Genomic DNA, 144,179 nt, shown 5'->3' on the forward strand with positions numbered 1-144,179 from the left:
TCTCCTGCAGATGATGGAGCACCATCTCCGGCGACTCTACTTTGATCAGCCAGTCGTCTAGATAAGGGAATACAGGTATCCCTGACCTTCTGAGATGCGCAGCCACCACTGCCATCACCTTGGTGAAAACTCGAGGCGCAGTAGTAAGTCCAAACGGGAGGACCACAAACTGGTAGTGCTGCGATCCCACCTTAAAACGGAGATACTTCCTGTGCGACTTCAGGATTGGGATGTGAAAATACGCATCCTGCAAGTCGATTGACACCATCCAGTCTTCTTCCATCAGCGCCAGAAGAACCTGAGCAAGGGTGAGCATTTTGAACTTCTCCTGTTTGAGATAGAGGTTCAAAATCCTGAGATCCAGGATCAGCCGAAGCCTGCCATCCTTCTTGGGAATCAAGAAATACCGGGAGTAGCACCCTTGACCCCTCTCCTGCTCTGGAACCACCTCTATTGCACCCTTTCGAAACAGAGCCAGGACTTCCTCCTGCAGGAGAAGCAGGTGGTACTAAGAACAATAACCTTGGCAAGGAGGGTAATTGGGAGGGAACTCCTGAAAAGGAAGTGCATACCCATTCTCTACGAGATTGAAAACCCAAAGATCTGATGTAACCGATTCCCAATCTCGTAGAAAGTGAGTAAGCCAACCCCCTACTGGCCCTACATGATCCAGAATGGAGGATCTAGGGCTGCTTTGCTGATGCGGGTGGGGGTTGGGTATTATTGGAGGAAGTGGAGGAAGAGGAGACTTGACGTCCACGTCCACGACCCCTCTGACTACCTCTATAGGACCTATATAGAGGGTTCTGCTGCTGCTGCTGTTGTTGTTGTTGGCCCTGCTTGAAGGGACGAAAAGAAGATTTACCAAATCCCTTGAATTTTCTAGTCGTCGACCCTCTCATCTGCAGACCCAAAGATCTTGCAGTGGCACGGCTGTCCTTAAACCTCTCCAAGGCCACATCAGCCTTCTTACCAAAAAGGCCAGTTCCTTCAAATGGTAAGTCCAGCAATGTAGACTGCACATCCGCTGAGAAATCAGAAGACTTTAACCATGCGGCTCTCCTGGTCGCAATGGATGAGCCCATAATTCTAGCAACAGAATCCACAGTGTCCATGCCGCTTTGAATGACCATGCGGGCCGCAGCCTGAGTGTCAGAGACCACTTCATTAAAGTTTTTCTTATCCTCCTCAGGAAGTTTTGATGACAATTGCTTCACTGAGTCCATTAGCGCGTGCACATATCTACCCAAAAGGCAAGTAGCATTTGATGACTTAAGAGCCATGCTCCCAGAAGAGAAAGTCTTCTTTGCAGACTGATCTAATTTCTTAGACTCTTTGTCAGCTGGCACTTGAGGGAAAGAGCCTGCAGCCCTATTAGAGCAAGCCGCCTGAACCACAAGACTTTCCGGAGATGGATGCGTAGAAAGAAATGCAGGGTCATCAGGAGCCACCCTATAGCGCCTTGCAATAACCCTTGAAACTGCAGGAGCAGGCAACGGCCTCTTCCAAATCTCCTTAATTGGATCCGTCAAGGCATCAGTAAATGGCAGTGTAGGCTCCACAATCGAAGAAGGAGAATGCAAGACTTCAGTGAGGATGTTGGGCTTGTACTCCACTGTGGGCAGCTTTAAGCTAAGAAGGTCAGCAGCCTTCCTAATAACCACGTGATAGGGTGCCACGTCCCTTGATGGTGCATCAGAAGTCGAAGGTAGACCCCACTCGGGAGAGAGTTCCAGACCACTAGCATCCCGAAGCTCATCGAAATCATCATCATGATCAGGAAGCTCGCCTTCTTCCACATCAGAACTTTCATCATCCTTTTGTTCGAGAAGACGCTGAGCTCTTCGCCTCGACCACTCCAAACGAATCGAAGTCGACGGATCCGGTAACGACTCCGACGGAGCCGGTTCCGACGTCGATCGAGGAGCCGGAGCAGGAGGACGAGAGTCATGAACAGGTGTGGTACCTCGATCTCGACTGCGAGGTCGATCCGGAGTCGGCGAAGCCGCATGCGGAGTCGAAGACCTCGGTGGAGCCGTACCGAGCCATGGTGAAAGAGGCGCCGGCATGAAAGGCATAAATGGAGCAGGGGCGTACGACTGAGGAATACCCAGATTGTACGATAATGGACCCATGAGACCACCAGGCGCTCCAGTGGGGTACATTGCCCTAGAATATACTCCAAACATCGCATTGCGAAAATGCGAGGGATCCTGTCCAGGACCAGGAATGGAAGGGTACGGACCTACCGGATGTTGCAATGGAGGCCGCCCGACACATCCTCACCCTGACCTTCTGGGTTCACAGGAGTCTCCGCTGAAGCCGGTTCTTGAGGAGTCACCTCTTCTTCCTCTTCATGCTCCGAGGATACCGGCTCCGGGTCCGGCTCCGGCTCCGGAGCCGGAGAACCTTCTCTTGACAAAGCAGGCGAAGGAGAGACAAAGTCTTTACGATGTTTGTGAGACCTTCTCTTCGAGTCAGAGGATTCCTTCTCCGAATGATGCTTCGAACTGTGCTTCCTCCTCTTATGCTTTCTCCTCGAGGAGCTCGAAGCATGACCGGAAGCCGACTTAGATCTAGACCTAGATCTTTCTCTGGACTTTGACTTCGCTTTAGATCTCGACTCCTCTCCAGACCTCGAACCCGCTCTGGATCTCGACGCCGATCCCGACTTCGACCGAGACCTTTGCTTCGACTTCGATCTTCGTGACGTCGATCTCGAATGTCGTCCAGAATCCTGTTTCACTTTCGCCAAAAGTAATTTAGCTTCACGCTCTCGAAGCGCCTTTGGATTCATTTTAAAACAGGAATCGCAGTTCTTGACGTCGTGACTCGAACCAAGACACCACAAACAATCCTTATGTGGGTCAGTGATGGACATCATGCGGGCACAAGACCTACATGGCTTAAAGCCTGTTTTCCTCGACGACATCTCCGGAGAAGAACCAAGTCGTAAGAGAGAAACAGTGACAATTATTAAACAGAAAGATACTAGGTATCGCTGAAGATCCCGAAAACCGTTAGCGTCGGAGACGCGGAAAAAAGGGAACTGACGTCATCACGCCGGCGTGGGCCTGATATGGGGTCGGTGACGTCAGACGGAGTCGCGCGCGATGCCGTGCTCCTGTGACGTCGCCGTGCTACGAAGAAAATTTCCGAACGTTGCTGACGCAAGGGGGATATTCACAAGGTGAGGAATCCACACGGCAGATGTATCTATCAGAATGCAGTTGCTATCAAGAACGAGAACTTGGAAGCCCAATCACAGCAAAATAATACACAAATAACGGCCATAGCGGAGACGACGAATATGGGTCCCCCGGAGCGGATTGCTGAATCTCTGCTCACCAAAATCTTTGGTCCGGAGTCATTCTCTGCCACCTTCATCGTCGAGAGGGCACACAGATCCTTGGGCCCCCGGCCTCCTGCTGACGCCTCCCCCCCTCGTCCTAGAATCACACAACTCCTCAACTATAGGGACCGGGACACTGCGCTCAGACTGGCCAGTGAAAAAGATCCTCTGCAATACCAAAATACCACGGTCTCCATCTACCCCAACTTTACCCTCGCTGTCCAGAAAGCTAAGTGAAAGATCAACAACGCCGAGGCACTTCTCCACAAAAATGGATGCAAGTATGGTATGCTATATCCTACCAGGTTCCGTGTCATTGTGGACAACAAAGTCAGATTCTTTAACACTTCGGTCGAGGTCATAGTCTTTTGCAAAGAGCAGAGTTCCAGCAGACCATCACTAAATTGAACCAACTTTCAAGCGTGGACCTGTTTAACCCAGGTTGCGATTCAGTGACTCCATGATGGCCATGCCTGGTCACCACCCTTTTTCCCCTTTACGGTGTCCCCCTAAGACACTTTTTGTCTGTGTGGCCGCCCCATATTTGAAGTTATATCAGGTTTCATAATGGGCACTGACCCCTATGGCCCGTTGGGTTCTACATTTATATCGTTGTTCAACTTGGGATTCGCCGATACCCTTTGGCTCGGTGGCAAGCCCCGTACATTGCGAGCCATTCGCGATATATTGGACGAATACTCTCTAATGGATACCTAGCACACCCCTTACTCCTGGCAGTGCTCGACAAATGTACTCGCCCGCTCGCAAATGCGAGTCAATTTCTTTCAGGGCGAGACAGTTTTCGGCCTACTTGACCGGCCTGGCGAGTGAGCTTTGTCGCTGTGCTAAAGTGCAGTTCCGGTAGAAGTCTTTAGAGGGCAGCTGGGTGAAATGTTCAGTAACTGCTGTGACAAAATGTTGGAAAAGCAAATGTGTTGATTGGCTGATTGCAACGCGGGTTCGGTTGGCTGAGGCCTAGTTGCAATCAGCTGGTTGCTAATCTCCGCACAGTAAAGTTTACAGACTTCTCGTTGGCTGATTACAGCCGCAGCAGGATAAGTGTATAAACTGCTTTTGCCAACCCCTGTTCCCAATACACTTGACCGGAGGCAGGCCATGAACGAGACTTGTGCCCTAGCGAAGCAGAAGTTCTCCTCCTGCACCTTGGATGTTTTATCATGAGCCTGGGAGCCATGCGAGTGGAGCTTGGCCTGTGATGTAAGCCTGCGCCTGCTGAGGACGGCTCGATCTCTCTGCAGGGAACCCTAAGGTATGAGCGCTTGGATGGGAACATCGCCGTGAGTCAGGGGCTCTTGCTCCAATAGTTGGGGAGGGTGGCTTTGAAGGGGATTGATGCCCAGCGGGGGCTATTGTTACGCTTTTTATTGTTTCAGACTTCAAGTCTTCTGGAAAAGCACAAACTTACCGGCATCGTAAATAAACCAAGGTGACTAGAAATTAGCACTAGACATAATTATAATTAACGTGTGCATTAACATTAGCACTGCTAACTGCCTGTGATCAGAAGGTTGATAGTGCTCAGAGAAGCACAGCTAGATGAGGCACATGAGAAAGGTTTGAGATTTTGAAACTGCGAAGCATTCATGATATCTAATTAAAGGCGGCACAGGCAGCCAGAGGGTACTTTCTGCACGTGCCTCGTCCAATGGTAGCACACGAGATGCCAACAAGCTGCCTGCGGTGCCCACTAAGGTGTCAGATGTCAGCGCAGGAAAGTTTGTGTTTTCTCACAGCTTAGAAGTTGGTTTACCCAGCTCTACAAGGCGGGTGCAGTCAGGGGTGCATCGGCGGGATGCAGAGGGTAAACAGCGCCCCTCGATTCCCTCTGTTCTTTTAATTACAAAAAAATTTAGCTGCATAATACGATCTATGGTAAGGAAGGAGTGAATGGGTGGGTTGGGAAAGATAAAAGTGGTATTAATATAAGGAGGCTGGAGAAAAGTGGATAAGAACCAAAATATATGTCCACTCCAAATTGTACAACCAATCACGTTAAACGCATCTCATTTTCTTTCCCGGGGTGATTTGTAATTAACTGTATATGAAGCATGGCCGTTCACAAGGAGGACCTGGCTGGCGCCGACTTCATTAAGTTGCCAGGCCGTGAAGCACACCAGGAAGTAAAACATATGTAATGGGCAGATTGTACAATCTATGGTGTGTAATCGCACTGAAAGGCTTCACCGTCGCTTGACAGACAGGTCCCCATGTCAGCGACCTCGAAAGGAGAGTGATGGAAAATGACGATATCATGTCATAAGCAAGCACCGCAGTATTGTTTATACGCCCTGGGATGTGCTTACACAGCATGCCTGGTCGGATAGCTGAGACATAAAATACAATGCAAGACTCCGTAAAAACGGTCCAGTCATACAGTTACTTCTGTCCCAAGCCATGTCGCGATCTGCCCTTTCCTAGGCTGTGCTCCAGTACGTTTAAGGTACAGTAGTGTACCGAGTACTGGGAAGAGTGTTTATCCGGGGCTGTACTACTCTAATATGTTTAAGGTACATAGGTGAACCCAAGTATTGCTAAGTTTTTATTTTTTGCAGATTCATATAGCGCTTACTTGACCTGAACGTATTAGAGTGCTTTACATGAGCACCTGTTACGTTACAGGGCACACTCATTTTTGTTATGCACGGGGAGATTAAGTGATTTGCCCAGAATCACAGGATGCTGAGCCACTGGAGCCAAACTAGTATCTTTCAGGTTCAGCAGTGAACCTGAGTTCTGCAAAGAGTATTCATTATTTACCACCCTCCCCCATTATTCAATACAGTTGACATTAGAAACTCTCTTTACCCCCACCCCTTGGGCAGCAGCGCAGGTCCAATACCCTCCCCTGAATGGAAAGTTAGAACTGTCCGTTGCCAGCATATTCCCCAACAAACCCATAACCTGTGCAACATCAGTATCCAGTGCACCATACTCCTCATTTTGTTGTGTTTGTTTTGTAGCTTAGGTTGGTGCATAGTATCCCATACTCCTTTGTTTAATGCCATGCAAGTGGTCGAGCAGACAGAAAGGCCTCCAGCTCTCTTCCTGTGTCTCTGCCTCTTAGGAGGGAAGAGCGAGGCTTCCCGCAGACAGCGAATTGTTCAACACCGTCGTTCCCACTCTACCCCCATCAGTAGCTTGTATACTGCGGGCCACGCTCTAGTGTGTTATGTACAGTAGTGTACCCGAGTACTGCTAAGAGTGTTTATCTGAGGCCGTGCTCTAGTATGTTTAAGGTTCAGTGGTGTACCAGAGTACTGCTGAGAGTGTTTATCCAAGGCCCTGCTCTTAACTTTCAAAACATTGCAGTGAGAATAGTAATGAGGCAAACAAAATCGATCATGTCTTACTGGTCATAGACCAACTGCGCTGCAAATGTTTTGAAGAAAATGTGAATACAACCAATTTGTGGGTCAAGTGCATTGATGTTAGGTTGAGTAGAAAATTCTAGTCACTAGACCTGCAGGTCAAGTGCGATTTTTAAGATTTGTCGAGCCCTGCCTGGTCATACGTTTTATTCAGCCCCCCAATCGATATAGACTCGGCTGGATTACTGGTTCCTCTCCAAACATGCTATCCCCAGGAAGCAAGATATTAAGGTACTCCCACACACACACTGTCAGATCACGCCTCTATTCACTTGACTCTCATGATACGTTATGGGGGTGTTTGGGAACTCAGATGGTCCTTCCCTTCAACCGCTCTTTTCGACACGGTGTTCCACTCAGAGCTGCGAGAGGCGATTAAGGACTACTTTAGGCTGAATGCTGGCACGGTGGACACCTACGCTTTGTTATCCACATGGCTGCTAGGCGTTTTCCCGTCCTGCGCTGAAAAACCAAAATCACAATAATTCATGACGAGCTGGCCTTGTCATCCGCGCACGGCAGGTAAGCGCCATGACGAGCCCAGCTCGTCATTAGCTTCGAAGGGGTTAAAGGCATATATCCAAGGGATTTGCATATCAAAGCATGCTGGTGGTCTTCATACCCTGCACAGGGATTTGGCCCGAGTGGAGTCTGACCTGGCGGTCCTCGATCATCTGAACTCTCCACATCCCAACCCTATCTACCTAAGACTTTCAAGACCTAACGGAGAGTCTGCATACCTCGGTAAAAATGAAAAGGCCCACCGCTATGGCAAGGGAGAATGCCCAGCACTGGGAGAGAGAATGCATCACCAAACTGCCTCTTCCAGACAGCTCTCAGGTTACAGCAAATGAGGATACCCTTTGTGAGCTTATCTCCTATTACAAATCACTATACACTACACTCCTCGGCCCTGAGGATTTACCAGGCTTAGCCTACGTTGAAGAAATAGCCATGGTCTGGCACACTACAGGACAATCCCAATTCCTCGCTGAACCCTTTACTTCGGACTAACTCGACTCCGCCATAGAGTCCTTGGATGGGTCCAGGGCTCCTGGTCTTGACGGCCTCATGGGCACTTTCTATAAACTGTACAAGGGTCTCCTTATACCTGACCTTTTGGAGGTGTACGCCAAGGCTCTGGATAAGGGGGTCCTCCCCCACCATGAGAGAAGCTGTGATCTCTCCTGCTAAAAACCTGGCAAAGACCCAACTCTCTGCTCGTTCAGGCCTCTATCCCTGTTGAATTGAAAAAATAAAACCCTTGCCAAGGCAATGGCTAACACTCCCTGCTTTTAGGCCAAATCATTTCCCCCATCCCAACTGGGTCCATCTCCACAGATCCACATCACTCAAACCTTTGTGCCATTTTCTCAGTCCTGAACAGAATCTCCCCGGAGATACCAGCCACTGTTGCCCTTCTCAATGCAGAGAAAGCTTTTGATTCCTTAGAGTGGCCATTTCCTGCATGCCATTCTACGAAGGCTGGGCGTACCCACACAATTCATTGCCCTGGCCGCTCTCAAATTCTGCACCAACTGCCCGCATTCGAGTTAATGACTCCTTATCCGACCCCTTCTCCATTACACAAGGCCACAGACAGGGGTGCCCCCTCTCACCACTAATATTTATCATTGCAATGGACCCCCTGGTCTGCCATTTACAGGAGAAGCACCTACACCAGGGACTTCACGTCAAGCCAGGCCTGCTACTCCTTTCAATGAACGCGGACCACATCCTACAGGAGATAACCTGTTTTGGCATCCTCTCGGACTTAAACATCAACTGGAGAAAATCAGAGCAATCCCCCCTCACAGATGCTACTGATCCATCTCACTGAGTATCCACTTGTTTGGCGTACTGAAGCCACCAAATACTTAGGTATCATTTTTCACAGAGACAAGGAACAAATTATTCCCTCAAGTACGGCCCGGACGTTAGCAAACTGACAGACCAGATAGAATGCTGGAGTTGCCTCGCCTTATCCATGGTGGTCAGGATCGCAATTATAAAACGGTTTGTCCTCCCCATTTTCCTCTATTGTTTCAAAATATTCCTATACCCCTCCCAGTTTGTTTTTTTTACACATTTTTGCGGGTTGCTGATTTGGGCGGGCCCTAGATGCCGGGTGACCTGGTATACTCTCATATAACGTGGAGGATTTGCAGTCCCCGATTTTTATATATGTATTTTACAGTCGCACAGTTTGCTTACCATTGTTATCACCCGACACCTGCTAACCATATGCTAAGCCAGAGCGCAACCTGTCGGACCCTGACCCTCGGACAGCCTTACTCCCATAAGGCCTCAAATTCGACCCCACAGAAATACAGACTCTTTCAACCACTAGTTAGGCCCTCGGGAGACTCAGCGGGACATTGGGGCAGGCCTCTTATATTCAGCAGCAGGACTGCTATTTCTAAATCCTTGGCTGCCACTCACCTCAGAAAAATTGGTACAGCATACTCTCACCGCACATGTTCTCCATACGTTAGCTGACTTATTTCCGAATGGTCACTTTTTTCCCCTACAACAGACCCCAACTTTTCCCTTGCAAGACAGATGGATCAATTAATTTTGACGATTATTCGGGACTGTCCACTCACGCTTTCCTACTTGTCCACTGGCACCTGAAGACTGTGTCCCTCACACATTTGATTACAGAGCCAAATAGTAAGCACTTGGTCTCTAGACTTTATCGCACTAGCATGGCTGTTGAACACACTCATGAAAGCAAAGTCAGCCAGCTACGGGAGCTGGACCTTGGCCACCCTTTCACTGATGGGGATTGCTGCACACAAATCAAGTTTGTATGCCCCAAGCACTGTCAAACTACTCCATTTCCGGTTTCTACATAGAACATATGCCACCCCAGCTAGCCTGGCCAAGATAGATCCCTCCAGATCCTCGCAATGCACAAGATTCCGATTTCACACATCTGACATGGACAATGCCACCATTCTCGCTACATAATAAATAGCTGCCTTTGAAACCCAGTCACATATGATCACACTTACACTCACGACTACCCCACCTTATGGCACTTTTGGGCAATGTCTCGCCTAAACCTAAACATCTTCGCCGTTTCTCGGCCATTGCTCTATTACTGGCTAAGAGAGAGATCAGCGGGACACATCACCCCACCGTGACCTCGTGGCTCAAAAACATGACCTACTGCGACCGACCCAGCGAAGATTAATGCCACACTGCAAGCCCCCTCCTCCAGACCCAAGGATATTTGGCAACCTGTTAGACTTGTCTGGCTTTTTGGCGAAGTCCCTCCTAATTTTTATTTATTTTGTCCCCTTTTTGCCCCTCATACCCTTATTAATTTTTGTGTCTACTGACTTTTTGTAGGTGTTGGCCAGGGGGATAGGTGTTCTTTCTCCCCCTCATAATCTTTTACCTCAGGCCAGAGGCCTGTTCTGACAGGAAAGTTGGCACCACCTAAAATGGTGGCCACCAACTGCCCCAACTGTCACAAACAGAACTTGGCCATAGCCTAACATAGGGCATTCCAGAACCTTCTGGTCCATTCTGGACCACTGAAGGGCAGCCTATATAAGGCGGAATGCGGGGCAGCCATTTTGTCTACCTGTGGAAGTCAGCTGGAGGACAGGCTGTAGCTAAGGGTGGGAGAGGTTAGACATAGGGTTGACCTCCTAGATAGGGAAGCTGCCTTAGGTTGTCACCTCAAAATCCCCCTTTTGGGTTATTTGTCCTGACCCCGCTGTGTAGGGTTACTGGAGACCCTGGGTGCCTAGCTTGCCCCTTGTCCAAACTATACAGGGGAAGTCTAAGGAGAAAGAGACTGCAGTGCTGCGGTGCGCAGTCCTCTGCCCAGCAGAAAGAGACTCAGGAAGGATAACCTTCTCCCTAGATCCCAACCCCTACTTCAACTTGAGTGCTAAAAGGACTTTGTGAAGTGGGAACTGGGTACAAAATCGAACCAGCGCTGTTCCTACCTTCCTGGGTGATGGGGAAGGCTTGTGTCCTGAGGAGCCCTGGCCGGATCTGCAGTCAACTGATCCCTGGAGTCCCTGGTGGAAGGTATCAAGTTCTCTGGAATAGCCCTCCCCCCCCGGGATCCACTGAGCCTGTGAAGCTTGACAAGGCTTCCCTTTGAGAGCGGGACCCCGGGGGCACCTTCCGCGCTCCAGTCGCGTTATCGAGTGAAGTCCCGGTTAACAGGGGAGAGCCTGGGCGAGACGCTGCACCAAGGCGCCATCGCGCATGCCCAGTCAGCTTTAGTATTCCCTCAAGAGGGGCCTAGGACCGAGCAGGCCCAGGAGTAGTGCGTCCTTCCTGGGAGCGGGCGCAGAGTAGGGAGATTCTGGCGCGAGCGTTACTGCGCATGACGGAGTGATTAGCGGCCCCGCCGATCTCCAGAAGAGAAGCACCGGCTGCCGCCTGAGCGAGTGTCCCGCTCTTTTCTTTCTTCTCTCGCGCCACGCAAAGGAGCTGGCAGGGAGAGGGAGCTCGGGACTCGGCGGCTCATTGGGGGCATTGCGACATCGGCCCTGCCCTCCGCTCGAGTGCCAAAGCAGAGGAGCTGGCCCGAGTAGGAGAGCGAGCGGGGGAGCTTCAAAAGGAGCCTTAAAGTGACAGCGACGCGTGGAGACTGGGACAGCATCGTCTCCACGCTACAGTAAGGAGGTCATCTGAAGGGGGAAGGTGGCGCTAGAGCCTGCAATCAAATGATGATTCATTAGTGGTTGTTGTTTTTCTCCTCTACTGTAATCCATAAAGTGGTGAGGAACTTGAGGAAACCCTCTTTGACTGTGGGCTAGAAAGAGGAAGTTACTGGTACTGCATATTAACCATATCCATTGACTTCTGGAGTCTGATTAAATGCACTGTCAATGTTGATGATTAATTTAATAACTCTGAAAGTGCTATTACTGATTTAGGTGATTCAGGTGCTGTCTGGCCAAATGTTAATGTAATGCTGTGTTTAGAATTGATATAAAGTAAGCGGAGCACAGTAAATGCTTAACTGAGTAAAAGGAAGAATAAGAGCTACCTGCCAGTTTTGGTTAAGTGATCTATCTATTCTATAAATGCTGGTGGTTATTACTGATTTAATAACAGATGTACTGTGATGTGATAAATAGGTGGTAAATTGCTTTGCACTTTAAAAGAAGTACTTGCTAATTCCAAGACAACCTGAAATGTATTAAGTGGTGTATTCTGAACACAAAAGAGCCAAGATATATATATATATTATTTTTATAAAGCAGTACGTATTTTCACACATTTTTGATGTAGTGTTTTCTTTTTGAGTGCTATTGCGTGGAATTACTTTTGGGTGGTCTGCAACCTTTACACTGTGCCTCTGATATGCTAGTCTTGCCCTAGGCCAGGCTACCCAGTTCCAACATATTGGTGCCTAGCGGTGGGATCCTGACTTGGTTGCAGCTACTCACTAGTAATTTGACGTAATACACCAAACCTACACCAGGAGTTTTCTCCTTGCGGCCCTCCCAATTAGTCTTTTTGTTTTTTCCAAATTTATTCCTGGTGGTGGGTGGAGTTGGCTTTAGGTTGCCCTTGCCACTCTGAAATTTCTGGTGTGTATCCAGGTTTGCCTGACTCACAATGGAGTTCGCTGTGGAAAACCTGGAAGTCTATTCCGTGTCACAATTGAAAATGTTCTGCCAACAAATGGGGGTATTTTTCAAACATGGTGCCAGGAAGGGGGAGCTCCAGACCAGTCTTAGGGCTTGGGTGGAGGCACACCAAGGAAAGAAGGAGGAGGATGAAGAGGCCGACCAGGACACGGTGGGGGAGGTAGAAGAGTTATTCCGCCATGAGGGGGAAAACTTACTCACCGGACCAGTGTCCTACTCCAGAAGGGGCAGTAGCATCTCTGGGGGAAGCCTAACGGAAGCCGAGCTCACCGATAGGAGGGAGAAAAGACAGTTAAGGTGGGAGTTGGCTAAGTTGGAGCAGGAGAAAGAGGAGAGGAGGATGGTCCACGAGTTTAGACTGAAGGAACTGGAGCTCCAAAGTCTGCGACGGGGGTCCTCTCCTAGTAGGAATGGTGGCAGCGAACCAAAGGAGTCAGCCAGGGAGACCAAACCCTATATACCAAAGGACCTGATAGCGAGCTTCAGTCAGGGGGACGATGTAGCTAAGTGGATGGCCGCTTATGAGGTTTCTCTGAGGGTTCATGGAGTGCAGGAGAAGCACTGGGGGGGTAGTTTGTACAAGTACATGCCTCCTGCTGGTCGGGACACCTTGCTGGCCCTGGATCCAGAGGAACAGACAAACTACCCCACCATGAAGCTGGCGTTGTTAAGGAAGTTCGGGCTCACCCCAAAAAAGTACCGACAGAAGTTCAGGGGGAGCCACAAGTTGAGCACTCAGAACTGGGTGGACTTCCTTGACTACGCCAGAAAGGCCTTAGAGGGTTGGGTCAAGGGCAGTGAGGTAAAAGATTATGAGGGGCTGTACGATCTATTTTTGAGAGAACACCTCCTCGAGAAATGTTTTCCTGAGCTGCGCCAACACCTGGTGGACAGCAAGCTGACCAATCCCCGGAAGCTTGCAGAGGAGGCGGACATCTGGGCAAGTACCCGGGTGTCCTCCAAGGGGACTGGAGGGGAATCTCAAAAAGCCGGACAGGGCGCCCCCAGAAGAAGGAGGGGGGGGGAGAAAAAGAAAGAGTTCTCTAAAGGTCCCCAAAATAACTTCCAAGGGAAGGGAGCAGGTTTCACCCCTAGGGCAAACCCGCCCCGAAACCCTAATCCTGGCCAAAGCCAGCAGCCCAGGGTTCTCCACTGTTTTGAATGCGGTGGCGTTGGACATTATAAGGGAGATGTCAGATGCCCAAAGAGACCACCCCCTCCCACCAGAGGAAAGTCACCGGGAGTAGCTAGTGTAGCGCTCGGGGAGGAGTTGCCCTTAGATAAGGGGGGTGAGTGGGCGGGTGTCACCTTAGTGTCCCTGGGAGAGCGGGAGATGGTGCCAAAGATCCAGGTGCCCCCAAATACTACAAAGTATGGGCAATGGGTTACCATCAATGGCCAGAGAGGGGAGGCTCTGAGAGATACAGGAGCCAGCATGACTATGGTGAGAAGTCAGCTGGTGTCTCCAGAGCAGGTTGTTCCTAATGTACTCCACCCCGCCGCGATGGCTGACGGCAGAATGGGCCACTATCCAGTGGCTGAGGTTCCCTTTGAGTGGGAGGGGGTTGCAGGTTCACTTCGAGTTGCCGTAAGCCCTGCCGTGCCAGTCGATTGTCTGTTGGGGAATGACATGGAACACAACACTTGGAGAGAGGTGGAATACCGGACGCATTCTGCGATGCTGGGTACACCTGACTGGGCCTGTGTCAGCACACGGTCTGCGACTGCCCGGAGAGGGAGTTCGCCTGGGTTGGAGCCTGGAACAATGGCCCAACCCGCTGCTAAGAAGGGACAGACCCGGAGACAGAGAAAGCCTGCTCCGGCTTCCACACCCCATGAGACAGATCGGCCACCTGCGGTGGTGGACCAGGAGTCCGTGGAGGGGGAAGTAGACTCTCTGGAGGATTTACCCATCCCTGCGGAGTGGCATGTGGAGGGGGGGTCCTACCAGAGAGGAATTCTGTAAGGGGCAGAGGGAGTGCCCCACCCTTGAGGGACTGAGGCGACAGGCTGAAGCCCAAGCAGCAGGTGATGTTACGGGACATTACCATATTTACTGGGAGGATGGACTCCTCTACAGTGAACCCAAGGTACCCTCGCCTGGTTCATCGAGGGCCTTGGTAGTCCCGCAACAGTACCGAGCCTTTCTTTTGGAATTGGCTCATGCCATACCCCTGGCAGGACACTTAGGCCAGGACAAGACCTTTGCACGGCTTGTCCTCCACTTTTACTGGCCTCAGATGAAAGTGGCGTCCAACACATACTGTCGGACATGTGTAACCTGCCAGGCCAGTGGGAAAACAGGGGTGAAGCTAAAGGCTCCCCTGGAACCACTTCCAGTCGTTAGCACACCCTTTGAGAGGGTGGGCATCGACATTGTAGGGCCCTTGGATCCACCAACAACAGTTGGTCACAGGTTTATCCTGGTTCTGGTGGATCATGCCACACAGTACCCAGAGGCAATACCTCTGAGGACAGTCACTGCACCTGTAGTGGCAAGAGCCTTAATGGGAATCTTTACCCGAGTGGGATTTCCCAAGGAAGTTGTGTCCGACAGGGGGACCAACTTCATGTCAGCTTATATGCGGGCAATGTGGAAGGAGTGTGGAGTGACCTACCGGTTCACCACTCCTTATCACCCCCAGTCGAATGGACTGGTGGAGAGGTTTAATAAGACCTTGAAGGGCATGATCAGAAGTCTGCCCGAGAGCCTGCGGAGGAAATGGGATGTCCTCCTACCCCGTTTACTCTTTTCCTACAGGGAAGTGCCCCAGAAGGGAGTGGGCTTCAGCCCCTTTGAGCTTCTGTATGGGCACCCTGTACGCGGTCCTCTCAGCCTGGTGAAGGATGGTTGGGAGAAGTCTCCCAGGAAACCCCCCCAGGATGTGGTGAGCTACATGCTGGCTTTCAGGAGCCAAATGGCAAAGTTGTGGAAGCAAGCTTCTGACAACTTGGAAGCCAGCCAGGCAGTCATGAAGGAGTGGTATGACCACAATGCTCACCAGGTGGTATTGGAGCCTGGCAGAAAGTGTGGGTGATGGAGCCTGGAGAGCTTAGCGCCCTCCAGGATCGCTGGACAGGCCCCTTTGAGGTGTTGGAGAAGAAGGGTAAGGCCACATACCTGGTGGACCTTAAGACCCCTCGACAGCCCCTACGGGTGCTGCATGCCAACAGACTCAAGCCCCACCATGAGAGGCCCGAAGTCATGTTGATGATGGTGACTGACGGGGAAGAGGAAGCGGAAAGCGAACCTCTCCCAGATCTCTTTTCGTCCCAAGAGAAGGATGGGTCAGTGGAGGGAGTGATTCTCTCTCCTACTCTAACTCCTGAGCAACGGGAGGACTGCCGCCAGATCCTGGAGCAGTACTCTTCGTTGTTCTCCCTTGTCCCGGGAAGGACCCACCTGTGTACCCATGATGTGGACACAGGAGACAGCCCACCAGTGAAGTCCAAGACCTACCGGCTGTCTGACAAGGTGAAGGCTAGCATCCATGGAGAAGTTGCCAAGATGCTAGAGCTGGGAGTAATTGAACCTTCCAACAGCCCTTGGTCCAGTCCGGTGGTGCTCGTGCCAAAAGCCGCACCACCAGGCACCACACCCGAACTAAGGTTCTGTGTGGATTACCGAGGACTGAATTCAGTAACCAAGACTGATGCTCATCCGATCCCTAGGGCGGATGAATTGATTGACCGGCTAGGAGCTGCCCAATATCTGAGTACCTTTGACCTCACTTCAGGGTACTGGCAGATCTCCTTGACAGATGGAGCAAGGGAAAGGCCAGCCTTCTCCACGCCTGAGGGACACTACCAGTTCTGTGTGATGCCCTTTGGGCTCAAGAACGCCCCTGCCACATTTCAGCGGCTGGTGAACCAGGTCCTCTCTGGATTGGAGAGTTTCTCTGCTGCCTACTTGGATGACATTGCTGTCTTCAGTAGCAGCTGGGAGGACCATCTGCAGCATTTGCAGGCCGTTCTCCAGGCCCTGAGACAAGCTGGATTGACCATCAAAGCCAGCAAATGCCAGATTGGGCAGGGGTCGGTTGTGTACCTTGGACACTTGGTGGGTAGGGGGACTGTGCAGCCCCTGCAGGCGAAGATTGAGGCAATCATGGCCTGGGAACCCCCCAAGACACAGACTGAGGTCCGAGCTTTCCTGGGCCTCACAGGCTACTACCGTCGCTTTGTGAAGGGGTATGGCACTATTGTAGCGCCCCTCACAGAGCTCACCTCCAAGAAACAACCTCGACGGGTAGTTTGGACAAAGGCTTGTCAGCAAGCCTTTGAAAAGCTGAAACAGGCAATGTGTGCGGCACCGGTCCTGAGGGCCCCAGACTTCTCCAAGGAGTTCATTGTCCAAACAGATGCATCAGAACATGGCATTGGGGCAGTGTTATCGCAACTGAATGAAGAGGGCCTGGATCAACCCGTAGTCTTCTTATCCAGGAGACTGCTTCCCCGGGAACAGAAGTGGAGTGCCATTGAGAGGGAAGCTTTTGCGGTGGTGTGGGCTCTGAAGAAGCTGCGGCCATACCTCTTTGGCTCGCACTTCCTGGTTCAGACTGACCACCGACCCCTTCGTTGGCTGATGCAGATGAAGGGGGAAAATCCCAAGTTGTTGAGGTGGTCCATCTCCCTACAGGGAATGGACTTCCGGGTGGAACTTCGGCCTGGAGTGGACCACGCCAATGCAGACGGTCTCTCCAGGTATTTCCGCCTTAGTGATGAGGACTCCCAAGGGGTTGGGTAGTTCTCCCCACTTTCAGCTGGGGGGGACGCGTGTTAGACCTGTCTGGCTTTTTGGCGAAGTCCCTCCTAATTTTTATTTATTTTGTCCCCTTTTTGCCCCTCATACCCTTATTAATTTTTGTGTCTACTGACTTTTTGTAGGTGTTGGCCAGGGGGATAGGTGTTCTTTCTCCCCCTCATAATCTTTTACCTCAGGCCAGAGGCCTGTTCTGACAGGAAAGTTGGCACCACCTAAAATGGTGGCCACCAACTGCCCCAAACAGAACTTGGCCATAGCCTAACATAGGGCATTCCAGAACCTTCTGGTCCATTGAAGGGCAGCCTATATAAGGCGGAATGCGGGGCAGCCATTTTGTCTACCTGTGGAAGTCAGCTGGAGGACAGGCTGTAGCTAAGGGTGGGAGAGGTTAGACATAGGGTTGACCTCCTAGATAGGGAAGCTGCCTTGGGTTGTCACCTCAAAATCCCCCTTTTGGGTTATTTGTCCTGACCCCGCTGTGTAGGGTTACTGGAGACCCTGGGCGCCTAGCTTGCCCCTTGTCCAAACTATACAGGGGAAGTCTAAGGAGAAGGAGACTGCAGTGCTGCGGTGCGCAGTCCTCTGCCCAGCAGAAAGAGACTCAGGAAGGATAACCTTCTCCCTAGATCCTAACCCCTACTTCAACTTGAGTGCTAAAAGGACTTTGTGAAGTGGGAACTGGGTACAAAATCGAACCAGCGCTGTTCCTACCTTCCTGGGTGCTGGGGAAGGCTTGTGTCCTGAGGAGCCCTGGCCGGATCTGCAGTCAACTGATCCCTGGAGTCCCTGGTGGAAGGTATCAAGTTCTCTGGAATAGCCCCCCCCCGGGATCCACTGAGCCTGTGAAGCTTGACAAGGCTTCCCTTTGAGAGCGGGACCCCGGGGGCACCTTCCGCGCTCCAGTCGCGTTATCGAGTGAAGTCCCGGTTAACAGGGGAGAGCCTGGGCGAGACGCTGCACCAAGGCGCCATCGCGCATGCCCAGTCAGCTTTAGTATTCCCTCAGGAGGGGCCTAGGACCGAGCAGGCCCAGGAGTAGTGCGTCCTTCCTGGGAGCGGGCGCAGAGTAGGGAGATTCTGGCGCGAGCGCTACTGCGCATGACGGAGTGATTAGCGGCCCCGCCGATCTCCAGAAGAGAAGCACCGGCTGCCGCCTGAGCGAGTGTCCCGCTCTTTTCCTTCTTCTCTCACGCCACGCAAAGGAGCTGGCAGGGAGAGGGAGCTCGGGACTCGGCGGCTCATTGGGGGCATTGCGACATCGGCCCTGCCCTCCGCTCGAGTGCCAAAGCAGAGGAGCTGGCCCGAGTAGGAGAGAGAGCGGGGGAGCTTCAAAAGGAGCCTTAAAGTGACAGCGACGCGTGGAGACTGGGACAGCATCGTCTCCACGCTACAGTAAGGAGGTCATCTGAAGGGGGAAGGTGGCGCTAGAGCCTGCAATCAAATGATGATTCATTAGTGGTTGTTGGTTTTCTCCTCTACTGTAATCCATAAAGTGGTGAGGAACTTGAGGAAACCCTCTTTGACTGTGGGCTAGAAAGAGGAAGTTACTGGTACTGCATATTAACCATATCCATTGACTTCTGGAGTCTGATTAAATGCACTGTCAATGTTGATGATTAATTTAATAACTCTGAAAGTGCTATTACTGATTCAGGTGATTCAGGTGCTGTCTGGCCAAATGTTAATGTAATGCTGTGTTTAGAATTTATATAAAGTAAGCGGAGCACAGTAAATGCTTAACTGAGTAAAAAGAAGAATAAGAGCTACCTGCCAGTTTTGGTTAAGTGATCTATCTATTCTATAAATGCTGGTGGTTATTACTGATTTAATAACAGATGTACTGTGATGTGATAAATAGGTGGTAAATTGCTTTGCAGTTTAAAAGAAGTACTTGCTAATTCCAAGACAACCTGAAATGTATTAAGTGGTGTATTCTGAACACAAAAGAGCCAAGATATATATATATTATTTTTATAAAGCAGTACGTATTTTCACACATTTTTGGTGTAGTGTTTTCTTTTTGAGTGCTATTGCGTGGAATTACTTTTGGGTGGTCTGCAACCTTTACACTGTGCCTCTGATATGCTAGTCTTGCCCTAGGCCAGGCTACCCAGTTCCAACACAACCCCTTTGTCTTTATTTGTTAACTCTTGTTACAGAGTCTCCCAATGCCTCCCCTCTTGCACCAATTGACACTATCTCCCTAGTTTTAGTTTCAACCAGTCAGGGGACAAGCTGACTGATGTCCCGCTCCCTCTCTTTCTTTCCGAGTCTTCACCTTGACTGTTACTGCTTACCATATTGACTAATGTCCTTGCTATACTTCTTTGCTCTTGTCTTAGATAATACCCGTTATTTATGGAGTGCTGAGTCCTGAAGGAATTCCGAACAAAAATGTACATATATATTTGACCTACCATGTTCTTCTTTGAACCTTGTTAAAAACAATATATACATTAAAAAAAAAAAAAAATATATATATATATATATATATATATATATATATAACAGAATTTCAAAGGTACTATTAGTGTCTTGCCGGCTGGTTTGTGTTGAAAGTGAAGGGAGGGACATACCCAGAATTTCTAGCATGGAGGCATCAGCTGTACAATCACGGAAAGTCTTAATGCCTAAAAGGAAACCCACTCAACACCACCTGATAACAACAGAACACAAGAGCAACTCCTAAGCAAATGTAAACAATTTTATTGAAAAAAAAAAACAATTTGTGGTTTGTTATACACAATATAAAATGTTTACACTCATGGAAAAGTGAAAGCCCCAGAGGTGAAAACAGGAGGTTCGTGGGGGTAGATACTTCTGCCAAAAGGGAATAAGAATCTTGAGGTTCTAACTGTTCAGTAGATCAACAACACTTGGGGAGGGGCCTTAAGAATGTGGCCAAAATTCACGACAGTGGTTTACATTCAGTAATGTATGTCTGAAAGCCACCTCTAGGCTTGTTGCTCCAGGTTGATTTAGTATCCAGCAGGGGCATGGTTACAAACCATGAGAAAAGGACACGCCTTTCAAATGAGGCATAATGTATCCTCAGTTGCTGTTAGGTCAACATTCATATCTTAACAGTCTGCATCTCTTAGATGGCATGTGTGTGATTAGGTAACTATCACAAGGGACAAAGGGATTTTGCCTTCAAATTAATCGACATGCAGCAAGTGAAAATGTGCGCCCAACATACTTGTCTTCAAAGCGGAGTTATAATCTCACAAGAACAGAGAGTAACAGTGTGAGGGGCAAGTGTGTAAACATTGGTTTCTAGTATTCATATCCTGGCAGTCTTCTATACTACACACAAAACGTACAACTAGTGACAGCAGTCCTAGTTTTAAAACTGTGTTATTGTATGGCCTGGAAGGAGGTTTAACATAAAAAAATTAGCTGACATCCAGAGAAGACCTGGACTATAATCAAAGTGTTTTTTCCCAAAGTCAAATTAATCTGGAAGGCTACATACACAAAGAACTTTTCTTAGGCCCCAAATGTGGGTTAGTGGGAAGAGTCTGTTATCAGCACACCAATAAAATCCAACTCCCCAGAGTTCTGACTAAATAGTATGTATTCAGAGTTCTTGTCACAGTACATGCTGTATTTTTCCCCCTGTTAAATTCTGGCAGGTTTGACCTGCTTGCATTTACTGAAGTAGGAAGTATTTGACACACCTGTAATTACTAGGTGCGATAAATACCAACCAACTCATGATTCCGACCATTATGCAAACATGGGTTTGCGCAGGTTTCTGAAAACTCAGAATCAGGACCTTACGTGCAACTGAACGACTAGCCCTAACGGTCATTCGAAGGTGCCAGTCTTTCTGGAAAGTCAACAATCTGTCACTGACAATACCATATGTGGGGTCCACATTCATCTAATAATCTTAACACTGCAATTTCCATCATGAGCAAAACTATGAGAAAACCCCCAAAAAGCAAGTACGGCCGGCAAAATAGGTTAGCCCTCTACCCTCTCACCACTACACTTCTCCCAACACAACACAATGACGTTTCAGTATTTCTAGAGCTTTTTAAAAAACGATGCTGATTTGACCACCTGAAGCACAGTGACATTTTCAGTCATCATCTGCAATACTTTCACAACTTCTTACAAAAATGTATTTTGTGTTAATGGTCAAAAGCAGTGCTATTCAACATAAAAGTAGAATAAACAGACAAGTAGCAAACTACTACAAAAGTGCAGAATGTTAAATATTTTTAAGAACAAAAGCTTATTCAGAAAGAAGGGTATAAACATACTTAAGTGAAACTTGTTCCACTGAATATGGTCAGTCGTTTAGATGCTAAATTTAGTATAGTGGGGCAATGTGTTGAGGTCATGCAGACGTTGGCAACAAATCAAAGGATTATTTTAAATTCACTATTCATTATTAGTTTTTTGAAAACATTTTCAGCAGCAATTCACTGTAAACCCAGGCAAAATTTTGCACATGACAATGCTACATACGCGAGAGTCTTGTACAAAGATCATTGCTTCTTAAATTACCATGCCTGTGGACAAAACAGTAAGGAAGAGCCACATGAACATGTCATTTTCCTTACATTCACCTTTTTTTGTTCTTGAAAAGCAAGATTTTTTAGTCTGACCGAGATTCTATGAGAACATTTCTGAAAGTGTTTGTTGAAGTTATTCAAACACATTTCCCAATGACAAGTAGCAGCCAGACATTTAAGGGGAACGCTTCCTAACACTTCTAAGTCTTGACACACAGTGGGGTACTTCGCAACTTTAGGAAATTCTGAATGTATAGAATTTAAGTTCCACATCCCATCACCTTCCACTGCCAACGTGTTCTTCAGTGCGAACTCTTTGTCCCCCTCCCCATCCTCTTTTACCATTTAGGTGGCCTCACTGCCCGGCCCTCTACTTAGGAGTCATTCTAAATGCTGAGCAAACAATATTTTAAGGAAGCCAGGATGTTGAGTTCAATAAAATCAGATGGAAGGTTATTTCCAGAGCATGTCAAGATTACCTTGTTACACAGGCTTTTCTTATTTTTAGGGAGATTCTCTTGTTTCAGATGAAATATAATCTGACCACTTTTTATGAGAGACCACCCAGTTAAGCTCAGTCAACAAACTAATCAGCTTCACATTTTAAAAGAATAAAAATAAAAAAAATAAAAACTGGACACAAAGAAATAAGAAACGCACAGTTAAAAACAAATGTCTTATAGAATTTCTTCCACTGTGTATATTGATTTTTCATTCACAAACATGGAGTGTCATCAGGCCAACATTAATGCAAGGAAAGCATTAGAAAAGGTGACTTAAAAGTAAAGAATCGCTGCAAAGACTGCACTAATATTGATGGTGTTTTGCACAGGACTATGCAGGAGGGAAGAGTTTTTTAAATCTCAAAGAAGAACATAGGGTTGAATGTGCCATGCTGAAATCACCCATAGCACGGTCAGTGTTTGATATTACCTTTGGTTTCCTAAGGCTGTGGGGGCTTAAGAATGAAAATCCTGACATCACTACTGATCACAAAGATCCCTGTCGTCGTCTAGAAACGATGCAAACATTGGTGCTTATCACATTTCAAAGACATCAGTGTCTTCAGGTTGTCTGTCACACCAACACTCACAAAGACCAGATACACGGCCTTCATACTCCAATGGCTTTCTAGTCAATCTAGTACATTTAAGATTACATCAGAAACTATTTCCCAAGTGTTGTAAATAAAATGAAGCTATGTCTCAAGCCACAGCTTTGCTACATCATTGTCAAAACACTAAGCTTCACTGAAACAGTCCATAAAAAACTTTGGAAATTCTGTAGTAACTGGCAAGGCAACCAACTTTTTCAGGAAAGCAGGGCTCAAGTCTCCTGTTAATCCACCAACAAAGATATATAGTTTGTCATTTTTACATATTCTCTTTATCTGGAGTTAGTTTGGTAAAAACATCAAAGTCTCTAGCAAGCCAGTCCTTGGCAGGATTATATTGCAGCAATTTGGGCAGCTGAACAAGACCAAGTATATTGGTAGGGGCTTCCTATTACCGACCTTGTTCATTCAATTCTCCAATGATCTCCAAATGCAATTAGTGAACATAAGCATACCACTTCCCTTATGATCTGCAAAGATGCTCTGGCAGGCAGATATGTTAAAAGAACCGGTCTTCTTCCAGTGACATTGAAGACCGATCAGAAACACCTTTACCACAGATGTAAAAGAAAAATTCTGGATCTTAAATACACTACATCCTACATTATCAAATGACCATAAAAGTAAAAGGGCAAATCTCCATAGGGGTACACTCAACCCAGCACTCGCTTTGTTATTTGAAAGCACCCATCTGCATGTTAACAACGTGTTTCTCGGAAAAGGCACTTTTATAATACAATAAAGTACTAAAAAGCCACAGAGAAAATCATCAAATGAATCAGTGCAGATCAAAGAGCGATTGCCCAGGAAGAATACCGAAATAAATACAATGCAAAGCTCCAGTCAAATTTTGACACTGCTTTAGAAAATTCTAATTAGACCGGTTTCATCTACCAAGACTAAAGTGTTAATCATGACACTATGCAATCACCCAAAACGACTTCTTATTTTCAATTATCTGTGCAAACTACCTACACACATAAAAGAAAGGACTTCAGACAGCATTCTTCATATAGTTTGAAAAAGCATGTCTGACCGTGCGCATGTGGCAGCCCTTGAAGAGCTAACAATGAACAGTGTATGGAAATATGTGAATTATGATATTCTATACAAAAAAAAGGGATATTCTGTGAAGAGACCCTTATCGGAGGAAGCTTTAAATAGAGTCATGGCAGAGGCCTCCTCAGTGTAACACAGGAGGCAGGAGAGGAGCTGCAATGCGGTCATTCGAGACAACACCTAATGCACAGAAAACAAGTGCCATGGTCACCTCCCAAGTTCTGCATGTAGCTTATTGCTTCTGGCATTCACCCACCGATGTCTAGAAAATTACATGTGGCAACAGCTGCACAATTTGTATTCATGGCTGTGTGTAAGCCATGAATATTTATAGCTATTGAAGCTGCACTGAGGCGCTTTGTGGTTCTAACAGCTCTGATGATCATGGAAAGGATGCCTTTTCCTTTCCTTTGTCCATCTCTATCAAGTTTTTGGCCTTCTTTCAATGTTTAAAAAATGTGTTCCCTTTATGATTTGAGTTTAGAGAACAATAAGAAACCTTTCGCCTTTCACAATGCCCCACACATTCACTACCAGGTGATCGTGAACAGCTTATACATGCGATGGCATAGCACTAGCACGCTAACAAATTTGTATTGAGAGGTGGCTAACTAGTTATTTTAACATAGATCTCATTAAAAAAAAGTATAAGATAACACCGTATATATTGCTTCTGTGGGTCAGCCCAACGAGTGACATATATTTTTAAAACAAATCCTGCCCTGTATTTTGAGCATTTGTTTCTTTCTGATAAAGCTTAAACTGCTGTAGGACGGCTTTTGTAAAGATTCTAGTCTAACAGAAAACATCAAGCCAACCAAAGGTTGCAGCAGCTTCTGAATATCCACAGAGGGATGATGCAGAGTGCATTGCAGGAAGCATCATGCACCACGTGCCACACAACTAGGAACAATGATACATCCAAAAAAGACCGTGCCTAACACGACAATAAATGCAAAGTTTGAGCCCAGGCAAGTAAGCTGGGAGACACAGAATACCTCTTGTAAACATTGTTAGGTAAGGAGAAGAGGAGATGGAGGAGGGCCTGTAAGCAGAGGGACAAGAAGTTGTTTGTGTAATGGTGAAGCTGCTCCTCACCACGAGTACAATATAATGATATAGAAATCCTGCACTCCATTTGCAAAACCAAACAATACTAGTATGGTTAAAGTGTAAAAATATATGATCTTCAAATCACACACTGCCCCACACTCAAACCCTCCCCCCAAAATTTGCAAAGAGTGATCAAACGATAACGAAAGAATAAGCACAACGCTGTCCTTGCTCCATGATTAGGGCGCAGTATTCACTTCTCGTGGGGGCTTGACTGGACTTCATACTCTTCTTCAGAGACCTCAACAACAGCAAATGTGTTCTTGTGCCCCCGCTGTCCTAATAAATAACTTCTTTTCAGGACCTAGGCTGGGAGGAGCTCCTCCCAGTGCAGGTGTAGGAAGGATCCTAAAACTCATCATGCCTTACTAAGGCTTCACCAAAATCCGTGGCCTGGCTGCCCACAAACAGGTCATATTTGTCAACAATTTCTTCTTTGGTTAGCCGTCCATCCTGTGGAAAAACAGGAGACGTAAAGGTTACTCAAATATCTAAAGCAGGGCAATAACTACAAAAAAATCTACAACCAAATTGCAGGCCATTGCCGAAAATGTTACTTACTCGTTAGTTCATGAGAAGCTCAGGACCCCCACCAACAGGCCACATTATTTCCACGTTAAAAATCAATAAATCAATACCCAGACACACTCAGCCCGGTCAGAGAAGGGATGTGACGGCACAGGCAACTCTCAATCCCTTCTACCACTGTCCGTTTTACATCAGACAGTAAATTATATTGTAATAGCGGAAACTTGAACACAGGCTGAAAGAAATGTGGTGCAACTTACTCTACTTGCACATTTCTAGGGTGGGTGGTTTTATATAAGGAAGGTGAAAGTTTTTTTTTGGGGGGGGGAGGGGTCCGTTTCTCCAAGCTAAGCCCACTTAAATCTCTGATAGTATGCAGGCCGACACAATGGATCATTTCTTTACACTATGACAAAGTCACGTACAGTATTTATCCAAGATCCCATCACAATACAGTTCTCCAGGACCCCTACTGTTCATGTGACTCTTCGAAGTCACAGCTACCACTTCACCATCATGTACATATCACTGCTTTTTAGAATATACCATGTGCACAAAGGACGACTTCGTTTGATAGGCCAACACAGTTAACCCCTCCCCCGCTGATGACGGAACCGCTCAGTCATCAGCTGCAGTGGCGCTGTGCTGATGATGGAGCGGTTCCGTCATGGCCCGCCCGACGCTCCTGCGTGGCGCGAATTCCGCGCCTGCGCTGAGCGTTCCATTGAGCGGGTGGGGCCATGACGGAACCGCTCCGTCATAAGCACAGCGCACCCGACGCTGGTGACGGAGCGGTTCCGTCACCAGCATGCGCCCGCCGCATTTCCGCCCCGCCCCTTAGCACTGCGGCGGAATAGCCGCCGCAGTGAAGGGGTTACATTAGAATGCAAAGCTAGTCAGTGTAAAATTTCATAATAAGCAACTCCCTTGAGTGCATTTGTTTAAAGAATATGCAATGACAAGACTGGCAGAGCTCTCCTACTTTGTTTTGGTCTGACTCGTATACGAGATGGCGAGCTTCAGCCTCTGCATGATCGTAGTCCGATGGGAGGATCCAATCTTTGGTTTCATCCTTGTCCATTTTCCCATCACGGTTCTTGTCTCTAAACTCGACAAACTGCTCCCGCTCGGTTTTCACCCACTCTGGTTCTTCACCATCTCCATCCTGATTATACATATCACCTGCATATATAAAGACACATATCAATATCTATGAAAACACACTGGTGTGCATAAATTACAAATATAACCCCTATCTAAACTTCTTAAATGGATATTTTTAACTGAAAAGACTACTCATGCAAATACTGCCATCCACAATCGCTCCAGCATGAGAAGAGATCCTAGCAACAAATAAAATGAGATGATGTGCCCCATTTCGCAGGCAGGCGGTTTTGTATAGGACAGCGCTTGCTTTACATTGAAGGATCCCTTGGCCTTCAGCTCCTTTCCTGTGCCACAAAGAAATGGCTGACAATGGATAAGAAAATTAACACTAGAGCTTCAAATTTCTCGCTCACCCAAGGCACGGGGTAACAGAAGCATGTTTTCGTTAACAGATTATCAGAAATGAAAATATCATATTAAATTGTGTTCTGGGCCCTTACTGTAGCCTGAGTTCTAATGAAATCAAAGAAAACAGAATGAAGGAGAACTGAGGAAGGTTTATCTCAGTGTGGAAAGGAATGCAGCCACATGCATACACATGGTACGTATACTGCGCTCCTGTGAAACTGGTTTTGGTCACCCGCTTTGAATGGAGAAAATTCTTAAATGGGGTGATTTCATGTGTATACTGAAACTTTGAGTTTAATTTCCCAATGTTGTGTTTGAAAATTCAAAATTTCTACGTGGCTATTTTGTTTGTTTCTACAGGCACAGTCTTCTGATCTGAGACAAATTATCACCTAGGCTGCAAACATACATCATGCATGCCAAGGCCATCAGCAGTCTAGAGGGCACACATGACTTACATTAAATTAATGCACCAAAACTGCTTTAGGATAGACCATAGTTGATGGCTCACTCATGCCCAAAAGTAGATGCACAGAAACCGGTAGAAACAACTGAGGTAAATCGGCAAGAAGGCTCATGCGCAGGCTCAGAACAGACAACAGAATATGGTGGGCTGCATTTTAGAGTAAAAATCTGAGGGAAAAGTTTGCAACATTAACAACTGGAAATGGGCACCCATACAAAAATGAATGTGCTCACCAATGTATTCCTCCAAATCAATGACACCATCCCCGTTTTTGTCAATGTCTTCCATTGTTTCCTAAAATAAAATGAAGGATATGACATTCAGCTAGGGAAAAACACCTAGTAAAAGGGTTACGTCACATGCTGCTCTTAAATAACAGGGAACTGCCGAACACTGCCCCCCCCCCACCCCCCCCCCCACTGGTCTGGCCACGAATCAAGGAAGCACTCCTGTTTTTATATCACACCAGCAGTTTCAGTATCCGTTTATATTTAAAGACAATCTACCAAATCAAATCATGTGTTTGTTATGCGTGACTACTCAGTCGTAAGGGTCTCAAGGCGCTGGGGAGGGAGGGTGGGGGGGGTTCGCAGGTTTCAGTCCATCAAAGAAGTGGTCTGTCGAAGAGCAAGGTTTTGAAGATGGGGAGCAATGTTATAGGTCTGAGGTGGAGCGGAAGGTCGTTCTAGGCTCTGGCCGCGCAGAAGGAGAAGGAGCGGCCTCCCAATCTGGTCTTTCTGGTGCAGGGGACCACAGCGTAGGAGAGCTGGGCTGATCGTAGGGTCCTTTGGGGTGCATGGAATTTGAGTTGGCTATTCAGGTATGTTGGTCCGGTGTCATGGAGGGCCTTGTGAGCGTGGGTTAGCATCTTGAAGGTGACTCAAGATTCGATGGGGAGCCAGTGATGTGTGCGTAGGTGCTGGGAGAAGTGGCAGTGTCTGGCAGGTTGAGGACCATTCTTGCGGCGGTGTTTTGGATGTTCTGTAGCTCGCGGGTGAGGTTTTTGTTTATTCTGGCATAGAGTGCGTTGCCATAGTCGAGCCTGCTGGTGACCTGGGCGTGAGTGACGGTCTTTCTGTGTTCGAGGGGGATCCATTTGAAGGTCTTAGGTAGGAGGCGGGGGGTTGGAAGCAGGAGGACGAGACAGAGTTGACCTGGCGGTCCATTTTGAGCTCGGAGTCCAGGATGATTCACAGTTTGCGTGAGTGGTCCCTGGGAGTGGACGGCCTTCCGAGGGCGGGGGGCTACCAGGTGTCGTTCCAGGCATCTGGGTTCGGGCCCATGATGAGCACTTCCGTTTTGTTGGTGTTTAGTTGTAGGCAGCTGTTTTTCATCCATTTGGGGACAGCTTCCATGCCTTCTCGAAAGTTGTCTGGCGGTGTTGGGTTCGTTGGATAGGGAGAGGATGAGTTGGGTGTTGTCTGCGTATGACACAATGTTGAGTCCGTAGGTTCTGACGAAGGGGCAAGCGGAGCCATGTAGACGTTAAAGAGCATAGGGCTGAGGGAGGACCCCTGGGGGACTCCGCAGGTGGTAGGTGTAGGGTCCAGGAGGAAAAGGGGAGGAGAGTCTGACCCGCTGCGTTCTACCGGAGAGGAAGGAGCGGATCCAGTCGAGGGCCTTGTCTTGGATCTCTGCATCATGGAGCCTGCGTATTAGGGTGCAGAACCTGTGCTTCTTTCCTCATGTGGTCATTTTCGATGGCTGTTTAACAATAGTTCTTGCATCTTTGTTTCCAATTCTTGTCCACTGGTTCTTTTTGTGGTGCTGGTTCCTTGTAGGTTTTGTTTATGGCTTTTGTATGAAGTCTGTATAGGGTCCATCATGTATAATATTTAAGTTAAGTCCATTATCCTCCCACCTACTTGTGTTTTCTGTGAGCGATTTGCATCACTCGGAAGAGTTAGAGGGAGATCCTCTAAAGTTTCCACCTCTTGATTTCCCTCTGCCTCTGAAATAAAGAATGTAGTTGTTGCTGTTCACCTGGAGTGCTCCCGTAGCCTTTGCAGTTTCATTTGCCATTTTAATACCCCCAGGTTTGGTACACTCCTGGCTCAGGAAGCACGTTACCTGTTGGGGCATGTCTATGATACTACACTGTACCTCAGGCTTAAAACCGGAGATGTGTAACCAAGCATATCTGTTCAGGGCCACCCCCGATTGCCTGTTTCCTGTGACTGCAGCACTGAGAGCGGACTTAAGGAAGGAAGAACAATTGTTACTTACCTGTAAACAGGTGGTTCTCCAGTATTGGTGTCTTTCATAGATTCACATGCTTGAATATTCCCCGTCGTCGGAGTGGGAGTCCCACGGTAAATAAAATAGCAATAAATACTAAATATATATAATAATATATAATAAATATATATATACATAATAAGGAAAAACCCAAAAAACGCATAAAAGAAGCATAGGGTACCTAACCAAAAAGTTCCACATAGGAATGCATGGGAATATAAAAGTTCCAATGCAGCCTATCCTTGTCATTATGTTAGTCCAAACTGCAGCCAATCAGGCGCCAGCAGCCCTCTAGAACCTTCTCCTCAGAGCTCAAGCCCTCAGATTTTCGTAGCACAAGAGTGACCACAGAGTCTATGAGGAGAAGAGAGCCTCTGAGGGGAGGATGGGAGGGTCGCATGTGAATCTATGAAAGACACCAATACTGGAGAACCACCTGTTTACAGGTAAGTAACAATTGTTCTTCTCCAGTATTGGGGTGTCTTTCATAGATTCACATGCTTGAATATAGAATAGTTAGCAGTCCGAATCCCCACACAAAGTTTCCAGAATGCAATGTATCAACAAAAGGTAGGAATCAACCGGTGTAATAGCCATGCCATAGAAGTTATACAACTATATGTATACATAGAGAAGACATGAATAAAACTGGAAACTAGTAGGAGGAGGGTAGAAATGAGGCTCACCTTATTGAAAAAGATTACGGAGCACAGCTTGTCCCACTGCGGTATCTCCTTCAGCCATGGCACCCAGATTGTAGTGCTTTGTGAACGTGTGCCTGCTGGACCACGTGGCTGCTCTGCAAATCTGATGCAATGGAACTCAGGCAAAGAGTGCAGTCGAAGAGGCCATAGACCTGGTAGAGTGGGCCCGTACTGCAGTCTGTAAAGGCTTTCCCGCTTTCTGATGGCAGAAAGCAATCGCCGAAGCCACCCAGCGGGCTACTGTAGGTTTGGTGACTGGTCGCCCTTTTTGAAAGCGGCCATATGCCACAAAGAGCTGATCCGATTTTCGGAACTGGGCTGTTCTGCTGATGTAAAACTTTAAACATCTTCTAATGTCCAAAGAGTGCAAGCGTTGTTCCGCAGGAGATTGCGGGTTGGCAAAGAAAGACTTCAGTATAACAGGCTCATTAATATGGAAGTCTGAAGGCACTTTTGGAAGAAAAGTAGGATTAGTGCGTAAAAGCACAGAATCCGGTTTAAACTGCAGAAATGGTGGTTTGATCGTGAATGCATGCATATCACTCACTCGACGTGAAGACGTCAAAGCAAGTAGAAGCGCGACCTTCCAGGTGACATACTTGAGGTCTGCTCTATGGATTGGTTCAAAAGGTGTAGTCATTAATTGTGATAGGACAATATTGAGGCGCCACTCGGGAGGGGGACGCCGAACTGGAGGAAAAGTCCGAAGGAGTCCTTTGAAAAATTGACGTATTAACCTGGATGAACATAGGGAGGCGGAGCCATCATGGCGGAAGCGTGATATTGCCGCCAGAAAAACTCTTAAAGTAGCATGTGACAAACCCGACTGAGCCAGTTGGAAAAAGAAAGGGAGGAGCTAAGCGGGCGTGGCACGCAAAGGATGTACTCCGGCGTCTGCACACCAGTGGCAAAAACGTTTCCATTTCAACTTATAGGTCTTTATAGTTGATGGAGCCCTGGCCTGAGCAAGGATGTTACGACACTCCTGAGGGATGGTTAGATGTGCAAATTCACAGTGTTCAGGTTCCAGGCTGATAAGCTCAGGGAAGAGGGGTCTGGATGGTAGATTTGACCCCTGTTCATGGAGAGAAGATCCATTCGAGGATGAAGAAGAATGGGTTTGCATTGAGACAGGAGGAGCAGCTCCGAGAACCACGCCTGTCGTGGCCACCTGGGAGCAATCAGAAGGATGTGGCAGGGTTCTCTCCGAATCTTCCAAAGTACTCGTGGCACTAGAGGGATCGGAGGAAAGGCGTAGGCGAAGAGATTCGACCAATCCATCAAAAGGGCATTGCCTTGGGATCCTTTGTGGGGATGCCAGCTTGCGTAAGCGGGGCATTTGCGGTTCTCTGGTGCTGCGAAGAGGTCGATTTCCGGGAATCCCCAACGACGAAAGACCATATTGAGTGTTGGCTGGTGGAGTTCCCACTCGTGGTTGGATGATCGGGATCTGCTTAGTGAATCCGCTAGAAGGTTGGACAACCCCGGAAGATGAACTGCGGTGATTGTGATTTGATGATTGATGGACCAGTCCCAAATCGACCTCTGCCAGGCGGGATAACACCGGAGACTTCGTTCCGCCCTGCTTGTTTATGTAATGCATGCAGGTTGTGTTGTCCGTCTGTATGAGAACAGACTCCCCTTGCAGCACTGGTTGAAATGATTTCAGGGCCAAAAAGATAGCCATGAGCTCCAATTTGTTGATGTGCCAGGTCTTTTGATGCAGAGTCCATTTCCCATTGACGGAAAGGTCCTGGAGGTGAGCTCCCCAACCCTCCAGAGATGCGTCCGTCGTTAAAGTTAGATCCGGGGTGTTGAACAGAAAGGACGTGCCTGCCGCAAGCTGATGTGGTTGTGCCCACCATCTGAGCGCTTTCTTCATGGGGACGGTGATGGTAACCTGATCGTTGAAGGAACCGGTGACTTGACGCCACTGTTTGTCCAGTGCCTGTTGAATAGGTCGCGCTCGTAGTCTGCAATGAGGGACAAGAGCGATGCACGACGAAGCCATCCCTAGAAAGGACTTCAACAAACGGACTGAAGTGCACCTCTTTGCCAGAAGTAGTGAAACTAATCGGAGAATCCTTTGCCGACGTTCCCGGGAGACAAACGCCTTTGCTAGTTTGGTGTCCAGCGTTGCTCCTAGGAAATCCTTGCAAGTTGTTGGCTGCAATTGAGATTTCTCCAGGTTGATGGACAGACCCAAGGAACGGAATACTGTCTGACAAATGGAAGTATGGTGTTGGAGTTGTGAGCGGGATTGCGATTTCAGTAGGCAGTCGTCGAGATATGGGAATATCTGGATGCCTTGGAGACGAAGAAAAGCCATGACCGGAGCCAACATTTTTGTAAAGACTCGGGGGGGCTGACCGGAGGCCAAATGGAAGTACCTTGAATTGGAAATGAAGGTGCCCCACCTTGAAGCACAGGAACTTTCGATGACCTGCGAGTATTGGGACATGGAAGTAGGCGTCTCGGAGATCGATGGTCGTCATGAAATCTCCGACAGAGAGTAAGCGCAAGATTTCTGTAAGCGTTAGCATACGGAAGGACTGATCCTTGAGATAGTGATTCAGTGCTCTCAAGTCCAATATGGGTCTCCATTCTCCGTTCTTCTTGACGATAAGGAAAAAAACGGGAATAAAACCCCTTCCCTCTCTGAGACTTTGGTACTACTTCCACCGCACCTTTTTGAATGAGAAGGCGAACTTGATGAAATAGTTCCTTGAGGTGCGGAGGTGGTGGTCCGGAAGGTGGCGTTGGAGGAGGTACCTCGACAAATTCCAATGCATGGCCTTTTTTCACAATGTCGAGTACCCAACGGTCCGTTGTAATGGAGGACCATTGAGAACCAAACAAAGAGATTTGCCCTCCAATTCTCCGTTCGACAGACAAGTCATTGACGTTTGTTGGACGTTCCCCTGAAAGTGGACTTTCCTCGATAATTTCTGGCAGGTTGCTGACGGGAAGACTGTTGACGGTTTCCGGTGAAACGTTGGCCACCTTGGTTATAGGACCGATACTGACTGCTTCCTCCACGAAAAGTGGATGCAGTGCCACGTCCTCGAGCACCCCGAAAGGGCTGCTTCTTAAATTGAAGGTTACCCAAGGCCCGTGCAGTGTCCGTATCCTTTTTTATGGATTGCAGCGCTTCATCAATATGCGCTCCAAATAATGACTCGCCGTCATATGGCATATCCAGGATCCTTGTCTGAACTTCCTGTCGAAACGAAGTTGAGCGTAGCCTGCAATATCCACTGGAGGAGAATCCCCTGGCGGCACCTGAGAAGGGGGTGGTGTCTGAGCACGATAGTCATCCCACTCCGCTAAATGTTCCTCACCATCCCCATCCCCATCCACATCCGAAACTTCTCCATCCTCACGCTCTGGAGGATTCTCGTAATCATCATCATCTGGATAAATTGTTGTGTGAACTCGAACTGATGTACTCCTGTGAACAGTAACAGGCGGCGTCGGGTGTGAAGGAGCCAGTGCCGGCTCTGTAACTGGGTTCAACACTGATGGGACAGCGGCAACATGTGGAGATGGTGGGAATCGTCGATTGTAATCTTCCAACATACTTTGGAGGTTCGATATCATTGATATAGGCAACATCGCAGCTGGTACTTGAGGGTGAGTTGCTTGATGTTGGCCATACTGTTCCTCTTCATCGTTACTGCAGTCTTGGCACTTTATGTTCAAGTCCGAAAGACTTTGAGCTTGGTCATCAGACTCTTGATCTGAATCAGTAGCAAACAAAGGAGATGGAGGATTAACCATGTCTCCTTCTGTGAAAGTCCCGAACTGGATAGATTTGCTGGACTGTAGAGGCAATAAAGGCATTGAAGCAAATGAAGAGGCTGGCGTGGAAACTGTGTCCTGCGTACGCGTCGACGGCATGACATCAGTCGTCTTCTGCGAGGGAACTGGCTTTGATGTCGTCGCCGACGAGGAGACCGTCGACGGAGTAATCTTCATGGACATCGTCGTCGTCGACGGACCCTTCAATTTCAAGGTCTTCGTCGACGGAGCCGTCGTCGACGGAGCGGTCGTCGACGGGGCGGTCGTCAACGGAGCGGTCGTCGACGGGACAGATGAAGCAGGCTCTCTCGTCGACGGGACAGCCGTCGACGGTACACTCGTCGTCGAGGGCGTAGACGAACCCACAGTCTTCGATCCTTTCGTCGACGACGAACGGGTCGTCGACGAGTGAACTCTCTTCGCCGACGAAGATGTAATTGGAATTAAAGAAGAAACAGTCTTAGAACTGAGAACCACTCTCATCGACGACGAAGACGTCGACGCCGAAGCTGACGACGATCCAGAGGCCAGCGTCGTCGTGACTGTCGTCGTCGACTTAGATCCAGAGACAGCCATTCTCGTCGACGGAGCTGAAACTACCGTCGTCGACGGAAAATCAGTTCTTCACAGAAAAACTGGAAATTGAAGCAGAAGGAGCCTGAGAGCTATGTCTCGTGGGCCCAGACGTGGTAGGTAATGGTGAAGACACCGCAGGGGTTAAGGCGAGGGGTAGTTTCCTCTTTTTTAGAAATGGGGAAGGCACCTCCTGCACACTACCACGCTTAGAAGCTGCTTTAGATCGGCCTGAAACAAGACTTTCAGCATCAGAAAGTATATTGTCTTTATCTTTCAGCCTTTGAAGCCAAACCAGTAAGCGGCCCCCTCTGTCCTTAAGAGTTTTCTCTGAGAATTTTCTACAGAGCTTACAGCTTCCCACTTCATGGTCCGGGTATAGGCAGTAAATACACTTACTGTGAGGGTCGTCATGAAATCTTAGCTTTCCACAGGATGAACAAGCTCTGAAGAGAGACTTCTTACTTGAAGACATAGTGGAGAACTGGAAAACACTTGAAGAGAAGAAAACTGAGCAGAGCTCAGGGAGACTCCCTTACACACGACGTGCGGTAGAAAATCTGAGGGCTTGAGCTCTGAGGAGAAGGTTCTAGAGGGCTGCTGGCGCCTGATTGGCTGCAGTTTGGACTAACATAATGACAAGGATAGGCTGCATTGGAACTTTTATATTCCCATGCATTCCTATGTGGAACTTTTTGGTTAGGTACCCTATGCTTCTTTTATGCATTTTTTGGGTTTTTCCTTATTATGTATATATATATATATTTATTATATATTATTATATATATTTAGTATTTATTGCTATTTTATTTACCGTGGGACTCCCACTCCGACGACGGGGAATATTCAAGCATGTGAATCTATGAAAGACACCCCAATACTGGAGAATTTGTAATGATTCCCCTTTTGTGGAAATCGTCCGGGAGATGCCACATAAGGTCTTGCATCCCACCTGAGTGTTGAAGCGCATGCCAGTTTAATAGGGCGTTTGAGCTTGCAATCAATCATTGTGTGACACCTATTCAAACTATCGTTTTCCCGACAGCTTCTTACCTCTTGCTTTCTTTGCCTGGAGGGGGCTCCATGGAAGCAGGGAATACAGACAGATTCTTTGCTGTGGCACAATAACAGAATCTGATTAGACATGCACTTGGATGTATTTTGGAAGCTCTGTATTTTTTCTCTGTGTGTAGGTTGGCTCCTTTAGCAGTCAGGGAATATATCCTTACATTGCTGAAATATGATTGGAAGCATTGAGAGGAACTAGTTCTTTCTGTATACAGAACTGAGAATGTTGAGCAGGAAACATGTGTCTTCCTTTCCTACTTTCATCCCCACTCCTAAAGCATTGACCGCAATTTTAACCACTCCATACAGTGCATCTATCATTCAGAGGGGATGGTCTCGAGGGAATACCTCAATCTCCTCCTAAGGACTTGACGTCTTCCCACATAGTTTCTTCGTGTGGAATTTCCAATCATGTGTGCTTAGGGTCAGAGCTAAAAATAAATTCCTCCTCCACCCCCATGTCTGTATCTTTGCCTGCATCTAATCTTTTCTCCTACTCTGTTTCTAGAAACTATTGTGTTGGTATTTTAACACCTTAGAGCCGTCAAAGCTGCCTCAGAGGCTTTTTTCTTATTAAGCAGGTGCTAAATTTCAGCTTCCAGTGCCCTCTTTTTCCTCTCTATGGGGGGAGATTTTCTATCCTGTTGAGATTGGAAATTTCTTTGGCTCCTTCGACGGCGTGTTTATTTGGTGTCGAGCAAGTAACCTAATGTGGATTCACGCCCCCTGGAAAACCTCTGAAAATTCTCTCTCTAGCGTCGGGCACTGGTCTCGGTTTTCTCTAGACTGTTTTCCGTTGTTCTTCAAAAGACTTCTCAACGACCTTCAATGAAAACAAGTCGGGAGCTTTATGATGTGCTTCTATACCAAATGGTGGGGAAAAAACGAATCTAGCATGGTAGGCACAGACATGGGCATTGTCGGATTACAGTCCACAACACATTGAGGCTCTGCCCAAAGTCGACACCCACCCACAAACTAAGATACGTTTTTTGTAAAACAAGGACCCTTCCGGATCAAACTACTAGAGGCAGAATTGAGCAAAGCATGTGAACCAAAAAGATGTTTTATGATATAAAAATGCAATCTCCCAAGATAAGCAGCAAAGGCATGATATGTGCAAAGGTTTTTGTCAAACGTAATGTCTGATAGGTGAACCTTAATACAGAACAACTGTAAGCAAAATCTTGCCAACTATGGGGCGTATGACAGAACAGTCTATAGGTCATGACTAGATTTCAAGTTTCAGCTGCGTATATGGAAATTACTGGATGCTGTGGACAGTACAGGAGATAAGCTTGGTCTAGCAGGAGGATGAGGATCTCTCTAGAGCCAAGGCAATTTCTGATGCATAGACTTCAGTTGATCTTTCCAGGGATACACATATGTAATTACTGTGTCAAGACAGAATCCAAGTATTCAAAACTCTCTCACTGGGGTGGATGTGGACTTCTTGTCCTTTATATGCAGTCCCACGGTTCATTGAAAAACCCAATATGACTTTCTGCCATGAATGTGATTTCAGGAGCTAGCTAAAACTAGAATAACATTTACCTTTTCGGTGTGAGACACTAACATGCATTTGATAAAGACCAGAGTCATGAGCTTTTGTTCGAAAGTATATATTCCACTGGTATTACTGTTATTCATGAACTTTAATCATTTCCTGCATTTATTTGCAAAGGAAGAAGTAAACATAACGCTCTTTGAAGGTATAGTGTTCACCCAAATCCTCCTTGTGTAACTGATAGACCTGGGGTATGAAAAATAGTCTGAATTTCATATCTTTACGTTATTTGTTTTCAGGTAAAAAGAAGTTCTGAATACTATTTTTGGGACTCAAAACTATGAGAATAAAATGCACTTGATGTCGGGAACTTTCACACCCCTTCACCTTTTAAGCAGTGCGCGCACCCTTAAAATAGACAGCCCAATTGCAAAGGCCTAATAGGTGAAATGTTCAAAGACAGCCTTGCTGAACCGTAAAATGTGTATCATATTCCACAATTTCACGCACCAATTAGTTTTTCATTATGCCGTGGTACTCAGGAAGATGTTGAGAGAGCCTTCCTCCCACCAAGACATGGTGGTTACGTGTGATGGAAGCAAGCAAACAAACTTGGCACATTCTTTGTTAAAAGACGGCAAATATTTGTGTGAAATAATGATTGGCACTCAAGAGACCAACTCACTCTTAAAACACATTTGTCTTGAAATGCTGTTTGCCCCAGTCTTATAATCTTGGCAACACATACAGACTTATCAGTCTCCTTATTCAGCTCCTTAACAGACTCACTACATCGTTCAATAGTACGGACAAGGTCCACTCTTCTCAGCATAGGGAAACAAAATCAACATAAAAAGCACACGCACCTTTGAAAAGGTATAGTGTTTATTGCAGTCAAAGTTACACAACCACCAGCCAACCTTCCTTCCAACTGCCGCCCAAACTTAACTTTGATTTTCCACGCACGTATCAATGTGTATGTCGATTTTTTCCCACAAATTTATATGCAAACCTTGAGAAAAACTTTGCTCAACTTAAAAAGACATTCACAATGTCCTTATTCTGAAGGTGATGGTGCTTCTCTGATGACATCTAACAGCTCTTTCTTTGGTTTGATACCCAACATACTTCAAGTCCTACGTATGTCACACTATTTACACAAATGTACACTTGTACTCGGCCATTACATCTCTACCTTCCAATATTTCAGTACCTGTTCCAAAGGAGCATCATGTACAGGTTTCATTTTCTCGTGAGAAGAATGTCAACCTTGGGAAAAATGTCACCTTGTACACCTTTAAATGAGTCTCTAGAAATCAGCTGCTGCTAAAGTTAACCCAAATGGCATTGTTAAAACTGGAAGCAGCCAATCAGGGTTATGAAAGCAGTCAATGTATTACTTATGGGGTGTAAGGGAACATGAAGGTACCGGGCAGAAAGATTTATTATGCAGAACTAAGTGAAGCTTCTAGTCTTCAATAACATCAGATTCATTCTTGGCAACAGGAAACTACTATGTTCTTGTTGAAAATTCGAATGGCCAATGCACAGTCTCAGAATACCATAGGAGCATCAAATCACAACCAGTTAAGCTATCCAGTCGGATGACTATTACCCATGCAGCCTTTAACTTGTTCAGTTCTTGTGTGACCTCTTATGGTATTAACATTGGTATGTTCCTAACTTTGTTTACAGATGGAATAGTGTTGTCGTTTAGCAACATCCTATTGATAACACACTCTTGTTTATATGCTTTACCAGAAAACACCCTATGAAACTCTTTAATCAATCTCTGATTAGTATATAATTCACTTCCACTACACACAAGACTTGCTTAGGACCGTTAGGATCGGAACAATGTCCAGAGCTCCCTGATCCATTTACCTCTACACAGATGGACCTTTATCTGCAATATACAGCGTTTCTATTGCACGCCTGTTTTTGAATTCAATAATTTCACACAACCTAACATTTTAAATGATTCCCTGTGAAGCTTTCAGGACTAATTTTAGAAGGGTCTAGATCGTTTTCTAAACTCAAAAACTTTTCTTCTCATACCTCTTCACTGACGAGGGTGAACAGTGAACTGGTACCTGCCACAATGTTTATCATTATATCCCCGATTTTCTCTTGATAAATTGTTTTCTTTATTACACCATCAAAACATATACTGATTCATCAGACCCTTATTCAGTTCTGCAGCAAACTCCCTAACATCTTCAATGATATTGGCAATGTCCATCGCTTCCTCCAAAAACAAATTCTTGCTTGCTAAGAGTCTTTCCCGACTCTTCTTATTATAGAACCTTGTCACGATCTAATTTGTCATCCAATGTTATCTGAAGTCTTGAAATTTACATTTTGTTGCTAACACCCTTAGAGAAGTATCAGTAGCTTGTTGTTTTCTTGGGAATAACACATCTTTTGACTACAATAATTGATGGTTTCTCCCCAAAAAAGTTTAGTTTTTTAATCTCTTGATATTTAACTAATTATTCCTTAACTACTTGTTCAAAAACTGTTAAATATTTTAAACGTTTGTGGCCCTCCATACATGTAAATGTTCTAGTAGGTAACCCTTCCTGCCAAAATTACAATTAAGATAATTAATGGGTCCCATGGATACCTTAAATGCTCTGAAGCACTCTTTCCACCTAAAGTTGTAAGAAAGGCGGTGATACATCTACAGACTGCATCATATAGGCAGACCTGCTTCAGGATATATAAAAATACTGCAAATTAGGCAGAAACTGTTAACATTATAATGTATTTAATTTAAAAAATAACCCTATCAGTTTGGTTTTGGCACAATAAAGGCTGTGCAAGTTGGCAAGCGTTCACACACACGCTTGTGAATACTTCAGGAAACCAGTTCCTGAAATTTCTAAAAAGGATGCACTTCCTGCAAAATAGATTGGCTTGGTTTGCAAGTAGTCTCTTCAGAAAACTAGATGCCTCCACATGTACATGCAATGATGGAATGGAGTGGAATATTGTGTATTGCCTCAGAAGTACATCCTCTGTTTTCAAGATAAACAATGCAGACAAAGATTTTGCTGCAGATTTCGGGGGTTTTAAAAAATGCAGGTAACACACGCCCGGGAGGCCTTAAGCTCCTTTGCAAACAAGTTACAACTGCTCCATGCTAGAGCAGAACAGTGATTTTCCCTCTAAATGGTGTGCACACCGCTATGCACTCTGAACACCCTCAGGTCATAGCTCAACAGTCCACCTCAACTACCCAAATACATTTCCCTGTGGAGCAATATAGGCAACTCAGCAATCAGAACCCAATTTACTATTATAGAAGGCACAACCGAAATACAATTCTAGAACTGTCAAGACTGATAATCAGGACAAGCATGGAAGCACATCGCCCTAGAAGTGTGGGAGCACTGCAAGGTGGGACATTTGCTGTTACTAACAAATTCCTGAACGTTCAGTCAAAGAAATCAGATAAAAGGCTGTTTCTGGAACCAACGTTTGACATTTGCATGGCATTCTTGGTAATGAAAGGTGAGTGGAGTGAAGTGAAGTAGTGTGGCTCACTGGTTAGAGGCGGCAGACCCGAGAGCAGAGGACGGCCCGGGACCAGGGTTCGATTCCCGGCGCGGCAGGTTTCTGGACCAGGGTCAGCGGACTCGATAATTCTCTCGCCTCGGTGCCCACTCTGATCAGCGATCACACTCGGCAACTCTGGGCATTAGCTTGCCTCATCTTCATTAACGGCCCCACCAGACCGCCGGGGATGCCTGGTCTCACCCTGGAGATACCCATTAAGGGACCATCTCTCAGGGAAGCCAGGAAGGGTTTCGCAGCGGTCGAAGCGCCTTGGGACCCTCCGGGTAAGTAGTGCGCTATATAAATGCCTATACATACATACAAGGTCATGGTATCCAGGAGACACACACCATGCAAGACTTACTTGGGTGTAAAAGTTTCAGACTTGGGATTGGTAGATCTTCATAAGGGGCTGAAAGGCCCAAACATCATGGGTATCCTCTCTAAAAACTATCATCATTTCAAAGTTCTATATCTTGCACTTTCTATGGATATGTTATTGGTTCTTTCCTTTCCTGGGTGATAGGTCCATTCACAGATGTGGGTTACCGGCTTAATCAGGAAAAATGTGCAAATGTAGGATGGTAGATCATTTGCAGCTATTGACTACATTTCTTTATATTTTTTTATTCTATTAAAATCTCCACAAAACACACTTTTAGGAAAAACCTCCACAGAATCACCTTGCGTTATGAGAAATTCAGATTTTGGTCTGCACAAATAACGCCAACCTCTAAATGCAGATTTGTGAATACATTTAAAAATGTATAGATTTTGATTCATCCCCAATTTAGTTTTGCATTATCAATAGATTAATATTCAGTACACAATCAAAAAGTGTAAACCAGTGATCGACTTATCCCTTGGTATTGTGGGTTCCTAAGCAAACTACAAACACTATTACATCTCTGCCCCCTGCAGCAAAAAGTTAGAGATGAAAGGAAAATGGTACTTACGCTATAAGCAACTGTTTGTTGCATGTAGTACTATAGATTCACATGTTGTTCATATTTCTGCAATCTAGTGTTGAGCTCGGATGTGTGCAAGTTGTTTTTCTTCGAAAAAGTATTTCGAGTCACGAGAAAGAGTGACTCCTCTTGGTGATAACGCGCAAGGCCATCGACTTCATTGTAGTTTTCCTGCACGGCTTGCAAGGATGGTGTATGAAACAAAGTGAAAAGTAAAGAGATGTCCATGTTTAAGAGGAAAAAGAGAGATTAAAAAACACTGCAACAGCCTCAGGAGAGGAGGGGGAAGGTGTATCTATAACACTACACGCCAAGAACAGATGCTTACAGGGTAACATTTTCTGTTCGAGGCATGTGTGGCTGTAGAAACACATGCTGTGCACAGACTGTAAAGCAGTCCCCTCCAGGAGTAGTGGCTAACTTGTGGATGTGGCATTGGTTTTGAAATGAATGCAAAGAACCACCTGAACAACATTAGCTTGTTGGCGGGCTAGAACAGCCACACAGTGGTGTTTATGAAAGCATGTTAAGCCATAGAAGCTCCTTTCTTTTCGAGTAGTGTGTGTTCTAGAAGTGGGTAGAACCCTTTTGGCATAAGAATAACATGGCTGAATGTATTTAACGAATTGGCAATGCCTGACTTGGATATGGCCCTCCCTTTATGAGGTTGGGAGAAAGCCACAAAACGTTGTTGTGCCTGTCTTAAAGTCAAAGTACTATCAATGCAGTACATAAGGGCTTGTATAGACAAAGTTCTGCAATGGAGTCTGGTTGTAGGTCGACTGACTGATTAAGATGGAATTGAGACACTATCTTAGTTAGGAATTTGGGGTTGGTGCAGAGGACAACCATGTCCCTATGTATTTGGAAGAAAGGTTCTTCCAGGGTTAATGCTTGAAGCTCACTGACACGCCTGAGTTAGGTAACAGCAATTAGAAATGCCACCTTCTAGGATAGGCTTTAATAACCGGTATTTTGAAGAGAGATATGCGTGTTGTCTATTCTAAAGATAGGCAGCTAATGTGGCTAGATACAAGCGTATGAAAGTAAAGTCTAGCCCAGAAATTCGAAAGTGAAGCAACAGACAATGTTAAATACTGTAGCTTTGAAAGGGTCAATTATTTTTGAGTAACAGTAGCAGGCAAACCTTTTCTATTCGGATGCGCGGCGGGCACAGCAGGTCTGCGGGCTTCTTGAAGAATGCTCAAGCACTCAAGTAGAAAATTAAGGTATCCAAATTTTATGACCTCAGGAGCCAGATAGCAAGGTTGAGAGACCTGGGTGCCTGATTTCCCATGGTTCTGCATAAGGTCCACCCTCTTGGGAAGCCTCTCATGGAGGACCAAAGAAAAGTCTAGCGGAGCTGTGAACCACGGCTGGCGAGCCCATGTGGGAGCTACCAAGATCAGTGTGAGGGACATTGCCAAAGCCTCCAAACCAGAAATGGAAAAAGGGGAGAGGAAGACACGCATAGGCAAATATTCCTGACCAATTCATCAATTGTGCATTGCCACTGGAATGACCTGGAGTTGAAGTTTGTGCATTGAGCGTTGTGCCTATTTGAGGGATCTGTCGTGCTAAGCATTCCTGCAACGGATGCATGTGAAGCCTTGGATGAGGTACTACAGCTATGCAGGAGACCATCGTGCCTAATAGCACATGACCCTCCTGACTGCGAGTTGTTGATCTGGTTGGGACATGGGAATTAGTGCTTGAAAAGACTGAATCCTTGCAAAATTGAATTAGGCTAAGCCTACCCATGTGTTGTGCAGAGCCCCTAGGTAAGGCTGAATCTGTAGGGGTTGGAGGTGGGATTTGGTGGCGTTGATAGGAAACCCCAACTGATGAAGTAGATCTACTATTTGTGTGTGTTTTTGGCACTGCTGCCGGGTGGCAGCTTTGATGAGCTAATCGTCCAGATATGGGAAAATGTGAACGCCCTGTCTGGGGAGATGGGGGGCTACCACCAGAAGGCATTTGGTGAATAACCGAGATGCAGTAGTGACCAAAAGGGAAGGACTTTGAACTGATAGTGCCTCCCATCAACCACAAAACTGAGATATCGGCGATGAGCAGGATGTATTGGAATGTAGAAGTAGGCATCCTTTAGCATAGCCATAAAATTGCCCTGATAGAGAAGGGGAGTGATATCCTAAAGGGTTACTATATGAAATGAAAGTGTTCAGACAGGATGTATTCGTTTAGAGTCCTGAGGTCCAGGATTGGCCTGAATGACTCGTCTTTTTTGGTTATGAGGAAGTATAGTGAGTACACCCTTGTACCCTGCTAATGGCTGGGGAGAGCTCTATAGCCCCTTTGAGAATGAGGGCTTTGAATTCATCTTTTAGTAGCGTTTAATGTCTGTTTGAGGGGTGGAATGGTTGGAGGTAAAGTGAGCTTCACACAATAACCCTATTGGATACTTTCCAGCACCGACTGGTCTGAGCTGATGGTTTGACATGTGGGAAATAACCCTTATAGGTTTGACGGTGGTTGTAGCTCCTTTTGGGGATGTATTCTTACCTCTGCCTCTGGTGTTGTTGCCTCTATAGGACCATCTGAGATAACCCCAGGAAGAGGCATCCTGGCACTAGTTGTATTGGTAAGAATTGGAGGCTTCAGAGGAGATGGTCTTTGAACCTCCACGGTAGGATGGGTAGCTAAAGGAACTACAAGGAGACTTGAAGGTCAACGCCAAAGCATTCAGCACTGATAGTGTGCTTGGTGCCGAGGCAGATGAAATCGATGCAAAGGGTCAACTCTGTGAGAGGGTGGTCAGAGCCACAGCACTCGGTCTGGAAGAGTTCTTCAGCGTAGAGCCACAGCTGGGAAGGGCATCTGAAGCAGTTGCTGGTGCCAACCATGGCCCGAAGGCAGTGGCGGACCGAAAGCCTATCTCTGATGTTCCAAAGGGACTGCATGCTTCTTGGCAGAAAGTTGCTCAGGATAGTGTCAAGGGGGAGAGGGTGCCGCACTCATGGACTGCTGAGTAGGTGGAAGGACCTTGATCTGCAGGTCAAAAATCAGGTCGTAGCCGGAGATGATCTTCATCTGCAGCCGATGGCTGTGGATGATGTTGTCCCTCATCGCAGCCGGGAACAAAAAAGTCTGGTGTATCTTCTATGCTCCTCTGCAACATCTCGAGTCGAAGGGTGCAATGGGCGCCAAGAATCTTATTGAAGCAACAGGAGCAGCAGCGACGCAGTTAGCCTCGTGTTTCGGCAACAGGCACAAATTAAAGACCTGACGTAGATTGTTCAGCGGGTATTTCGTGTGGCGTCCGTTCCATCACCGTCGAGGCATGGTGGAGAGATTTGACAGAGACAGGAGTAGACCCCGAAGGTCATGGCCCAGGGCTGGCAGTGGGGGGGGATTCAATACAAGCTCGGCTCGATCAATGTATTTGAACGTCGACCCGCACATGAAGAAGAGGAACACGTTCGAAGAACAATTCCGACAGAGGGAAGGTAATGTGTGAACCAAAAAGGACACCAAGACTGTCCATCCGGAGCACACGTCTGAACCCGCCAGAGGATAGAAAACAATATTAACAATGGAGTGCATGCACATTTTCACCAAGAAGAGTCTCCCTACCTAGTGACTTGAAAAGACTTCTTAGAAGAAAAACAACTTACACACATCCGGTCCCAACACTAGATGGCAGGACTATGCAGATCATGTGTATCTACACCCATGCATGCCTCATAGCTCAAACACTTTGTTGCCCATTTATCTTTTACTCCACATATTTATTCGCTATATTTAAACAGCTTGATTGGAAAAGTCTGGAGCTACCTTCACAAATGACCCCTTGGTGAATTCAGAATTTTGCCTACTATTCAGCAATGTATAGCTTACATGTACATCATAAAGACAGCGAAGAGGTTAACAGCAGCTTCATCAGATTGCTTCTTTACCGCATCCTTGTAAACTACAATGTAATATTCCTTGCTGGTTTAAGAGTACCTTCAATGACTTGCTGATCCGTACCTCCTAGACAGACTCCATAAAATACCAACAGCAAATTTAATACTGCCTCGAATGGGTTGCTCCTCTATTTCTACGGGTTATACCACCATATAATACCCCAGGGTGGTTTAGCAGTAGTTGCTCCTCTGTCCCTCGTGGCTAGATGCTCCAGCAATTTGTTCCATATACCATTTATGACACACATTCATCAGTGACTTCTATGCAAAATACTGTCCACTCAAAAGATGCTAAGTTTCTCCAAGCACGGTTGCATCTATACTCAGTCTATCCAACTTCCATCAAACCTCCCGAACATGTCCCCACATAGAACAAACCACAAACGAGAGCCGAGCCTTGCAATCATGTCAGCTGAATCGTAGACTGAGGAAACCAATGGAAATCGAAGTACTTCAAAGCCCTAACAGAAGCATGGAGCAAGATATAAAAAATACATCCTAGCCAGTCAGAAGGCACATTAGGCCTTGCAAGGGGTACTGAAAGTACTACATAAAAAAACACAATATGATCTTAGTGCTTGGTTTCAAAAAGATTTCAAGTTGGATAAAGATCTAACATGATGAAATAGTTTATGCAAGAACTGGAGTAAACCTAAATTAAATTGAACATGGAAGAGTAGATCATTAACCTCATCCTGAATAAAGTAAAACTTGAGCCGTGTTTGAGGACTGAACAAAAAGATTCACAATGCACTACATACCGTAACACAGGGTCTTTCTTTGCCTCAGAAAACCCCACAAAGAGCTGATCATCCACCCAATTACCCTTGGTGTGATCAATGTAAAAGCTCAGCAGTCTTTTGGGGTCCAAACAATGAGTTTCCCCTCCAATGTCAGGGGTGAGGCATGGCCAAAAAACATTGGGAGTGTGATGGTCTTTGCCCACATGAAATGGAGTAATAACCTTTGATATAAACGCCGGCCTAGTACTCAGCACCAGTTTGTCCTGAAAGAAGGTGGTATCGGGTGGCTGTACAAGTCAGCTTAAAGCTAATTCACGCGACAAGCCGAGGTGATAACAATGAGAAAAAAGCATTTTTAAGGGTCAGTCGGCATAGGCAACATCTGTTTAACAGCTCAAACTGGGTAGGTATTATAAAGGTGAGGACCAAATTAATCTATCACTGTGGAATCACGCAAGGCTTCAGAAGAAACCTTACCGAAAGCACATCATAAGCCCGAAAAGGGGGGGGGGGCAGGTAACCTTTAATAGTGCCCACTGCAAGTCCTGCTGGGCCAAAGATAAAACAAACAGTAACATATAAAAAAGTTTGGACTGCAACGGCCTAGTGTTACAGGTGTCACACCATGCCACAAACATGTCCAATCGTCAGACTGCAGGAGGACAACTAGTCGCAAGGATGACATCCACTACTTCTGAGGGTAGACTGAATGCAGTCAACTAGAGTCGGTCTATCTCGAGGCATGGAGTTGTAGACTGACCTACCAGGATGACTTGGGCCTGATTGTTCTTGATCTTCAGAAATCAGGGCAGGAGAGGTAACAGAGGGAAGAAATATAGGAGTCTCTTGTTCTTCTCAAGCAGGAATGTGTATCCAAGAGAGAGCCTTCTTAGGAACTCCAACGAGTAAAAAAAATGGCTTTTCTCTGTGGTGGGCAACAGAATGAGACATGGTTCTCCCCATTGCTGGAAGATGCCCTGCACCACCTCCAGGTGTAGCTGATATTCGTAATCCACTAGGCATCACAGACTGACATCTGACCTGGCCTTTAAGGATCCCGCCAGGTGTCTACAATTAGAGAAATGCCCTGACAATTGAGCCAAGTCCAGAGGAGTATGGCCTCCTGGCACAGAGCCCAGGATCCCACACCACCCTGTTTGTTACACTACCACATGGCAGTTGTGTTGTCCACGAGGACCTGAATGCTAACCAAATGGCTAGCAACTCCAGCAAGTTAATGTGGTAGCAGTTTCCTGCTGCAGATCAGAGTCCTTTGATCTCCACCTCTCCTAGATGACCACCCCAAACCCAGCAGTGATACATCTGTCACCAACGTCAGATCTGGGTGGGGTACGGAGAGGGGTCTGCTGCTGGTCCGATGGAGGTTTAGCAGCCACCACTGGAGATCTTTTGCAGCCTCCTCTGATATTTGGATGGAATCTGACAGGCTCCCTTGGGGGCGAGTCAATTGAGACTTCAGATCCTACTAGAGTCAGTGTATGCCATCTGGCATGGTCGGCGAGCAGGATGCAGGAAACCAGCAGGCCAGGAAGCCTAACAGCCATTTTTAAAGTGACCGAGGCTGAAACATAAGGATCATGGCCCGAAATTCCTGGACTTATTAGGGGAGGCTAAAGAATGCACCATATCCGAATGACTGCAATGAAAGCAAGCCTCTGCGAAGGTGCGAGGAATGACTTCAGCATATTGATCATGAATCCCAGAGCAGTAAGGAGGTTTGCAGTCGTCTAGAGGTGGTCTACGACAGACTATTAAAAACCCACCTTCAACAGCCAGTCGTTGAGGTAGGGGAAACGCTGGGACCAGCAACCTCCGAAGATATGTTGCAACCACCTCAAACACCTTTGTCCACACCGGCGGAGTGCTGGTGAGCCCCAAAAGAGCATGGTAAGCTGAAAGAGCTTGTGGCCCACCCAGAACCATAGGTAGCACCTTTTAGCCAGCAGGAAAGAAATATGGTAACTGGAATTCTACAGGTCCACTGCAACCATCCAGTCTCTTGGAACCAGCGTAGATGGAACATGAACCAGCACAAGCATCTTGAATTTGTAGATCCACAGGTTGACACTGAGGGGTTGAAGGCCTAAAACAGGATTGAGGACTCTGTCTTTTCCAGCACAAGAAATAGCAGGAGCAGCAGCCAGTTTCGATCTCAGAGGCTAGGACCTTCTCTACTGCTCCTTTGTACAAAACAGCCTGAATGTTCTCCCGGGAAGGAAAGGAATGGTAGAGCATACCCTCATTGGACTAACTACAGGGCCCACCTGTTGGATGGTATGGCTTGCAAGCCATGGAGAAAATGGCTGACACTGCCTTCCACAAATTGGTTGTTTGCCACTAAGGGCAAACTAAAGCAGTGTGGAGGCTGCTACTGGAGCATTAAGGATCTCTGTCCCTGCTGAAAATACCTCATGTCTGGATGGTAGGCCTTGACACGTACTCCAAGGAAAGCCCCTAGCAATTACTAGAATGAGGCAAAATTGTTGGGGATACTGCCTTGTGAGTGTGGAAACATTGAGGGAGCGCACAGCGGATCTGCTCTCTTTGAAGCGTTCGAGGGCAGAGTTGGCCTTCTCTGCAAAAGGGGGAGACGCTTCAAAAGGCATATCAAAGAGCAACACACCCAAAAAAACCCTGATCTAGTCTATGCATGGCACCGGTGCAACACGCTGTCGCCAACTGCACTATCTAAATAATTAGTTGTGCTGAGGCCTGATATTATTGCCTCATCCTGACCATCTTGAATGGTCTGTGATCAGTTTGCATGAAATTCTTCAGATACTGCTGGCAAGATCTTTTACCATGTCCCATGTTACTAGGAGTTCTCTTCCAGCAAACAGCTAGCACTAATTGATCTAACAGCGAGGCTAGCAAAAAAAACTTAATCTGCCCAAATGCCTCAATTCTTCTATATTACGATTCGGTTAGTTGAAAAGAATTAGGAGTTAAGACTGCTGGTGGAGGTCTGTACTACCAGGCTCTTAAGAGTAGGATGCTTGGTCAAAAAGGCAGGGTCACCCGGAGTGGGTCTGTAGCAACGTGCTGCTGAAAGGTGGACAAGAACAGGATTCAGACAGGAGAATGTCAGTCAGGCCTTCATTAAACGGAACTAGTGGTTCCGAGGAGATCTGTCCAGGCTGAAGCTCTTGCATGAGGAAGTTGTTTTTTACAACAGAAGGTAAGAAAAAATGGTTACGAGGAGTTTTGCACCTCGAAATGTTTTCTGGATTCACATGATGTGCATCTATTCCACGATCAAGAGGTTGGGTTTGGAATGATATATTTTCTGTCTTTTCTATTGTGGGTGTTGTTGACCACCATTTGTTGGCAAGTCCATCCCTTGTGTGACGTCAGACGTGCAACCCAAAAGGTAATGTGTGTGGTTGCCATCTCCTGATGCATGAATCCTTTTGTGGATTCACATGCTGTGCATTGATTACATAGTGCTATTTGTCTTCTTGGGGAGGACGGGCTGAAATGAGCTCTAGTTTGCAAACAGGTGTTGTTGTACTCTGTCCCAGCTGTGCTTCCTCGTTTATCTAGATGCCCACACAGTAGTGTTTTGTGAAATTGTGTGTGGATGATCATGTCACAGTCATAGAGATGATGCTGATGGGCGTGTACACCAGGTTTGCACTCTACTTTCTTATGGAGTGCGCCCTAGGTTGTATAGGTAAAGTTCCTCCTGCCTTTGCGTAGCAGTTGCAGATTATCTCTACTGACCACCGTGAGATGACACCTTTCGTTACTTGTGTGTTCTTGCTTGCCCTGGCAAAGGAAACAAGAGTTAGTTCCCCTTACTCATGGTCTTTGTCTCTTGTAGGTAGTAGATGAGGGATATCCGTAAGTCTGCTTTAATGATGAGTAGGTCAGGCTGTTGTCCAGTGGGTGGGTGAGGTATGTTAGCACTGGGCCGTGTTCTTGCCTTTAGATTCTTGTGGTCCTTGCACCAGTGGACATATATGGTTCACTTGGTCCATGTGCTCTGTTTCCTTGCCTCTCTAAAATCTCCATTACCCTGGGAGGGAGTGGAAGGTGTCTGAATTCCAGGTATTCAGAAGCCATGCTGCTAGATTGAGTGTGGTGGGTTCTGGATGGCATTTCCAACATTCTGCATCTTTAGCAAGCCTAGCAATGCCCTTATGGATATAATGTGTCCCCTGGACATCTATAGCAGGTCCTAGTACCACATCTGTCTGGCCCACTGTGAGGCGATGATTATGAGTGACATCCTTGTTTATTTGACTTTTTACAATACTCCTGGGATCAGGGGAATGGGTGGAAAGAAGTATGCAAATCTCTTCGACCAGTTTATCAACAGGGCATTCTCTTAGAACTGGTGGTGTGGAAATCTGGACGCAAAGGCATTTTGCATTTTCTGGGCTTGCAAATAGGTCTATGTTTGGGGTGCCCCATTGCCTGAACACATTACCCAGTGTTGGGGGGTGTTTTGTTGTCTGCTTAGTATGTCCGCTTCTGCATTTTGCTCTCCTGGGAGGTGTTACACCACCCGAGTTGTGTTTTGGTGGAGTGCCCACTTCCAAATCTCCTGTGATGACGCTGATAGTAGAACAGCTTTGTTCCTCCCTGCTTGTTGAGGTAGAACGTTGTTGTGTTGTCCGTCTGGATCAGCACATTCAGCTCCTTCATGTGTGCATGGAATGTTTTCAAAGTTAATTATGCGTTTCACTGCATTTGCTGGGCTCCAGGGCCTTATGACCTTTTGTTTGTTCTTGTGCACCTCTCAACCCTTGGGGGATGCATCCATTGCTATGGTCACCGTAGGAGCTGGTAGTTTGAAAGGTCTCACCACAATTGAATTACTTGTGTTCCACTACTTTCCGAACCTTTGGAGTGACAACCACTAGATCTTACCAGCCCCTCGTTTGTAGCAGACCCATTCCTGTATGGGCCGCATTGTATTGTACTGTAATTGCATTTATATAGCGCTTACTACCCCTGACGAGGCGTCGAAGCGCTTTTTCTGTGAGTAGCACACTGCTCCGGAACCCATAAAGGATTAGTGTTGAATTAGTCTAGTGAAATATTAAAGTAATTCAAGTGGTGGATAGGTTAGTCAATTATTTGGATTCAAAAGGATAGCAGAGGGAAAAAAGGTTTGCATTTATATAGCGCTGGTTACCCCTGATGGGATTTTGAAGTGCTTTTTTGGCGAGTAGCACGCTACTCCGGAGCCCATATAGGATTAGTGTTGAAAATTAGTATAGTGAAATATTTCATGCGGAATTAGAGGGATGCACAATGGCATCATGCCTGTTAGTTTCAAAGCAGTCCTCTCGGTCAGACTGACCCTTCTGGTAGAAGCAAAATTGCTTCTCAACTGTCTCTACCCTCTTGGGTATTGGTTATGCGTGTGTGGTCTTTGAAATCAGTGTTGCCTCCAGGAAAATCCTCTCCTGCTCCTGGTACGGAGATTGTTTCCTGTGTTTTATCATAAACCCCAGCTGCTGTAGCGTGGAGATGACAGTTTGTATGTCCTGTTGGCACTTTTGCTTTGAGCTTCATTTCACCAACCACCTATTTGGGTATGAGTAGATGTGAATAGCCTGTCTCATCAGGTGTGCAGCTGCTGCGCTAAGCATTTTGTGAACACCCTTGGTGCTGATTTTATGCTGAAGGGTAGTACTCTGAACTGGTAATGTACATTGTCTTAAGATGAAGGTGAGATATCGTCCCTCTTTGTGATTCATTGTTGTCCTTGGTCCACCAAGGTCTTTAGGTCTATGGTGGCAATGTAGTCTCCCTTTTCAATTACTTCCTGTACTTTTGTCATCTTGAAGTGTTGTGTTTTTATGAAATTATTTAGATATTTAAGTTCCAGTAAAGGTCTTATTTGAGTACTCTTTGACTTCCTGCCGCAATCGTTGCAGTTCTTAATCTCTTAATGCTCTTGTCCTATGCTTTATTATATTTAGCATTTAGTTGGCCAAGGTCATCGACCTCTATTACTGGAAGAATCCTCCTATAAATCCCCCAACTGGTGTTCCGTGGCGAGGTCATTGTCAGTCACTTCCTAGCATGCGCAGCTCCCCCACGCCCCCTTAAGGGTTGGGTTCTCCCTCTTTCTTCCCCACAAAAGGGCCGTCTAGCTGGGTGTTGCCACTGCTGTTTTGAGGGCTGCGTGACTTGTTGGCTGAAGCCTTGCTGTCGATGTTGATAAAGCTGGTGAAAAACTTGGCCTGCCTGCTAGTCTCCTGGTGGGCATTCCTCCTCTCCTGAAGGATCCCTTGAATTGCAATGCCTAGATTGCTTTGGTGGTATTGTTGTCCTTTTTTATTTGCGGTAACGCCTAGTCCACAGCTGTTCCGAAGAGGGCTTCCCCCGTGGGAGGCAAGCTGATCACCAATGCCTGCACCTCTGCCTTGAACCCAGATACTCTTAGCTAGGAATGATTTCTGAGAGTGGTACCTGTGCACATGTGCTCAATGAGGACTTGAGGGATGAGCTGGTGATGGCCACTGCCTTTGCTCTCTTTTTAAACTCCTCCAGGAGATGTTGTATGAGGTCCTCCATGTCCTCGCATTGTTGGTGGCCATAACACTTGAGAAGTGTGCTTGGATTTTTAGTTTCCGCATGGTGTAGTTGCTTCCTCTTCCATCTTCCTTCCAACCAGATTCACGGTCTTGTTCTCCTATTCTGGTGGTGGCCCAGTTGCTTGATGTACAGGAGATCTGGTGTGGATTATTTGTACTTCTCCACTTGAGGAGCAACAGCTCTTGTGTAGCCGGCTTCCGGAACCTCCTTACTAAGGTCCAAGATGCTGGGAAGCATAAGCAGATACAGGTTTGCCTTCTAGGATGGCATCAGTATTTCAAGAAGAAAGCATGAGTCCTCCCGTTCTTCCTCGAGTTAGACCCCATATGTGTCTACCACCGTATTGATTAGTCCATTCTACATGGACATGTCATCTGGAAGCGAGGGCCTCGAGGGGTAGTTGTCAACACAATCTTCGGGGGATCCATCGTTGAGATCCTGCCACGTATCACCAAGCTGCCCCTGGCCCTCGAGTGTGGCGGATTCATCCTCCTTTGTAGTCTAAGAGTTCCTCCATATCCCCTTCATGTGGCTTCTGCGTCAAGGGTACCACAATGTCTAGTTGGTCGTCGCCAATCTCCTTCAACTCCAAGGGTTTCGAAGGGATGCAGCATCTCTCAAAGGAGTCGTTGAACTCCTCCTTCCGCTGCAGGAGAGGTGCCATCTCTGCTTCGAGCCGATGTGTCTTCCACACGACCTTGAGCTATAGTTCAGTTTTAACAATCAAAGAAGCTTTCGTCTTCAAGGTTGCTGACTCTTTGGGCATTGGTTCCGTGTCCTCCTTCTTCATCCCTTTTCTTGCGCCAGCTGGCATCGAGATTTGGCTAGAAGATTGGCTCCCAACAGTGTCTTTTGTTTGTTAATTGTGCAGCTCTTTAAGCTTTTGCCATCCTTCAGTTGTTAAGTTAACGCCGAAGTGGCTTTTGAGGGTCTAGCCTGTGCCTTTTGGTATCTTGGTTACCTTCTCCCACTTGGCCTTCTCAGCGTCTCTCGCTGCTCCCCTTGCTGCTTTGACCCTTTAGACGTGGATGACATTTTCTATGGTCTCTGGCTCTCCGTCCTCTCAACTTCAATATTTCCCTCCTCATCCTAACTGAGAGGCCTAGGTCCTTGAAGGACTCCTGGATCCTCTGGGAGTCAGCTATGGTGTGGGGCGCCCTCTCCTGGTGTCTACGATGTCTTCGGGACAAATTCCACACAAGCCTCGCAGTTCTCAGAGCAGTGGTCCTTTAGGAGGTACAGGTTGCACTAATCATATGTGCGAACTTGTGATGGGAGTTGGGGCACAATTCAAAGGGGGTGCTCTCCATGTCGCTGCATTCTCCGACCACGCAGTGCCCACAAGCGGGGTCCCCTGTGTCTGGGTCATGAAGGCTCCCCTTCTCCGTAGTTTTGAGAGCTGTGCTTTCTGGTGATCTTCTGTGTTTCTCTGTTGAAGGAAACTTTGGTGTTTTTCAATGCTTTTAAGAAATTATTTGGAGCCCCACTGTCGTGCTTCCTTATACAACAGCGGAAAAAAGAATCTGAAGATGGCGATCACGTGCAGGAACTTTCCATCAGAAAGTTATTCTGTAGCAATCTTAAAATCTATCTAAAATTACTGGTGTCCGCACTAGGATACTAAAATAAGGAGTGTTTTCAATCATCCATTAACTGTTTTTGGGTGTCGCAAGCTACACAATCCTGGATGTAGTGGAGGATAAATTAAGAGCTATTACGGCAAATGCTAAATGTGGCCACTTGAGATGTGCACTGTGGGTGCTTGCCTTTACTCTGTAGCTGCCCAAACTCATCTTGATACTCTGTAGAAATTATGTTCATAAATCATTCTTCCAAAAGGACTTTTAAAAAAAAGGCAGCACAATATCAACTTTAAGAGGCACCAAACCAACATTGGAGCCTGCCCTCTTTCACAATTTGGACTGAATGGGCCTGTGCTATGGTGCAGAACCTTTTATACGGAGGAATGGATAGCTACAGGGAGTACTGTAGGATCAGGGGACCCTTTTCAGCTTTGGTTGGGCAGTGCATAAGCATGGTCATGGTTTAAAGAGCCTTTCATCAACAGGACTGGCTCACTCACAACTACAGCACAGTTAGTTCACTCTTATCAAAAGAACCAATGATAACCATATGGTCCATCATCACCTCCAAAAGAAACCGCTTGACACCATGAAGTCCACCGACTCAGGGGACCCATCGAACTCCTCCTCCTCCACCTTTTCTGCAACCTTCACAGATGCTTGGAAACACACAACTGTCCTCCCATTTCTGAAGAAACCCTCTGCGGACTCTTCAACGTTGGTGAACTACAGACTAATCTCTCTGCTACCACTCTAGGCCATGGGCTTAGAGAAAATCATAAACAGACACCTCATAGAATACAATTAATCAAAAATTGGGGAGTAGGGTAGACGGTCCATTCATCACCCCAGTAGCAGTAGTTTAGTAATCAGTGGAAGAATGGACACTTGATACTACTTAACCATTGGTTAAAATGGGACACTCTCATAAACGCGGTGTTAATAGTGCGGTGTATATCTTTCTTCCGCCCCTCACACGCGTTATGGCATTTATCATCGAGTGTTCCAACAACGTGCTATATGCCAAGCCTCAACCCGAGGCAACCTCTGGCGCAAGTAGCAGTGTCCAGAGATAAGGGAAGGGGAGGGGAGGGCACCCAGAAAAAAAGGGATAAAAAACATAGTACACCAATGAAGGTTTTAATAAAGAGGTGAAGTATTGTTATTAAAAATGATTGCGGTATAATTGGAGGTCGAGTTATTGGATCTCTTTATACCTTTTTAACTACAACGTCAACATGTTTCTGCTCCATGTCGCCCAGCCGGGTCTACGGAGCATTCGTCAGGACAATACGTAACACAAAAACAGATAATGAAAAAATTGATAATGAAAAAATTACTTGCACCATTTGTGTAGTAATGATATATGATGAATATTTTCGCCTTGTCGGAAATTATCTGAAAAATGGCAAGAGAGGAAATAATTCTATGTTAGGAATTAAATCTTGTGGGTGCATATATAGCATTAATGTAATCTCTCAACGTTTGTGGGGGATTGCTCTATGTAAGTAAGAATAAAAAAGAACTGGGATAGTGCTCTGAGGAAAAAACGTGGTACTTATGGCTTCATTCGGAGGGTTTATAGTAAGTTGCTGCCAGTGGTCTGACGTCTATTAATGGACTGACGTGGATGTTAAGCTTAATAATGAGTTTGTGACCATGTCAGTCAATACGTACAGGACAGTGTGGCTAATGCAGCGTTTAACTTTGTAGTGACTCGAGAGGGATGATTAGTCTTAAAAAGTGACATAAACACACAATTATATGGCGGTAGTCTTACCTATTTTGCTAGCTGAATTCAGCTTCAGTCAGGCGGCAACGGGACTCTCTGGTCCCAGACTGAAACGAAAAGTAGTAAAAGGGGCCTTCAGGCAGAGCTCTTACCCGGTAAAGTTGAACGCTTACCCGAAGCCGGCCGCCATTCTTACCAGCGCATGGGGAATTCCCAGGACTTGTGCTGTCTCTGCCCCCGGATGCTAGGTGCCGGTTTCCTGTTACTATTGTAGTCTGAAAAAGTAATGGAGCTAGAAAACAGACTATACTTCTGCTGACGTTATCGGCATTCTCAGGTATTGATATCTAAAAATAGCGTAAGGTCGAATTTTCAACCACAGGGCATTACATTATTGAATAATTAGGATTTTTCGCAATTTAATGAATTTTTAGAATTTAGCGGAAGATACAAATTGTTGTTGCTAGTTCCAAAGGATCTCCTACCAGAAATGAAAAGGTTAGACTTATCATTTGTCATGGGATACTTCTGTGTGAGGGGAGTCCTATTAAAAATCACAGATCAATGGATTATAAGGCATAGGTATTCCTTATTTCATGAGAACTGGTGCCAGGGGATATTGTCATTGAGCCCAAATAGGTGGGTTTTCAAACGGTCTACCCACCGTTGCTCTTTTTCGAATAAGATTCGTGTGGCATTCCAGGGTCTGTCTGTTAGTTTCTCAAGGACTGTCCATCTCATTTCTTCACAATCATGTTCTAGTTCAACAAAGTGGGAACAGAGCTTTGTGTTGTTCTTTTTTAGTCGGATGTTACTTTTGTGTTCCCCTATACGGATCTTGACTTTTCTACAGGTCATTCCGATATATTTCTTCTCACATGGGCACTTGATCATATAGATCACATGGGTCGAATTACAATTCGTGTGTTGTTTTTGTGTCCAGATGAGGGAGTCCGTAAGTTGTAGTGATTGTGTGATAGTTGTTAATTTACATACTTGACAAGAGCCACAGGGATAGTGGCCCGTGACAGGTGTCATTTCTAGGCTTCTCAAATCAGTGGGCTTGGTCTTAGGTACAGTGGGGCGGGTATGAACAAGTATGTCTTTTAAGTTTTTAGTCCGCTTATTGGCAAAGCGAGGCTTCGGCCAGGTATGTTTTCCAGTACTTAGAATGGGCCAGTTCTTATTGATGAGTTTTTGTACATCATATGTCGCGGGACAAAAGGTTGTCACGCACGTAACGAGTTCTTGATTGGGTTCTTTATTATTGATTTGTAAGAGGCAATCCCTTGGCTGGTTTTTAGCTCTTTTGCAGCATTTTGTGATTGTTGCAGGAGTGTAGTCTCTTGATTTTAATTTTTTTTAAATTTTTTGCACAGTTCCTTTGATTGTATTTCATAGTCAGTTTTTTTGCTACAATTTCGTTTGAGTCTTAAAAACTGGCTATATGGTAAATTGTCCCTGAGGGCTTTTGGGTGATAGCTTTTATAAGATAAAAGACTGTTCTTTGCTGTGGGTTTTGTGTATGTTTTTGTTTCCAGCTTCCCGTTTTCTACAAAGATCGTAAGGTCTAGGAAATCCAACTGGGTTTTGCTCACGGTGTAGGTGAAGTTCAACCACTTGTCCCTCTCATTTAGCCAATTCATGAAAAGTTTTAGGTCTTGGTTAGTGTGCCAAATCAATAGAATGTCATCTATATAACGTTTCCAGTATAAGATACTGGAAACGTACGGGTTAGTCTCATTAAGGACAAAGTTGTTCTCAAATTGTCTCACATAAAGACCCGCCACCGAAGGGGCAAAGGAACTGCCCATAGATGTTCCATGGGATTGGAGATAAAGGTCGCCATTATATTCAAAAAAAATTTCAGTAAGTGCTAGGCGACAGCACTCCAAGACAAAGTGTCTGGGTGTTTTGTAGGTCCACTCTTCCATGAACAGTTGGTCTTCTAACATTTGGAGAGTTTCTTTCTGTGGGAGGCTGGTGTACAGTTGTTCTACATCCAGTCCTACTAGTACCATAGTGTCAGGATCGAATGTTTTATCTGATATTTGGATGAGTAGATCCCGGGTGTCTTTGAGGTAGGTGGGTGTTTTTTGCACCATTGGTTTCAGGTACTCATCAGCGAATTTGGATAATGGTTCCAATAGAGAGCCGATCCCCGAAACTATGGGGCGTCTAGGAGGGGGGACTCTGTTTTTATGAGTCTTGGGAAGAGAGTAGAAGAACGGTGTTTTTGGTTCTTTGGTTATTAAGTATTCAGCTTCTTTCTTGGAGATCCAAGAGTTAGTTTCAGCCTCATAAACCATTATTGCAATGGTATTTTGGAGTCTGGGGGTGGGGTCCGTTAATATCCTTTTATAGAATTTCGTATCAGCCAAAAGTTTGAGACATTGTTCGTCATATCCTTGTTTGCTTAGGATAACGATTCCTCCCCCTTTGTCCGCGGGTTTTATGATAATTTCTGCATTTTTCTGCAGTTCTTCCAAGGCTAGACGTTCCTTTTTAGTCAGATTTTGAAAGGTGTGTTTTTTGGTTTTGTCCAAATCGTCTATTCCTTTCATTAATGCTTGTTCAAAGGTTTGTATTTCTACAGGGATGGCACTGTGCGGTGGATTGAATTTGGATTTATTACGTAAGGACGTATCTCCCTCATTACGATATTCTGTACCCACAAAGAACGATTTCAGTTTTAAGGTTCTGCAAAACTCCGAAAGTTCGCACTTGAGTTTAAAAGTGTCTAGTGGGGGGGTAGGGACAAATCCCAGGCCTTTGTTCAAGACTTTAGTTTGGTCATCTGTTAGGACTATATTGGTCAAGTTAACGATCAGTTGTTCTTGCTCGTGCTCGGTTTGGCCGTTGCCATGCTTCTCGTTTGTATGTTGCGTTGCTGGTCTTGCCAGTTGATGTTCTTTTTTCTTCCGCGGGATTGATTCTGGCCTCTCCCTAAAAAAGGCTGTTGAGGATGAATATTCTCATTACCGGCAGTATGTTGGTTTCCCATTTGAGGAGGCAGTGGTTGCATGCTGTGGTTATAGGGATTCATCCAGCCTGCATATGGGGGAATGAAGGGTTGAAAGAATGGCATTTGGTTCCCATGGAAGTATGGTCTCTGCCATCTATTGCTTCTCCTGGGTCGTTGATTCCGGTAGTTGTAGCGGCCTCTTCTGGGTATAGAATCTTCGGACCCTGATTCTGATCCTTCTGAGGTATTTCTGTCTGAAGATTCGTTATCCGATCCTGCATTTGGGCCTGTATACTCTTCTTTTGTATACGGGTGCATGCGTTCCTGGCTAAACTTCTTTAGGTCTTTTGCGAGTTTTTGGAGTTTATTTTGCATGAGGTATTCATGGGTGTCATTCATTTCTTTCGTAATTTCCTCCAACCTCTTTTGGTATATTGCCGGGTTAATTCCTTTCTTTAGTTTTTCTTCGCATGCTTGTATCGGAATCAAAAGAGCTTCAGACAGTCTCTTCGCTGTCTTAACTATTAAGACCAAGTAGTCCAGAGTGCATTTCCATGAGATGGATGACCAATCACGACGAAATGCCAAGTCGTGCAAAAAAATTCTAGGGGCATTATTGACCCATAGTCCTCTTGGGGCTGATTTGGACCTCAAATATTCTGTCATTATTATGCCATGGATGGCAGTGCGGATTTGTTCTCTCTTCTTCTCACTGAGACTTTCCCAGTCATCTGTTTGAGCCAAGGCTTGCGTAAGGTCTGTGTTTTGCAGTAAAGATTGGCATGCCAATATTTCGTTAATGTCTTCTCCGGTGAAGCTCAATCTCACGTTATCCTCCATTTTGTTTTTTGTTCAACCAGTTTCAAACAGTGGATATACACTATATTAGGTGTCACACTGTTGGTCAAGGACTCCCGCAGCTGTGCGCTGCTTCAGAGGCAATTGATCAAAAATTGGAGAGTAGGGTAGACGGTCCATTCATCACCCCAGTAGCAGTAGTTTAGTAATCAGTGGAAGAATGGACACTTGATACTACTTAACCATTGGTTAAAATGGGACACTCTCATAAACGCGGTGTTAATAGTGCGGTGTATATCTTTCTTCCGCCCCTCACACGCGTTATGGCATTTATCATCGAGTGTTCCAACAACGTGCTATATGCCAAGCCTCAACCCGAGGCAACCTCTGGCGCAAGTAGCAGTGTCCAGAGATAAGGGAAGGGGAGGGGAGGGCACCCAGAAAAAAAGGGATAAAAAACATATACTACACGAATGAAGGTTTTAATAAAGAGGTGAAGTATTGTTATTAAAAATGATTGCGGTATAATTGGAGGTCGAGTTATTGGATCACTTTATACCTTTTTAACTACAACGTCAACATGTTTCTGCTCCATGTCGCCCAGCCGGGTCTACGGAGCATTCGTCAGGACAATACGTAACACAAAAACAGATAATGAAAAAATTGATAATGAAAAAATTACTTGCACCATTTGTGTAGTAATGATATATGATGAATATTTTCGCCTTGTCGGAAATTATCTGAAAAATGGCAAGAGAGGAAATAATTCTATGTTAGGAATTAAATCTTGTGGGTGCATATATAGCATTAATGTAATCTCTCAACGTTTGTGGGGGATTGCTCTATGTAAGTAAGAATAAAAAAGAACTGGGATAGTGCTCTGAGGAAAAAACGTGGTACTTATGGCTTCATTCGGAGGGTTTATAGTAAGTTGCTGCCAGTGGTCTAGGAAGAACTGCAGAAAAATGCAGAAATTATCATAAAACCCGCGGACAAAGGGGGAGGAATCGTTATCCTAAGAAAACAAGGATATGACGAACAATGTCTCAAACTTTTGGCTGATACGAAATTCTATAAAAGGATATTAACGGACCCCACCCCCAGACTCCAAAATACCATTGCAATAATGGTTTATGAGGCTGAAACCAACTCTTGGATCTCCAAGAAAGAAGCTGAATACTTAATAACCAAAGAACCAAAAACACCGTTCTTCTACTCTCTTCCCAAGACTCATAAAAACAGAGTCCCCCCTCCTGGACGCCCCATAGTTTCGGGGATCGGCTCTCTATTGGAACCATTATCCAAATTCGCTGATGAGTACCTGAAACCAATGGTGCAAAAAACACCCACCTACCTCAAAGACACCCGGGATCTACTCATCCAAATATCAGATAAAACATTCGACCCTGACACTATGGTACTAGTAGGACTGGATGTAGAACAACTGTACACCAGCCTCCCACAGAAAGAAACTCTCCAAATGTTAGAAGACCAACTGTTCATGGAAGAGTGGACCTACAAAACACCCAGACACTTTGTCTTGGAGTGCTGTCGCCTAGCACTTACTGACATTTTTTTTTAATATAATGGCGACCTTTATCTCCAATCCCATGGAACATCTATGGGCAGTTCCTTTGCCCCTTCGGTGGCGGGTCTTTATGTGAGCCAATTTGAGAACAACTTTGTCCTTAATGAGACTAACCCGTACGTTTCCAGTATCTTATACTGGAAACGTTATATAGATGACATTCTATTGATTTGGCACACTAACCAAGACCTAAAACTTTTCATGAATTGGCTAAATGAGAGGGACAAGTGGTTGAACTTCACCTACACCGTGAGCAAAACCCAGTTGGATTTCCTAGACCTTACGATCTTTGTAGAAAACGGGAAGCTGGAAACAAAAACATACACAAAACCCACAGCAAAGAACAGTCTTTTATCTTATAAAAGCTATCACCCAAAAGCCCTCAGGGACAATTTACCATATAGCCAGTTTTTAAGACAAACGAAATTGTAGCAAAAAAACTGACTATGAAATACAATCAAAGGAACTGTGCAAAAAATTAAAATCAAGAGACTACACTCCTGCAACAATCACAAAATGCTGCAAAAGAGCTAAAAACCAGCCAAGGGATTGCCTCTTACAAATCAATAATAAAGAACCCAATCAAGAACTCGTTACGTGCGTGACAACCTTTTGTCCCGCGACATATGATGTACAAAAACTCATCAATAAGAACTGGCCCATTCTAAGTACTGGAAAACATACCTGGCCGAAGCCTCGCTTTGCCAATAAGCGGACTAAAAACTTAAAAGACATACTTGTTCATTCCCGCCCCACTGTACCTAAGACCAAGCCCACTGATTTGAGAAGCCTAGAAATGACACCTGTCACGGGCCACTATCCCTGTGGCTCTTGTCAAGTATGTAAATTAACAACTATCACACAATCACTACAACTTACGGACTCCCTCATCTGGACACAAAAACAACACACGAATTGTAATTCGACCCATGTGATCTATATGATCAAGTGCCCATGTGAGAAGAAATATATCGGAATGACCTGTAGAAAAGTCAAGATCCGTATAGGGGAACACAAAAGTAACATCCGACTAAAAAAGAACACAAAGCTCTGTTCCCACTTTGTTGAACTAGAACATGATTGTGAAGAAATGAGATGGACAGTCCTTGAGAAACTAACAGACAGACCCTGGAATGCCACACGAATCTTATTCGAAAAAGAGCAACGGTGGGTAGACCGTTTGAAAACCCACCTATTTGGGCTCAATGACAATATCCCCTGGCACCAGTTCTCATGAAATAAGGAATACCTATGCCTTATAATCCATTGATCTGTGATTTTTAATAGGACTCCCCTCACACAGAAGTATCCCATGACAAATGATAAGTCTAACCTTTTCATTTCTGGTAGGAGATCCTTTGGAACTAGCAACAACAATTTGTATCTTCCGCTAAATTCTAAAAATTCATTAAATTGCGAAAAATCCTAATTATTCAATAATGTAATGCCCTGTGGTTGAAAATTCGACCTTACGCTATTTTTAGATATCAATACCTGAGAATGCCGATAACGTCAGCAGAAGTATAGTCTGTTTTCTAGCTCCATTACTTTTTCAGACTACAATAGTAACAGGAAACCGGCACCTAGCATCCGGGGGCAGAGACAGCACAAGTCCTGGGAATTCCCCATGCGCTGGTAAGAATGGCGGCCGGCTTCGGGTAAGCGTTCAACTTTACCGGGTAAGAGCTCTGCCTGAAGGCCCCTTTTACTACTTTTCGTTTCAGTCTGGGACCAGAGAGTCCCGTTGCCGCCTGACTGAAGCTGAATTCAGCTAGCAAAATAGGTAAGACTACCGCCATATAATTGTGTGTTTATGTCACTTTTTAAGACTAATCATCCCTCTCGAGTCACTACAAAGTTAAACGCTGCATTAGCCACACTGTCCTGTACGTATTGACTGACATAGTCACAAACTCATTATTAAGCTTAACAACCACGTCAGTCCATTAATAGACGTCAGACCACTGGCAGCAACTTACTATAAACCCTCCGAATGAAGCCATAAGTACCACGTTTTTTCCTCAGAGCACTATCCCAGTTCTTTTTTATTCTTACTTACATAGAGCAATCCCCCACAAACGTTGAGAGATTACATTAATGCTATATATGCACCCACAAGATTTAATTCCTAACATAGAATTATTTCCTCTCTTGCCATTTTTCAGATAATTTCCGACAAGGCGAAAATATTCATCATATATCATTACTACACAAATGGTGCAAGTAATTTTTTCATTATCAATTTTTTCATTATCTGTTTTTGTGTTACGTATTGTCCTGACGAATGCTCCGTAGACCCGGCTGGGCGACATGGAGCAGAAACATGTTGACGTTGTAGTTAAAAAGGTATAAAGAGATCCAATAACTCGACCTCCAATTATACCGCAATCATTTTTAATAACAATACTTCACCTCTTTATTAAAACCTTCATTGGTGTAGTATATGTTTTTTATCCCTTTTTTTCTGGGTGCCCTCCCCTCCCCTTCCCTTATCTCTGGACACTGCTACTTGCGCCAGAGGTTGCCTCGGGTTGAGGCTTGGCATATAGCACGTTGTTGGAACACTCGATGATAAATGCCATAACGCGTGTGAGGGGCGGAAGAAAGATATACACCGCACCATTAACACCGCGTTTATGAGAGTGTCCCATTTTAACCAATGGTTAAGTAGTATCAAGTGTCCATTCTTCCACTGATTACTAAACCTCATAGAATACTTCAACGACCAACAACCAGACCCTCCAGGCCTTCCGGGATTTGCAAAAAAAATCACGAAATCGGCACTTTTGTAAAAAGGCCGCGCTTTTTACAAAAGTGGCCGCGAAATCTGGGCTATGTTAGGAGTCTCAGGGTAGAAATACAAATCACGTCCTTAGCGAGGTCTTGGCTCCAGGAACCCGGGGTGGTTGTCTGCTCATCTGCTCATGGAGCCTGTAACTTGCTGGTGTCTGCCGATGCTGAACACACGACAGGGGGAGGGGGGGGGGGGGGGGGGGGGGGGAATTAGTTGTGTGTGCCAGCCCCGGATGAGACAGATCCCGGGCACACACACAGCCACACCCGAACGTTTCACAGACCATTTGAATGTTAATTAGGCCTTGCTGTTCTTTCTGCACCCATCCCCCACCTCCCTCCAACCCTCGCTGCCACCCCCCTTCCAGTATCTGAATACTGAACCTTTTCTAAAGAGAATGAAAGAAGGGAACAATCACAAGGTGAGGTGAGTACCGACCAACAATGGAAGACCCTGGTGCAGGTAAGAGCAGTGCACTCCTTGCGTCGCGCTTGTCCCTCCACGCGACTGGCACAGTATTGCTTGAGCCTCCGCTCTGGCATTCTATTTGTCTAGCAACAACCATTCAGGATAATATTCATTCAGATATCTAACCTCTCACTGTAGCTTGCAAGGCCTTCCTCGCATCAGTAGTGAAGCATGGTGGGCACGATCATACCACGGATTGATAGGCATCGCCTTTGCCTAGAAATGAGGGTTTTGCCTAGAAATGATGGGGGGTGAGTCCAATGGGTGTTGCGCACCTGGAGAGAAGCATGGCCCACCCCTGTACCAGCCCATGGCCCCCGCCCAAAAAAGATAAAAACTGTATACTACTGGTGCGAATAAAGCTTCAGAGGATCAAGAGTTAGAAGGGGCTTACAGGGCTTACCTGTTGATTTAGCAAGATAACACCCTGTCCATTTTTTTTTACTGTACCGAGGCTGCACTTTATAGAGGAAATTGTCCAAAAAAGACAACATTTTAAAGCAATGTGTTTTCTTTTGTCTTTTTGGACCCATTTCACAGGGGAACCAATGAAGTTAAAAAAGAGGGCAGGCGCAGTTTCTTGAACTCAGTTTTCAGCAGGTGAGGAAGAGTGAGCTAGAGACAGAACGAAGGGAGGGAGAGAGAGAGAGAGAGAGAGAGGGGGGGAAAAATGTTTCCTTTTTAAAAGAAAAAATGGGGGCGCACTGGGATCAAATTTTGTTTTGCTTTTAAAAAGAAACAAGCATTATTTGCCGCTAAAATGCCGCAAAATTTCACTTTTTGTGCCTCTAAATTTACTAATTCATGCCGCTATATCCTGGGGGTCTGCTCTTTGCAGAGTTTGACTATCTTTCAACCCAAACGCATCCAAAGCCTACAAAACATTTGAATCCAAGGACACGCACTTCGATGGATCTACTGCTTCCTGAGTGGAAGGACCCAGTGAGCTTGGCACAGTACACCAAGACACCTGCAATCTCATATGCGGAGTTGTACAAGGGTCCTCTCGAGCCCAACGCTCTCCAAGCGTACAAGACCCCTTTAGCCAGCATTATCCGCTCTCACAATGTCAACATACTCTCCTAAGGCAGTGACACGTCACTCACTCATTCTCTCCTTCAAGGAAAAGACGACTAATACCCAATCAAGTTCAATGCACCTATGACTGAAATCGCCTACTGGATGATGACCAACTGTCTAAAGCTGAACACCAACAAGGCTGAAATTGTGATCTTTGGGAAGAGCACATCACTATGGGACTCCGCCTGGTAGTCAACAGATCCAGGACTGACACTCACACCAAAAACCTCACGATCATCAGGCAGCAAACTCGACATGACTGCACACATCAATGCAGTCACCGCCCAATGCTTCCAGAGCCTGAAGATACTGAGGAAGATTTTCAAATGGCTCCCAATTAGCACCCAGAAAACAATCACACAAGGCCTGCTCACAAGCAAGTTTAACCATGAGAATACCCTTTATGCCAGAATGAACAAAAAAAACATACCAGAAGGCTGCAGAACATTCAGAAATCGGTGGCCAGAATCACACTCAACCTCCAAAGCTGCACTTGCATCACACATCACACTACACCTGAAGGAGCTCCACTGGCTCCCTATTCACAAATGAGCACAATTTAACCTCCTCACCCACACTTTCAAGCCACCACATAACACTGCCCTAGAATACTGCAATAATCGAATGTGCTTTCACAAACCCTTTTAGACAACTCCACTTGTCTGAACTCCTACTTGCAAAAATTCCGCACTAACAGAAAACCAGATCTAGCGGTCGAGTCTTCTCCAACATGGCTCCTAAAGCATGGAACAACCGGTCACCACACATAAGCCCCCTCCTCACTTGCCGAATTCCGCAAGAAGCTGAAGAACTGGGTTTTCGAGTAAACCTAGACTCACACCTGCTCAGCACCAGGATAGCCTCCCGGATGATAGTGCGCTCCACAAATCTGCATAACATAACACCTCACGCATCCCATTTTCAAGCCCTAATGTAGTTAAAAGTGACGAATATGTATTACAATTTGGCAGTTTGCTCATTTCAATAATAATAAAAGAAACAATGCAAAACTGACATTCTTGATGGCATAAGCAGAATAAAGGTCTATGGTTGAAAAGGCATATAGTATGTACCCCCAGGTCACTGGTGGGCAGAGTATAATGTTTGCAGAATTCATTGCTCTTAAATGTAATGATGAAATAAGTGCCATATTGACAAAGGCACCATGTAACAGTTGTAACTGCAGTTTGTGAACATATTTATCCACAGAGAAATTATTAAGCACCACATGCTTGGATGGAATATCACTAAAGTTTCAGAGTTCTACCACAAGCTGAATAGAACACAGAGATGAGCATTAGGTGACCCACCAGTACAACAATGTCCTTCATGTAGTCATACTCCTCCGGATGCAAGAAGGCTGTAAATTCTTCCTTTGAGGCAATCCGATCGCCATCCCGGTCAGCCATTTTAAACCTTCGTTCATCCCGCACCATCATCTGCTTGTAGTTAAAACCGTCATCAGGGTCAGGATCATCTGAGCAGACAGTGGAAGAGTCTTGTATTACTAACATAATAATATTAAGCACTTAAGTTTGAGGACGGCGTAGTCTACCCCGTGAACTTACGACCTGGCATGTGCTGCAGATGTAGCCATTGCCTCCTGTGTATATGACCCAATTCTCTACAGGCGATGTCGCTCTCCCTATATTGTAAAAATCCTGAGATTCTAAGCTCAGTTTTGAAAATGTCCTCACAGACTTTAGAACTGTGGTACTATCAGCTCAACAGTGAGCTGCCCTATGTCTGCATGCCTTTTTTTCTCCCTGCCCGTGGCTTGTATTATGGTAAGCACAACAGGAGGCTTCCTCAGAAGCCTATGCAGCATGTTACTGTAAGCATTCATCAGTTTAAATTCTTCACAGAGTTCCTTCAAACCGCCCCACAGATCACCATTATGCTTTTAAGGACTGTAAGCTCTGAAGGTCAGGTGTCTCACTCTAATCCAGTGTCTCTATGACTTGCTACAGAAGGGTCCACACAAAGCTTCCATTCCCAGAATTCAATGCAGTAAACTATGCATACAAATTATGTTCACTCCATGCCTGCATGTACAGTGTTAATGTAGGTTCTGCAGAGAGGTCCCTTATACAGTAAATTCTGCTGGAGTTTCCTATCACCAACTGTGCTAGCTTAACTGATTCGCTGGAAGCTTCACAGGGATTTTCTCCTTACACAGGGAGTTTCGTCCCCTTCCACCTCTCTGTTTGCATGCCTTACTTCTGAAACCATTAATTTCAAGCAAATCAAGTAGGGTTTTCACATCTTCATTGTTGTAAGAACAGTTACTGCAGCTAGGGGTCATAGCAGGCTGGAACAGAACATGCAGTCACTGTTCCTGTTACTAAAACTTAATTATTTTAGGATGGTTGCAAGTGTCAGGTACATATAACTGGATCTTCGGTCTCACCTTTAGATCACAGACTCAAATGATGGTGAGTGGGTCACCGTTCTAATGTGTACTCTAAGAACCAGGTTTGTTTGAGCAGGAACACCGCGTGATTGGATACCAAATAATTTAATAGCAAAGGAGCAATGTGTCCATATGCTTTCCCTAAAGTGATTGTGCCACAATAAGCTTTCCTAAATTAAACTGCAAAACTATTTGAAACAGTTACTCTTTCATTTTTAAAATCTGCAGAACTTTAAAGTCCCCAGTCTAAAAAGGAATGGCAAAGTGATACAAAATTTAACATAAACACCCCCAGAAAAGCAGTAATTTTGTTGAAACCTGGGGGTTCAAGCCTATGGTTTGCTCTCATTACTAGCAGATGTCTCATATAGTATTATGGCTTTTAAACATATAAATGCAGCACCATCCCCTTACCAAGGTAGGTGCCATAGGTCACGTTGCGGTACTCATCCCAAGAGATGAACCCGTCCTGGTCCATGTCAAATTCCTGCCACTGTCGCTCCACATTGTCATACACGTACTTCCGCTGAGTCTTCTTAATCCAAGCAGTCAGCTCCCCCTCGGTCACCAACCCATCTTTATCAGCATCTATCTTATCTACAATCATTCTACGAAGACAAAACAGGCAGGTTTCAAAGAGCCGGCCGCGAGAGAGGAGCACCTACCGAGTATGTAGCCGTATGTGGCGTTTCTATACTCCTCCCAGGAAACGAGGCCGTCCTCATTGAGGTCGTGCCCCTTCCACTGGCGCTCCACGTCCTCGTAAATCCAACGCTTTTGGGCGTATTTTATCCAGTCACGCAGCTCCTCCACGCTGACCAACCCATCCTTGTCTTCATCTATTTTACTTACAATCTTTCTGTGGGAAATGCAGAAAATCCAGCAAGAGATTAAAGTGGCAACGCGCTACATTGACCTGCAAGCAAAAGAATTCTAGTCTGTAGGCAGGAAGGCTGGTAAATGCTGCCCAAAAAGAGGTAAGCAGGACCAGAGGACACTTGGTCAATAATGTGACGAGACACATCAAAATAGTCTCCAGGGACCCCTTACCATAAATCATGTCCACTACACATTAGCAAGATATTCAGGGCACACATTTCAGGACAATCGTAGCACTTTCAGGAGGTTCAGATTTAAGAACCCGTTCTCATAAATACTGGGAAAAAGGGAAGGGATAAAGCTCATCAGAAAGTGGTTCTAAGAAGCCAATTTAAAGAATCCAAAACTAAATATTTAAGTAATATAGCAGTCTTTTCGTTTCCCCTATATTGTCGGTATTTATTAGAAAAAAAAGAAGGGGTTAAGATGGGAAACCATGTTATTTTCCTTCATGGTCATAAGACCTGACATATAGTTGATGTAAATAACAACTGCAAAGGTGTTGTGATCACTGCTGATGCCTTAGAACGCTTAGCGAGACTGTGGCACCACCAGGGAAGAATATACCTATATTTTGGCAAGAGTGGGAGAAGTGCACAATCATTACCGATTCAAACGGATGGGATATTTACCAGCGACAAAAGGGAGTATAAAAGGTACTGCCGCTTGCAAAAAATGACCAGCACGTCAATTAGTGGGGCAGAGGAATGTAGTTGTGGTCCTTCTCTGTGTGTATTTGATCTGAGCTCCAGCCAAAGGCCATGTACTACTGGTTCTTTTCCCAGTTGAATAGCAATTGAAGAGGCAGGGCAGAGGAGTACTTGGGAGAGAGAAATGTAATGGGCAATGATCCATGGGTTGGCCATGTGATATGAAGCAGCCCTGCCTCCTGTGGGCTGGCGGTGTTAGGAGGCAAAAAAGAGGTTGGAGTACTAACGTCTATTCACCCATTGGGTTAACATAGCTGATATCCTGTATCAGGAGCGAGGCTTTATGTGTGTGGGCAAGGGAGCATGTACCAGCACTCCTATCACAGATGCTCTGCTTGAACAGTTGCTTAGTTCACCTGTACAGAACTGAAAAATCCCACATCCTTACGTAAGCACTTGCATCATATATGTGGGAGTAGATTATTTGCAAAAATTGTCTCGCTCTTTTGTTTTATTCTATTGTTTACTCAATTCATAGCTAACAATTTGAATACTTCCTCTTTTATCCCTCAGCCCTGTACAGGTGAAGCAATGGAAAACCAAAGCCCCAAACCCAAGACTAGTGCACATGCAAAAGCAAAGTAGCAAAAGCAAAGCAAGACTACCCCTGAGCAGCACTCGAACTTCAGCAATGTCACTGATGCTGGGGGCACAGCCCCAACACTATGGTGCACACTATACTCAAGACTGAGACGTATCACAACATTTCAATGAGATGTTCTCATAACTGAGCTGGGTTGGAAAAAGAAGAACGTTTGGGGCACAGAGGGTACAACAAACGACAAAGCAAATAGATCTGACATTGGCAAGTTGGTGGTATTGTTACATTCATGTATATTTTTATTGCAACCATATGTCAGAAAATGAAATTTAAAAAAGAAAACAGAGAACTATCTAAACATTTGCAGACATATGTCTGCAATAAAAGTTTTAATTTGTTTTTTTGAAAAGCACTTTCAAATGCAATTTTAACAGAACGGTGCAAGTGCTTTCTAGGAGGGAGATGTCCTAAGAGAACGATTCTTATTTTTGTAAAGAAAGGATACTTTTGAGAAAACAGTTTAAACACAAGGAGGACTAGAAATAACAAAATTAAATAAAATGATATGGAATAAAAAGATAAAAGCATTAGCAGCTCAAAGCACTAGTCCAGAGTCTTGACTCTCAAGTTCTCTACTTTTTAGGCGGATGCGTACACATTAAGAACAATCTTAAGAAAGTCAAAGGCTGAAGTGGGCTGACCCACTGCCCCATGCTGTAATCTGTGGCGGGAGGAAGAAATATGTGAATGACAATTTAACAGACAAATTTAAGAAGAGGACTGACCCAATGTATGTGCGATTGTGCATCTCATTTTCTTAAGAAGAAATATTTTTATTGCATCATTGAAATCATTATATTTTGAAATCTTAACAGACATTAAATCATGGTAGCAGGTAGTGAAAAAAAAAAAAAAAACATATAAGAGACATGGTAAGATTCAAAACAGTACACGTTGAGCACCTGAGCACAGACTTCTTCAACCCAGCATTCCTCTAAGTCTTCTGATAAGAACACCAGAGGGGCCTTTACATACCTCCCCAGGTTTGGCCATTGGCCGACACCTGCACTTGGGAGGTTGTGTGGGTGTCAGCAATTGGTCGACAAGTGCACTTCAAAGGTTAAGTATGTGACCTGGAGCAACGCTCAGTTGTATGTAGCAGATCCAAAAAGCTGCCTGCAGGACATGGGGTTGACTCCATAAACTGAACTCCAGGAGCACTTGTGCTTGTGGTAAAGAGGTTGGTTGCCGGGGGGGTGGAGCTAGCCGGCAGCGAACATGGCCGCATAAACCCGGAGCTCCGCCGTGCACCATCCAATATCCTCCATTATCCTGACGCAGAGTGTAGTTTTTTCGCCTCAAACTCCCCCCACAGGAGCGGGAACCATGAGGGACACTAGCGATCCTGGCTTCGTGGAGATTCAGCGTTCCGGAGTCCGCCAGCGGCGGTTGTGCGTAGCCGCGGGTGACTGGGCCGAGGAGCCGCTCCCTCAAGTACGCGCCTCGCCGGCCGATGTGCCTCTGCGTGCGGCGAGAGTGAGCGTGCCGGACCCGGGCGCTTGTGGAGGAGGCCGGCTGGCTGGCGGGACGCGCCTGGGCTGTTAGCTCGAGTCCCCGTGAGGTGAGGAGCAGCTCCGCGACCCGCACAAGGGGTCTCCGTCCCCCTCGAGGTCCTGCGCAGATTTGATTGCTGCCGTGATTGCTCCTTAGCGGGAAGGTTGCTGGGTGCGGCTGAGGAGCAGTGACCAGAGCGGCCTGGAAACAAGTCTTGGGAGTCAGAACGCCCCCCACGAGTGGTTTGGAGCAGCCCCACGAGAATGCCCCCTGCCCATCCCCAGTACGAACACCAGAGAGCACTCAGAGGAGACCATGTGATGCTGGTGGAGGGGGGGACCAGGGATAGGGCCTTGAAGCATCTTTGCAGCCCCATTGGAGTGGATTTGATAGCCCGCTTCAGGAGGCCGCCTTTAGGAGGATCTCCCCGGGCGCTTTTCTGCACGGGGTGCGCCCACCCCTGAGAGTGCACAGGGGAGGCCTATGCTGGCTGGTGGAGGCAGGTGATACTGCGCGGAGAGGAAACTGGACGGCTGCTCCACCTTGCAGCGACACGGCCATTCTGGCGCAGAGTCCCTGCCACGCTGAGTAGGCTGGACCCCACGTGCCATACCCTGGCGCGGGGCTGACTGCAGGGGGCCCACACAGTCAACGGGATCTACGATCTCACGCTCCAGATCTGCGAAAAAACTAGACACTTAGCTGGGTCCCCCCCGAGGCAGTGCTCCGCATTTACACTCACAGTGGTGTGTCAGAACGACCGCAACGATGGGGAAGGGCGACAAAACGCAGAGCAAGCTCCCATTCGCACAAAGAAGACTGCAACTGCAGAACCCACCTGAGGAGCACAGAGAGCCGTCGCATCCCGCGGAGGAACAGGCAGCTAGTTCCGACATTAAGAGCCTTCTACGCTCCATGGAACAAAGTCTTCAAACTAGCATATCAGCGCTGGGCGCCAAGATAGACGCTATGACGTATAGAATGGACCGCATCACCGAGCGCCTGGATAAGCATGCTGAGAAGCACGACATGGCAGAAAGGAGAATCACAGAAGTTGAGGAGGCGCAGACCGAGTTAGACACAGCACATAAGAAAATAGAAACCCTGATGCGCTCTCTTCACGACAAGACGGAGGATTTGGAAGCGCTCTCGCGCCGCAGCAACCTCTGCATAACGGGACTGCCGGAGACCACGCAAACAGGCACGATGGAACTTTTCGTTGAAAAGCTTCTCACAACCCTTCTAGGTGATGGAGTGTTCTCGTCTATGTTTGTGGTGGAGCGGGCTCCCCGGGCCCTGGGCCCTGGGCCCCCGCCCGAAACCGGGAGCGCCACCTCGCCCGATTATTGCTAAGCTGCTCAACTATCGGGACTGGGACACTGCCCTCAGACTTGCCAGAACAAAGTCTACGCTCCAATATGACGGGTCGGCGATATCAATCTATCCGGATTTCACTGCGAAAGTGCAAGAAGCACGCAAACACTTCATCCCTCACAAGAAGCGACTCAGAGAACTGGGCCTGGACTATGCGAGGCTGTACCCAGCCAAACTCCGTGTCAACAGGCAGGGGCATTCGCATATATTCACAGACCCGAAAGAACTGCTGCAGGCGATGAAGCGATGGTCGAGAGAACAGAGGAACGATAATGCAGAAATTCCGGCTGATGAAGACAATAGCCATCTGGACGACCAGGAATGATCGAGAAACTGGCGCTTTACAGGGTCCTGAACCAGAAGTGCCGGTACGCAGATTGATGGCCTGCGACCTTTGTTTGAGAGGATTTGATCTGTGTCCTGGTCTGCTCTTCGGATGGAGGAGCCCTGTCAGATAAGTTGCAGAGGGAGTGGAGGGTCGCGGGGACAATGTGGATATATAACTGTACATGCAAGTCCTCTGCCGCGACCTGGGTTGGCACTCTTTGACCTAAAAGACGTTGGGGTGTGCGTGGAGGGGGGGGGGGGGGATGCATTTTGGTTTGCTCTGTCTGTTTGCACTGCCCACTTTGGCCTTTGAGAAAATAATTGCCTTACACTATATGGTCCCGCTACTACGATGACTAGCACAGAAAATGTAATTGTGGATGGGAATCTGCTACGCTTAGAGCATTGACGTGGAATGTAAGGGGCTGAATGACCATCGGAAACTCGGAAAAGTCCTGAATTACTTCCAGCGCTATTATGTCGACCTAGCACTCATCCAGGAAACACACCTCCCGCTCACGAGTAGAATGTTTCTGAGCAGGGGACTAGTGGGAAACTACACTGCTGCTGGATTCACTACTCATTCTAGAGGGGTCTTGACTTGGGTGAATCCAAAGTCCAAACTGGCACTGTCTTTGCTGAGAGCAGACCCGGAAGGTAGATACCTAATTTCTAGATGTGTGGGAAAGGGGCATGACTTATTAGTGGTTAATGTTTACGGACCCAACTACGACTCCCTGGAATTTTATGAGGGCCTCGCTCAGCATCGTCATGCATATTCCACTACACATATGATGTTGGGGGCGGGGGGGGAGGGGAGACTTGAACCTGGTGATAGACCCAGAGCTGGACAGGTCCTCAGGCCCTCCACGCAGACCTGCGGCAGCCGCAATGAAAATCCGCTCTGAACTCATCACACTTGACTTAATAGATGTTTGGAGAGGCAGACACACTGAGAGAGGGGGGTACACTCATTACTCGGCATACCACGACATACACACCAGAATTGACTACTGGCTGGCGTAATCCTCGATTATGAGATATGTAAAATCCTGTGCGGTGCTGTCACGCACTCTCTCTGACCACTCGCCGCTACTATTGACACTCTCGACACCAGTGAAGAGGAATCCGCCCTTCACTTGGCGTTTCCCTCCATACTCTCTTCTAGATGACCACTTCCGTGGTGAACTGGCGGTAGAGATAAAGAACTACTTTGAGACTAACATAGGATCGGTTGATAGCTTTCAAACAGTATGGGAAACGTTTAAGGTCTATATCTGTGGCATCGCTATGGCGAAGCATTCGAGTGTACTCAAAGCTATACGTCAAAGGCTACTACACTTGGAAACATGACTGGCCGAGTTAGAGAGGAGCCAGCTTGAGGATACGGGCGAGGACGTGGCAGAGGACATCAAGAACCTCATAGTTGAGTTTAACGAGGAGGCCGACAGAGAAGTTCAACATATGGGAAAGTACGCGACGGTCTGGACGTATGGTGAAGGAGAGCACCCGGGCTCCCTCCTGGCCAGGATAATGTGAAATTCCAGGCGTCCTCTGGTGATATCAGAGTTGGAGACTACAGATGGTCTTCTCCTCACAGAGGAAGCAGAGATTGTAGATTAATTCAGAAACTTCTATTCGGGTCTCTACACTTCTCGGGCTGCGAATAATGAGGAGGCCATTGACGCTAACCTGGGTCATATACAGTTATCTTTCTTGCCGAATTCTGACCGGGAATTCTTGATGCAGCCCATTCATAAAGACGAGATAGCGGATGCGCTTGCGAGTATGCGCTCGGACAGCGCCCCCGGGGCGGATGGGCTTACTGTGGGCTCTTATAAAGCTTTCAAGGACGTTCTACTCCCACATTTATCCACACTGTTTGATGACATCTGCGTGGAGGGCAGCATGCCACGATCTATGAGGGAAGCTCTGATAGTGACTATTCTTAAACCGGGAAAGCCCGCGAATTCCTGTGGCTCTTACAGGCCGTTATCTCTTCTAAATGTTGACGCCAAGCTATACGCAAAGATTTTGGCGACACGTTTAGCGTTATTGGCCCCGGAGTTGGTTGCCCCGGAGCAGGCCGGATTCATTCCCAACAGGAACCTCACCTATAATATAAGAACCATACTAGGGACTATGCAGCATGTCAGGCAGGACGCCATGGCTGTCTTCCTGGACATGGAAAAAGCCTTCGATTCTGTGGAGTGGCCCTTCATGACCCGATTTCTAAGGCGACTGGGCGAACCGTTTTTAGAAATGGTGGGAGCGCTATATTACCGCCCCACTGCATAGGTGATCGGGTCTCTGACTCCTTCGCGATTTGCAGGGGCACGAGGCAGGGCTGCCCACTTTCTCCACTACTCTATGCGCTCGTGGCTGAACTGCTGGCATGTGCACTCAGGGAGTATCATAGTAATGAAGGGGTGAACTTCCCTACGTACAAAATCTTCATTTCGACTTATGCGGATGACACTTTGTTGTATGTTCGCGAACCCGAATCTAACCTCTCTTCAGTGTTGCGGGAGGTAGTACGTCATGGTGCTCTATCCGGACTCCGGATAAACTGGTCGAAATCGGTGGCCTTCCCTCCGACTCCGAAGACTCCATTTTTTGACATGGAGTACCCGTTGAAATGGACGACAGAACCGATCAGGTATTTAGGGATTATGCTTCATCCTGACCCGTAAGTCCTAATACGGGAAAACTATGGTGTTGCGTATAGTAAGTTAGAAGACGACGTAGAGTCGTGGATCACACTTCCGTTGTCCTTAATGGGACGTATAGCAATCATGAAAATGGTGGTCCTGCCCAGATTCTTATTTCTCTTTAATAACATTCCGATTGTGCTGTCAGTCTTTTTTCAATAACCTGACGCAGCTCCTCATTAAACTAGCTTGGGGGGGCAAGCAGCCAAGAGTAAAAAAGACGACTCATGCTACCGTACGAGTTGGGGGGACTGAACGCACTAGACATGGAGAGGTATTACAGAGTGGCCCAAGCGGCACGCATGCACACGTGAAGCGACAATACCGCATGTTCGCTTAGAACGACTTTTCGCTGCTCCGCTTCTACTCGCTGCCACGGTATTTCAGCCGGCTGACCGCAGAATCGGTATATTGGACTCAATCAAGTCCACTAACCACGCCTGGAAGGCGCTTCTGCGCATGCAACGCGGCGCGTTATTGTACTCCCCCCATAATGCCTATCGAATGGTCGTTATGGCTGCCCCCTGTAGCGGAAAAGGGAGTAACTCAGGCGTTGCACACCCTGGGTATCTTTACAGTGGGAGACCTGTTTTTAAACGGCGCAGTGAAAACATGGGAGCAGGCCGCGTCGATTCCTGCTGAGTCCCCTCTAATACTTCGCTTTCAATATCATAGGATTCGCAGTGCCTTATTGGAGCCTTGGGCCCGGAACTGACAGAACCGCCAGAAGTGCCGGAACTTACATGTTATTAAATCTCCCTCTTCCTACAAGCTAGTCACCAACCTATATAGACTGAACAGAGGGTTTGACGAGACTCAACTCTCAAAAGCTAGGACAGCCTGGCAGAACGATCTGCACATTACAATAGACGACGGCATGTGGAAATACTGCTGTACCAATACCAGGAAACTTTCATTAAATGGCCGCTGATCCATTTCAAATTCCTTCAGCGAGTGTATTACACTCCGGAGAGGTTGCACAGATACGGCCTCGGTCAGTCCGCTGAATGCGAGCGATGTCACGCACGGATCGTGGACTTTCTACACCTGTCGTGGCAATGCCCGGGAATACAAGAATTCTGGTCCAAGATATTCACTGAAATGAGCAAGATCCTAGAAATAGAACTGACGACTGACCCCGCCCTTGCACTCCTAGGTCACTCTCGAGGCCTTCCTGTTGCAGTGCGGCGACTAACTGATATGGGCAAGCTAATGGCTAGACGAGTCGTGGCAATGTGCTGGCTGAGGGGTCGGCTTCCGACCACGAAAAGTTGGGAACGGGACATGCGATATTGCTGTACGCAAACAGAATGCTATAGTGAACTACTCCCTCCCACGAGCCGCCCGAAGAATTTCTGGAGCCTTTATCGTGACTATCTCAGAGTAAAAGACGCTGAGAGTGCAATACGCGAGGAGGAAGCTGAGGTACAAGTGTGATTGGAAGCTGGGAACCTTGAAATCAGGATGCCCTGACGCAATGTGTAGTATGGAGAGGAGGGGTGATGAGCGGCGATGTGGTGGCTCCGGATTGTGTGTGCTGCACACAGGCGACGCTGGCGGAAGGGAACCTACTCCCCATATGAGTGGTGGCTCAACCAACTAGTAGTCCAGTCACTTGTTCATAGGTCTAGGCCCCCACTACACAACATCCCCTCACAGACGGATGGGGGGCATACAGCAGAGCATAGGACTGAACATTTGTTGAGATAGAGCAGGGGGAGGGGGGTGGCACTGACATAGGGGTGGATGGTTGTTGAGGGTTTGTTTTAGTAAGGTACTCCTTAGGGTACACAAGACGTTACGCAGTAGCTGGATAGACCTAGAGGCAAGAACGGCGCTGAGCAGTTTACACACCTGCCATCAGGGGTGACCGAGTAGTGAGCTATTGGGGTCCTACATATGTCCAATATAAATGCATGATGTGGCTTATAGTGCCGCCGGACCCCCAGGTTGTCGGCTTATTGGCTGTGTATGACTGATAACCTTAGTAATTCTTCTGCTGATTCCGCTGCCGACCTCCGGGTTGTGGCTACACGCTGTGTGTGTCAACTCAACATAATAAAGGTTTTTCAAAAAAAAAAAAAAAAAAAAAAAAAAAAAAAAAAAGAGGCTGGTTGCCAAAACAGCATTTGTGCCATAAATAAGGGAAAGAAGGAATTTACTATTACTGGAAAGGACAGAAATGGAAAGTGTATTGGACAGTCATTTGAAGGCTGAATTTAATGTAAGAGCTTTAGCTTTCAGAGTCTCTGACTGGATAGCTGAACATCCTGTTCATCAAGCCACAACCCCAGATGTGTGGCTTTTTACTATCTCTAAATTGATACTATCTAGCTGCCATTGCCCTTTTTCCATTAGCCTTCTGTCAAAGATTATTGTTTTAGTTTAGTTTTGTTGATTGCTCTATTATTTTTATGGCAGTATCTGGGAAGAGAATTCAGGGCATTTTGGGATTCTCTTGGCATCTTGCTCAAAGACTGTATCGTCAGCATAAAAAGTAGTATAGGAGGATACGTACCTGCAGTTCTTATATCATAACCCACATCAAGGAATATATAAATTGAAAAGACACTGTTCAAGAACACAACCATGCAATGGAGCTCTGTCAGAGAAAGTCTCAGACACTGCAATTTCGGGGCTTAGTCTTACCCCTTCCCACATTTGTAAATATAGTAATAAAACTGCACCCAAGGGAAGTGGAGAGATTTTCCATCTTGCCAATTTTCCACACAATCTCACTCTATAAATGCCATCAAAAGCAGTTGCCAGATTGATAAAGGTGGTATAGAGAAGGAGGTCTTTTGTGGCAACCATTTTTTTTATAGTTAGAGAAAAGATAGTAAATTATCAATACTACATTTGAAAACCCATTTTATAGTACTGGATGAGGTCTTTACTGTTAGCCCAGTGTCATATGAAGAGTCTTGAAAAGCATTTAATCTCTCTGTCTGGTAGAGTTAGCAATCGGTAATTGGGTGGAGGCGAGTAAGAACCTTTTTTATGTATTGAAATCAATAGTAAAACTAGACTGACCATCAGAAGCACTGTTTTGAAGACAATTTATACTTCAAAGTGTCAAAATCTCTGCCCATAATGTAGGATTAGACTTAAAAATTGCTGCAGGTAGGCTATTCGGTCTAGGGCCAATATGGCTTTTAGAGACATCGAAGCATTCTGATCCTCTTTGTTTGTGGGTTCCAGATTGTCAGGCTATATCCTGATGGTGTGGCGCAGCGGCCAGGGTGACTGACTCCAGAACCCGGGGGCTCGCGGTTCGATCGCCGGCGGCAGATTAGCTCAGCCCAGCACCGTCGGGAAGCTTGCCTAATCTTCCCGACGGCCCCCAGCGCCTAGAGACCCTTACGGGTCATTGTTCGCGCTTTACAAATGTGGTTTAATATTATTACTATACAGGATTACCAGTGGATAAAATGCTATAATATACTATGACCATTCTGCTGCAGGGACACTGCTAATTTCAACTGTCTTCTCTTGCGCTAGCAAATGATTAACTAATCTCCATAATTTATGTGTATCATCATCCATTTAAATTGTATGTTAATTAATCCAGCTTTGGTCAGTTGACTTCTATTTTTTTCCACAAACACTTCCTATAACTTGCAAAACTGACCTGGTATCTTTGATTATCATTAGATCTGTTCTTCCATTCCTACTATTCTTTACTGTTTGATTTCATTGCCTTGTCAAAGTTATCACTTTTGAATATAGTCTTTTTTAGACTTTACATTTTGTTTTGTTGTAGAAGGATTAGATAAACTCTGGAGTGGTTGTACCATTATTCGGACCCCTGCCGTGGATATTACAGCAGCAATTTGAAAAATTTTCATCATAAAAAGGGAATTTCGCACCGTGATTAGGAAGATTGTTTTCCTGGTAAATCACAGAAGTGGCTGACAGTGGCTTAGTCTATGTGCCTGTTGTTTCATAAGACACACAGAGCCTGACTGAAAGTGGCCTGTTAACCTCTTCGATGATTCGGACGGCCCCCTGCCGTCCAACGTCATGGTGTGCCTGTGCTTCGGACGGCCGGGGATCGTCCGATCTGCTCACGCTTCAAATTCGCCGCAGCAAAGATGTTTAATTGTGATCCCTGTCTAAACATCTGTTGGCGCAGCAATTGCAATTAAAAATGGTTTCATGTTTATCGCACATGATAATTAAAAGGTGAAATAAAATTGCACCGTTTGTTACATTTTGGCAGGACAACCCTTCAGATATTCAAAACTGTGCATATCACCCAAGCTTACCCTATTGCAGAACCACCAGGTTGAATAGATACCACTACACGTGTCTGAGCATAGCATTCTGCTTAAGATACCACGAAGAAATATTTTGATGGACACACCACTCATAAAATAGATACCAGCACCTGCTCACTTGACGCAGATCGGTATTAATTGGTGCTCAAACCCCACCGGCTAATGGTATTTTTGCTAGGGAGTTGTTTTCTTATTGTGGCACGTATACTGCATTTCAGAGCACAATAGTTTAAATAAACATTTCAAACTTCCTGCGTGTCTCTTTCGTATCTTATACAGTACGATTGTGTGCGCAAAAGGAAGTGCCCTGTCACCACGATTCCTGAGAGGTTAAGTAGTATTGGGGTCTGAGGTGTCAAGTCACTTGTTCCTTTGGTTATGAGTAGGAGGGAAAATGAGACACTAAAGCTAGTCAGACTCAAGCTCATGGCACTGAGGTGGTATGGAGACCTATTCCCTACCTGCTTATGTTCTATGGTCCCAAGCATAGTTCGGTTCCTGAGCAGAATCCCTGTAACGATGGCTTGTAATTTAAAGAGTGACTCATGGCCTGTAGCACTGATTGTGCCACCACGAGTGTAACAAGGTAAAACATGACACACAGACTGCTACTGCAGGCTGGCAGAGCAGTTTTTAACTTCTAACTCTACTGTGCCATTTAAATTAATGGAAAAGCCCAAAACTTCCTTTTTAGTACATATAAGTTACCCTTAAGGCAGGCCTAACGAGCCCTAAGGCAGAGTGCTGTATAATAAAATGTAGGACGTGTTTTTACATGTCCAGACAGTAAAAACATCACACTGTCATTTTTTTTACTAAAGAGAGGCTAGCAGCCCCTTGGTGAGTACAGGTTACAGACTGACAAACTCAGCTGTGCAAACTTCTGAACGGGACTACTATAGTTACTTCAAGGTATCAGAAGAACTGTTACACTGAATCAGACTCACAAGTCTAATTTAATGCAACTTTTTCACAAATGTCAACTTTAAAAAGTTGCTACTTTGCTGCCCAACGTTTTCTAGTGACTCTTTACGGTTGCACACAAGCTGATGTCCTCAAGATAGTCTTCTGTCCTCCTGGGGAATGATGTGAACGACTCGCTGGAAAGAAAAAATGTGTAGGAAACTAGCTCTGTATATACTATACCAAAGTAAGGTATAGTGTGCACAGAGTCCAAAGGACCCCCACAGGTATAGCAGAGGCTAAAGTAGATAATACCTTACTCTCTTTAGTGGAAGTGTGGTTGAGCAGTCAGGCTTAGCAGGGGGTAGAGGTAAGCATTTGTTGTACACACTCAGGCAAGAAATGATGTCACACACTTAAAGACTGAATCCAGACCAACTGCCTGTGTGAAAAGTTGTTACTTTATCATTTTTTATTTCTAGAACCAAGACTTACTTAGTAGCAGGTAAGTAATACTTTCAATACAATTATATTTTGCAAGATACAGTGAACACTGGTTTTGTAGAAGCATATAAATCACTTTGCAGTCAAAGAAATGGGTTGTAAGTACTTTAGAAACGGCTTTGTTAACGGAGTATTAGGGGTAGAACCATGGTTCAGGTTTGCACTCAAGGTGCACCATCAGCGGCACTAGAGTGGCCAGGTGCAGGGTGCCAATGGGGCTAGGCAGAACCTCTGTTGGGGGCTGCTCACGAGCAGGCCACTCTGTCTGGGGAGCAAGCTCCAGGGATTAAGATTAAGACAAAGGGGGTTCCAGGTCAGCATCAAGTCCACATCACCGGCAGGCGGTTGGAGAGTGCTTAGGAGGCGTCGGGGGCCCAATGTTTTCCTATGGAGGTTGCAGGTCGAGGAATAGGACTGCAGATTGGGGCCAGAAGACTGGACGAAGGGAACCAACGACTGGAGGATGAAGTTGAAGAGTTGCTGGACACCAGGACACCATAGGTTGGGTACCTCCCGACTCAGGGGCTGCAGGTGCAGGGGTGTCTTTTCAGGTCGGGTTCTTCTCACAGGTTTCAGTCACGGGGACCCTTCAGGATGAGGATGCAGGAGTCGAGGAGAGGGAAAGAGGAAATCGCCCAATGCTGGATCCCAGGTCAGGATCGGCTGTGGGGCCTTGCTGGGATGTTGGGCCACTCAGACTTGGGCATCAAGTGCAGAGTGGTGAGGACTTACGGTTCCAGCTGAATTCTGGAGTCCTGGTTTGGGTTGCTGTTGGACAAATCCAGTGTCCACAGGATAACAGAGTCTTTTGGACAGGACAGGTGCCTGGGTTTTTGGAGACTGCTGGGTGCAGGACATGGCAGGGGATCCGAAGCAGCAAACAGGCCGGTATGGCTGGTCCCAAAGCAGTTTTCATTGTTCTCTTCTTATACAGCACAGTTCTTCAGCCCTTCTTCTTGTCGAGACTAGCTTCTGGGTTCAGAGCTGCCCCCTAAACAGTGTATTTAGGGGTCTCAAGGTAGTAGCCAATGGGCTACTGTCCTACTACACCCTTAGGCTGCTCACCCCATCTGGGCGGTTGGGCACCATCTCCATCCCCGATTGAAGGGGGCCAGCCATCTGCAAGATGGCGGGCACTGAATAATGGGCTTCACCTCGCCTACGCTGCATGAGCGGTTGGGTTGGCAGAGGTGGGCACATCTTCAGGGTTGGCCTACTTTTTTTCCGCCTGGCCTCCTGCCGAAAAGGGGGTGAGAAAGGAAGGGGGCCTGTTCTGACAGTAGGAGAGGCTGGGGATAGCTTTGCAAAGGTGGCAAGGGCTTTGAAGCGCCCCTGCTGAATATGGCTCTTCCTGACCTGGGGAGGTGTGAACACCTACGTCCAGAAAAGGCTTTATTTCTGGGCCCAGTGAGCGAAGGCTCCCACCCCAGGGGGTCAAGATATTAGTCTTGTGGTGGCAAGCTGGTGGTCACTAGTCAGAAACCCACCAGAGGTTGGTTTGGTTCAGGGGTCACCCCCTAAAAGAAACCCCTGAGTGCAGGGAATAATAAATCTGACACTGGGATCAGTGCAGGCTTATTATTCTGATATATTTGATATCAAACATCCCGGGATTCAGTAAAGCCATCATGGTGCTAGGATACTCGTAATGACCAGTTTCCAGACCATATACTCAGGATGACTTTACTGTGCACTTATAATATCTAAGAATGTCCTTAGATATTATAGAGGCCCGTCTTCTCATTCTGATAGGCCCTCACATGAGAGAGAGTGCACCCTACCATAAGAGTGACTTACCTAGGCCTCATGCAGAGCTGGGCAGGCATGGCACATAGGGATGTGTGCCGTGTCAACTCTTCACTTTTAGCTGCACCAAAACCCGCAGGCTGCAATGGCAGTGGTGCCTGTTTGCGATGAGATGTCTCGGAGGGTGGCATAATACATGCTGCAGCCCTCAGAGGCCTTTCCCTTGGTGCCATAGGTACCCCTTACAAAAAAAAATGATACCGATATAAGATAACAACACAAGCCCTCGGAGCCTGATTGGCCGGGACCCAGGCAACACTCAGTCACATTGCATCAGGCATCTGGCAAAAAAGTTAGAGGCAACCATGCAGAAAGGGCACTTTCCTACACAATTGAACTGTCAAGACAGGAGGTGTAACCTCGCCTTGTCAGCAAGGCCAAACAGAATGTTAGCCCAAAAGGAGAGCTTTAAAGGGAGGTGCTCTTTTGTTTTAGCAGACAGGATGGCATCTTGGACAGAGAAGGAGAAGCTGTTGCCAAATAGTTTAGGTTTTCAAGGGGGTTGTAGCCACACCTCTGGAACCGGTTAGGGAAGCTCCACACACCAAGAGAATAGTTCTGCCATGTTGAAAGTGAGCAGAAAAGTGCAGAACAAGCTAGAAGCTGCACTTCACAGGAAGTTGTCATCAGGCAGGAGGGACCTTGAAGGCTGATTGGGTAGTAAGCCACCCCATCCTTAAGAGCTTGTAGTGGGCATAAAGGTGGCACCCAGATCTCAGATCACATCTGTACTGGAGACAGGACCGAAGAAGGGCTGCCATGCTATTCCCTGAACCCAGCAAAGACAGGCTGCACCAAAGCCTTTACTGCACCTGGGGTCAGCAAAAAGAAATGAGCCTGTGGTTTCCCGCTTGAGAAAAAGTCACTCCCAATAACCCGACAGAGAAGGTGACTTCAATCAGTTGGCTGGCTCCGTGTTACAGCCACAGTGCCATAAAAGCCAACAAAGCCTGCCACGGCGAGTTGGTAACCAAGAGCACTTGATCGCCGCTGACTGCCGAAGTGCAGCCTGGAGTACAGAGGCCGGGCCCTCAAAAGTTGCAACAAAGTCTGCTAGACCCAGGAGAGATGTTAGAGTGTAGATTGGTCACCCACTAAGGAAGTTACTGCCATTTAAAGGGAACCATTGGTTTCGCTGTAACCAGAGACCAGTAGAAACTTTTTTGTCTGGACTTCACCCGTAGTTCAAGGGACATCGGACCCTGTGTCTAAAGTCGCCCCACCAAGATTTGGGACCGAGGGGTGGCCCCAGGAAGACCCCCAACACCGGCTCAGCATTCTCAGCACCCTGAAGTATCTTCTGCATCCTTCGCATCATGACCACTCCACCAATGTCTATGGCAGTTTGCCTATAGTGCCTGAAACTGGACTGGAGACTCCTTTGACTGCAAGGTAATTGTTCAACTGGACCTTATTTGTCCCAGTTAGTGGCACCCTGCCTGAACTGGTCATCACAAGAATGTCTACAGCCATTTTCATGTTGTCGTGGCCAATCCTAAACATAAGAATCGCAGATTACAATGATTTATTGTGCTATGTGAGAATCTGTGATTTATTGTTTCTTTTAAAAATTCAGATCTCCGGAATCCTCAGATCAGGTGTCTATTTAGAGATGAAAATACAGCTTATTTTTTAAAAATATTATCTGATTACTAGTGTTTCATTTTCTTCTTATTCAACTGTTTTAGTACTTCTAAATGCTTTATATGTGTTTATTACTAAAGCCCAACTGCTCTGAGCCACAGCTACCCAGGACTAGCCTATGGTCTTACAAACAAACCTGCGTGGACTAGATACGAAATGTACTTTCTTACACTGTGAGTTTGCACAACTACACCATTTAATTAACTAAATTTCCTCACACACATCATTTGATGTACAAGATTTCCCGAAATCAATACAATTCGGTTAATAAACAAAATACATATATTCTTACCCAAGCCTTTCCTTGCTCTCCTCTGGAGTTAATTGGTCGAATGTTTTGGCATCTTCAGCTCCCAGGAAAGCATCATGATCGTAATCAAAGTTCTGGTCGTCATTATGTTCCTTATCACTAAGTTGAGGGTCGTGGTGAACCCGCTCCTTCTTGTCTGTTGGTTTGCTCAAAGTACACAATGTGCAGAATGAAAGGCACAGGAGGAAGTGGCGCACATCCATGGCGGAGGTGTACCTTGAAAAAGAAAGCGGTCCAGTTAGTAAAGAGCCTACTGCTGTATCTTATACCCGTCATCTTGTGTGACAGCGACATACCAAAGGCTCTAGTTCAATCAATCACTTCCACTGCTTGATTCATTATGAACTTAGCAAGACAATGTAATAAAACACTTGTCTTTAAACATGAGGCATTGTGAGAGCCACTGTCATATCTTGAAACTCTCCAAAGGATCTAGCTCAACTCACCCTCACCAGCTAACAAACCACACCCAGTGGTTGGAACCATCAGGCAGTGAAATGGCAACAATTCCTGCTAAAACTGGTCTTCTCTCACTAGCAGAGTCGGAGAAATACAGGAAAAAGAACTTGTAGCATGACAGCTTGCCCATCTAGGGGCATCGTCCATTTTCAAAGGCATCGGACAGAACTTTCACTGAGTGCAAGCTACAGAAGCACCAGGACAAAAAACATTTGATGCTGTCAAGTTTAACCCGAAAGATTGAAGTCCAACCAGAAGGTTTGTTCTCAATTTATGGCAAAGTTTCCCACTTTACAGCTTGGAGAGTGAACTCTAGAGCAGATACACAAATTGAAAGAATTGCTGCATCTTCGTTCAAGAATATTTGTAAGCCCAGCACGTATGCCTACATGTAACGATGGACCTCATAATGTGATTGTGCAGGTTCACCTACAAATGGTTACATATTTTCAAAAGTCTAGCTACAGCCTGAAAATTCAGTTAACTTGGTCAATTTGCAATACAGTACGCTATGGAGCAGTCCTACTAACAGAGAACATAAATAGAGCGTTTGGTCAGAGGCGTGCCTCAACTTCCATCTCACCATGCCCACTGGCACTAAATTCCTAATGAAAACCCTACTACCAGCCAACAGGTGCACTTACATAGTATTGACATTAGTCAGGTATTCAAACAGGCCAACAAAGAACACAATACTGATCTTTTAAATGAAGTCTCTTATTTGCAAGAGTGCATCCCTAACTCAGTGAACAAGTTAAAAGCATTACTCTCATTCAAATGAAACCGGTTCAGCATGCCCACTATTCAGCACTAACTATCCTAGAGTACAGGCCTGCCTCTGGGAAGTGCCTGCACACTTCCAATAAAAACAGCACACTCACTGAAAAGTGCAGGTACTCTCCCTTTAAAATTAAAGGAGGCAAAAGGTACTCAGAATCTGGCAGTACCTGCCAAACACCGACTCCAACCTTTTCCTACTGTAGAGAAGGAAGGATCTCAATGTTCTGGCTATCACAGATACGACTAAGACTTCAAACATACAACAGTCCTATTTTAGCACTAGGGAGAGTCTGGAAAGGTCAGCATAGTATTCTGGTCAGGGACCGACCTTCTGAACTGAATTAACAGGAATCAAAGCTACTAGTAGATGCACACTTGATGCCACCACAGTTGCAACAGAAGCCCTGCAGTGTAAGTGAACACTAGAAAATGCTAAACCCACTGACATCCTGATGAAGGACAAATGAAAAACACAAAGGCCAAACGAGGCGACATTATCAAGTAGACACAATACAAGGAAAAGCAAGAAATCTTTTTTTGTCTCGAAACAACACAAAATAAATAACTTTGTAACAAAATAATAGCATTCTATTTGCAAATTACCACAAACTCAACAGATGCACAAGTCATTTGTGTAATATTTCACATCTGTCCCATTTTCAAGAAATTAAAATATTTTGTGAAATGGAATGTGAACGGAATACACTGTATTTTTTATAGCGCTTAGTTATAACATAATGTGTGTTTGTAAAGCGCACGTTCATCCCAATGGGGTCTCTAGGCGCTGAATAACAGATGTTGTTTATTATTACCTGTTAGAGTTGGAGGTCTCTGGTTGGCAGAGGTAGATATTTCTGGCAAACAGGGACCCACCTCCTCTAGGGTGGGTAGACAGTTACCCCCCTCGGTAACGTTGCCGAGCACTTTAGACTGATCCTCAGATGAGAGGGTCACGCATTTATGGTCATGCACAGTAAGGTCTCATCACACTACAAATGGACACCCCACCAGTTGTATATAAAAAAATAGGGAGGTTCTTTATGTAACATTTATCACCAGGTCAATAAGGGAAAGGGGTACACACTACAATAAGGCTGGGGACAGCGGCGACCACATGCGTGTGTCGCGAGGAACAGTTCAGTCTAGTTTTGAGTTGTGATGGGCGACTCAGGTACTCACAGTTAACCGGGAGTTGGGCGTGAATCCACTGGTACGAGGTGTACGGCAGTCCGGGTCAGTTCCGGGGAACCGCGATGAGTAGCTGCTGGTTTGCGGAGGGGGGGTACGAGGCGTACTTGGCGTCCGGCTCGCCTCACGAGCCACGTTGAAATGCTGCTGGGCTGTTGGGTACGAAGCGTACCTGGCGTCCGGCTCGCTGGTCACGAGCCGCGTTGAAATGCTGCTGGGCTGTTGGGTACGAAGAGTACCTGGCGTCCAGCTCGCTGTTCCCGAGCCGCGTTGAAATGCTGCTGGGCTGTTGGGTACAAAGCGTACCTGGCATCCGGCTCGCTGGTCTCGAGCCGCGTTGAAATGGTGCTGGGCTCAGAGGTAGGGGACGAAGCGTACTTGAGTACGAGTCGAGCCGCGACCAGGTCAGCAGGGCTCGGAATACAGGAGGTGAAGCGTACGAGTCGAGTCGTGACAGTCAGCTGGGCTCGAGCTGTTGGAAACAAAGCATCCTTGAATACGTGTCAAGCCGCGACCAGGTCAGCAGGGCTCGAGCTGTGGGAAATGAAGCGTCCTGGAATAGGAGTCGAGCCGCGACCAGGTCAGCAGGGCTCGAGCTGTGGGAAACGAAGCGTCCTCAAATAAGAGTTGAGCCGCGACCAGGTCAGCAGGGCTCGAGCTGTGGGAAACGAAGCGTACTTGAGGTACGGGTCGGACGAGCCGGGACAAAGTCAGCAGGGCTCTAAAGTCATCTAACTGGGAGCAGAAAAGGGCCTGATGTCTTTGAAGTTCTTTGATCTTGCAGGGGGTTCCCTGGTGCCCCTGCCCTGATTGTGGGGGCTTCCTGCCAGATGGCACCTTGTTCCTTTCAAAGTCGGCGGCAGGGTCGTCAGACGGCCAGCGGTGAGTGGGGCCGGCCCCTGGGGGAGGCAGGAAGCTCGACAAACTACTCCACCCCTCTTACTTAGAGGCTGCCAGCTAACACCAGGCTGGGGAGACAACTTGGCATGGTGTTTTCGGCCTCCACGTTTCTCATGGCCCGAAGTCCGGTTTGCGGATAAGGAGTCAGGGATCTTGAGAAACAGGGCTATTTCTACACTGGGGATTTCTACAGTTATTCTCTACAAGTATGTCTCATGAACCCTGGAGATCGGGGGAGCCACTCTGGAGTTTCTGTTACCTCCCCGGGGTCATAGTGAATCTGTGAAGTCAGAGTTTAGTTTATCATTAGAAGGCCTCGCACTGGGCTATTGTGTGGAGCATGAACGAGTCCAGCCTGAAGAATGGGTCATTCACGTGGGAGGCCTAGGGGAGAGACTGCAAGGAGACTCACGTCAAGGAAGCCAGGTCTAATATTACCCAACTCACACATACTAATTTTATCGACCTCAGATGGATGAAAGGCTGAGTGGACCCACCGGGATCCAGTTTTGATAAAATAATCAAAACTGGAGCGCGAGGGAAGCTTCTTACTGGAGTCTCAACTATAATTTTGAAAAAGGAAATTCTTTAATGAGAAATACAGAAGCATTTTCTGTTTTAGTGCTAGCAACTCATCAACGTGTTTAGGAATATGGCGGTAGTGCAGAGGATGTCAACAGGCAACCCTCGGCCCTAAAGAGATCAACAACTTTCCACTAACTACAACCAACTAAACAAAAGACAACATCAAACAACGAAACATACAATTTGAAAGCCGGTCTTTCCACACCAATACACAAAGGATCTCAGAAGGAGGATGAACTAAGATGCTGTAACAGTGGTTTGCCCCATACAAAGTCAGACAATGGAATAAAGAGAACTCACTCCGTAGTAGTTTGTTCCTGACTTAGACGTCTCATTGATGAAACAAGTGACCACCCCACCTGCTGCTCATTCCTGTACACCAACTCTTTAGGATCAGCACTTAGTAAGTTTATATTGCACCGGACGGCAAGAAAACACAAAGATAAAGGTGTTCTTAAGCCAATTCCTGTAGAACTCCACCCAGAGCGCAAAACTTTTCATGAACGTAACAAGTGCACCTTACAAAAGACTTTACATTACCAGTGGGAAACAGACAATGCAGTTCTAACTGTATCATGAAGGAGAAAGGAAAACAGCAGGACTAAGTAGGCCTGTGGAAATTTAATGTTCACACAGCCATGGGTGTAAACAGAGGAGGGCATAATTGGAGCGGAGAAGAAAGAAGTACAATTGCAAGCAAGGGATAAGAGGCTCAATAATTGAAGGTTGGGTGGGCAAAAAGAAAGGGTGTGGTGTGCCACGGGAACCAATGCAATAAGAGGGGTTTCTAATAGGAAGCAAGATGGGTGGGACGTGGGAACCAAAGAATAGCGACAATCACAATGGAAAGCAGCGAAGAAGATTTGCAAGGGTAACCAATGCAGAAGGAAAACTGGAATTCAACAAAGGAAACAGCAACTAACACGGACGAAAAGATTAACATGGGCTGTCCAAAAATAATCATAAAAGGGGGCGTCAAATGAAAACCACAGGCTCCAGCATCAAGGGTAATGCGATCTGCAACTTATAGGAGGGAAGCGAGCTTTGAAAAGCAGCTGCATTAAGGGCGCAGTAGGAAGCAATAAAAAATATCTATGCAATGGGAACAAACCAGGGAAGAAAAGAATAAACGGAAGGAACCCGTGGGGTCCATTATAGAGTTCAACAACGAAGTTGCTAGAGTGGAAAACATCAGAGGTGGTAGGTGGGGGCATAATAAAAACCAACAACAAAGATGGGGATAACGGTGACAAAATATGGACAGATGCAATGGGTCCTAAAAAAGTGGCAAACAACCACCAGGAGTGAGATGAGAAGGGAATAATAGGACTGAATATGGAGAACAAAATGCTAAATGGGATCGAAGTATGTAATCACGGCCAGAGCCAACATGAGCGACTGTCATCAAGCCCATTCAATGGCTCCGTGAATCAAGCACTTGCTGGTAATATCTATATGCCGGCAGATGACAAGGTCAACCCTGGACATAGTCAGCAAAATAGCTGTTCAGGCCATGGTTGGATGATTACTAGCTTGTAAGCATATTAGTCACCTTGGACCCAACGATCGCAACTTCCTGCACCTTAGGACCTGCTACATCCTAGATCATCTCCAAATAGGTGTTATTTGCCTTACATGACAATTTGTACAGCGCTCTGATACCGTCGCGGGTGACGTTCGCACTATATCAAACTTTTATAAATAAATGACTAAAAACGTTCAGCGTAAAGAATGGTATTTAACAAAATAGCACGCACCTCTTCAAGTACTATGAAACTTCAAAAGAAAAATCTTAACTTAACAAGGACAGTGGGAACCACATTTTCAGACCCAAAAACCATGATCAGTACAAACAATAGTAGTACAAACAATAGTAGAACTAAATGGTGGCACTGGCCTGGGATACTTACAGGCTACAATATAGTATCCACTGTCAAAGACCACATTGCAATAGCAAACAAACTGATGTAAAAAACTACATCGTAAAAAGACCACAATAGTCAGCATGCTATAGGTTGTGCACTTTGTTCCATTTAAAAACAAAACGACCAGCCAAGAAACAAGAACGGAGATGGAATTTGCATGTTGTGTCACAAAAGTGTAGCTCGTTTACTTTCACTTTCTTTGCACTCTAAGAGTATACGAATGCGCATACAATTATTTGCATACTGCACTACGGATTAAAAAGAACACATGTGAGGTTGCTTTGCCAACTTCCAATATAAATAATAGAGCAAACCCCTGTGGAGTGACACCTGGAAGAAAACACCCCCTCCCACGTGCTATGGTGAGTTCCTGGGACACCCTGGCAATCCAAAGCATTAGATTATTGTTTCTCTGAAACTGATACACAGCTCATTAACATTATGAATGAGGCAAGGAGCACAGCAGACGAATCTTTAAAGAAATACACTATTCCCTATGGTGTAACGGGTGGGTCGATGGAAAAGCAAGCGAGTAAAAAGGTCCATTTATGTGCACATTCACCTAACCCTCTTCCAAAAATCAAGACCGGTTTCTAAATTAGTTGAAGCTACCAGGATAATCTTTGAGAAAACAGGACGCCTGATCATCCTAGCTAGGGTGCAGTGAATACGGACAACGGGAACAAACGAAAGAGTGTAATGTAGGGGCAAAAAGGAAATCTGTTTAAAGGTACAGTAAACAATAAAAATACCAGAAATAGATGAGCCTCGCTTTTTTTTAAATAAATTGTGGCCGCTATATTTTACAGCACCAGCAAAATTACAAGTACATTAGATCACCCCAATAACGCCCGTTACCTGCAGATCTGTGTTCTTCTCTCACTTGCTTTACTCAAATGCCCCACCCCCGCCGGAAACTCCCGCCCTCCGGCGTGCTGACTCTGAAACCCCGCCCATCACGACATTTAGCCAACGGAAAAAGAACATGCTGCAATAGCCTCGAGCTGATTGGTGAAAATATATACGTATTTTGTTTGGGCGGGGCACAGTTGGGTGGAAGCGCCACGTCCACACGGGCACGCGCGGCTCGAAGTTGTCTCACGACGGTACGCGCGTACAAGCACGCATGCGCTTTTGTTTTCCGAAGGGTCTTCGCCAGCGAGTCAAAGCCAAGCAAGAAGAAAAATCCAGAGACATAGAAGAAAGATTCAACCTTAAAGAATGATGTGATGTGAAGACTTCTAAAATTAAGGGGGAAAAAAGAAACCCCGGCATTGGAGTGTGCTTCTTTAATAGCGCGAGCGTAGAGGAAGGTTTATGGCCATGGTGGAAACGGTTATGGGATAAAGAGAACGATGGGGTGTCAGAGGCAACTTCATACGGCGCAATAACGCACTTCTGCTGCACTAGTTTTGTGTAAAGTAAGCTTGCCATCCTGTTACACCTGCGTTGTACAGATAAAACTTGTTGCCCTCTAATGCTTATTGTATGTGCGGTAAAGGCCGAATATCCCCGCGCATATTCCGAAAGGGGTGGACCAAATGTGAATTGGTTAGATTCTAATTGGTGTTTTCGGAAGGGGCAGCTCGTAGAATGTACAGGATATTCCCTAGGATGTCATTCCTGACAGGGCTGGAGGCGCCTAAGAACCCTATGCCCTAGCTCTCATCCTGACTTACCCATAACTATGACAGTAACATGAAAGCTAGCTCCCACATCACTCACAAACGGGGCCCAAGTCCTAAAACAAGCATTTACAATGCAAATGTCTCGGCATTATTAAAGGTAGAGCTATTGGGATTGCTCATGACATTTTTTTTTCTTTCAAAAAACAAAAATAAATGGTATTGTCATTTACAATGGCAATAGGTGAGCATTAGAGAGTAGTAGCGGACACAGAGCCACACACACACAGAGCCGCGCGCACACACACACACACACACACACACACACACGCACAGACAGACAGAGCCGCGCGTGCGCACACACACACAGCCGCGCACACACACACAGAGCCACGCGCGCGCACACACACAGAGCCACACACACACACAGAGCCACACACACACAGCCAGAGCGACGCGCACAGCCAGCCACGCGCCCACACAGAGAGCCACACGCACACACAGAGAGCCACGCGCACACAGAGAGCCACGCGCACACAGAGAGCCACGCGCACACACAGACAGAGCCACGTGCACACACAGACAGAGCCACGTGCACACACAGACAGAGCCATGCGCACACAGACAGAGCCACGCGCACACACACACACACACAGAGCCACCCACACAGTCATTCACTTAGAGCCACCCCCACACACAGCCACCTACACACACACACACAGAGCCACCTACAAAAAAAAGCTGCACACACAGACCGACAGAGCCACACAAAAAGACAGAGCCACACAAACAGACAGATTTAAATTAAGGCAAATTTAGAACGGTGTCAGCTGTGAGAGTCCTCCGTAGAAGAAACTCCAACATGGGTCAAGTGGCATAAAGCCACACTAACCAAAGCAGAGATCTGTACCTCAAGGTGTCCTAAGTCAGAATCTCAACTATTCCTCACCACATTACATCATAGCATCAGTCATATCCAAAGGACGTTCCACAAACTGTAAGCAGTACATTTCCATACTATCAGAACACACTGGTTTCTATGCACTGCCTTGCTGTTCTCATAAATCGTTACTCCAGCCGTCTTATGTCTCGTCTCCTTGTCCCATGATAATTCTCCTTCCATCTTATCGCATTTTTTCATACCAGTTGCAGCTTTACATACCTCCTCATCTACTAAGAACAAAGATTCTCTCACTAACAAAGTCTTGTCCACCTGCAGTGGGAATACAATATGCATGCAACATTTCTCCAAGAAATCTCTGTTAACTTAAGACCTAGGGCCCGATGTAGGTGGCAAATACCGGTCGGAAACGGCCGAATTCGGCCGTTTCCGACCGGTATTTGGCATCTTGAGATGTAGGGCGCCATATTTTACAGATTCTGTAAATTTACCGAATCGGTAAATTTACAGACTCTGTAAAATACTGAATCGGTATTTTTACCGATTCGGTAATTCCCAGATGTAGGTGGGACTCTTCTGAGTCCCAAAGGCCCTACAAATTCGGTATTTTACCACCCAATCCAATTGGGTGTTAAAATACCAAATTCAGGTGTGCATGCACATGTGTGCATGCACACCTAGCCATGTGACAGGCAGACATGCCCTTAGGGCATGTCTGTGTGCCACATGGCGCACATGCCTATTTTTGGGGTGCCAGAGGGTGTCAAAGTGACACCCCCTGCACCCTTGCAAGATTCGGTATTTACCGATTCTGTAATTACAGAATCGGTATTGCCCATTGATTCCTATCGGCTTTAAGGCCCATAGGAATCAATGGGCAATACCGATTCGGTATTTACAGATTCGGTAAATACCGAATCTTAACGATTCGGTATTTACAGAATCTGTAATACCTACATCTCCCCCCTTCATATTTACCGACTCTTAAATACCGAATCGGTAAAATTCGGTATTTAAGAGTCGGTAAATATGAATTACCTACATCTGGCCCATAGTCTTGACACACATCACTTATGTGCCCAAAATCATTTCTTAAGATAACAGTAATGTGCTTCCTTCACAGTGCCTTACAAATAGGAAGGCATTTTCCATGTTGAATTTCTATATGCAGACCAGCTTTTTTGTGGTTTCACTCTAAGCATATAAATAGTTCATGTGTTGTGCTGTTAACTATTCTATGTCTACAAAACACATATGTTTATATGCCCACTGTTTTCTACAAAAACATGTTTATATGCCATTTCAAGATGCGGATTTGCTCCATGATCTGTTGTATTGAAAATCTTGGACGAAAAGTTCTGAAGAGGCCTGATGGTGATAAATACAACGGAAAAGATAGATGCCAGTGCGCGCTAGAGGTTGGGGGTGGGGGGGGGACAGACTGAAGATGGAGCTATGGAAAGGGTGGAGAGATGCAAAGATTGAGTTGAGAATAAGGTAGATATGAGAGGGGAACAAAAGGGATATAGAATAGTGGATGACATAGATAGAAAGGGAGACAGTGAAAATGGAGTTGAGGGGAGGCCAGAGAGACTGAGATGGAACTATGAGTGATATAAACAGAGCAAGTCAAATATATTGTTAAATAGTCCAAAGGCAGCACTGTTTCAATGATACTACACGCCTTCCTGCGAATACTGAGCCTAGGTTCTGCAACACAAGGCTAGATATCCAGCAAAGCACTATATTTTTTCAAAATGTGCACACATATTCAGTAAGCAAAAATGGGTCATTACGCAACTGTAAGGTAATAAATATTTAGATAGACAAATCATTATTAGGCAGTATAATAGTTTCCAAAGAGAAAGAAGGGTTATTAAGCAGTAGAGATTCCTGCTGAGGGCAATAATGAATGATGGGCCCGAGATAGTTACAGGCCTGAACCATCGACAAGGGTGTGTAACCATGATAACCGGCTTTCACAACTGTTATAGCCCGAGGACTCTAAGGAGATCACAACATTCCACCCAGTGTGGGTAAAATGTAATACATTTTAAAGAAGAAGAAATACGAACACTGGCACTCTCTTGAGGATTACAATATCAATTTGTAAACGCAATGAACTGAATTGAAAAAAGTAAAAAAAAGTCATCTACATTTCCAGAACTTGCCATCTCGGTTCTCAAACAATGAGACGGCCTATTCAAAGGTGAGTGTGCACTGAAGAGTACTCCAACTCGCTGAAAGGTGAGCACACGCATCTGTGAGCACATGACCCTTCAACGGGTAAGGTAACCCGCTAAGTAATTTTCAACTAAAAGGTAAACCTACCTCATTGCGAACGAACAGCGTGTGTTCATTCATAGCTTCTCTGGTGTTTAGTCAAGTACAGACAACACAGAGGGTGTCTGCTAACGGAAAGGCAAGAGGTAGCTGTGCAGAGCGACGCTTGGCAAGGACCGCTGGCTCCACCACGCACAGTGACTGCATCGCGCCAAATAGCAGCGATTTCCTGTAGCAAACAATCCAACAAAAACAAGACCTACAAAACGTAAGAGAGGGCGGGAGAGGCCAGCAGCAAGGAGCGTCGATCAAGAACGAGAGGGGCACAGAAACCTCTCAGACTTCGGTGATGAAATCATATAGATTTGTAGACAAATGAAACAATATTTTCCAACGAACTCTGTAGACCCTGATTGCGGAGCTCTATAACACAGCGGGCAGCTTTAATGAACATTGGGCAGCCTCTTGATCCTGCCTTCCAGGAGGGAGATGCAAAGGACAGGAGAGGGATGAGTGGCTACTGATAAACAGACGCCCACCCTCCAGGAGGGGCTCTGTAAAAAAGTGGACCTGTGATAACTCGATGAATTGTAACTTTTGCAGGAAGTTACGTTTTATTTTACATAGTTTTTATATCCACCCACTATGGCTCAAGGTCCGTGTTTCTCGCAGAGCTATAGACAATGGCGGGTGGTGAGTCAATACCTAAAGTGTCCCTTCTTTGTGTCCGTTCATTATTTAAATTCGGATATGCGCTTCCTATCAAGCCTATGGGAAGACAGCCTGGTTTTATATCCACCCACTACGGCTCAAGGTCCGTGTTTCTCGCAGAGCTATAGACAATGGCGGGATACTGAGTCAATACCTAAAGTGTCCCTTCTTTGTGTCCGTTCTTTATTTAAATTCGGATATGCGCTTCCTGTCAAGCCTATGAGAAGACAGCCTGGTTTGTGTCAGTTGCAACATATGGGATACAATCTTTTTTTCTGTAATTCCGTGGAAGAGAGAAAGACACGAGCAGGGAGGGGTTGCGTGTGTGCACTTTTTCCTGTTAATGAATGCCGTAATACAGGCATGTACGAGTGTAGCAGGCTACCTCTCACCTAAAGTACAATCTCTAGGTTTTGATTAACTTTAAACATTCAGTGTGCCCAAACCGAGATGTTTACAAGTGGTGTGGTTTAGGAGCTTACATGCCCATCCTCTCATCCCAGAATAGAAGGCCCCTGTACATAAGTCCAAGAAAAGACACGGACAGCGGGAGGGGGCGGGAAAAAAGACGGCGAGAACGAGGAAAGCGAGAGACGGCGGGAACGAGGAAAGCAATAGCAGCCTACCTCAACCTTACCAGCAGCAAAATGGCGGCCTCAAGCTTCCGAAATTTTTCGGATTCGGGGGCGTGTTCGGTGTTCTCAGAATGGGCGTGGCCTAAAAGTGGAAAGAAGAACACCGAACACACCTCCAAATCCGAAAAGGACTGAGCCTATTCGGAGGGACAGCTCTCTCTTCCAATGGCTGGCCTCCGTTTAGGAAGCCAGCAAATGGGAGAGAGGCAAAAACAGAGGCGGGACAAATAGTGCATACTAAGAATCATTCAATCTCTGTACTTCCGGTTCTACCTTCGGCAGACCGGATATTACCTCGACCTAAAAAAAGAAGGGGTGGTGGTGGAACTCTCCAAGTTAGGTGGTGTCACAGGAAGTGACATCACAACAGGAAGTAATGTCACAAAAGGTAGTGCCCTCTTATTACAGGGAGACCCGCTTCACTTGGGGGGGGCCACATTAACACACTGGAATGTAGCGTCATTCTCTGTGTTTTTGGGAGCGATTCTGTGAAAAGCTCTGAATCGACCCAGCAAGGTTACACGGTGATGGAGTGTGAGAAAGTGGCTCTATATATACTTGACCAGAATAAGGTACAGTGTGTATAGAGTCCACAAACCCCGAGGTATGACAGAGGTCAAAGTCAGGACTGACCTTACTCTCAAAAGTGGTAGCTTGCTCGAGCAGAAGGCAGTACCAAAGGACAGTGTAAAGCATTTGTTGTACACAGTCAGCAAACGGTTTCACACACTCAAGGACTGAACTCCAGGCAAATTGTTTTTATATCAACAGACATAGTTGTTTTATTTTTAGAACCAACAAGTGTAAAAATATACTTTTCTCGATATGAGTACTCTCATGTAATTACTTTGCAAAGAGGCAATAGACTTTGTGAACGCAATAGATACAGGGGTTGCAGTAGGCAACATAATTCTAAACACACAATAGCATTGAGCTCAATGGGTTTTCATCATATATGTACAGTTGATTACTTTGTAGATTACTTTGGTAGTTCCAGGACTGGATCCTAGGTTCAGTCCTGGGGTCTAAGCTGAAACCAATTTAGTAAAATCGTTTTAGTTATGGTAGTGATTTTTCAGGAATATAAAGCTGTTTTAAAAGTTCACACGTAGAAACTTTTCAATGAAAAACTGGCAATGTTATCCAATTGGAGAAAGTTCAGGTTGCAGGTAAAGTATGATCTCGTTACTTTTGTAATCCAGTACTGGGCTCCTGGGTCCAGCACTGGGGTCTCAACGTAAAACAGGTGAGTAATTGTGTTTCAGTATTTCGTATGATTTTTACAGAATATTTCAAATTTTTAAAAGTAGACACTTAGAAGAAATGTAATAGAAAAGCAGACAATGGATTCCTATGGAGAAAATACAGATTACTAGTAAACCCGGTAAGGATTACTTTTGCGGTTCAGTACTGGGCTACAAGGTACAGTACTGGCTTCTCCCCTGATCACAGGTGAGTACTTTGGAATTCGGGTGATTTTATATCAATATTTTTAGTTTCCAAAACTTCACACTTAGAAGATTTTTCAGGTCAAACGAGTCAATGTTATCCAACGGCAGGTAAGTGAGTTATCGGTTTCCAGGTGAGTACTTGGCTGGTGAAGTTAGGGTTCTGGGCATAAACTCAGGGGTCCCCCAGGGTCAGGTAAGTACAGTTGGTTCACCCCCATCGGCACAGGGGCGGCCGGGTGCAGAGGTAGTTAAGCCCAATGTTATCCAATGAGGGAAAGGGGGCCTCCGGTTGGTGGCTGCTGACTAGCAAGCCACGCAGCTGTGGGAGCTGGGCTCCTGGTCACTTTCTCAGGGCAATTGGGGAAGTAGGATAGGGTGCAGGTTGCACTGCCAGGGGCACTCGGGCGGCTGGGTGCAGGGTGCTTTTGAGCCGTCGGGCGCTCAATGTTATTCAATGAGGAACATGAAAAGAGAACAAAGGCTGCAGGCTCGAGGACGAAGGATCTTCTTGAGCGACCAACACTTCGAGGGGTAAGTTGGGATCTTGGAGGATGGGTAGGCACCCAGGAGTTGGCCCAGGGGGCCGTGGGGCGCCGGGTGCAGGGGTGTCTTTTGAGGTTGGTAAATCTTACCCTTTGCTGGTCATGGTCGAGGGGTCCTCTGTCCTGAGGCTGCAGGCGTCATCGGGGTCGTCGAGTAGGGTCTTTGGGCACTGGACTTCGGGTCTCAGTCTCCGGGGCGACGTCCTCGTGGTCCTGGATTACCCGGGCATGGGCCGGGCTCGGCGTGTGCAGAGTGGGTTGGTCCGGAGCTTCCTGGCTGGCACCAGGGGTGTTGTTGCAGCAGAGCCTCTGCTGATGGGAGTCCCAGGCTTTAAGAGGGTCAAGGCAGGCAGGTCCTCTGGGTGTCCCAAGGTTGCTGTCCGCAGGAGTCGCCGGGGTTAGGCAGGAGCAGGTTCCAGGATCGACAGGCCGGTAGGGCTGGGGCCAAGTCAGTTGTTGTCGTCCTGTTGTTAGCAGTTGCACGGCGGGTCTTCTTCTTGATCTTCTTACTTCTTTTCTTATCGGGATCTGAGGAAAGAAGGTTCAGGGAGTCCCTAAATACTGAATTTAGGGGAGTTACAGGTAGGGCAAGGACAGGGACCAATAGGTCCTTGTCCTGGGGTGGGTACACCCCCTAGCCTGCTCCTCTCCTGTGGGAGGGGGGCAGGAGCCTAACTGTGATTGGGCAGGGCTCCCGATCTTCAAGATAGCCGGAGCACAGGGTTGTGCTTCACCTCGTCTCCCCCACCTGAGGGGTGGGGTTGGCACAGGCTGGCACACCCCCCTTCCTGACATAGTTTTTCCAGCTAGTCTTCCCGCCAGAGTGGGGGTCAGGACTGGTGGGGGCCAGTTGCTCAGTACAGCAAATGGTCTAGAGAAGCTCACAGAGGCGGCATGCCTTTGAAGCTTCCCCCTGTCCATCCTGGGGGAGTAGACCTAGCACCTCGCCCAGGATGTGCATTGTTGCAGGCCCAGGAGAGCAGGGGCTCTCCACCCAGGGGTCCAGCAACATGTCTGCTGTGTGGCACCCTCTGCAGGCACTCAGCCCAGACTTGGATTATAGGCTAGGTTTTCAGGCGGCATCTCTAAGATGCCCTCTGGTGTATTTTACATTAAATCCCACACTGGCATCAGTGCAGGTTTAATGTGCTGAGAAGTTTGGTACCAAACTTGTCAATCTTCAGTGTAGCCATTATGGTGCTGTGGAGTTCGTAATGACAACCTCCCAGCACCATATACTCTTCATGGCATCACTGCACTTACAGTGCCCAGGAATGGTACTGTAGAGGCAGAGGGCGCATGCATCTGTGCCCACGCCTCTGGCATAGGGCACCCAGCTAGAGGGGTGACTGAAATATGCCAGGGCAGTGGGTTCTGTGGGCATGGCACACAGATATGTGTCAGTAGAATATGAAAACTACCAAGACTGACAGAGAACGCAACGCACTGTGTATGTGTAGTCCAACTGGACTCTATAAATCAAATCAAAAAAGTTATCCAATAAATCATACATATTCAACAATTTTTCCAAGGGATAAGCCTGTTATTCCTTTATGTATGTATCCTCATATATTATGTCAATTGGTTTGTACAAACTGATTTATCACATTTCATTCAATTAACAGTAAATGAATCAATTGTTAGATCCATTACATCATGACACCAATTAATTAATGCTTGACATTGAAATGCAGTTTTTCATCGTTGATCAATTAATTTATAACAATGACTTTCTTAGCAAAGCCAGATGCATTTCGGGACAGTGATGTCCCTTCTTCAGGGGCAATCTGTAAAAGCAAAAATGACTGTTCAAAGTTTACAGTAAGGTATGCTTACAAATAAAACAAAGAGCTATGCACTTTAAATAATGACAAAACCATGTGCGGGTCATGACTTAGTGTAGCTTCAAAATGAACACTGGTATCGTAGTAAAGCAAGCATATCACACATATGCTAAGGTGCTCCAGTGGCAACACCACATAGTGCCATCAAATCATAGAAAGGTAAACCAAAACACCAAAACTTTGTCACTCACAGTGCTGGAAAAAGATATAAGTGATGTTATTCAGTACCCCGACTACAATAAGAAATTTAAAAGGAAATGAAAGAAATTAGTGTAAAGTTACCTGGCTGAAAAAACATCTCACCAGCTATAAGAAACGGGAAACATCATTTACCACGAAGGCATTACCACTAATAACGTTTACCACGTGACACTTACCACGCAAACGTCTTTACAACGAGGGTGCCTTCCACGACGTCTTTACCACGGGCTGGGGGGGAGACGTGGTATTCCTTCAAGTCGTTCTGCGTGGGCTTGGGGGGGCAGAAAGGGGGGGGGTCGGAGGGGGGCTGGGGGGGTCTCCCCCCCAAAAAACAAACAAAGGAGCGGATTACTTAAATAAAAAAAACGAACTTCAGTACCACCGAAGAAAAAGGAAAGTGCCTCCCCCAAAGACGTGCCGTGTACGTGAAAATAGCAGTCCTTTTTTAGTTTTGGTAGACGTGTTTTGACGCTTGTTTCGATGGTGAATTGAAGTACGGGCTGCTGCTGAAAGAAAGGAAGGTGTCAGGTATGAAATTAATCTTTACCGTTTGTGCTTAAAGGACGTTAAAATGCGTGGTATAATCCTTCGTTGCAAATTCCAGCGTGGTAAAGCCACTTGCGAACTAAAATTTGCGTGGTAATGCCATGCGTGGAACTTGTAACCGTGGTAATATCATATATTCATAAGAAACAGGCAAAAAATGCTAGTGGTTACCTATTTACATGAACCTCTACAACATGCCATCACTAATCTCTAAAACCAACAAAGCCGCCTACCTGATAATTAACAGGGCTGAACCCTGTCCAACAATTGCTGTATCAATAGAGGTGCCAATAAAAGTCGTTTGCTGAAACGAAAGTAGTGTATACCACTTAGTCACGCCAAAAGTGAAGGTTTATGCTAAACAAACTTAATGAGCCATGACGCTCCTGCCACTTACCGGCGGGGATGACGCCGAGCAGATAACACCACGCTCCTCTGGTTGCAACCCAGTACTGTCCCCTGGTTGCTTGCTTAACAAATCTGTGAAAACGAATAAATGTTGTTTCCACTTGACTGCTAGCAACATATATCATAATGTAATCCTGACTCAAACCTATGTTCGTACTCATCTCTATTTTTAAAGTTATACGCTGCGAAAAACCAACATCCTCCGAAAATGCTTAGATCAATTAGGTAAACGCGGGTCCGTCGCGTGACTCGCCGCTAATAACGCTGTAGAAGGGAAATAGAAGAAGGACTACTGGCCACGAGAGAGCGAACCGCATCCAAGATCAATACTGCTAAAATCAAAACTCTGCTGTTAAGAATGCTTAAACATAAACTGTAGTATACTCGATAGCGGGGATCCTAAAACCTACACTGAAAATGAGAATATAGCGCTGTTCAATCGGAAATAACAAAACTGCTATTAGTGGTCGCCATCTTAGAGAGGGTCTGGAGGGGAGAAGATGTACATTGGGCATGCATAAAAATGTGTGTGACTTACGTCATAACACGTATATTAAGGAAAATGACCTTCCACACAAAGCATCAACACTAAAACCGATTGGTTAATAATCCATTAACCGCAGAGTAAAGTGATGGTCAGTTAGAGACGGTGTAGCAACAATAGCCACTTACTCTAAGGCATGGAAAAAATAAAATTAAAACATGCTTGCGATATGATAATATATCAGTAGTTACCTGCTCAAGAATGCCTATGATACAGTCCTTAATATAGAGAAAAGAAAATAGACGATTATAGCTGGATAGAAGATGCAAGAATGTCCCAGTGCTTCTAAAAGTAAAGAAAGTAAAGAAAGTGCAAAAAAGTCTTAAACAGAAAAGAGCCCTTTGAGTTTATACAGGGATGTGTGCCATGTCGACTCTTTGTTTGGTTCTGTACTTAGACACTCAGCCTGCAAACTGCTTGGTTTTTCTCCCCTGTTGCCCGTTTGTAACCTGCCACTGTCTCCTGTGATTGCGGTATTGTTTCCCCTGTGTTTGTTGCTGTATCCCCTGTTGCCCTTCTGTGCCCAGCCTTTTCTCTTATTTGTCTTAGTTTCGTTGCCCGCCGTTTTTTTCCCTGCTGTGCCCCCGCCGCGTTTCCCGCCACCTCCCCGCTGCTGCTCCCCTGCGGCCCCGCCCCCTTCCACCTGGGACCCTTCCCATTCGCCGCCCGCTCCCGCATCCCAGCTGCCCCCCCCTCCCACTGGACCTTATAGGGAGGAGTGCACTCAGTGGTGTACAGTGACCTCAGTCCCTCTGGGCCGGTCACACCACCACGCACCGCGCACACTCCCCGTGGGTGTGCCCAGGCTGCCCTGATCCAGCCGCTGCCCGCAGCTGTGCTCCTGACCACTGGTGTGGTCTCAGCCTCCGTAGCGCAGTGCCGCTTCCTGCTGACTGCTTGGTTTTTCTCCCCTGTTGCCCGTTTGTAACCTGCCACTGTCTCCTGTGATTGCGGTATTGTTTCCCCTGTGTTTGTTGCTGTATCCCCTGTTGCCCCGCCCCTTCCACCTGGGAACCTTCCCATTCGCCGCCCCGCTCCCGCCTCCCAGCTGCCCCTCCCTCGCTCCACCCCCCCACTCTCCTCGTATGGCAGAGTGGCAAACACGCAGCGTTGACGCGCAGCGGGCGCGCCCGAAGCGCGCCAAAGGTAAGCCCGTCTGCGCCTGGACCGCGCCCAGTGCCAGGACCCCTGGCCCCCGCAGACCCCTGCCCACCCGCCGGACCTACGACGCCCCCACCCTCAACGCACTCAACACCGGCCGAATCCCGGGATGCTACCGAGCCACCCCGAGACGCACCACGGACCCTTCAGCTGCCACTCCTGCAAGTTCACCTGCACCCGGACCTGCACTGCACCAGCACCCACCAAACCGAACACCAGCAGCAACCACCTGAAGTGCATCCTGCTCAACACCCGCTCCGTCCACAGACACGCCGTCCAACTCTGGAACCTCCTCGACACCACATCTCCAGATGTTGCCTTCCTCATGGAAACATGGATGAACGCCTCCTCTGCGCCCGACATCGCCATCCCGGAGGGCTACAAGATCACCCGGAGAGACCGCGCCAACCAGACGGGAGGAGGCATCGCCATCATCCACAGGAGCACCATCCGCATCACGACCAACACCGACGACACCCTGACAACCGCCGAACACCTGCACTTCCAGATCCACACCGACCCCAAGACCACCCTCAGAGGCACCCTGATCTACCGACCCCCGGGACCACGCACACAATTCAGCGAAGACATTGCCGACTTCATCAGCCCGCACGCCCTCCCCTCCGCTGACTACATCCTCCTCGGGGACCTCAACTTCCACCTGGGGAACAACAACGACCGCAACACCACCACCCTGCTTGACAACCTCGCCAACCTCGGACTCAAGCAGCTGGTGACCAACCCACCCACTACGCCGGACACACACTCGACCCCGTCTTCTCATTGTCTTCAGCCACACCACCGGACTCCACTGGACGAACCACAGCTGCGTCCACTTCAGCTTCAGAAGGACCACGATCCACCACCACCAGCAACAGGTTGCACGAAGATCACAGCCGACCAACTCGCCACATCCCTGAGCCAGCACCCTCCCACCAGTGGATCAGCAACTGCGCAGACGACCTCGCCCCACTGAGGACCCCGCCCAGTAGACCCGGCAGCAAGAAGGCCCCATGGTTCACCAACGAACTCAAGAGCTCCAAGAAGAACTGCCGAGCCCTCGAGAGAGCCTGGAGAAGAGACCCAACACCGGACAACATGACCACCCTCAAGCTCGCCACCCGAAAGCACCATCAACTGATCCACGCCACCAAGAAAACAGCATTCAAGGAGCGGCTGGACAACAACGCACACAACAGCAAGGAACTCTTCAACATCGTGAAAGAGCTCTCCAACCCCAACGCCGGAAACAACGACATCACCCCATCGCAAGACCTCTGCAACTCCCTCGCCTCCTACTTCCACAACAAGATCGCTGACATACACAACAGCTTCAGCACACAAACAACGCTCCCCACGACCGCACCAACGCCCCCCACCACCACCCTCTGCGCCTGGACCCCGACCAGCACCGAAGACACCATCCGCACGATGAACTCCATCCACTCCGGATCTCCAACCGACCCCTGCCTTTACCACGTCTTCAACAAGGCCGACGCTGTCATCGCACCCCACCTGCGGGACATCATCAACACCTCCTTCGACACCGCCACCTTCCCTGAGAGCTGGAAGCACGCCGAACTCAGCGCTCTACTAAAGAAACCAACAGCGGACCCCACCGAACTCAAAAACTACCGCCCCATCTCGCTCTTCCCGTTTCCAGCCAAAGTCATCGAGAAGACCGTCAACAAGCAACTGGCCGCCTTCCTCAAGACGAATGGATCCCTCGACCCCTCACAGTCGGGCTTCAGGGCCAACCACAGCACCGAGACCACCCTCATCGCTGCCACCGATGACATCCGAGCCCTGCTCGACAACGGAGAAACAGCGGCCCTCATCCTCCTAGACCTCTCCGCAGCATTCGACACTGTCTGCCACCGCACCCTAGTGCAGCGCCTCAGCAACGTCGGAATCCAGGAGAAGGCACTGGAGTGGATCATCTCCTTCCTCGCTGGAAGGACACAGAGAGTCCGCCTACCACCGTTCAGATCAGAAGCCACCGAAGTCATCTGCGGCGTCCCTCAGGGCTCCTCGCTCAGCCCCACCCTTTTCAATGTCTACATGAGCCCCCTTGCGGCCCTCGCACGCCAACACAACCTCAACATCATCTCCTACGCCGACGACACACAGCTGATCCTCTCCCTTACCAACGACCCCGCCAACGCCAGAGCCAACCTACACGAAGGGATGAAAGACGTAGCCGAGTGGATGATGACCAGCTGCCTGAAACTGAACTCAGACAAGACGGAAGTCCTCATCCTGGGCTCCTCACCCTCCGCCTGGGACGACTCCTGGTGGCCCCCCGCCCTGGGCACCGCACCCAAACCGACAGACCACGCATGCAACCTGGGCTTCATCCTGGATTCCTCCCTCTACATGACCAGACAAGTCAACGCCGTCTCCTCGTCTTGTTTCAACATCCTGCGCATGCTACGTAAGATCTTCCGGTGGATCCCCACCAAGACCAGGAAGACGGTCACCCAGGCCCTCGTCACCAGCCGTCTGGACTACGGCAACTCCCTCTACGCCGGAACCACCGCCAAGCTCCAGAAGAGACTCCAGCGTATCCAGAACGCCTCAGTGAGACTGATCCTCGACCAGCCGTCTGGACTACGGCAACTCCCTCTACGCCGGAACCACCGCCAAGCTCCAGAAGAGACTCCAGCGTATCCAGAACGCCTCAGTGAGACTGATCCTCGACATCCCCAGACACAGCCACATCTCCGGACACCTGAGAGACCTGCACTGGCTCACGGTCAACAAGAGAATCATCTTCCGGCTCCTCACCCACGCACACAAAGCCCTACACAACCAAGGCCCGAGTTACCTCAACAGCCGCCTCAACTTCTACGCTCCCACACACCATCTCCGATCGACCAGCCACGCCCTCGCCGCCGTCCCCCGCATTCGAAGAGCCACAACAGGAGGAAGGTCCTTCTCCCACCTGGCCGCCAAGACCTGGAACTCCCTCCCGACCCACCTCCGCCTGACCCAAGACCACCTCGCCTTCAGGAAGCAGCTCAAGACCTGGCTGTTCGAGCAGTAGCGGACCCCCCCTCCCCAAGTGCCTTGAGACCCTCCGGGTGAGTAGTGCGCGATATAAATGTCTTTGATTGATTGATTGATTGTGGGTGTCAGGGTACAGGGCCCCTTATGGTGGCACAATAATTGCTGCAGCCCTCAAGGGTCTTCCCTGGTCACCACGCCCTGGGTACCTAGGGTACCATTTACTAGGGGCTGACAGGTGGCCAGAGATGTCAATTGGGTTTTAGTTGTAAAACAGTTTTAGGGAAAGAACACAGGCCCTGGGTACCCGGTTGGCGGGAGCCAAGGGCACACTCAGTCAAAGCACATCAGCAATCAGAAAAAAGTGGGGGCATACCATTGCAAGACAGATGGCACTTTCTCACCCCCGCCCCCCCCAAACGAAAGGTGATGAGACTAACCTTGCTCTAGGGAGTCTTCATTGTCTAAGTGGAAGAACCTGGAAAGTCCATCTGCATTGGCATGGGCAGTCCTTGGTCGGTGTTTCACTTCAAAGTCCATTCCCTGTAGGGAGATGGACCATCTCACTAGTTTGGGATTTTCCCCTTTCATCTGCATTAGCCATCTGAGAGGTCTGTGGTCAGTTTGAACCAGGAAGTGAGTCACAAACAAGAAGGGCCTCAACTTCTTCAGGGACCAAACCACAGCAAAGGCCTCCCTCTCAATGGCACTCCAACGCTGCTCTCTGGGGAGTAGCCTCCTGCTTATAAAAGCAACAGGTTGGTCTTGGCCTTCCTCGTTGATCTGGGAGAGGACCGCACCTATCCCCAGCTCTGAGGCATCAGTCAGCACTATGAACTGCTTGGAGTAGTCTGGTGCTTTTAGAATGGGTTCTGAGCACATTGCTTCTTTCAGGGTGTCAAAAGCCTTTTGGCAGCTAACAGTCCAGTTTACTTTCTTGGGCATTTTATTGGATGTGAGTTCTGTGAGGGGAGTCACAATGGACCCATATCCCTTCACAAACTTCCTGTAGTATCCAGTCAAGCCAAGGAATGCCCTGACTTGGGTCTGGGCGGTTGGAGCGGTCCAGTCCAGGATACTCTGGATCTTGGGTTGTAAGGGTTAGACCTGACCTCCACCAACAAGGTGGCCCAAGTACACCACAGTGCCCTGCCCTATCTGGCATTTGGATGCCTTGATAGTCAGTCCTGCAGATTGCAGGGCTTGTAGAACCTTCCCAAGGTGGATCAGGTGATCCTGCCAGGTGGAGCTAAAGACAGCAATATCATCAAGATAAGCTGCACTAAAGGACTCCAATCCAGTCAGGACTTGGTTCACCAACCTCTGGAAGGTGGCAGGGGCATTCTTTAACCCAAAAGGCATTACAGTGGCGGATGCTGTCTTCTCTTTGGCACCTGGGGCCATGCCAATCTGCCAGCACCCTGCAGTTAAGTTAAAGGTACTGAGGGATTTGGCTGCCCCAAGCTTGTCTATCAACTCATCTGCTCTTGGAATGGGGTGAGCATCTGTCTTGGTGACAGAGTTGAGTCCTCTATAGTCCACACCGAACCTCGTCTGTCTCTTTCCACCCTGTTGATGAGGTTTGGGGACCAGAACCACTGGGCTAGCCCAGGGGCTCTCAGAGGGTTGAATCACCCCTAGCTCCAGCATCTTACTGACTTTAGCTTTGATGCTTTCCTTGACTTGGTCTGATTGTTGATAGATTTTGTTTTTGACAGGGTTACTGACACCAGTGTCGACATCATGGGTACACCAGCTGGTCCGACCAGGGGTCGAGGAAAAGATGCTAGCAAACTGTTGTAAGACTTGCTTGCAGCCAGTCTGCTGTTGGGGAGTGAGGGTGTCTGAAAAGATCACTCCATCCACTGACCCATCTTTTGGGTTAGAAGAGATGAGATCAGGGAGAGGTTCACTCTCTGCTTCCTGTTCCTCATCAGTCACCATCAGCATGGTGAGGTCAGCCCTGTCATTGTAGAGTTTAAGGCGGTTCACATGGATAACCCTTTTGGGTGTCCTGCTGGTGCGTAGGTCCACTAGTAAGTGACCTCACTCTTTTTCTCCAGGATAGGGTAAGGGCCACTCCATCTATCTTGAAGAGCCCTTGGAGCCACTGGCTCCAATACCCACACCTGTTGTCCAGGTTGAAATTCAACCATGGCTGCTTTCTGGTCATACCAGTGTTTCTGCAGCTCCCGGCTGGCCTCAAGATTCTTGGATGCCTTATCCATGTACTCAGCCATTCTGGACCTGAGGCCAAGCACATAGTCCACAATGTCTTGTTTGGGTTCTTGGAGAGGCCTCTCCCAACCCTCTTTCACTAGACAAAATGGTCCCCTTACAGGATGACCAAACAGAAGTTTAAAGGGTGAAAACCCCACTCCTTTCTGTGGCACTTCCATATAAGAGAAAAGCAGACATGGCAACAGGACATCCCATCTCCTTTTGAGTTTTTCAGGGAGTCCCATGATCATACCTTTCAATGTCTTGTTGAATCTCTCAACAAGGCAATTGGTTTGTGGGTGGTATGGGGTAGTAAACTTGTACTGCACCCCGCACTCTTTCCACATGTGTTTCAGGTAAGCAGACATGAAGTTGGAACCTCTGTCTGAAACCACCTCCTTAGGGAACCCTACCCTGGTGAAGACACCCAGGAGGGCCTTGGCTACTACAGGAGCTGTAGTAACCCTAAGGGGAATTGCTTCAGGATACCTAGTAGCATGATCCACTACTACTAGAATGAATTTGTTCCCAGAGAGTGTGGGAGGTTCAAGTGGACTCACAATATTCACACCTACCCTTTCAAAGGGTACCCCCACCACTGGGAGTGCCATCAGTGGGGCCTTTGGTTAGCAACCTGTATTGCCACTGGCCTGACAGGTGTGAGAAGTTGGCCTGATATGTGATGTCCACTATTCTAGTGGGCACCCTGTATCAGTCCAAACAACCCTTATGGTGATGGTTGTAAAGTCAACCTTATAGACCAGCTATCCTAGTGATAGCATGGACAAAGCAGTCTTAGGCTAAAACTTCAGAGGGCATGTAAAGCCAGCTGTTTTACCACATGTAACCCCTTTAATGCCAAATGAAAGGACACCACAAAGGTTATATATAAAATATATATGTATTTATTTCTAACACAACCCCTCTGAACTCTTTATGAGGTCAGAGGCACAAGCACATAACAAGATACTCAATTATCATACAATAAGTTGCACAATATACAGTAGTGCCCTAGGGGCACGTCAAACCATATACTAAAATAGTGGTATAAGTACCACGTCACGAACAAAGGATAGACCTAGGGCATCACTGGGGCTATGCTGTACTACCAAAGGATAGGAAGCAGGAGGCCCACGGGAGGCGTGTGCAGTGTCTTAACACACACGCGGGTTACCATAAAGATATATGTACCTATAGGTACCTAATGTGATCTTTCAAATGATATCTCAAAGATTACAATTGGTAAAACAACAGCAAGCTTTTATCCCAACCGCTGCACACCAATGTGAGAAGTTGGCCTGATATGTGATGTCCACTATTCTAGTGGGCACCCTGTTTCAGTCCAAACAACCCTTATGGTGATGGTTGTGAAGTCAACCTTATAGACCAGCTATCCTAGTGGTAGCATGGACAAAGCAGTCTTAGGCTAAAACTTCAGAGGGCATGTAAAGCCAGATGTTTTACCATATGTAACCCCTTTAATACTAAATTAAAGGACACCACACAGGTTATATATAAAATATATATGTATTTATTTCTAACACAACCCCTCTGAACTCTTTATGAGGTCAGAGGCACAAGCACATCACAAGATACTCAATTATCATACAATAAGTTGCACAATATACAGTAGTGCCCTAGGGGCATGTCAAACCATATACTAAAATAGTGGTATAAATACCACGTCACGAAGGATAGACCTAGGGCATCGCTGGGGCTACGCTGTACTACCAAAGGATAGGAAGCAGGAGGCCCACGGGAGGCGTGTGCAGTGTCTTAACACACACGCAGGTTGCCATTGAGTTATAATGGGAACGAAAGAAATGGAAACTAGTTCTTTTAGGACACTTGTGGATAGACTAGGAGAAAGCTACTGAAAACTAGGACACTAGGATAGTCAAGACCCACAGGAGCACCGGAGTACTCGCGTTACCTCACCCACAGGAAGCGGGTACATAGGTGTCAAATGTTTTGGGTTTTGTCGCTGAATACAATGGAGCCTTGGAGAAAGATGCTGCAGGCGACCAAGAGAGAAGTGTCCGGTTGGATCCAAGGGCGGATCGAGGATGAAGAGTACCTGAAAGCAGAAGGGACAGAGTCTGGGTCACTAGCCAGTGACCAGGAAGGAACCAGGCGATGTCGTGAAGCAATCAGGTGATGTTGTGAAGCGTGTCTCTGCAGCCACGTGGACCAGGAGGTGTCGACGACAACCAGGAGCTGAGCACGGACTGTCCCACAAAGGATCTCACTGTCGGTGGTGTCGGCTTCCGGATTGGAGTCAACAAGCCTTGGCAAAGGCAACCCATGCAGGAATCGAAGATGGCTTCTGGATCAGACCAGCAAGGTCTGATGGGCTTCTCCTTTTCAAGGATGCAAGGGCCAGCCTGGAGCAACCAGGCCACCGGTGTAGATTTGTAGTTTCGTCGTCACAGAGGCCACTAGCCAACGGACAAGCGACCGGACAGACGCATTGAGCACAAAAACACTAGCAGGTCCCATTCGGCACTCGTGGAGTGTGGAGGGCTGTGCGTCGGTGTAGAAGGTGCTCGGGGCTGGGGCTTCTCAATCCCCAATGCACAACTTCGAGGGTGCCTCAGGAGCAGCACAGGTAGCAAAGTGCAGGTTTTCCAAGATGGCCGGTCCCACCTCTCTCGTCGCCTCCACGGGTCTCCGCTTTGCTGTGGCTGTGGATTGGGCTCAGGGAAGTCTGGAAGTCTGGCTCTTGTCAGGCTCTGTGATCGGGCTCCGGCAGGAGCGTCGATAAAGCAAACCGCAGATCGCTGGATGGTGCCTGTTTGCACAGGGTGGTCACTCCTTGACCACAAGAGAGATTCTTCACTCTTCTATCTTCAGTAGAACGTCGAAGGTCCAGAGTTTTGTTTCAAGTTTCAGTTTAGGATAAATCTGAAGTCTCTTGACTCAGCTCCTACCTATATACTAATCTGAGGGGCTGGATTACCCGCTAGGTCCCTCCTATGGGTGGGACCAGGGAAGGGGATGGTTGCACCCCTTTCCCTTTGTCCAGTTTCATGCCAGAGCTGGGGCTGGAGTGCCCCAGCAACTGGTTTCAACCGGACTATGCATGGGACACCTTGTGTGCCCCAGGCAGTGTCTCATTTCATTCAGCCCTCTCTGCCTCAATACACTAGGGCCTGTCTGGGGTGGAGCTAGAACCTCCCAAGACAGGAAACCTATTGTCCAAGCCTCCCTCGCTGGAAGGACTCCTAGCAGCAGTAGGTCAGACTTGTGTCTGTGGCAGCAGCATCCATTTTGTGATGCTGAGGCTCTGGTTAACTTTAACCGGGATTAGTAGGAACAACATGTCTTCTCCCTCTAGAAGGGTGATATGCTACCCCCGTTGCCAGAACTGGCGAGGGGGTAGTATTCCAAAGCGTTTGACACCTTACACAACATGTTTTGATAAAGCCTAACCAAAGTTAGCATTCAACCCCGAGGATGATAATGCACTTAAGAGTATATGGTATGGCTATATCATAGAACAGCTATAAGGACAAAGTTCCGAAAGCTGCAGACAGGCTCAGCTCATGCTAGAGCTTCATCTTACATAAAACCAAGCACTCTGCCTCCAGGATTGTTAAGGCCTGCCATATGAGTGACTTATAGGTATATGTGTGTCTATATGTAAAGGTAGATATAGGGATACTACACCTAAGCAAGGGGTGATTACACGACCTTGCCCCAGCTGAGTGATTAGCCAGTTGTGTCAATGTGAATGGCCAGCCAAGGGTGGCATAATACATGCTGCAGCCCCTGGTAGGCCTTGGATGCACCTATGCCCTGGGTACCTAAGGTACACTATACAGGGGCTCATAAGGTGACCCAATTCCCAATTGGAGATGTACCTAAAGTACATGGAGTCCATTTTACAGTGAGAGCAGATAGCCTGGGGCCCTGATTAGCAGGATCCCAGGCCAACTAAGTCGAAAACCAGCTAAACACTAGGCAAAAAATCTGGGGTAACCATAGCCAGGTATCCACCTTCCTACACCCCCCCCCCCCCCCCCCAAACGAAAGGAGATAAGGCTATCCTTGATCAGATAAGCCTATATTGCCTAAGTGGCCTTATAAGGAAGTACCTGCACTAGCATGGTTACCCCCTGTCTCATGGTCCACTAAGCCAGTGGTTCCCAAACTTTTGACTCCTGAGGACCCCCATTGAGTTACCACTGGACACCGGGAACCCCAAAGCAATTTGTATGAGTTAAATTTCAAACATTAAAACAGTAATTCGAAAAAAATAGACATGTGTGCACACAAAACAAATACTCAAAGTACTAAGGATTTTGTGGCCAGATGTACGACCATTTCATTTAGCGCCTCGCAATTGGCGACACATTGCGAGTTGCAAATTGCGAGTCGCTAAATGAAATGTACAACAGTGTGTTTAACACTGTTTGGGATTCCCAATGGGGTCGCAAATTGCGAGGTTCATTAATATTATTGAGCCTCTCGCAATTTGCAAGCCGATTGGGAATGCTAGCCCTCCCAGCGATGGCGGCCTGCTGGGCTCTGCAGGCCACCATGGCTCGGACTGCTTTTAAATAAAGCAGTTTGAAAAAAAAATGCAGCCTGTTTACCATGCATTTAAAAAAAAAGAAGTAGAAAATGAAACGTTTTCTTTACATTTTCTAAGGGCAGGTAGAGGTCCCTGGGACCACTGCCTGCCCTTAAAAAATTATTTGGCATGCATTTGCAAAGGGGAAGGGGTCCCCTGGGGACCTCTTACCATTTGCGAATGCATTACCATCTACTTGAAGTAGGTGGTAATTGTGACTGTTTTGCGACTGCAAACATTTGTACATGGTTTTGAGACTCTCTATTTGGAAGGGAATGCCCCTTCCAAATAGCAAGTTGCAAAACCTATCTAGAGAGTCAACAAATTGCGACTCGCGAAATAGGCTATGTACCTGGCCCAATAGGTTTTTGGATGCGCAAACGGGTTCGCAAACCCGTTCGCGCATATAAAAACAGATCGTACATCTGGCCCTTAGTAGTTTATATTGAAGTAATAGCCCCTCTGTCACATGTATTTTATTTGTTTTATAGCATCTCTCATACCATTGTAGGATGTCAGAGCACTTTACATCACACACATATAGAGGCATTGAATCATACATGTAAATCAGTGTGTATATAAAATGTTTAACACCATCGCTGCTAATGGTTTTCCCCTCCTGTGCTGCTTCTTCTGATATCCCATTGTTCATGACGAGCTCAGCTCGTCATGAGTGTATGAGAGGGCTATATCATGACGAGCTGAGCTCGTCATGAGTGTCGAAGGTGTTAAAGAGTGCTTGGTCTGGAAAACACGAACTCAGAATTCAGAACATAACACAGTGGCTAGCATTGACTTTAACATAAAAAAAGTATTTCCACCCAAATATATCTTTTTAGCAGCATCAGGATAATTAATAACTGGGACAAAATATAAGTGACTAACTGGTGCCATGCAGTTTGCAAGCAGCTCTTTGACAGTTTATAGGTCCCTCTGCTAGATTACGATTGTCACTAATGAAGCGCACAGTAACAAAAGAATCTCTGTGACAAAAGCAGTAACCACGAACCTAGGCACATACAATACTGCTTTTTAAGATGCATTTTACACGTTCTTTGCAGTAGGCACATTAACTCTCTGTGCTACATTAGCTAAATCAAAGCTGCCACTGAACAAAACTCTCCTCACTCTCCAGCAGGTACATTAATCACTGGCATTCTCTTGACACTTTTATTGTTGCTGGAAAGCTGCTCATTATACAAGAACGTTTCTGTGCTTTTAAAACTGTTGCCTACGGACCCCCTGGGAATGTGCCACGGACCCCTGGGGGTCCGCGGACCAAAGTTTGGGAATCACTGCACTACGCAATTCCTCAAACTAAGGGTATCATATAGTCTCCACCATAGGGAATCTCTACCTGTGGTGTGTTTTGGCAAAGTAAAAGGCTGGTGTTGAGGTGGAGTACTGAAGTGAGGCTCCTCTAATGTAGGGCTCAGCTTCCTCCAATCATCTTCCACCATGTGTGCCTTTCTTTCCAGGACTGAGTTGCACCATGCTCTCAGGGTCAACCTCTGGCTGCCTACAGCTGGAGGCTGGGTCCCTTTTGTTGGCGTACTGGAGGGACCGGTCAGGTTTGGGGCCTTTGGGTCCCAGGTTTGGCTGTGCCCAACAGAGTCATTCTGGGGGAGGTTCCTAACTAAGTGTAAGGGGGATCCCTGAGGAGTTTTTGAAATGTTCACCTTGCTTGGGCTGCTAGCTTTGGTGCCCCTAATCTGCTGATGGGGAGGTTCTTGTGGACAGGGGGCCCTTTGGGGTCCACTGGCCTCCCTGACCTCTACAGCCCTGGGCTGACTGAGGCAGGGTAGAGAGGGGCAGGTTACCTGCTTCAGACTGGGTCCCACCTTGGATGGGTCCACTGACATCAGGGGTTCTGCCAGGCTAGGCCAGACTACCTCTGGGGCAGTTCCTTCACAAGGGATAGGGTCAGTTCCCTGAGGAGGCTGACTCTCACCTAATGTCTGGTGGGAGGAAGACTTTTCTTCCTCCCCAATGCTATCTGTCTGAGTGGAGTGATCCATTGTTTCAGGCTTCACAACACTAAAATCTGTTTGAGTTTGGGCTGTGACCATCACAGCCCTACCAACCTTTTCAGGAAGGAACTCTGTTTGTGTGTGGGCTGTGACCATCACAGCCCTGCCAACCTTTTCAGGGAAGCATCCCATTTTGGAATGGGTTTCTTTTTCTAGCCCAGGCTGAGATCTCTAGATCATTTCCCAGTAGACAATCTACAGGCAAGTTTGTAGACACTGCCACTCTCTTTGGGCCAGTGACACCTCCTCAGCTGAGATTAACTACTGCCATGGGATGATCTTTCTGCACTCCATCAATGTTGGTCACCTGATAGGTGAACCCAGGTAAAAGTTGTCCTGGGGGGACTAGACTGTCAGTCACCTTAGTGTTGCTAGCCCCTGTGTCTCTATAGGCTTCACCTTTCTGGCCATTGATGTGGGGCTCCTGTCTGTACTTGCCCAAAGTGTTGGGACAAGCAGTGAAGTTGGCAAACCCCACATGAGTTCCCAAAATAAACCCAGACAAATTCTTGGGGGCACTCCCACCACCTGGGGGATTACTACTAATAGTAACAGGAGGTCTGGGAGTATTACTTGGAGGAATGTTTTCCTTATTGTTGGCCCTTGGGCAACTGCTGTCAGTCTTCCAGTGGCCAGGCTGTTTACAGACATGGCAATAAGGTGTCTTTTGGTTAGAGGAAGTGTTTTGGGACCCACGCCCACCATTGGAGTTTTGGGGCCCTGTGGAGGACTTGTCTTTTGATTTATCCCCACCTTTCTCTTGAGGCTTGGTAGAATCTTTCTTCTGGTCACCACCCTGATTCTTAGGCCTAATCCTGGTTCTGACCCATTTGTCTGCCCTCTTACCCAATTCTTGTGGAGAGGTCAGATCTGAGTCCACCGGGTGCTGGTGTAGAAGCTGGTTTTGACAATTACTAAGGATCTGCTCCCTCATAATCAAATTATACAATCCTGTATAGTCATGTACTTTGCTGCCCAATAACCAGCCCTCCAGAGCCTTAGTAGCACAATCTACAAAATCAGTCCAGTCCTGTGTCTGTGTCTTTTGGGTATCCCTGAACTACAACCTATATTGCTCAGTGGTTAAGCCAAACCCATCAATTAGAGCACTCTTCAGGGCTGAGTAGTTTTTAGCATCCTCATCACTAACTGTGAAGAGCTTATCTCTACCTTTTTCTGAAAAGGAGAGCCACAAGATTGCTGCCCGCTGACTTTGGGGTACCTGCTGTACTTTGCAAGCCCTTTCCAAAGCAGGTATCCATTTGTGGATGTCATTCCCATCTTTGTAGGGGGGCACAATCTTACTTAGGTTTCTATTGTCATAGGACCTATCTTTATCCTTAGGAATATTGCTGCCACCAGTGGAATCTAGTCCACTTAACATTTGCTCTCTTGCAAGAGCAAGTCTCTCTTTGGCTAGGGCAAGTTCCTCTCTCTCTCAATCCTGAGATTAACTTCCCTCATCCTAGCCTGGTGCTCTCTTCTCTGGGGAGAAGTAATTACCCTCTGAGAACCCCTTGAAGCATTGGAGTGGAGATATTCCCTAGAGTGGGATCTGTCCCTCCTATACCTCTGGTTAAGTCTACTTATGGGTCTGTATGGGGCTAGCCCCTCTCCAGCCCCATGTAGGCTTAGGTTAGCCTGGCTAAGTCTCCTAACTTGGACCTGGCTGTCTGCCTCTTCCCCAGAATCTTCTTCATCCACCTCCTCCTCATCTTCTATGACAGTAGAATCAGTGGCATCTTCTGCTGAGGGTAGGACCTCATCTGCATTACCTGTAGGGCCTGTGCTAGAGGCCTTAAGAAAATCATAACTTTCTAGGAGTTCTCTCAGGTGCTGAAGGCTAGGGTTGGAACCCTGTTTCAACCTCCTTGTGGTACACAAGTGTCTCAGCTCATGGAAGTTGAGTGCATCATATCTAGAAGCTGCCCTTGGAGGGTCAGTTCCCTCAGGGAGAGGCACAGTGGTCTCTCCTGTGGCAGACATGATCTAGTGAGGTGTGGTGTGTGCACCTACCTACACTAAGTGTTTCCTACTAAACCTCTGTGGGAGTTGTAGTCAGGGTGTGCTAACCCCTTTCCCTTTGTCCAGTTTTGCGCCAGAGCTGGGGCTGGAGTGCCCCAGCAACTGGTTTCAACCGGACTATGCATGGGACACCTTGTGTGCACCAGGCAGTGTCTCATTTCATTCAGCCCTCCCTGCCCCAATACACTATGGCCTGTCTGGGGTGGTGCTAGCACCTCCCAAGACAGGAAACCTATTGTCCAAGCCTCCCTCACTGGAAGGACTCCCAGCAGCAGGAGGTCAGACTTGTGTCTGTGGCAGCAGCATCCATTTTGTGATGCTGAGGCTCTGGTTAACTTAAACCGGGATTAGTAGGAACAACATGTCTTTTCCCTCTAGAAGGGTGGAATGCTACCCCCTTCATCAGAACTGGCGAGGGGGTAGTATTCCAAAGTGTATGACACCTCACACAACATGTTTTGATAAACCCAAACCAAAGTTAGCATTCAACCGCGAGGATGATAATGCACTTAAGAGTATATGGTATGGCTATATCATAGAACAGCTATAAGGACATGGTTCTGAAAGCTGCAGACAGGCTCAGCTCATGCTAGAGCCTCATCTCACATAAAACCAAGCACTCTGCCTCCAGGATTGTTAAAGCCTGCCATAGGAATGACTTATAGGTATATATATATGTCTATATGTAAAGGTAGGTATAGGGATACTACACCTAAGCAAGGGGTGATTACACGACCTTGCCCCAGCTGAGTGATCAGCCAGTTGTGTCAATGTGAATGGACAGCCAGGGGTGGCATAATACATGCTGAAGCCCCTGGTAGGCCTTGGATGCACCTAGGCCCTGGGTACCTAAGGTACACTATACAGGGGCTCATAAGGTGACCCAATACCCAATTGGAGATGTACCTAAAGTACATGGAGTCCATTTTGCAGTGAGAGCAGATAGCCTGGGGCCCTGATTAGCAGGATCCCAGGCCAACTAAGTCAAAACCACCTAAACACTAGGCAAAAAATCTAGGGTAACCATAGTCAGTTATCCATCTTCCTACATCAGGTAACACAGGAGCTCACAATCTCCTTCACCTTATGGTTCCAAGTTTTGGTTTGCCCCAAATGTCCAGCTAGGGGGATGTCATGAGCTAAAGTTAGGAGGAACTGCCTATACTTCTGTGGCACCACCACCCTCCTGGTAGCTCCAGGATTGGGGTTTCTTGCCTCAGCGTACAGTAATCCCTCTTCCCAATAAGCACTTTGGGTACCACTGACATCTCCCTGTGCTTCTGAAACAGCTTGCTGCCTAAGGCTTTCAAGAGTGGGGCAGTCTCGCTGACCCTGGCACAGCTCTTTCCTAGTGGGTCCCCCTGGGCCCAGGAGTTCAACCTGGTAAGGCTCAAGCTCCATGGGCTCAGTTCCCTCTAGGGTTTCCAAGTCCTCTCCCTGAGGAGAGGGGTCCTGAGAGGCTTGCAGTGTAGAAGCTGGTCCCCCAGTCTTCTGGCTTTTTCTCTTGGTTGGTTGGGCCATACTTTCAGGCTTCGAACCTACTTGTTCACCCTTCTTTTTTTGCTCTGTGCTCTGGTTTGAACTCACACCAGTCTAGGGATACCCAGCGTGGCTGCATGGGTTACTTGCTCAACCTCAGCCCAGGATGAGGTTTCCAGGTAATTTCCAAGCAGACAGTCAGCTGGCAATTGTGGAGAGACCACTACCAGTTTCAGGCCAGTAACCTCCCCCCAACCTAATGTCACCATAGCCATAGGGCGGTGGGTGGTAATGCTGTCAACATTGGTGACTGGGTAAGTTTTCCCAATCAAGTATTGCTCGGTGGAAACCGAATTTCCTTCACCATAGTGATACTGGCACCTGTATCCCTCAGGGCTTCTACTCTAGTTCCATTAATGGAGGGGTATTGCAAATACTTTTTACAGTTGGGTGCCAACCAGCTACCGTGGCAAACTCTATTCCCCCCAAGGAGACTAGACTAGCTTGAGTGTATTCCCAGGTTTGCTCTGGGCACTCCTCTGATCCCATCTGTAGATTCACTGTCCCTGGAGTAGCTGTATTGGGTGCCTTAGGGGCTTTATTGTAGGGGCAGTTTTTGTCAACAATGAAATGTCCCAACTTTTTACAATTGTTACAGTAGGCCTTGTTAGGATCAAAGTTCTTCCCCCTATAGGGCTGAGGCACATAGGGGGTAGTTTGGGACCCACCCACCTGTAAAGGTCTTTTTGGGCCCTTTGGAAGACTCAGACTTTTTATCTTGGGAATTCTCACCACCTTTCCCCGGGGAGGTTTTGTAACCACCTTCTTTTGGTCATCACCCACAGTGGCTGTCCTTGTCACCCTAGTCTTGACCCAATGGTCTACCTTCTGTCCCAATTCTTGGGGGGAAATTAGACCAAGGTCTACCAAATGCTGATGCAACTTTTCATTTGTGCAATTACTCAAAATGTGTTCCTTCATAAACAAATTATAAAGTCCAGTAAAAGCATGCACATTGTGTCCAGTTAACCAACCATCCAGTGTCTTTACTGAGTAGTCTACAAAATCTATCCAGGATTGGGTCTGGGTTTTGTGAGCACCCCCGAACCTAATTCTATACTCCTCAGTAGTGAGTCCAAATCCCTCAATCAGAGTTTTCTTCATTAGGTCATAGGACCCTGCATCTGGCCCAGAGAGGGTCAGAAGCCTGTCTCTCCAATTACCAGGGAACAGTTCCCACAGGAGTGCCCCCCATAGAGGTTTCTTCACTCTTCTCATATCACAAGCCCTTTCAAAGGCTGTGAACCACTTGGTGATATCCTCACTTTCCTCAAATTTAGGGACAATCCCTTTGGGGATTTTAGGATCATAAGATTCCTCTCTATCCTTGTTATTGGTATTGCTGCCACCAGAGATAGGGGCTAAGCCCTCTTCCCTTTCTTTTTCCAGAGCCAGGAGACTGGACTCTAGATCTAATCTCTTGGCCAACTTGGCTAACAAGCTGTCCTCTTCACTGGGACTAGTCCCAATGTTTTCTCTGGGCCCTGGCCCACCTGTGTAGGTCCTAGGGTCCCAGAGTGTGATTCTTGGAATTAAGGGTACAGGACCCCTCCTCTCCCTCGAGACGATGGGGGGAGGGGGGAGGGAGTCTCCTCCTCCTCTAGCAACTCTTTTTCCTCTGACCGGTCAATACCCTGTTCAGAGGGGTGGCCTTTAGCATACTCAGCCAAGAGCTCCTGGAGCCCTACTTTGGTTGGATGCAGGCCCACTGGTATATTTTTCAATTTGCATAAGGACCTTACTTCTCGGAAATTTAAGTGTAAGTAAGGTGTGAGGTCGAGATCCTCCACCAGGTCCTAGGCAATATTATCCTCACTAATAGTCGGGGGTGGTTGAGACATTCTAACCTGATAGTTCTAACCCTCTACCCTGACTATAGTGACTTTTATTTTTCTAAAATCCTAATAGGACTTAAACAAGGCCCTACCAGACTTTTAGTATTTTGGAAAAAAACTATTTCAGAATTCTAAAGGCAATTTATGAGTTCTGTTGTGTGATCAGATGGTAACCAAGTAGTCCAACAAATGCAAGTTTGTATCCCACTGCTGATCCACCAATGTGCGAAGATGGCTCTATATATACTGGACCAGAATAAGGTACAGTGTGTATAGAATCCACAAACCCCAGAGGTATGACAGAGGTTAAAGTCAGGACTGACCTTACTCTCAAAAGTGGTAGCTTGGTCGAGCAGTAAGGCCGTACCAGAGGACAATGTAAACATTTGTTGTACACACTCAGTCAGCAACAGGTTTCACACATTCAAGGACTGAACTTCAGGCCAATTGTTTTTATATCAACAGATATAGTTGTTTTAATTTTAGAACCAGCAGGTATAAAATAGATTTTCTCGATATGAGTACTCTCATGTAATTACTTTGCAAAGAGGCAATAAACTTTGTGAACTTAATAGATACAGGGGTTGCAGTAGGCAACACAATTCTAAACACACTACAATGGATTCCTATAGAGAAAATACAGGTTAGTAGTAAACCCGGTAAGGATTACTTTTTGCGGTTCAGTACTGGGCTACAAGTTACAGTACTGGCTTCTCCCCTGATCACAGGTGAGTACTTCGAAATTCAGGTGATTTTATATGAATATTTTTAGTTTCCAAAACTTCACACTTTTTTTTCGAGTTAAACCAGTCAATGTTATCCAATGGCAGGTAAGTGAGTTATTGGTTTCCAGGTGAGTACTTGGCTGGTGAAGTTAGGGTACTGGGCATAGACTCAGGGGTCCCCCAGGGTCAGGTAAGTACAGTTGGTTCACCCCCAGTGGCACAGGGGCGGCCGGGTGCAGAGGTAGTTAAGCCCAAAGTTATCCATTGAGGGAAAGGGGGCCTCTGGTTGGTGGCTGCTGGCTAGCAGGGCACGCGGCTGTGAGAGCTGGGCTCCTGGTCACTTGCTCAGGGCAATTGGGGAAGTAGGATAGGGTACAGGTTGCACTGCCAGGGGCACTCGGGCGGCTAGGTGCAGGGTGCTTTTGAGCTGTCGGGCGTCAATGTTATTCAATGAGAAACTTGAAAAGGGAACAAAGGCTGCAGGCTCCGGGACGAAGGATCTTCTGGAGCGACCAACACTTGGAGGGGTAAGTTGGGATCTTGGAGGATAGGTAGGCACCCAGGAGTTGGGCACAGGGGGCCGTGGGGCGCCGGGTGCAGGGGTGTCTTCTGAGGTCAGGAAATCTTACCCCCTGCTGGTCTGAGCCTGCAGGCATCATTAGGGTCATCGAGGAGGGTCTTTGGGCACTGGATTTCGGGTCCCAGTCGCTGGGGGCACGTCCCCGTGGTCCTGGACCACTCGGCACGGGCTGGGCTCGGCGGGTGCAGGGTGGGTTGGTCCGGAGCTTCCTGGCTGGCACCAGGGGTGTTGTTGCAGCAGACCCTCTGCTGATGGGAGTCCCAGGCTTTAAGAAGGTCAAGGCAGGCAGATCCTCTGGATGTCCCAAGGTTGCTGTCCGCAGGAGTCGCCGGGGTTAGGCAGGAGCAGGTTCCAGGATCGACAGGCCAGTAGGGCTGGGGCCAAGTCAGTTGTTGTCGTCCTGTTGTTAGCAGCTGCACGGCGGGTCCTCTTCTTCTTGATCTTCTTTCTTCTTTTCTTATCGGGATCTGAGAAAGGAAGGTTCAGGGAGCCCCTAAATACTGAATTTAGGGGCGTTACAGGTAGGGCAAGGACAGGGACCAATAGGTCCCTGTCCTGGGGTGGGTACACTCCCTAGCCTGCTCCTCTCCTGTGGGAGGGGGGCAGGAGCCTAGCTGTGATTGGGCAGGGCTCCCCATCTTTAAGATGGCTGGGGTCGTGCTTCACCTTTTGTTCAATAGTACGTGCCTTCCGTTCGCCTGCCTCTGTTTCCGTATCGGGTTTGAAGCGCCGGGACACTCCTCGGAGTAGCTGAGCGCTATATAAAACCCATTTTAACATAACATAACCTTGTCTCCCCCACCTGAGGGGTGGGATTGGCACAGGCTGGCACACCCCCCTTCCTGACGTAGTTTTTCCCGCCAGTCTTCCCGCCATAGTGGGGGTCAGGACTGGTGGGGGCCAGTTGCTGGGTACAGCAAATGGTCTGGAGAAGCTCACAGAGGCGGCATGCCTTTGAAGCTTCCCCCTGCCCATCCTGGGGGAGAAGACCTAGCACCTCGCCCAGGATGTGCATTGTTGCAGGCCCAGGAGAGCGGGGGGCTCTCCACCCAGGGGTCAAGCAATATGTCTGCTGTGCGGGTTTAATGTGCTGAGAAGTTTGGTACCCAACTTGTCAGTCTTCAGTGTAGCCATTATGGTGCTGTGGAGTTCATAATGACAACCTCCCAGCACCATATACTCTTAATGGCATCACTGCACTTACAGTGCCCAGGAATGGCCCTGGGTACTGTAGAGGCACAGGGCTCGTGCACCTGTTCCCACACCTCTGGCACAGGGCACCCAGCTAGAGGGGTGACTGAAGTATGCCAGGGCAGTGGGTTCTGTCTGCATGGCACACAGGGATGTGTGCCATGTCGACTCTTTGTTTGGTTCTGTACTTAGACACTCAGCCTGCAAAGGCAGTGTGTTGGTGTCAGGGTACAGGGCCCCCGAGGGTGGCACAATAAGTGCAGCAGCCCTCAAGTGTCTTCCTTGGTCACCACGCCCTGGGTACCTAGGGTACCATTTACTAGGGGCTGACAGGTGGCCAGAGATGTCAATTGGGTTTTAGTTGTAACACAGTTTTAGGGAAGGAACAGAGGCCCTGGGTACCTGGTCCCATGAGGCACAGAGTCAGACTGATTTGCAAATAGCCATGTCTGAACTGGGGTGGCAGAGTGGGCTAAAGAACGGTGATGGATTAAACCCAGATCTTTTGACTGGGTGTGAGTGTTTGATTGATTCAGATGCTCCGTCCATCACCACCCCCTTTTGAACCGCTGGGTACCTGGTTGGCAGGAGCCCTGGGCACACTCACTCAGTCAAAGCACATCAGCAGTCAGAAAAAAGTGGGGGCAGGCGAATGCAAGAAAGATGGCACTTTCTCACATAGGGGCAGGTACAATTCAGCTCGCCCAAAATCTACATTACATTCACCAGATCAGGCGCTGGCCACTGGCCACAGTTCACTCTTTCCTAAGGGGCCTTCTTGTCAACTAGTACACCTGCTACCACCATGTGCCCCCTGGCAGCTGCCATGCTGCCACGCTCCTTCCCAGTGTAATCCATGACCCACCACTTAGTGGTAAAAGTATACGCACCTCCGAGACGGGAATCTTGAAAGCCTCAGCAATCTTTCCATACAGCTCCTTCACGTTGTTGAAGCCCTCAATGCGGCCAGCTTTTGGGCATGGGGGCATGGGGGACAGCATCCACCCAGTACAATAAGAGGGGGGACGCCGTCCACCCCGCGGTACCCCGACTGCTCACAAACCACTTCACCAAGTCAGGAGTTAAACCTCTCTAAAAAGTTGAGGAAAAACTTGAAACGCAAAACTTTGAGAGACTTCCTAGAAACCTTTTTTGCAGACTAATACCATTGCTCTTGGAAAGAAACCCTCAGAACCACGGTTGGATTGGAATAAAAAATTCTAGAAATCCTAAAAAAAACGTGGCCCACGTTTGTGGAATGTGCCTTTTCACTGAACACTGTTTCAGTGCTTTAAGTATTATGAAAAGACAGAGGGGAGTTCCCTAAAAGAGGCATGTTTTCTTAACTTCACTGAGATAAAAATAAAAACACAAATGTTGCCAGGATTCTTTGTGCTCGGGTTTGTTCACATTGGTGAATCACACCTGATTATAAGTAAGGCCACGTCTCCTAAGGCCCCCATACCAATCGGCATATATTAATAGACCGGCCCACCGAGAGACTGGGAATGATACCTCGACCCCCTTGGTAAAAGGGAGGTAATAGAGGCCCATCTGCTTCCAGCAAGGGCGCTCAGGCCCCCACTCGGCCGCTGATGGTATCTGAATAGCAATGTGCGAGACAACAAGGACCCCCTGATACAGTTCAACTTCCTGGGTCAGGGCAAATAGCATGTGTGAGTAAAAATACCCAGGCAAATTTTTAGAACCAGCTAGCACATAAGGGGTGGCTTAAACCACATGAAGAAATGATATTACACTATTGTTTGTACACATCAAAATACAGATTTAATACATATTATAATAACATTTGATAAAATTGATACATCATTTTACACAAAAGATAAAAAAGTTCTTTGTAGCATTATAGCATATGCATAACTTCAATCATGCAAGTAATCTTTTTAAAAGTAAAAAATTGTTGGATGGTTTCCTGTCTCCTGTCTACGCGTTTCAACACTATTAAAGTGCCTTCCTCAGGACTGTACCATTGTGCAATTATTTGGACAGAAACGAATAGCAATCAATTGTCAGAAAAGATAGATGCCAAGATACCGCAGGGATTAATATAAGTATCGATGGAGGCCAAATCGTGTTTATAAGACGATCGTTAGTTTTCGCAGTTTTCAAGTACCTTACTTGGTGTTTATCTAATATGAATTAGGCATACATGCGGTCATATATCTAAATAGTCTCTCAAGGTGGATGACCTGCTGCTATTGATCTGGGAAAGGATAACTCGATTGTCATCAAACAGGCAGACAAAGGGGGAGCAACTGTTATACAAAACTTTGAGGACTACAACCGTGAGTGCAGACGACAATTGTCGAACACCACACACTATAGACCCCTCATGGATGATCCTACTAAACGGCTGACTACAACCATCACTAGCCTCATCATTGAAGTGGAAACCAATGAGTGGATTAGCAAGAAGGAAGCTGAGTTCCTGACCACCACGGACCCAGTCACTCCTTATTTCTACACCCTCCCCAAGATTCATAAGGGGACGACCCCTGTCCCAGGGAGACCTATTGTCTCTGGTATCGGGTCACTCTTGGAGCCACTTTCCCAGTTTTGTGACGCCTTCTTCCAACCCTTGGTTAAGCAGATTCCATCGTATTTACAAGACACCAGAGACGTTCTCCGTCTGATTAATGACGTTGATGGAAGAGAAGATGTCGATCTACTCCTAACCCTAGACGTAGAGGCGTTGTATACCAACATCCCGCAACAAGCAACATTAGAAGCTGTGGACTGTATGATGCGACAGGAAGAATGGACCTCCCCTACCCCGATAGCCTTCATCATGGAGCTAGCCCATATAGCCCTGACTGAAAATTTCTTTCGATACGAAGCACAACTCTTTCACCAGGTCCGCGGAACCTCGATGGGTTCGACATTTGCACCGAGTCTGGCTTGTATCTATATGGCCGCCTTCGAAAAGATCCACATCTACCCTCCAGAACAGAACCCCTTTCGAGATAACCTCACACTTTGGCGTCGATACATCGACGATATCTTGATTTTCTGGAAAGGTGATCGCACCAGTTGCGAAGCTTTTTGCACATGGATCAACCAGCAAGATCCCTTCCTTAAATTCACGGGCACAATCTCTGAGACAGCCATACCCTTCTTAGATCTGACTATTCAGCTAGAGCCTACAACGATCACCACAACTCTGTTCAAAAAGGAGACTGACAGGAACAGTCTACTCATGTATAACAGCCATCACACGAGATCACTAAGGGACAATCTGCCATTCGGACAGTTCCTTAGACTCCGCAGAAACTGTAGTTCTGTCTCAGACTACAGACAAGAAGCCAGCATCTTGCAACATAAGCTCCTGGACAGGGGATACCCTACTCGACTACTGAAGACGTCAGTTAAACGGGCTCTCAACAATAACAGAGACTCGTTGCTTGAGGCTCATACCAAAGAAAAAGATGACACAATCACGTGTATAACATCCTATACTAGGAATTCCCCGTTCATAAAGAAAACTGTAAACTCACATTGGGGGATCCTCAATACAGCAGGCATGGAACTACCTCGCCCACGCTTTGCATTTAAGAGGACAGCGAATCTTAAAGACTCACTAATCCACACTCGCCCAAAGAAGCCAAGCACCCGCCCAGCCAATACTTTATGGGACCTACCACCGGTGACGGGACATTACCGCTGTGGATCTTGCGTAGTGTGCCCTCAAACAATTTAGGGTAAAACTGTAGAATTACCAAGGGACTTTACCTGGAACATTAACAAGCACACAAACTGCAATAGCTCCAGATGTATCTATGTACTAATATGCCCCTGTAAGTTGATCTATATAGGGATGACAATGCGCCCTGTGAAACAACGCATCATGGAACATAATAGCAACATCCGATGTAAAAAGACCCATACAAGACTGTATGATCACTGCAGAGAATTAGAACATGTGGCAGAGAATATACAATGGACCATCCTCGAGTGCCATCCTGCAATTAACCAACAGGCACTCTTTAGAATGGAGCAGAGATGGATACATCGCTTGCATGCTGATGAACACGGCTTGAACGATGCGGTGCCGTGGAATATGCTAGCCAGATAACCCATACCTGATCTATCCCATTCTTGAGTATTTCTCATATTCGCCCATACATTGCAGCACTGTCCTCCAACCCCGTTCCAAGATGGCGCCCGTTAAAAATACCCCCTTGACTGGTGGGAGTCGTCTCTGTCTACACCATGTCGCGTGGCGTTGCTTAGCAACGCCCCTTGAACACGCCCACGGCGGCGCTAGCGGGACTCGGTAATTTAACCTGCTCGGTCACACACTGTATTGACCGGCTGTCCTGCGAGCATTTCGCCGTTGGTGGGATAGGTGTCTACGGGCCCATAGCCAGATCATTCAGGTAAGGCGCGCTGCATTGCGGCGATCACTCCCACGGGCATCGGCTGCCGATCGCAATGAGGTTTTCCCACCTGTGACCGCTTGCCTTGTGTGTTTGATACGGGCTCTCTCACGATCGTACCCTGCACCTCTATTTTTTAAAAAACCATAACCGGCAGTGATCTTTACTTTCTACAGGTGACCTTTACCTAGCTCTGGCCCCACGAGGACAGTACGAGGGTGCCCCCAAACAGAGACCACGGGTAAGAATGTTTTTACAAACCCGCCCAGGTTAATAGGGTTACCTACAACTAATACTAATACAAACCTTTCAGTACGGGTGTTAGCTTAGAACTTCTTAGCTCTCCATCAATTTTTGTAATCCTTCGGTGGTGTTTCTGCCGACATTGATCGTGTATTACCCAAACACGAATGATCAACTGCATGACACACACGTGTAATTTAACGTGGTGTAGCGTTCCATATGTGTATAAAGATGAGGCATTCTCTACATTTAACGGCATGTGGCACTTGCAGTATGAATTTGCCCCCCCTCCTCCCCCTCACTTCATATGCAATCCTCCTCTTCACGAGCATTACCACCTCACAGGGGTTATGAATACCTTAACCATAACTCTGCCTGCATGTTATAATTACATGTATACGTAGATACCTCACAGACATATTATTGACTGTTACCATCTCTCCTTTGTTTCTTTTAGGGTGGGAATCTACGTAGGATTTGATTTCACGACACGTTTCAGGTCGGATATTCGATTCTCTCAATATTGGGGGAGTCGTAACAAGTTGATGAGCATTTAGGTCCTGATGAATTGCCCGAGAGGCATGAAACATGTTGACCACACCACAATTGAGGGTTGAATGAGGCCATTTCATCCTAACTGTTGCGCCTCAGTACCCCTCATCTACACTAATTTTAATAAGGCAGTGAGCCATGTTATTAAAGTTTTCTTAATGGACTTTACTGACCTCTTTTAACCTCACTCACGCTCACTACTACACCTTCTTTTGTCCTTTTCCTTTCTGGCCCCTCACACACATGCACCCATTGGCTAAGGAATAAAAGAACTCCACCAAAGTGTAGCACCTTTGCTACCCGACAGGCATTGCACCGCCAGCCTGCCGTAGGAGCAGGAAGCCAATGATGACACGGTACGATCATCGGGTGGGATGGCAACAGTCGTCCAACCTTTGCATTGTGTGAGGCATCCTTAATTCCGTCCAGGGATCACCATATTCCCTGTCATACTCGCTCATAGAGAGAGAGGATTGCTTTAGCTACTTAAATCCACCTTTGTGGGGAACTCTGTACACCTTTTTGTTGACCTCCATGTTCTAGGACATGTACATTGGACCCCGATAAATATTGTCCGCTTCCTGTTCCCTCTTTTTGTTACAACTGCTGCAATATACGTCAATGATTAATCCCAGTATTTCTACAGATTTGATTGATCTGTGTTTGTATTATTTGAAAAAACAGACTGGCTGGGGCAACGTCTCGGTGATGTTTGCTGTTCGGGCGCAGAGTTCTTTTGGCGCTTTCAAAACAGCTATATTCCTGTTTTCTTCGGCGGACCGGCTCAGGCGGCGTCCCGGCCTTTCCGATATTCGGACATTATAATATGTATTAAATCTGTATTTTGATGTGTACAAACAATAGTGTAATATCATTTCTTCATGTGGTTTAAGCCACCCCTTATGTGCTAGCTGGTTCTAAAAATTTGCCTGGGTATTTTTACTCACACATGGCATCTGAATAGCAGACACAGCCCAAATCAGCCACCACGTTTCCCAAAAAAGTAGTCCACGGCTGTAACTCAGATGTCCACCCATTGCCCGAGTGCCAGCCTTACAAATCCGGTCCTGCTCAAAACTGACAACCTCCTCCTCTACAGCCCTGACACTGACCTATGGACCAGCTCTTCACAAAAAGAAAACTATCCGTTCACATTCCTTAGCATTCCCTTTGGCCAAAAACTTGAAAGTATTTACCCCATCAGCCTTCACGGTAACATCTGTATCTCCATCTTCAACAATGGGAAAATTATGTTCCACTAATCAAGAGAACTGTTGCACTCCTCAGTATATAGTTTAATGAAGTTCAAAAGAGGTCGGTGGTGCTGGTAGGAGTGTGAGGATAGTTATAAGAATATGAGGCTGCGGTGACCTCACTCGTAAGGGGCGTCTCCGATCGGCACTCAAACAAAGCAAAATCAATCGATTAATACTTTTTAAAAAAATTCTTCAGAATTTATTTTATTCAATACTTCAATGGATTGTTAGAATGTCCTGTGTTATTGCTTCCTTCCTTCATAACTACAGTTACATTTTCTCATGGTCATCAGCATGAGAACATGTAACTGTAGTTATGAAGGAATAACACAGGACATTCCAACAATCCATTGAAGATTTGAATACAATTTTGAAGAATTTCTTTAAAAAGGATCAATTGATCCTTGATTGATTGCTTTGTTGGAGAGCCGGTCGGGAAGCCCCTCACGAGTGAGGTCAGCGCAGCCTCATATTCATATAAAGTTATCTTCCAAGCATGTCAAGATCCTGGCCTTAGTAGACAAACTCTTTTCTGCCCTCATTCCTACCCCCAGCATCCTGCATTCAACCTTATATGGCCTCCTCACTGTATACTCTATGCATTTTCCCTCGACCAACCTCTCCAACTAATTCCTCTGATCTCGGACTCACATACTACCCAACACACCCACCACCAACCACAGCCTCCACTCCCTCACAAGCCTCATCCCACCAGCCTCACTCACACACCCTTCTCATCCCCATCTCCCCTATTCACCCCCGCAAAATCACTAACAGCAGTCCTCCATTTACCTATCAACCACTTTACCCCACTCTCCCCATTCAGTCACACTTCATTATTTTATTACCCACAGTGACAATATCCTCTCTCTTTGCCCCAATCTGAACCAAATCCCGACTATGCTCCCTAGACCGTCAACACATTCACCAGCTCTTCCCTCAGTTGTGTGCTGCATAACTATCGATCAACAGTTAAACATTGACTCAAGATCCCTGAAACAATAGAGGACCTACATTTTGACATGGTTTCCACAAAAACCTGGCTCAAAGGTACCTCAAACAATGCTCTATCACTCCTATTACCCCTCTTTAGTCAATATTGCGCTGCAACAGAAAAGATGGAAACGGTGGAGGTCTTGCGGTCATAGCTGCAAACTCCTACCTCCTGACCGTTTCCATTCCTTCAAATGCATGTCACTGGAAGCTTCCTCCCACCCCGCACCAACCTTAAGATGAATGTGATTTACCACCCGCCAGGTCAAACCAACTCCTTTATTGAGGAATGCACGGAATTCTTCACTTCCCAACTAATCAGCTCGGACAATATTATCTTCTCTGTGACTTCAATCTTAACTAGGCACCGTGGGCAACAGACCAATGGACACTTTTGTTTCCTTTCTCACTGACAACAACCTGCAAAACAAGCACTGGCGTTGCCAATAGGTCTCGCAGTAGGAAAGTTGGAGCTATTGGTTGTGTAAATGACAAAGCCCTTTATGTATTCAAAATGATAACAACAGTGAAAGGCATTGTTATTTGCCATTGTAATAGTTCCACCTGTCGTACTGCGAGATCTATTGGCAACGTGAGTGTTTTTCGTGTGTGAGTGGCGTTGTGTGTGTGAGTGGCGTTGCGTGTGTGAGTGGCGTTGCGTGTGTGAGTGGCGTTGCGTGTGTGAGTGGGGTTGCGTGTGTGAGTGGCGTTGCCTGTGTGAGAGGTGTTGCCTGTGTGTGAGGCGTTGGCTGTGTGAGTGGTGTTGCCTGTGTGAGTGGCGTTGCCTGTGTGACTGGCGTTGGCTGTGCGAGTGTGGTTGGCAGTGTGAGTGGCGTTGCATGTGTGAGTGGCGTTGCATGTGGCAGTGGCGTTGCATGTGTGCGTAGTTGAGTGGCGTTGCGTAGTTGAGTGGCGTTGCGTTGTTGAGTGGCGTTGCATGTGTGAGTGGCGTTGCATGTGTGAGTGTCGTTGCGTAGTTGAGTGGCGTTGCGTAGTTGAGTGGCATTGCGTAGTTGAGTGGCGTTGCGTAGTTGAGTGGCTTTTAGTAGATGAGTGGCGTTGCGTCGATGAGTGGCGTTGCGTAGGTACGTGGCGTTGCGTAGGTGAGTGGTGTTGCATAGGTGAGTGGTGTTGCGTAGTTGAGTGGCGTTGCGTAGTTGAGTGGGCAGCGTTGCGTAGTTGAGTGGCGTTGCGTATTTGAGTGCCGTTGCGTACTTGAGTGGCGTTGCGTAGTTGAGTGGCGTTGCGTAGTTGAGTGGCGTTGCGTATTTGAGTGGCGTTGCGTATTTTCGTGGCATTGCGTAGTTGTGTTGAGTAGTAGCGTTGCGTAGTTGCGTTGCGTAGTTGACAGTGGCGTTGCATGTGTGAGTGGTGTTGCATGTGTGAGTGGCGTTGCATGTGTGAGTGGCGTTGCATGTGTGAGTGGCGTTGCGTAGAGTGGCGTTGCGTAGTTGAGTGGCGTTGCGTAGTTGATTGGCGTTGCGTAGTTGAGTTGCGTTGTGTAGATGAGTGGCGTTGCGTAGTTGAGTGGCGTTGCGTAGTTGAGTAGTGTTGCGTAGTTTTGTGGTGTTGGGTAGTTGAGTGGCGTTGCGTAGTTGTGTGTATTTGCGTGGCGTTGAGTAGTGACGTTGCGTAGTTGAGTGGCGTTGCGTAGTTGACTGGCGTTGTTTAGTTGAGTGGGATTGCGTAGTTGAGTGGCGTTGCGTGTGCGTAGTTGAGTGGCGTTGCGTGGTTGAGTGGCGTTGCATGTGTGAGTGGCGTTGCATGTGTGAGTGGCGTTGCATGTGTGAGTGGCGTTGCATGTTTGAGCGTTGCGTAGTTGTTTAGTTGTGTGGTGGTGTTATTTATTTATTCTTTGTTGGTGCTGTCTGAGTGTATTTTAGTGTTGCTATGTTTATAGTGTGATGTGTATATTTGTATATGTGATGTTTTGTAACTATTTTATAGCATTATGTAATAAATGCAATGTGTATGTAATTTTTGTGTATTTTTTAGTGTATAGTAATATGTTGACTGCCTTTGTTGATGCTTATGTATGTATTGTAAATAAAAAATGGCGGACGCAATGCGTCCCCTTCACGTAACCTACGTTTAGTAGGTCATCGGTCTAGTTCTTTTTTGCTTTCCTTTTGGAAGTGTCCAATTTTTGATTGACGTTTTATTTCAGCCAATCGGAGCGCTACGTTTTTGACGTTGCGTTTCGATTGGTGTGCGTCAACGGTGAATTCCCCAGAAGATCGAGATTCGCGGGTCGCAGAAGGCGTGTTCTTGTTCCTGTGCTGTTGTTGCGTCGTTAGACAGGTAAGACTTTATTTCTAACTGTTTTATTTATGTATTCGAATGTAGTATTGATAGTATGTATAAAGTAACGAATATTATATTTTTTATAAAAATGTAAATCTTTTGTTCGCGACTATATGACTTTTTTGTTATTTACTTAAAATATAGTTAATTAACTGTTTATAAAGTTGATATATAATGTCTGTTTCAGTCAATTTGAATATGTAAATTTGTTCTATTTGTATTTTTACGTACATGATTTGTATTTTAACTTAGAAGAAGTATGTACTTTGTATTTATGTAGTAACTGGATGTGATAAGTTTTAATGATTTTAATTGTTTATTTTTACAATGACAATGTTTGTAAATGTTTCGAAGGCACAGTGTTTAATTGAAGATGTGTAAATGTATACTTTTGCGAATGTTATTTATGTATTGAATGTTTATTAACGAAATATGCGAATAATGTAAGGCAACTGCAAATGTGGATGTTTCTTTGTGTTTTAATTTGCAAATGTATGTTGACGTTATTTCCATTATTCCTTCTTTTATCTGTGTTGATTGTTTCGCTTTTAAATTTGTAGTTTTGTGATTGTTACCTAAAGGTGTTAATAATGTACGTATTATGAGTTAGTTCTGTGGTTGTTAGCTAGTGTCGTTTTTATTTACTTGGTGCGTAACAGATCTTGTCCATTTTATTTATTTATTTATTTTTTTTGGCTTTTTCGTTTTGTTGTTTGGCCTTAGTTTTGTAGTTCATTGTCTAGGTCTTAAAAGGATTTCGTAAATTTTTTTTTTGTAAAGTAGTTGATGTGAAACGTTAATAATAGTGTGTAAAAAACTTGCTGTATAGTACTGGAATAAAAAGAGCATGCTAGTTTAATAATGATGTGAATTTTGTAAACGCCGGAAGTTGTCTGTAGGTGTTAATTGGAGGTGAAGATAGTTCTAGACAATGTACCCTTCAGAGTGAAGGCATCTTCTTTCTGCATAGCATTATTGTTAGGTTGATAAGTTGGCAGAAACCTTTATTTTTGATGTTTCCTATTTGTGGGTAGGCGGACATTTTCATAATGTTCTGAATCCGTGACCTGTGGGACTCCTGTGTAGTGCCTTGTGGATGAAGCAACGATCCACAGTCTGAGCATGTGGTGTAAAGGGTGCTACCTGTAGCTTTGTTGTTTGATGATGAACAAGTTGTGTGTGATAGTAATGTGTTAATGCAGTCTAGGAGTGTTCACCGCAGGAGCAGGGTGCCCTTGTGTGGGAGAACAAGAATTTGCAAGATTCCCCAAAGTAAGCTTAGGTGATAAAAGACACAATAGATTACGTCTTTGACATTATGAATGAAAGTGAAGCATAATATAGTGTGTGTGAGGATGAGGGGGTGAGGGTAAATGTTGCCTAACGCTATTTATGTGTTTTACGGTGTAGTTGGAGGGTGGACTTGGACGGTGTGAGTGTGAGTGTGAGTGGATGTGAGTGTCTGGGCATTTGATGTTGTGAGTGAGGCAGAGCGTGTGTTGGTGAGTGATGGTGTGTGAGGGTATGAGTGTGATTGAGGGTGTGAGGTTGTGAGAGTGTGAGAGTGTGATGTAGGGTGAGGATGAGTGAGGGTGTGTTTGGCTGAGGGTGAGGGTGTGATTCATAGTGATGATGCCTATAAGTGATCATTTTTTCTTTGTGAATATTGTACACTTCAAATGTATTAATGTTGTGAAGCGTTTTTTCAGAAAGCTAATCCTGCCCTATGTAATGTTGATTGATGCTGTTGTTAAGGCAGAATCAAAAAACAAACACATCAGTAACCTTTGTTATATAATGCATGTCAAAAGTAATCATTTTTTTGTACGGTACACATCAATTAGCACTGCAAAAGCTTGGCTTGCATTAACATAGATGCGCATTGATTTTGTCTGTGTTTGCTTATTCGAGACAATGTTTACATTCTTATAAATTTCCGACAACAGATGTGCATTAATTGTGGCAAACTATAAGTATGAAGCCACCTTTAAAAATAGTATTGTTGTTGTTGTTTAGTTTGAGTGAAATTCTTTCTTGTACTTATTAGTGAATTGCAAGTAGGATGTGAGGTCTAGTGTTCTTGTGATGACGCACTTTATTGTTTTTGTGGATTATTTCCACCATTGTTTAATTGTTTATTTACTTCCCCTTACTTTAGTGACTGCTTTATGTTGTGAATTTTTGTCCTTTAGAGGTCTTTGTCCCCTTTTAAATAGGTGTATTACTCGCTGTGTATTCAGATGTTTCCCTTTTTTCTTCGTATATTTTTTGTTTCTTGAAAAAATGTTATATTGAACAATCCTTTACTGCGTTTTTATGTATTAATTTGTGCACTGTCCTTTCGATGCATTAAGTTGTTATTTTTGAATACCTACAAGTGTGTAATCTGATGTTTTGTTATTGAATTAAATTTTGCCTAATGCTATTTACTTTTGGAGTTGGAGGGTGGATTAGTAGTTGGAGGGTGCATTAGTAGTTGGAGGGTGGATTAGTAGTTGTAGGGTGGAGTTGTAGGGTGGTGTTGTAGGGTGGAGTTGGAGGGTGGACTTGGACGGTGTGAGTTTGAGGGTGAGTGGATGTGAGGGTCAGGGGGTGTGAGGGTGTGTGATGGTGTGTAAGGGCGAGTGAGGGTGACTGTGTGAGTATGAGTGAGGGTGTGAGTGTTGTGAGGGTGAGGGGGTGAGGGTGTCTGAAGGTGAGGGGGTGAGGGTGTCTGAAGATGAGGGGGTGAGGTTAATGGGGTGTGAGTGTGTGTGATGCTAGGTGTGGGTAAGTGAGGGCGAGTGTTGTGAGGGTGTGAGTGTGTGAAGGTGAGTGAGGGTGTGCACGTTTTAAGGTTTAGTGTGTGACTGTGGGTGAGGGTGGGTGAGGGTGTGTGAGGAGGTGTGAGGGTGAGGTTGTTGAGGGTGAGGGTGTGTGAGGAGGTGTGAGGGTGAGGAGGGGATGTAGAGTGATGGTGTGTGAGGGTGAGTTGGGGAGGGTGAGTGAGGGTGTGTGAGGGTAATGTTGTTGAGGGTGAGGGTGTGTTGTGGAGTGATGGTGTTTGAGGTTGTGAGGGAGTTTGAGGATGAGTGATGGTGTGTGAGGCTGTGTGTGAGGGTGTGAGTGGGTGTGAGTGAGAGTTGTTGTGATGATGGCTCTAAGTGTTTATATTTTTTCCGTGAATATTGTCCACTTCAAATGTATTAATGTTGTGAAGCGTTGTTTCTGAAGCTAAGAGACCTATGTAATGTTTCTTGATGCTGTTGTTAGCGCTGAATCCAAAATCACAGACATCAGTAATTGTTTTAATATGATACATGTAATTGTTTTTCATTATTTGTTTTGGTAAGGTACACATCAAGCCGCACTGCAAAAGCTTTGCTTGCATTAACATAGATGCACAGTCATTTTGGAGGGTGGAGTTGTAGGGTGGTGTTGTAGGGTGGATTAGGAGGGTGTCCTTGGACGGTGTGAGTGTGATGGTTATTGGATGTGAAGTTCAGGGGGTGTGAGGGTGATTGATGGTGTGTGAGTGTGAGTGAGGGTGACGGTGTGAGCATGAGTGAGGGTTGTGAGGGTGGACTTTGAAGGTGTGAGGGTGATTGGATGTGATGTTCAGGGGGTGTGAGGGTGTGTGATGGTGTGTGAGGGTGAGTGAGGGTGACGGTGTGAGTATGAGTGTGGATGATGGGATGAGGGTGTGTGAAGATGCGGGGGTGAGGGTAATTGGATGTGAGAGTGTGTGATGATAGGTGTGGGTGAGTGAAGGTGAGAGTTTGAGCGTGAGTGAGGGTGAGTGTTGTGAGGGTGTGAAGGTGAGTGAGGGTGTGGGAGTTTGAATGTTGAGTGTGTGACTGTGGGTGAGGGTGAGGGTGTGTGAGGGTGAGGGTGAGTGAGGTGGTTTGTGGCTGAGAGTGTGTGATGTATAGTGAGTGTGAGAGTGTTGTGATGGGTGTGAGGAGATCGTGGGTGTGTGAGTGTAAGTTGTTTGTGGGTGAGGGGGTGTGTGAGTGGAGTTGCATGTGTGAGTGGCGTTGCATGGATGAGTGGCGTTGCATGCGTGAGTGGCGTTGCGTGGGTGAGTGGGGTTGCGTGGCTTAGTGGCGTTGCGTGGTTGAGTGGCGTTGCGTGTTTGAGTGGGGTTGCGTGGATGAGTTGCGTTGCATGTGTGAGTGGCGTTGCGTGGTGAGTGGGGTTGCGTGGGTGAGTGGGGTTTCTTGGGTGAGTGGCGTTGCGTGGGTGAGTGGCGTTGCGTGGGTGAGTGGAGTTGCGTGGGTGAGTGGCGTCGCGTGGGTGAGTGGCGTTGGGTGGATGAGTGGCATTGCGTGGATGAGTGGCGTTGCGTGGATGAGTGGCGTTGCGTGGATGAGTGGCGTTGCGTGGATGAGTGGCGTTGCGTGGATGAGTGGGGTTGCGTGGATGAGTGGTGTTGCGTGGATGAGCAGCGTTGCGTGGATGAGTTGCGTAGATGTGGGAGTGGTGTTTCTTGGATGAGTGGCGTTGCGTTGGTGAGTGGTTTTGCATGGATGAGTGGCGTTGCGTGGATGAGTGGCATTGCGTGGATGAGGGGCGTTGCGTGGATGAGTGGCGTTGCGTGGATGAGTGGCGTTGCGTGGATGAGTGGCGTTGCGTGTATGAGTGGCGTTGCGTGGATGAGTGTTGTTGCGTGGCTGACTGGTGTTGGGTGGATGAGTTGCGTTGCGTGGATGAGTTGCGTTGATGTGGGAGTGGTGTTGCTTGGATGAGGGTGTGAAGGTGAGTGAGGGTGTTCGAGTTTGAATGTTGAGTGTGTGACTGTGGGTGAGAGTGTGTGAGGGTGAGGGTGTGTGAGCGTGAGGGTGAGTGAGGTCGTTTGTGGCTGAGAGTGTGTGATGTATAGTGAGTGTGAGAGTGTTGTGATGGGTGTGAGGAGTTCGTGGGTGTGTGAGTGCAAGATGTGTGTATTTGTGCATGTGTGTGTGGCGTTGCATGTGTGTTTGGCGTTGCATGTGTGATTGGCGGTGGATGTGTGATTGGTGTTGCATGTGTGATTGGCGTTGCATGTGTGAGTGGAGTTGCATGTGTTCTTGGCATCTGTTAGTGTTTTGCATGTGTTAATTTATCGTTGTAATGTAATGTGTGTGTGTATTTGTGTATTTATATAGTGATTATAAGTGTTGACTAATTATTTTTAAACTGTGTTTTATTTTTGGTATTTAAAAATGACGTACGCTATATTTTCCCTTTACGTTAGTTACGTAAGGGATTTTATCGTTCTAGTCTTTTTTTTATTTTGCTGTTGTGTTTAGTGTGACGTAATTTCGAGCCAATCGCAGCGCTAGCTTTTGTGACGTAGCGTTGCGTTTGACGTGCGTCAACGTGGAATGTTCCAGATTGGTGTGAATGTTTGTGCGGGAAAGGCGTGTTCTTCTTCCGTTCTTGTTGCTGCGTCGTTTGACAGGTAAGATGAAATTTTAATAACTTTTAGTACATGAAGCTGAATCTATTATTACTTGTGTTTATATTTTTATTAAAGTAATTAATTAATATGATCTTTTATTGATGTTTTTGTATTGCGACTTGTGTATTTTCTCCCGTTTGTACTTAGAATAGAGTGTTGTAGTGTTCTAAACGCTAGATGTTCTTAAAATTGTAATGTTTATAAATGTTATATATATCAATGTATATTTTTGTATGTGTTATTTTATTTTTATTGAGAACGTTGTTATATTTTGTGTATGTACTTGCTTATTATGTTTTGAAGTACTCGAATTTCTTGAATGGCAAAGTTTTGATTATGTATTTATGTCGAATATGGTTATGTTATGTCGTTTTATTCTGAATTTGTGTGATGTATTGTTATTTTTCCCTTAGCGTATGTGCGAGTTGGTGCAATATACAGTTATTATTTTCAAGAAAGCATTTTTTTTAAAGATGTTCAATGTATTGTGTTTGACGTGGTATTTTCCTTTATATAAGTTATTGTAATTATTATAAATGTTGCCTGAATCTTGAATTTTTTTTATTGCTCGAAAGTGCTTATACCAAAAATTTTATTCTAATATTTGAATGTAATACGTTGTTTTTGTGGGACGTTTTTGACGTTAACGTCAGTTACGTAGTGATGGTTGGTGACGTAGCGTTGTGTTTTCTGTGCGTTTATTGAAATTTCCAGCATCACTGTGCACCACCACAGTTGTATTTAGCACACCAACAGTTTCATTCATACATACATCAGTAGTGAACAGCAAAAAAACATGATTTTATACCTGTAATTGTGTCTGCTAAGTTAGAATGTGTGTTGAAAGCGTGCACTTACGGCCGGTGCTGTGTATGCCTGTTGAAAGTGTGGAATGCTGTCTGTGTGTGTGTGTGTGTATGCCAGTTGAAAGCCTGCACTGATGACTGTTGGTGTGTGTGCACGCCTGGTGAAAGCGTCCATTGATAGCTGTTGGTGTGGGTGCCTGTTGAAAGCGTGCATGTTATGTTAGTGTGACGTTTCTTTGCTGAGTAATGCTGTAGTGGAGATGAGTGTTGCTGTGGTGGTGATAGTGCTGCTGTATCGTTGTAGAGTGATAGTGTGTTGTTGGTGAATGATGCTGTTGTGGTGGTGTAGAGTGATGCTGGTGTGTTGGTGAGTGTTGTTATTGTGGTGCTTAGTAATGCTGTTGTTGTGATGAGTGTTGCTGTGCTGGTGATGAGTGGTGGTGTGTTGGTGTTCAATGATTACCACCACAGCATAGCTCTGCACCACAACAGTAGCACTTCTGACAACACCTGCATCACTGAGCACCACCAATGCAACACGCAGCAACACCACATTATCACTCAGCACCCCCATGGTACCATTGAGCAACAACACAGCATCCCTCTGCACCGATACAGTTGTATTTAGCAGACCAACAGTTTCATTCATACATACAGCAGTAGTGAACAGCAAAAAAGCAGGCTTTTATACCTGTAATTGTGTCTGCTATGTTAGAATGTGTGTTGAAAGCGTGCACTTACGGCCGGTGCTGTGTATGCCTGTTGAAAGTGTGGACTGCTGTCTCTGTGTGTGTGTGTGTATGCCTGTTGAAAGGCTGCACTGATGACTGTTGGTGTGTGTGTACGCCTGGTGAAAGAGTCCATTGATAGCTGTTGGTGTGTGTGCCTGTTGAAAGCGTGCATGTTATGTTTGTGTGACGTTTGTTTGCTGAGTAATGCTGTAGTGGTGATGAGTGTTGCTGTGGTGTTGATAGTGCTGCTGTATCGTTGTAGTGTGATAGTGTGTTGTTGGTGAATGATGCTGTTGTGGTGGTGTGGAGTGATGCTGGTGTGTTGGTGAGTGTTGTTATTGTGGTGCTTAGTAATGCTGTTGTTGTGATGAGTGTTGCTGTGCTGGTGATGAGTGGTGCTGTGTTGGTGTTCAATGATTACCACCACAGCATAACTCTGCACCACAACAGTAGCACTTCTGACAACAACTGCATCATTGAGTACCACCAATGCAACACGCAGCAACACCACATTATCACTCAGCACCCCCATGGTACCATTGAGCAACAACACAGCATCACTCTGCACCGATACAGTTGTATTTAGCAGACCAACAGTTTCATTCATACATACAGCAGTAGTGAACAGCAAAAAAGCAGGCTTTTATACCTGTAATTGTGTCTGCTATGTTAGAATGTGTGTTGAAAGCGTGCACTTACGGCTGGTGCTGTGTATGCCTGTTGAAAGTGTGCACTGCTGTCTGTGTGTGTGTGTATGCCTGTTGAAAGCCTGCAGTGATGAGTGTTGGTGTGTGTGTACGCCTGGTGAAAGCGTCCATTGATAGCTGTTGGTGTGGGTGCCTGTTGAAAGGGTGCATGTTATGTTTGTGTGACGTTTGTTTGCTGAGTAATGCTGTAGTGGTGATGAGTGTTGCTGTGGTGTTGATAGTGCTGCTGTATCGTTGTAGTATGATAGTGTGTTGTTGGTGAATGATGCTGTTGTGGTGGTGTAGAGTGATGCTGGTGTGTTGCTGAGTGTTGTTATTGTGGTGCTTAGTAATGCTGTTGTTGTGATGATTGTTGCTGTGCTGGTGATGAGTGGTGCTGTGTTGGTGTTCAATGATTACCACCACAGCATAACTCTGCACCACAACAGTAGCACTTCTGACAACAACTGCATCACTGAGCACCACCAATGCAACACGCAGCAACACCACATTATCATTCAGCACCCCCTTGGTACCATTGAGCAACAACACAGCATCACTCTGCACCACCACAGTTGTATTTAGCAGACCAACAGTTTCATTCATACATACAGCAGTAGTGAACAGCAAAAAAGCAGGCTTTTATACCTGTAATTGTGTCTGCTATGTTAGAATGTGTGTTGAAAGCGTGCACTTACGGCCGTTGCTGTGTATGCCTGTTGAAAGTGTGGACTGCTGTCTCTGTGTGTGTGTGTATGCCTGTTGAAAGGCTGCACTGATGACTGTTGGTGTGTGTGTACGCCTGGTGAAAGCGTCCATTGATAGCTGTTGGTGTGTGTGCCTGTTGAAAGCGTGCATGTTATGTTTGTGTGACGTTTGTTTGCTGAGTAATGCTGTAGTGGTGATGAGTGTTGCTGTGGTGTTGATAGTGCTGCTGTATCGTTGTAGTGTGATAGTGTGTTGTTGGTGAATGATGCTGTTGTGGTGGTGTAGAGTGATGCTGGTGTGTTGGTGAGTGTTGTTATTGTGGTGCTTAGTAATGCTGTTGTTGTGATGAGTGTTGCTGTGCTGGTGATGAGTGGTGCTGTGTTGGTGTTCAATGATTACCACCACAGCATAACTCAGCACCACAACAGTAGCACTTCTGACAACAACTGCATCACTGAGCACCACCAATGCAACACGCAGCAATACCACATTATCATTGTGCCCCCCCACAGTACCATTGAGCCACAACACAACATCACTCTGCACCACCACAGCCGTATTTTCCACATCAACCGTGTCATTCATACATAGTACTGCAGTACTGTACAGCACCAAAGCATTCTTTTATAGCTGTAATTGTGTGTGGTCTGTTAAAAAATGTGTAGAAAGCGTGCACTTACGGGCGGTGGTGTGTGTGACTGTTGAATGCGTGGACTGATGGCTGTTAGTGTGGGTGTATGCCTATTGAAAGCGTGCATTGATAGCTGTTGGTGTGTGTGCCTGGTGAAAGCGTACATGTTCTGTTTGTGTGACGTTTGTCTGCTGAATAATGGTGTTGTGGTTATGAGTGGTGCTGTGTCGTTGTAGAGTGATAGTTTGTTGATGGTGAATGATGCTGTTGTGGTGGTGGAGAGTGATGCTGGTGTGTTGGTGAGTGATGTTAGTGTGGTGCTGATTAATGCATTTGTGATGATGAGTGGTGCTGCGTTGTTGATGAGTGGTGCTGTGTTGGTGTTAACTTATTACCACCACAGCATAACTCAGGCCCACAACAGTAGCACTTCTGACAACAACAGCATCACTGAGCACCACCAATGCAACACGCAGCAACACCACATTATCACTCTGCCCCCCCACAGTACTATTGAGCAACCACACAGCATCACTCTTGTATAGTTATTGTCTTTTTAAAAATGTAACAGCAACAGCTATTGTTCTGTATGTAGTATTGGCACATTGAACATTGTTTGAAAAAAATATACCCACCCAGAACGAAAATGACCATGCTACTGGATATGTTCAAAATATTATATTTATTTTCAGTAAACACAAATCAATATTTATTTATTTTACTTTGTCAAAAAATTGTAATTGTGAGGATTGTTACTTAATCACTTAAATCTTCCTCCGACTTTTCTTTAACAATTTTAGTAATTTTGCCATTGCAAAATATAACCTCACATGTTTGAGGCAAATAATGAAGTAGTGCTTCACCAATGTCATCCACCTCTTTGTCCAACATAAACCATTGTATAAGTGTTTGATTTTGAACATCCATCGATTGATAAATATCTGTGTTG

General features: G+C 46.6%; 1 protein-coding gene across 2 annotated transcripts; it reads right to left on the reverse strand.

Moving 5' to 3' along the window:
- Positions 1 to 19,818: 19,818 nt before the first annotated feature.
- LOC147664984 (calumenin-like) lies at positions 19,819 to 92,868 on the reverse strand. 2 transcript variants are annotated; one of them, XM_086949845.1, is made up of 7 exons: positions 92,781 to 92,868; positions 86,068 to 86,301; positions 68,957 to 69,150; positions 67,440 to 67,606; positions 27,690 to 27,750; positions 26,458 to 26,657; positions 19,819 to 25,400 (listed from the first exon to the last, which is right to left on the reverse strand). In XM_086949845.1, exons 2-7 carry the CDS (start codon positions 86,286 to 86,288, stop codon positions 25,296 to 25,298), a joined length of 948 nt encoding a protein of 315 aa, XP_086805971.1. In that variant the 5' UTR covers positions 86,289 to 86,301; positions 92,781 to 92,868; the 3' UTR covers positions 19,819 to 25,295. The 2 variants fall into 2 exon arrangements, with proteins under 2 accessions (XP_086805971.1, XP_086805972.1); XM_086949846.1 differs by lacking the exon at positions 68,957 to 69,150 and adding an exon at positions 69,208 to 69,401.
- Positions 92,869 to 144,179: the final 51,311 nt, after the last annotated feature.

Source organism: Lissotriton vulgaris, unplaced genomic scaffold (assembly GCF_964263255.1).
Source record: "Lissotriton vulgaris unplaced genomic scaffold, aLisVul1.2 SCAFFOLD_391, whole genome shotgun sequence".
NCBI lineage: Eukaryota > Metazoa > Chordata > Amphibia > Caudata > Salamandridae > Lissotriton > Lissotriton vulgaris.

What these genes read in the sequence shown, in the direction of transcription:
- LOC147664984 (XM_086949845.1), bottom strand. Translation starts at nt 86,288, where the DNA reads ATGGATGTGCGCCACTTCCTCCTGTGCCTTTCATTCTGCACATTGTGT. An exon ending in GACCTATGGCACCTACCTTG is followed by an intron (nt 67,607 to 68,956) that starts GTAAGGGGATGG and finishes CTGTCTGCTCAG; the next exon opens with ATGATCCTGACCCTGATGAC. An exon ending in TGAAGGACATTGTTGTACTG is followed by an intron (nt 27,751 to 67,439) that starts GTGGGTCACCTA and finishes ATTTTATTTTAG; the next exon opens with GAAACAATGGAAGACATTGA.